The sequence below is a fragment of the Leptosomus discolor genome, chromosome 8, assembly GCF_034619465.1.
Source record: "Leptosomus discolor isolate bLepDis1 chromosome 8, bLepDis1.hap2, whole genome shotgun sequence".
Lineage (NCBI taxonomy): Eukaryota > Metazoa > Chordata > Aves > Leptosomiformes > Leptosomidae > Leptosomus > Leptosomus discolor.
Genome location: NC_141398.1, coordinates 41,300,357 through 41,434,012, shown reverse-complemented (window position 1 = coordinate 41,434,012; position 133,656 = coordinate 41,300,357). Strand labels below are relative to the sequence as shown.

Genomic DNA, 133,656 nt, shown 5'->3' with positions numbered 1-133,656 from the left:
CCCTAGGGGAGGGTAGGGGGGAGGAGAAAAGCAAGGAAGACATGTCAGAGAATTTCTCTGGGAAGCAGGCACTGCCACTGTTTCTCAGGCTGTGGCCCAGGGCCATCACCTGGAGAGCTGCAATGTAATTTTTATACTGAAGACATTTATGCCCTCAGGTGCAACATCAAGCAAAGACAGAAGGGAAATTAAGGGAAAGTCAATTTGATATTATTTTCCTTTGTTCTTCAAACAAGGAAAATCTGTGGCAAGTGTATCTGTCCTGCCCTACTCTAGTATAGCTCCTTCCTACCTCTCACCACCTGAAGGTTTCGCCTTTCACCTGGGACAGTCAGTCTTCCACAGGGCACAAGATTGCTGCTGTAGAACAAATTTCAGGCACTGAACAAGCAATATAGACAAACACAAATTCAGAGAATGATTCCCAACTTTTTCTGGACCGTGATGGACAATAATATATTGACTACATCACGCTTAGCTCTTTCCCACCAACCTGAGGGAGCCTGCATCTGTGAAAAGCAAAACAGAGTGCTGGAAGGAAAGTAGTCCCCTGGTCAGCAAGTTACCTGTGGAGCACAGATTGGAACTGCTGCTCTAAGGCATATTGCAGCAAATACCATCCTGACCCCAGCCCACAGAGCTGAGCAGTCACCTCTGACCAGCTGGCTGCTAGTGCCTTCGCTCACTTCCTAACCACCTGCCCTCGGGCCTGCCGAGTTCACCAAAGAGGATAGCTCACGCCAGCGTGTCTCCCAAGAGTTGGGATTGCACAGAGCGTTTCCCTGGCAGCGTTGTCACTGTGTGACAATCAGGCATCAGCTGCTGTGCCTGGATTTACCTGCCCTGATTTTGAGGGTAAAAATGGCTTAAGAGACGAAGCATCCAAACCCCAGGGCTGACTTGTGCCTTCAGTTCCAGTGGGAGAAGCTGACTGTCTCCTGGACTGCAACAGAGCAGAGTTTACCCCTTTGCCCATAACAAAGCATGGAGCAACAAGTGTCTAGCATGACATGGGTCCCATGAAACAGAACTTCTTGATTACCTTTGACATATTCCCAGTGCTTTCCTGATACGTTTTTACTTACCCTTTTCTGTTAATTCTACCCTTCTTTGCCCTTCCCATCCATGGGAACAGCCAGTGGGCCTTGAAAATTCTTTCAGATGTAGAGGGTGGCTCTGCCAGCACACATAAAGCCTGTGTGTGCACACAAATATCAGGCTTCTAGCAGTCATGGTAGGACCAGCTTTCAGACAGGCAATCCCTGATGGCCTTTTAAACCACAACCCACACCTTAATCCTTCACTGGAGTCAAAGCTGTAACTTGGAAGGAAGGAACGCAACCTTGGATTCAGGTGTGGGCTCAGATCTGAGCTCCTGGGGTGGTGCTGCTCCCTTAGCTTCTGCTAATATGCATGCTGTGAGCATCAGCTACCTGAAGACCTGGATGAGCAGGATTTAGATGGCCAGCTTCTACCCAGTGGGGGTCCACATGCCTCAGAGAAGCTGAGCATCATGTTTCTCAGTGTAAGCCTAAGGAACCTGGCTTTTCTTCTGCAGATTTTGAATCTCCAAGGTTACATACCCAGCGTGGAAAGGAAATGGAGGGGGTCAAAGATGGGGAAAATATTTTCAGGGTGTGAGTGAATCTGCTTCCATCTTGCCCGTAGCTTACAAGGAAGCAGGACTTCATGCAGGCACCATCTCCACAAAGACTGTGGCTCTGTGTCATTTTATTAAGCCATTCTACATCAGTGCTGTTGCAGTCTCATCGCCCCCATTCCTGTTCCATGTCCTTTCCTTTCCCTTACAGTAGTACCAGTGCTCTTCCCAAAAGGAAACAATTATCTCTCTCGACAGTTTTGCTTTTAAGACCAGCACAGCGATGCTGATGTTAGTCAGTTTAGGCTGCTGTGGAACCACACCTCACAGCATTTAGCTTTCCTGCCAGATCCCAACTGGGGAGCTCTGTTTGGCAGCAACCCACTTGGCAAATGTTGGGTTTTTTTAAAAAAAAACCATCACAAACTTGAAAATTACTTTAGCAGCAAGCAGGTTTGCTCTTGATTTTGCAAAAATTATTTTTTTAGAAAACAAAGTCGTATCCATAGCCTGCCGTCTTATTTGTAATGAATATTTCTAAGCTCTCAGATTAACTATTCATGTGTACAACTTTCACATACAGTTATAAGGCAGCCACTTAGTGGTGAGAACTGCTAGCTTTTATAACGTCTGTTAATGCTCAAAATGAAAGGCTTATTATTCAGCATCTACTTCAAGTCCAAAAAACTTCTTTGCTGCTATTACTGTATTACAGAAGACTAAGCATGAATGTTTCTTTTTCTTAATGCAAACCTTGTGCATTTCATTTCTCTGCCAGCAATTGGCATATGTGTTTCCTCTTACTCACAGATTCCCTCTCAAGAGGGCCATTAAGTGCTGGAGCTCCTGACAACCTTTCTGGAATATTACCATCTTTAACAGCATTCACAGGTGCCTTCATTGCAGAGACACAAAGGAAAAGGGTTTTCCAGTGATATTCCATGGTGGAATTGTCTTGAGCACATGGCATGGTTTGGGACCATAGCAGTAGCTGTTTCAAACCTTCTTTTCTACAACCAGTCATCATCAGATGCAATGAAAACTCAATTCTGGTCTTGAGTCGACTCCTTCCTGCTAAAAGAGTAGGGTTTCTTAGTATTATCTGGCACAAACATAGATAGAGACAATTTTCACAGAAGCCTTACAATGAAATAGATCAATTGGATCCTGAATACACGGTGTCATTCGCATTGATTTGGCATTTGGCGTGGGCTTAACTTTGAATTTACTTCTGCTTTACCCAGGAGATTTTACAGCAGTTTTATACCAGTGTGCCAAGACAAGGGAACTCTTGTCATGCAGGGAAGGAAGAAGCACTCCCAAAGGAAAAAGCATTAGCAGAGATTTGCTGAAGAAATTAGAGGCGTGGTTTTACCTTGGATAGTAATGCAATGAGGGGAACCGAAGAAGGAGCTAGATGTTGGGAATACTTGCTGACACACCAGACCAAGGTCTACAATAAGCAGTCCTGGTGACTGCCTGGCTGTTACACTGTTGGAAGAGGAGCACACTCGTGCTTTCTTCCTTGCCCGTGCAAAGTTAGTTGCACACATACCGCACCTACTCAGATGCCAGACATGCAAGTGAGACTCCCTTGCTCCCTATTTATACCGATTAGCTAACGTCTAGTGTGCAAGATAAGCCATGGGCAGTGCTGCTGCTGGTGAGTTTGGCCTTATCGCGTAACAGCTCTTCTCTGTGTTGAGATATGTCTGAAAAAACCCAATAAATGTTCAGGGGGTGGTGGTGTTTCAGAATCAAACATGCAGCAAACCAGCACAGAATATTAAAAGCAAATAAAGAGACATATAAAAAATTAAATAGAAAAAATATAAAACAAACAGCAGAAACCGGGCCAAAACATGCATACAGGAAGGGATCCAAGAGGCCTTTTTTTGCGGTCCAGCTTGTTTTTGGAGTTCTAGCAATGTTCAGATTTGAAGGAGGCTCCTTTCAGTCTGCCAGAAGGAATAAAAGATCCATCCAAAGGAGAATTCAAATGATTTGTTTTGGCATAGCTGAGTTACAGTGTTTAAAGAGATTAACAAAGAGAAAAACGACAGTTAAAATGCTCACCAGATACACTTTGATGTGAGGCATCTGATAGAAGTAAACCTAAGAGTATACACCCTGATATAAAATTGTCATGAAGGAAAATATCAAACTGTCTTGGAGGGCAGAGTCAGTGAAAGGCCAACATTAGCCCTCTCAGATGCTTGTTAAAAATACACCATAGATTAGTTCATCTGCTGAAGACGATGATGCTCCATCATGGCAGATAGGGAAGGTGCTCTCTTCCAGCAGCTTCAGTTCTCACATGCCACAACTGCTTACAGCTGACCAGTTTGTCAGGTAAAAACAGTACTGGACTCAAAAGTAAGGAAAGTGTTCAGCATCATTGATCGGAAGCGCTTAAAAATCATGAGCCGGACCTTAAAGAAATCATAACATTTTCTTCCAGATTTTCGTAGCAAGTCAAATTAAAAATTAATGCCAACAGCTTGCAGCAACACTTTCCAGATTCCCCTTTTCAGCTTCAGCCCTACCATTGAAGAGATGGGTATCTGCATTATTTTTAATGCAAAATGGTGTGCTAATGTCACAGCACTGCAGGTTACAGAGCTTTATGAAAAAATGAGAGTCTCCAAGTAAAACAGTTTGCTGGAGTTTCATAGCTAGGAAGTATCAGAACTGTATCGGTTTCAAAATTAAGGGGAAGCTGAGGCAGAAAACAGAATATACTTTGCACCAATGTCAAGATACGGAAAACAAAGCCAAAAAAGCGTGTAGGCTTAGTACTGAGGGAGACTACTTGTTCAGAGAAGGCATAGGCTCTTGGCACGGACACTGCTCCACACAGAGGTCTTTTCCCAGTGTGAGGAAATTGGGGGGTTTTTCCTTACCTGTTGATTTTGCCATTCATTTCATAATCCGCTTCAGTATTGAGAAGCCATCCTGCTGCTTGGGTCACCATACCACCTCCCCTCTGCAGGATTTAATTTTAACTGAAAATTCTGGTATAGCCGTGAACCTCTGCCATTGTGTACCTTAAAATGAGGAGATACTAGAATGAGAGTCAAGAGTTTCCTTCAGTCTAACCCTTATATTGGAATGTGTACATGAAATGGTGAGATACATTGCTTTACACCGGACAAGGGTCTGGACATTTGTCTTTTGCACAGACGGGCTCAAATGGTAAGGCAGTTTAAGGCCTAGAGTCAAAAATCATATTTTATTTCTTCTCTGGATCGAATTTTAAAGCCACTGAAGGGATTTGGCCATACATCTCTAACTGAAATATGTAGATGTGTGGTTAAGTCCCTTAGTCATCAGTGGAAAAATCCCTTGCTGACCTTCTAATTCCAAATTTCCATGATATTCAGCATCAGATCTGGATCAGCCATCTGCAGCTATGGACTGTGATGCCATGTATACTCAGGTCTAGGACATTCAACCTCTAAGGAATTGTCTTTTAACACTTTGGTCTATTTTTTTCCTCCATTCTTTTTATAAATAAATGTATAGTTTTCATGAAAAGTGCCTCAGAGACTTTCATTGAACATTTAATGCAGTAGTAAGAAAGGGGTTCACTGAAGTTCTGGCTGTGTTGGCTATCACCAGCTCTCAGAGGAGCATCCAGCCAAAGTGTCTGGATGCACAATAGGATACTGCCCAACATCATACGTTTCTACTGACATGCCAAGGCCAGTGCCCCACCTGCAAGTTAATAGCTCTGATTTCAAGTCAAAACCAAGCTAAGCCACCACCTTTGTTCAGTTCCCAGTTACTGCTTTGATGAGCCTTTTTTAGCAAGCACAGCCAGAAGCAGAGGTTTGTCCCAAACCTGGCACCTGGCAGAGCTCCCTGTGTTTGTTTCAGTGCTGTTATAAATCTGGGACCCCTCTGAGGCCACAGCATTGCTGTGATCCCAAAGTGCCTCGCTATTAGTGAGATTTGTCACAAGGCTGCCTGCCCCATAGGTGAGGACAGCTTGGACATTAAATCTTCTCCAGTGGCTTTGCACAGGAAGCCACTGGCTGACCTGGCAGCTGACCCCAGAGAAATTCCTTTTGCCATGAACTCAAGCAGAGCAGTGTTTCACCCGGAATCACTTAAATCTCAGTCAGTACTTGAAAATCACAAGATCAGCTCTTCTTTATTCACCGCAAAGCTGTATTCCCAACTGCAGGGCTTGATGCCTGCAGCAATGCAGTGATGGGGAGCAAGGTTCTGCCTTACAGTGGGTGGAATGACATTTGGCACATGGCTCACTTAAAGCCACATGCCAACACACCAATGTGGGGTCAACAGGGTTGACCTACTGATGACGAGATCACTGACCCAATCCTGTAAGACAGTGACATGCCATGGGACAGACTAAGGGCACCTTTGCTGGTAGTGAGTGAATCAGCTGTGCATTGGTGCCCAGGGAGCAAGGCGCAGGTGAGACAACAACCAAGTAGAAGCACCCATGGAGAATCTCCCAAGCTCTCTGCATGACGCTCCAAGCCATGGCAGCCACAAAGGACCACATAGCAATGAAAGCCTCTGTTTTCACTGTCACCCCATGGGAGGAAGCAAAAAGGGTAGTAGGTCCCAAAATCTGGGCGGGGGTGGGGAACGTGGTGGGAACATGGTGGAAATACCTGCTGTGAGTCCCCAGTGGTTTTGGGGAGCAGTCCCCCTCACTCCACAGCCAGCCCCTCTGAGCAAAGGTGGACACTAGTCTGCTCTTTGCATCTGTGACCATCATCTGCTTCCTCCTTACAGAGGAGAGATGAAAAATAGCCTGGGGTGGAGGTGGAGAAGGAAGAGGAAGATAAAGGTACCTTGGGTTGGCACAGGGAAAGCGTGAAGCTGCGTGACATTTATGGCCGAGGTTTCCGATCAGCTGCACTATTCAGCAAGGAACAGCTGCTGTTTCAGACAGCTGCAGATCATGAGGAAAGGGCTTTCCCAGCCTGGAGCACCTGAACACAGGCCCTGAGGGTTGCTTATCAGGAACCCATCCATATGATAGCTTTTCATGGTGACATTGCATTCAATAAAGCAAAATGTTCAAGCTGAAATTAAAAATACATCAAAAAAGCACAGACATTTACAAAAAAGCATAAACAGTTGGGTGCTTGTGACAACAACAGGGTAGATCAAAACCTGCTTTTATGACAAGTTCACTGTAAATGAAAAACTTTGCATACTAAAGGGGCTGTGGTCCAGGCACTCTCCAAACCCTTGGCCTCTGTTAGAGAAATAAGGGTCATTGTTTCTGTTGCAGAGGCAAAGAAACGGCCACAGAGATAGGAATCGCTATGGCCGCAGTCAGCTGGCAGATCGGTAGTGACAGCGATTTGATTTGCCTCCAAATAAAAGTGGTTTGTTTAAATTTTTTTGTTGTTGTTGTTCAGTGTTTTGGGAGGGACCCTCACATCTGTCTTTAGCCTCCTCACTGCTCAGCCCCTGCCTCCTCCCATCATTTCCCTATTAGAAAAAAAGAAACCAATCCCCATGTGGATTTTGGTTCTGAGCTAAACCCAACCTCAATTTCTAATTTTGAGCCTTTGCAGAGGTAAAGTAAATAATCACAAGGGGATTAAAAAAAAAAAAAGGCAAATTGTAAAAAAAAAAAAAAAAAAAGAAGAGAGAAAGAAAGAAAAATTAGTACATTTCCTATTGAAAAAGTTACAGTAAAAAAAAAAAAAAAAAGCCTTTTTTGTGGTTGTTATTTTTAACCAGTAAAACAGCAGAACTGATGGAAGTGCCCATCCCGGCTGTGCATTCAGCCCCCGGACACCTCCATCCGTGCCCTGTCCCCGCATGCAGAAAGACTGGGGGAGCTGTGGACGCGGGGCTCTGTGGCGCTGGAGGCCATCTGCGCTCCCCAGCCTGCCGATCACGTGTCAGGCCCTTGGACGCAGACCCAGCTCCTTCCCCTGGTGCGGCTGGTCCTTCCACCACGCTACAGTAAGCGAGTGTGTGCAAGGAGGGAGCCTGGTGTCTCATCTCAGACTCCGTTGGCACACGCACCCTTTCCCGATAGGCACACAAGCACAGGGAAACTTCGCTGGCTTTCAGCATGAAAACGGCTCAGAGTGCAGGAGACCGAGCGCTGCTTTGCTCAGCAAGGATTTCCTTGGTTTCGCTTAAAGGCTGAGGAATGTCTAACGCTAACTATATCCAGATGTGCCTACTTGGCAGCCCACTGCTGAGACATTACCGAGGGGACACAGGACCAGCGCTATCAAATGGGATGTAAGTATCTATTATGTATATTTGATCAGGGTGGGCTGGAGGGAGTTATGCAGCAAGCAGTGTGGAGACTGCCCTTACCGTTTTCCTTTTCCTCCAGCCTGTGGCTTTTCTTTTTGCCTTGTTGCTCTTGCAATGTTTTTACATGCATCAACCTGAACTGTGATAGTTAACATGCAGCAGGGTTGACTACAGGCTCTAAACACGCAGGCTCCAGCCCTGCTACGTCTGCTTTACATTTTAGTACCCAAAGAACTTTCTTGGGGTGTTTTAGGTTGTTTTTACAGAAGAGAGTTTGAGGCTTCTTTAGACAATGCCTCCAATGCTCCAAGACAGGGTTTCCTCCCAGCTGCGATCATGTTCCAGTTGTGGCACGTTACATTTACAAGCCATTCCTCGCCAGTAAAAGGACATGGATCTCCCCCCATGTTACACTATTGTATGCTTTCAGCAAAATGTGGGAAATTTCAAGCTCTCTAGCATCGCAAAGAGAGAAAGAAAAAAATTCTGATCCAGTGAAATGGACAGTTGCTGATCACATTTCTTAAGAGCTTTTTGGGCAGATTCTGATAAACTTATGCGTTGGGTATCATTTGAAATTGGTGGGGCAAGTCAGCACATACTCCCTCTCCCATTCACATCTGGGTGTAACAATACATCCATGCTATGCACTGTAATTGCTGCATTTGGGGGCACACCAGGCAAATTATTTATCAGATCAGAAGAAGGTCTGGGAGCTGAAGAGGCAGCAAGTCCTGCAGCCTGGGGAGGGCTGGGAAAGGAGGGTGGTTGTTTCAGTGGGGCTGTTTCTTACTCCCCTTCATGAGCCTGCAAGACTTCATTCTCCTCCTGAGGTCAGGCAAAGTAAATGTTTGCAGGTTCCTTGCCCTGCGCTTGGCTGCTCCAGGAGGGACCTGTCTCCTTGAAGCACTCAGGGTGTGATTTGAGCTGCTCTCCATAATTCTGAAAATCAGACCACCTACACGCAAGATTACATCTGAATTTAGGAAAGTACCTCTCAAGGCTGCTAAGCCTGTGGAAGATGATTGTGTGTTACCTTCTCCTACCTTGCAGGCAGCTAAATGCCCTTGTTAGATGTGGTGCTATGCTTAAGTGGAGCTGGAGTTTTCCCCGTTTGCTGGCTGGGGCCGCTGTGGCATGCTTGGCAGCAGCACAGTCCTGCGTGGGCACTGCCCTGATCATGCGTCCTGCCCCAAAAGGGCCAGGAAAACATCCTGCACTGCTTAGATGCAGCAGAGCTGCAGCCCCCAAACAGTGCCACGTGTACGCAAGTGACTTACCACCGGGTCAGCAGGGCGATGGGAGGAGCAGTGCAGGCAGACAACGTTTCCAGAGGTCATGGGGATGGTTGTGCAGGCAGCCAGCATTGCCCAGGGTCATCAGGGCTCACATGCACAACTGCCACTGCCTTCTGCCACAGTACCATGCGATTCCCCACTGGGGATGGTGCAAGTTCCTTTCTGGGACCCCTGTACATGAGAGCAGACACATTAGCATCCATCTCCAGTCTTTGCACAGCAGCTCTGCAGCCTTTCTGCATTTCAGTTTGTGTACTTCATAAAAGGTTCACTGACTGGGGTGGAAGCTGAAGGGAGGCAACCACAGCAGCCATTTGCAAGCAGTTGTCTAACGCGTGACTAGCATTGTGAAGGCAAGGCTGGCAACGTCAACAGGAGAGACTGTAATAAAACGGCACCAGCCAGCTGGGAAGCTGATGAAACCACATGTTTCAGGACTGGGACAAGCAGAGAGAGAAATAAGGCATTCTGTCCTGTAACAGCGTGATCTCATCTGTTCGTTTACATAGGCCTGAAAAGCAGCTCCAACAGGAAATGGTCTTTGGAGTGGGGCCTGCATTTTTGTTACCTGCTTGCGCAGTGTTTCAACCAACAGAGCGTTTGCCTCCAGGTCCAAGCAGCACCGTGGTGTGTGGCTAAGTGCTGCAAGCCTCTGCCCCTCTGCACTGTGTTCGTTTGGCTCTGGCTTACGAACCCAACTCCTGGAAAAGCTCTCAAGACATTTGTCTAATTAAATCCTACAGCCTATTCTCAGTTTGTTTATAGTCTTCAAAACTTGTAAGCATCTGAATGAGATAGGCTCTTTTTTCCTGGTAAGGCATCTTAGCAATTGTTTTGGTGACTTCATTTTTCTAGGGCTTTGCACTAACCAACATGCCAAAGGGCATCTCCTGTATTTCAGCCTGCCCTGTCTTCTAGTAAAGGTGATCAAATCGTTCAGCATTGCTTTGTAATCCTATAGCTTCAAATAAGACCTCTTCACAAACACCCTGTAATGCAGAGAGGAGTTGTCCTACACCAAAGCCACTCAAAGCATCAACTTGGATGATGTTATTGGCTTTGCCTGGAGGGGGGAAAAAACCCCAACAAAACCCAAACAAGCAAAACCAACAAAGAAACCATGCAGAAATAAAACTCGTTAGCTGACACCCAAACATAGAAATGAGAGAGGGCTTCTTCCTCTGCTCCAATACATAGAGCTATTTTTCCCCTTTAAACACTCCAAAACCAGCTCAAACTATTAAATCCAAGTCGTTTCATGCATGTTTGTGTATGTAGGGCAGAACAAACCCAGAGCTGGAAGCTGACACATCTCCCTGTGGGTACCCCAAGGAGCCCAGACACCCACGCAATTCAAAGTGAAGATGAGGTTTCGCCTGCACAAGACCCATACTGAGATAACTCAGCTGAGTCTGAAACCTTTGCCTTGGCGCTTCACTTCAGGTTTCTGTACACGGGTAAGAGAAGGACCAACATGGCTTGAAGAGAATAAAACAGAGCACTACTTGTGTCTGCATGTTCAGCAATGCATTTAAACTAAACTGGTGCTGACACAGAAGTCAAACACTCTCCTGACCCTTGGGGGCTCGGAGGATGGGACCAAGCAAGAGTAGGTAGGAAGATGTAGTCAACCAGAGCTTCAGGAGGTGCAGACTTCTTGCTGTCAGCATCCTGGCCTCGTGAGATAAAGCTAATCTGCACTCACCTATTTTACACAGTCCCAGCTGCAGGATGGGCATAGGCTATGTTGTTGCTGGTAGGTTCTTGAACAGCATCAGGAGGAGGCAGAGGAACAGCAGCATAAAGTAAGGAGGGGCCTGGGACCTTGATTTGCTTTTGTTGACTGAACCAGGGCAGAAAAACTGCTGGAAACAAGGTGGGTGAGGGATGCATACACAGATCTCCCTGCTGCAGGCCAGAGCCTGAGTTTCAACTTTCAGCATTGGGTGTTACAACTTGACATTTTTCTCATGAAACGTGTCCAACAAATGTGAAATGAAAACAAATACACAAAACCTCAAGCATTGCCTCAAAGCACCCCCACCACCCAGAATTTTCCAAGTTTTCCTGAGGATTACAAAAAACCTCATTGAACCCACCAGTGCTGGGTCCCCAACGCTTTCTTTAGCTCATTTTACAGAGAAACAGGTAAGACATCTCCATCAGCAACCACAGGCCAAAACCACATGGCCCTTTCATTGCCCAACCCAAACCTCTCAGTGGCAGCTCCAGCTTCAGGAGCAAGGAGGGGAGCCAGGAGGGAGCTGGAAATGCTTCATATGTGGTGGGGCAGCAAGTTGATCTAGGGACAACCCACAGCCATGCTCAGTGGGGACACATGCTCCTGTGAGCCAGGCTGGGACAAGTGTGCAGCAGAGCTCGTTGCTGTATTTCGTATCCTCTTGCTTGGTGCACCACGTTTTCAGCTTGCCTCACTATGGCAGCTGCTTTCCCTGAGGCTGGGCGGGTTGAATAACCACTCATCAAGGCACAAAGCAACATGCCAGAATCACTAAGGCTTCTTTGACAGAATTTGCGGGCAGGATACAGAGGCTTTTCCCCACCTGGGCCCATGTGAGCAAAAGTGCCAAGTGATGGAGACGTGACAGCTGCTGCAAAAGAAGGATGTTTCCAGGATGAGCTCAAGGCTTCATGTCATTCAACTGGGAACGAAGGACTAGCAAGTTTTAAAAAAAGAAAGAAAAAATCATTTAACCACTTTTATTGCAGTACTCCTTGGCCTTATTTCAAAATCCTCCTCTCAAATAAATGAAAACCAGGCGGAGGACTCGGCCCTCTGCCTGAGCACATAACGGCGCAGGTCAGATTCTCTCCCTGGATGTTCACCAGGGTGCCATGCCCAGGCTCTGGCCACTTCTAGCTTTCGAGCATTTTGTGGCCTCTCAGGCTGCACAGGCTGTGGCCTCCTTGGTCCAGCATGTTCCCTATGTACGGGCTCCCTGTGTTGCAACCTCATGGATATGGGACCTCCCAGCCTCTTCCTACAGCCCAGCTCAGCCCTCTAACACTGCTGGTGCTCACAGCCCAGCACACAACACTCCCGACCTTCCCCAGGACCCTCTTTGTCCCACCACTGACGCAAACTGCACCATCCCATTCAGACCTGCTCAAGCTGGACTCCAGATCCCTGCTGTAGCCATCCTCAGGTAGCCAACACAAAGAAAACTGCCCATTTTTCCAAGCTTGGAGGACACAGGAGGCAGCCCTGGCAGCTAAGCCCACATTCCCCGAGGCACTGAGTGGTGCAGCAGTTTTAAAATCCAGCTCCGTTTCACAAGCTGGATGGAGATCCCTCCATAGTGGCATACAAAGCAGAGTCTGCCTTGGATGTGGACACGCAGCGAGATGTGGTGATCAGAAACACTCTCCTGTGCTCACATCTCCTTTGTTTGGCATCAGATATTTTCTGCTGCCCTGTAATATCCCCCTCCCCCCAGTGTTAAGGTGGATGAATAATGTTTTTGGCTCTAGGACATACTGAAGCATCTGCCAGAATCCTCAATCCCTCTGAATTCAGGAACAGAACAGCTTTTCCCACACTGACATCCATGGATAGAGCTCACACCTGTATAATAATCAAGGGTATTTCCTTCGAAAGGAGGAAATATCTAACAGACTGGAAAATCCATATAATTCGATCAAGGATTCACTTCAAGGGCTGGTAACTTCTTTCAAAGTCTATATTCAGCACTGAACTGTTTTATTTCAGCATGAAAATTGCTATTTTGGATTCTTTTCTTTCAATAAATGAAAACACAGAAGAATATCCGGGCTATCAGCCCAGGCTTGTAACAATTTAGGATTTTTCTTGGCTTTTCCAAGGGCGCTTATTGCCAGATTCTGAGATGCTGGCAGAATAAATCTGTAAGTCATGGAAATTATGAGTTTCATGACACACACATTTTATTCCAAACCCTCGCCGATAAAATTAAACACAAGAAAGAGCCAGGACTTTCATCCAGCTCCTTAATTACCATCTGGAGCCTGGCAGCTGAAATAAGATCAAACTTTTGCATAGAAAAGGAAAAAAAAAAAAGTTGCTATTACAGTGGGGAAAGAGATGAGACTTTACAAAGAGCTTGAGTGGAGACACAGAAACATCCTAACGCTATCAGGATCCGTCCCATCAGGGGCTCCACATCTCCCATTTGCTTTGGAGACTACGCAGAGCTGAGCAGCACCTGAATAAAGCCTAGCCCATCACAACAGAAGTAGCAAATATGCCTCCATTTTAGTTCTTAGGAGCTTTTTGCGATAGGGTCCTTATTTTAGGTATCTCAATAGCACCCAGCAAAAATTCTTGCTCATGATGGGCAGAAGAGGAACAGACCCGCTCTCCTTAGTGGATCCAGTTCAGTGGCACATCCTGGGTGCAGTGAGGCCATCCTTTCAATGTCCCCAGAGCCTCTAGAAAATTATTGAAGGTAATGTGAGGGAAAGCCTGCTGGGAACTGCGTCTTGACAGATAAAGGATGATTTAGCACAAAACTGAACACAGCAGGTTGCTGCACAGCACCGCAACCCGGACTTGCCAAGGGTAATTTGCACACGACAGACGTAAAATGCAAGCTAACATCCCATATGCATTAAAAGGGACTGTTTCACGAGGCTGAAAATAGTTATGAGCCAAGTCATGTGGCAGAAAGAACACAAACAGAAAACAGCTTCTGATTATCATAAGCATTTTAACAACAATTTATGAAAGATCAGAGAAAATTCTGCAATCCCGCTATTAGTATCAAAGCTATGCCGGTAAAGCATTTGGCTGGCCTAGGAGAGAAGTGAAAGGTTCAGTAAAAAAAGCCAACAACTGGAGAAAACCCCAGCCATCTCTATTAGAGGCCAGAAAATGGCAAGAAAGGCAGCCTGAGGAAAAAAGGCTGGTCATCAGGACAGGGAGGAAGTGATTTTGAATCCACTGGGAATCCAAAGAGCCTTAGACCAAGGCATGGATAAACCATTTGCTAAAATAAACTTTTCAGTAATACTGGAGACGAAGCAGATGAGGTCAGTAAATATTTTGGAGCAGCACTTGGGAAAAAGATAGCTGATGCCGTGTGATGATGAAATGCTCTCCATTTCAACAGTACCTTGAAGATGCAGTTAACCAGCCATGAAAACCCAAAATATTTTAAAATTATGAGGTCCAAGTAATGTGCATCTAAGAATTTTAAAGGGGCTGGTTCAAGAAATCAACTGGTTCATAAATTTTGCTTTTTCATAGGTCTTGAAATATTGCCTAGATACCACAGGATCTGTAGGTAATGTTACACCACTATTTCAATATTTCATAACTACAGACTCATCGGTCTAATTTTGAGCTCTGAAAAGGTAACGTTACAGCTGAGACAAAATTGATGGTTAATGAACAATTAACAGGCGATACAATCCACAACAGTGAAACAAAGATTTGCTGAAAAAAGGCTGCCACCAAACTAAAGAGGGTCCTGTTTTAGGTCATAATCATGCTGAATAACACTATTCTTACCAAGCACTTCGCTGCCTCATTAGATGTTTGGGTCAGTAAGGAGGCTATGGGGCTCAACTGGAGGCTGAGCATCCACCTGCGCACTCTGCAGGCTGACAATGCGGAAAACTGAACTGCAGGAATAAATCGCATAGGAAGCTGCAAGCCCTGGCTCCTCCACCCTTTTCAGTACTCAGTAAGGAGCATTCCTTAAGTGAAGACAGACTGACATTCAAGCAGGCAACTCAGGATCGAGAAGTTTTTGGGTAAGATGATCTTGGCTAAGTCAAGACACACACTGTAATACCTTCAAAGGTAGCTTCTACTAACACAGCACAAGCAAGATAGAGCTGTAAATCACATATGAGTGTAAAAGATTACTTATGTGCACTTGTGGGAGAATTTTTGGGTAGAGCTAAACTTTCAGGAACATGTTCCCTGCCAACAACTGTAGGGATTACGGTTGTCACCTGCCTTCTCTGGGAACCCAGAGCTAGTGTTGGGTCCCCTCTGTTCAATTCAGTTGTTGAGCTGCTGTGGAAAACAGTGGTGATGAGAAGCCCTGCCTCTGCTGTGGCTATAGACCCTTGACCAGATCTTTCCCTGAACTACAGTTACGTGCTGCTTTCTGCCTTCTTACTACTCTTCCATATTTTTTGTTTGTTTGTTTGCAGTTGAAGAACTGATCCAATGAGACAGATCATCTCTGGGAAAAGCGTGAGGAATCAAATCTTGTATTTCAAAAGGCAGCTTCATCTCTCACACTTAAGTAAAACATTCCTAACACAAGGCTCTGCCTTCCTTCTACGTATTGGGATTTATTTGGCCACCTCTTGCTCACCAGGTAGGGTGATCTGGCAGAGGCAAAATACCCATGCCCCTTCTAACCTTATTAATGGAAGTTATTTATAATAGTTTAATATTTTATAAAGATTACTGGCAGCAAAAAGGCCCTACGTGCATTCAAGTGCATGCCTAACATATTAATTTGGAAGGCATAAATCATAATCGGTTTACGAGCGCTGGCTCTGTGTGCAGGGAAATGCCAGCAACATGCTGCCAATGAAAAGTCTGTGCTTCAGCCACCAGGTCCGTGCCTCCCCATTCAGATTCAAAAAGGGTAAAAGCAGCAAAAACCAGTTACCAAGATGGGGAGGACACACGGACAGACATGGCACAAAAAAAAAAAACCTAAAAATTTATGGAAGAATGGCATTGTTCATAATTTTCCACCTTGTTTGTCCCAGAGCAGTGAAATCTCTGAAACGGCAAAATGTGTTTGGCAGAGAGACACGTGGGAAAAAGGGCTGATTTCATGTTGTGCTTAGGGAGTGGTTTTCAGGATGATGGATGACAGCTTGGTGACTTAACTGAGTCACAGAGCCAGAGCACTAGGATCAGTGTTAAGTTTGCAACCTGTGTGCCTTTTGGCAAGTTCCTTAACGTGTCTCAGTGTTTGTATGAGTAACATGCACTTTGTTGCTAGTTTTTTAGTGTTTCAGTTAGTCTTGCCTGCATGCTTCAAAGTTGCCAAATCCTCAGTGCTGACGCACTGTACGTTTATTTACAGATGGACATTGGTGCCAGGCAGCTCAGACACAGCTTTTAACAGTCCCAGAAACACCGCAGAGACAATGAGAGTTCGTCTCAAAGGGGATGCGATCTGTACCGTCTTCCTGCTTGTAGCACTTTGCTCTTTACTCTACTCCCAACTGGAACATTTAGTCCCAGTAGAAAACAAGGAGTCGACACAGAAGCAGCCTTCAATAACACCAAAAACGTTCTCTGGCCCCAGAGCACCCTGGAGACTGATGCCAGCAGAGGCAACAGTACCCAGACCCCAAGAAACTCCTATTGTTAGACGAACAGAAGTGGCCAACAACAGGGTCCAAACTACGACTGCATCCCCGTTGACTGATTCTGCCTTCAACTTCAAGCGCTATCTCCAAAACAAGGATAACAGGAACTTCAATCTCCTCATTAACCAGCCCAAGAAATGCAGGAAAACACACGGAGGTCCCTTTCTGCTCATTGCTATCAAGTCGGTAGTTGAAGACTTTGACAGACGTGAGATTGTCCGGAAAACTTGGGGCAGGGAGGGTTTGGTGAATGGGGAGCAGATCCAGCGAGTGTTCCTCCTGGGAACACCAAAGAATAGGACAGTGCTGGCAACATGGGAGACCTTGATCCACCAGGAGAGTCAGACATACCGGGACATTTTACTCTGGGACTTCATGGACACTTTCTTCAATCTGACCCTGAAGGAGATCCACTTCCTGAACTGGGCTGCTGAATTCTGCCACAATGTGAAATTTATTTTTAAAGGTGATGCCGATGTTTTTGTCAACATCGAGAACATTGTCGACTTCCTTGAGAGACACGACCCCACTGAAGACCTCTTTGTTGGGGACATCATCTACAACGCCCGCCCTATCCGTATCCAGAAGAGCAAATACTATATCCCAGAGACCATGTATGGGCTAAGCATCTATCCAGCCTATGCAGGAGGTGGAGGGTTTTTGCTGTCCAGTTGCACCATGAGGAAGCTCTCTAGGGCTTGCAGAGAGGTGGAACTCTTCCCCATTGATGATGTCTTTTTGGGCATGTGCTTACAGAGAATCAACCTCAAACCTATTTTGCATGAAGGATTCAAGACTTTTGGCATTATCAAGCCTTCTGCTGCCCCACACCTACAGACATTTGACCCCTGTTTTTACAAAGATCTCATGGTAGTTCACAGTCTGAAAGTTGCTGAGATCTGGCTAATGTGGAACCTGCTCCACAGCCCGCGTCTTTCCTGTACTCAGAAGAAGCAAGTGAAGAAGCCTTTCCAATGGAAAAAGAAAGCTCCAACAACATAGGCATCATCCCTCTGATAATACAGGCAGACCGCAGCTGAAACACATAGAAAACCAGCTGAGAAAGGGAACCTAGAACTGTTGCAACCAAATGAACCAACTTTAGGAGTATTTTAGCACTTCTTATTTACAGTGTTAAGAGAAGATGACAAACTATTGCAGGAATTTGCCAAAATTCCACATTTGCACACACATACCATGTAGGTTCTTCTCCATTAATGAGCCCAAATAATCATAACAGTATCTTTAATTTATTATTATTTATTAGAATTATAGTTGTGCTTAGCAGGCCAATGTGTAAAAGCACATTGCAAAATGCAATTCTTTGAGATTTTTCAGCATTGTTAGAAATGTCAGAAGTGAAAGAAGGTAGAAGGCAAGAGATGACACCAAGGAGCACAGGGATCATTGTCAACTTGTTACCTTGACTTGGACTCACTGAGAAATGACCAAACTGCACAGTAACTAGAGTAAAGGAAATCAAGTCACCTTAGTGTATGCTCAAATCAAATTACCTCTGTCTGGTTGGCTTTCTGTAGGCCTCATAAGAGGAGAAGAAAACAACAACTAAAAGCTGTTGAAATGGGGTCCTATACGTTGCAGATAGGATGGACAACAAGAAAACAAAATGGAGACTGAGGTTGGCATGGCTGGTTAAGCAAAGGACAGGTAAGTAGACAACTGGGAAGGGACAGGCTTCCAAAGGGCCTTTAAAGAAAGGACAAGAACTTTGAGCTAATCCCTCTGAGTCTTGATTTTTCATTATTTGTAGCAACACCTCAGTTCAAATATCTGCTCCATTGACACACTCAGGACTTGGGACCAGTTTTTGGCAGTTCCATGAGCTCAGGCTCTCTACATTATCCTGACTGGCACTCAGTGAAAACTCAGTCCTCCAACATCATCTGATCTCTCTCACCATCTAATCCAGATCCGTACAAGGTTTGCATCTGGAAAGATCCTTTGGCCTTTACTTGTGAGAGTACAACCACACAGAGCTGCCACTTGCATCACATTTGGGAGCATCTTCAAATCAAAGGAACACTTGTCAATGGACTGGACTGGTTTCTATAGACCTCAGTGCTCTTGACTGGCATACAGTCAACTGCAAAGAGCAGACAAGACTTTTCATATAGCTGCGAGTGTCGTGAAGGGAGAAAGCAGTCTTCAGACAAAGGGCTTTGGAATAAAAGCCTTTCTGAATTTATTGCAAGAAAGCGAAAACACAAAGCAACCTTTCTGTTGGACTTTCCAAGTTTCAGTCAGTCTGTAACTTCCTAAGTATTTTATGCATCAGACAAGAACACTGGATTGCTTAGTTTTTTAAATGGCCAATGCTTTGAAGCATTTCGTTTTTTCCAGCAGCAGATTACCTTAAAAGAACATCCTTTCCTTGGACATCAAAGAGGAAGTAAATTCCTCTAAATCAGGGTTAAAAAGCTATGAAATTCACGGGGCAAAGAGCCTGAATTCACCTCTGATACTGTGCTTGTTAGTTCTTTTGCAATTTTTTCCCCCCTCAACAAAACTCCTAACCATCAGAGACACCCCCCCCCATACCATCCCTCTTCAGGAGGGCACATATGCACAGCTTCAAAGGAAACTACAGTCAGTCATAAATGTCCAGGAAGTTGCTTTCCCTTAAATAGAGCCTGCAGCACAGCTGCATTTCATATCTGGGTGTAATCTTCCCTCCACTCAGCAGCAGTCTGAGCTCAGTAGTCATATTAACTATCCACAACATGGAGGAAAGCAAGCTGGTAATATTTGTTCATCGACTATTAACAACACTCTTACATTTCATCCTCATCATGAGAGTTCAAGCCTTGCAATAATGTATTTCCAAGGAAAGGCTAGCTATATGGAAATCAGAAGACCCTATGTTGATTTGGGATAGTTTCAGGATGCAATCCTGAAATACACAATGCTCGTGTGAGTTTTACAAGGAGCTCTGTAGTGTGTGGAAATAAGCCAGAGCCTTGCTAGTGGGAGAAAGACAGTCATGCCCCTGACTGCCAACACGTGTGATAATTATGTATTTATGAGCTTGTACAGAAATGTATTACTTGTGATTAGTTTACAGTTTGGGAAATTATTTATACCATAATTAAAAGACAGCATGCAGACATGCCTCTAGTTGCCACAGTGAGTCTGTCAAGAACATCTGCACACATATTGTAAGACTAACACCACAGGTATTTTTCATGAAGACAGCAACATGACGAATTATTATTTTGAATAACTTGTTAAATCTTTCCTTATGCTAGACTAAATTTAATGATAATGACACAAAAATAAACACGGCTTACCTTATGGTTTGCTACACAGCAGGTAGTCAGGTTCAGCAGTCCTTATTAAGACATTTCTTTTAAGCTTGGAGATGTACAGAGATTGGCTCCTCCCTCTGTAATGTGGGTAGATTGCAGATCTGAAGACAACACAGCATTAATAAGCACATTTTGTCCCAGATCAAAGTTGTTGTCCAACATCCACCTGTGCCAGCACACACCCTGATAGCTGGCAGGAACAGAACTAGAGCAAACCATTTACTCAGTTTTCTTAGTCTATGGAATAGCTCATTTCTTTTACCCAATGAATACTAAATCTACTATCTATTAATGAAAGATACATCTGCTTTTGTTCTCCAGCCTCTGCTGCACGGCCCATTTGACCTGGTCTTAAAAGTTTCCAATTGCTTCTGAGTTGAGCTGGAAGTTCACAGACCCCGTATGTGAGCGTAATGCACTGAGGAAATGCTGGAGGGCAGTGCTGCAGTTTATTAAAGTCTACTTACTGCTACAGCAGGCAAAAATTCTTTGACTTCACCCAAGCTGGAGATTGTTTCCTAAAAGATCGGTGTCTTTTGAGAAAATCCTAAGACCTTAAGTGCGTATAAGAACTGGCAGGGAGGATCCTCTACTAACCTTTCTGATGCACCTTGGAAAACCAAAACCACCCATTTCAGAATTACATTCTGAGCAGCTTTTATTAACAGCTAATTTAATGTGCCAGTTGGGGCTTTGCTACAAAGCCTTGTTTGGCAATTTTTTTTTTTCCCATAACGAGAAAAGAAAACATAAAACCAGCTTAAGTGGGTCCCAGCAGTAGCAAGCAGACTTCCTTGAGACAGACATAAACATCTGAAGCTAACACAGTACAGTAGGTTTTATCGAATCCCAGGGATCCACATAGTCAAGTTTTGTTCCTACTGTATGTAAGTAGCCAGATTTGGTCACTATAATGAGCAGAGCTGGCTTGAACCTCACATTTAGCACCTCCGAATGCATCTCTGAACACACAAACTGGTAGCGAATGCCAAGATCCATCATTCAGTCAGCCCGCTGCTGACAGACATCATAAAAAAGAAAGCCAAAGATGGCTCTGAAGCAATTGAGTGTTAAAATATTGCGCTTCTGTCTGCAGTTTAATTATTCAACTTTTTACAGCAGGTTCTCAGAAGCAAACCCCAACTGCAAAATCAAAGAGTACAAAATAATCAAACGGCTCAGAGAATCCTCACTAAATACCAGCACTGAGAACATCCCCTGGAAAGTGCTGAAACACCATGAGATCAGGGTGGTGGTGGTGGTGAAGTCTACTGGAAAGCCCAATTTGAAGAACTGCTGAGCCTGAGTTGCACCTTTCAGCTGGAGCTGCGGGTCTCAGCAGCCCTGAAAACCAGCCCACCACATTTCCCTAACAATGCTGCTAACTCTACTGACATTTGTCAAAACCAGTACAAATTAAATTCCAACTTTTCGTGATTTTCTAGGCTTATGGTCAGTAAGAAAACCATACTGAGAAATGAGGAAACTAAAGCCCAAATGGCGAGCGCATCTGAGTCCCTCCAAGAGCAGCGAAAGAGCTCCCCCACCAGTCCTGACCGGCCCAGAGCTCTCTGCCATTCATCCAAATCCAGCTCACGGATCTTCTCTCTCCCTCCCTTTCCCAGCCCATCTGTCGACAAGTAGTCGACAGTACTGAGACGAGGGAAAAACATAAACCAACACGGGACAGCAGTGACCACCTTGTCCTCAGTGGGGCTGACAGAGATAGCTGGGAATAAAGCCATGATATAAAGGCAAATGCCCGCTGCAGCCACAGAAGCAGAAGAAAGGGGAGAAACTATCTTAGTAGCCTCCATATGTGTAGATACAACGGAGCTACTCAGCGAGAAAAAGGGCAAACCTGGGATTTCAGGGGTTCAGTTTTTCTAAGAAACCAGCAGAGGTGAAAACAGAAAACAGTGATTCAGGCTGGTTTGATTATTTAGTCGATTAGACTGCACACCGCATAACCATGCAGGTGTATTTTTTTGTGATTGGCATTTAAAATAAGTATCTCTCTGAAGGATATTGATAACGGAATAAAACTTATGCATGACGTAGAATTTGTAGCATAGGTGCGGAACATGAATGCACTTAAACCCAGATTCTGAAATTACAGTACTTTAAAATTACCAAACTAGTAACATTTAAAGAGGAATTAAATAGGGTACAAAAGAGAAAAGGTTATGTTAAATCACTACATCTAGTCCGGAGCAAAAGTTACTTTATAACAGTGTCTTACACCACAGTAAATAACCTACTCTGCAAACTCTAGCTTACCTTTTCCACCGTTTCAAGCAGTCATTGTTCCCAGATCATGAAAAGGAATGATTTTTCCTGCTGGAAAAACACACATCCCAACAAACAAAACAAGCGCTTTGGATATAAGGTTTGGCAGATAAAACCTTTAAACAGTGACTCCACTAGTTACAGCTAAAATTCACATAGGTAGAGAATATGGTATTTAAGCTCCACCTGAACCCTCCAAGTAAAACATACACCCCCCGTAAAAACAAACCCCTTTGTTGGTGCAGTTTTCACTCGGTGAACTGGTTATATCCTGGCCTTGAACAAAGCCCCTTACTTCATTAATTCCTGATCCTATTTTAATGCTTAGGAGTCACACCTTCAGTAAGCTCCATTTTTAATTTCCTCTTATTTTGCTTCAGACTTACCTTATCTCTGAAACATCCTGGGCCATACCTTACATGAAAAGAACCAACTGGAACTAATTTGTATTTTAACTCCCCAAACAAAGTGATATATTTATTTGGTTACATGTGCTGTGGCAGGTTATGTCTGCCAGGGTCAGCCAGAGAAGAGAGTGCTTTGTGCTGGTGTAATCAAGACAAAGGAAGTATTAAAAAAAAAAAAAAAAAAAGGTGTTTATGGTGCTCAAGTTGACATGGAACAATTGTATCTGCAGAGCTAGCAAGGAATAACATTTTTTTGCATCGTGACACAAAATTATTCTGAACTCAAAAGACCTATAAAACACAACCAAATCCATGTGAAATTCTGCTGTATCAGACACCTTTGTCCTTATCTGAATACACTGAAACAAGCAAATAGCTACAATGTGGACATAACGTTTCTTTTAAAGCAATAGCACCACAGCTTCAGACACGCAGATTTACTCTCGTACATATTTGGAGCCACAAAACACAAAACTTAACAGAAGTTCAGCTTAGCAGAGTTGCTAAGTAACTAACCAGCTCTAACAACATGTAGAAAGTCAATGCGAAGTGGGCACCAACAACCTTGGTTTCCCTTTGGAAAACACCAGCTGGAGTCTAACCTCCAGCCAGCCCCTGATAAAGATGAATCACCATCTTGCTGTAATGCTGAGCCGTGGGAAAGATTTTTGTTTAAACAGGTTTGATGAGAGTTTTGGAATACGAATGATCCTGAGTGCATGCATCACCCAATTACTATTTCAGAAAAAAAAAAAAATCTGTTTAGAATTAGGAGCGTGACTGTTCCTGGCAACAGAAAATTGGGTTTTCTTGACAGGAACTGCATTTCGGGGAACAGAGGGTTCTAGTATTACATAGCAGCACTGATCTATATGGTACTGTCTGTAATGTTCACAGGAGCCCAGGGACTGCTTGCAGGCCTAAAGAATACAGGAAGAAATGTCAGCTTCACCTCCAACAAGAAGGGCACAACAATCAGTTTTATGAAGTGTAAATAAATGAAATACTGTGGAAAATACTGCAATATTCGAGTTAAGCAGACACACACACAAACTTTCTATACAAAGGAAAAAGGCACACATCAAAATGGGATCATATGCACAACATGTTTTATTAAAAATGCAGTTGTACTTAATGTTATATCAAAGTTTTATCATATGAAACTAAAATGGACTAACACACATGTTGCCAACATGCAGGATCTGTACCAAACCATACATAACTAACAAGGGCACCTGCTGAGGTGAGATCTGACACAGCCCAGTCTCTCGGTTCCTTTGGGAGGGGAAGGTGTTGCGCTCTGCCCAGCAGAGCTCGAGCTGGCACACTGCTGCACCCTTCAAGGTGCAAGGAACAGCTTTCGGTTCAAATAAAAAGCCTTGTCCCAGCCCCTCCTTCCTGCCACACTGCCATCCCTCTCCCCCAGAGCTCCTCTATTCCCTACTCCTTCCTCTCTTTGTTCTGGCAATTCAAAACTGCCATCAGTCTCCCCCGACCCCCAAGTCCTAAACTTTTCACGTCAGCAAGTCCTTAAGGCTCCACACCAGCTCCCCTAATGCATCAGCACAGGAACAGCTTGGCTTGGCTTAGTCCAAATAGCAGCAAACAGATCAAAACAGCTATGAACAGCTGCAATCCCAAAGGAAGAGTGAGGAAGCCCAGAAGAGCTGCTCCACATTATCTCCCCATGCCCTTCTCCAGCTCTGCCTCTCACAAAACTCAAATGCTTTATGCTCAGCATATCAGCAGCAGCCCGAGTTGCAAAGCTGCTTTTGATGTTTGTCTGTTACAGAGGAACTTTTCAGGATGAAGGGGTTGACTGAGAGAAGTATCTGGGCTGTTAAGAGAGCACATTTCATTGTCTACACTGCTTCAGTTGCTTTGACTCACCAGAGCACTACAAGTGAAGATGGGAGCCACTAAAGTTAAATACCTTTGCTTAGCTGCTGACATCCTGTCCTAAGTCTTGAGGTGCATGCTATAGCAGTCCTGACCTCACACTTCTGAAGTATTTCAGTGAATATGCTCGAGAGCAGGATAAAGGTAGCATCTGCATAGCCATTACTCAAATCATCCCATCAAAAATTTACCTCCTCCTGCAGCTAGTCTGGAGCATTTATTAGAAAAGGATTAATTAAAACTGAAAATATTAGCAGGCTTGCTGTCATATTTTAGTAACAAGCATAAGCATGCACACCATCTCAATTCAGAGATCATAACATTCTCCAAGAGCACACTGAGCCAAGCACTATGCAAGGGCATTCCACTGAAGGATGCTAGAGGAGGGAGAGCTAAGTGCTCTACCCTGCATTCCTCAGCCAGTGCAGGAGAAATGCAAATGGAAACAGGACTCCCATTTCTTACGCCCTGCATTAATGCCTAAGCTACTTCAGGGTAATCAGACTTCCAGTGCTTTTCTGTTGAAGTACCTTAGGGCACAAGGAAGCAGTACGAGAATTCACTCCCTTTACTGCAGGCATTTCTTCCATTTTGTTGTGCAATATTCAAACCCTTTGAAGCTTGATCAATTTTAATGATACCCAAAGGCTGACATGAGTGTGACAATCCCATTTTTGAACACAATACAGAAGCCACGGTGTTATTTACCATACTTTAGAGACTTTCCTTCTCCACTTCAGGGCAAAAATTTATAACACGCTTTCATGTCTCTACTAGGAAACAGACTGCAAGTTATGTTAATTTTTACACTGCTGCTTTAGAGAACATACTGTACTGGCTGCAAAGGAGGAACACTAGTCAGGTACTTCAAATACAACATCTGAAAGACAATAAAATAAAAAGGACTAATTGATAAGAAAAAAGCAAGCAAAAACATCCATGATTTTATTACAAAAACACCCAGCAACTGCATTTAACACAAAAACAGTAACTGAGAGTCTCATTTTATTTTTCTTCAGTGTACATGCTCATTATTATTCCATTTAATTTACAGAAGGGCTATGTAAAATGAAATTAAAATTAGAGAGGAAACAAAAGGAAGGTTGAGGCATAGAATTTTCTTAGCAAGCAATGATCACAGGAGACAGCACAGATTGAACAGGGATTCAACAGGAGTGACACCTAGGGATAAAGGTAAACAGTAACTTTTTCCTTATCCATTAGATTCTCCATGGGGCTTTTTTGTTTGTTTTAGCAAAACAGTTTAGAGTATCACAGTATACAGGAAGACTAAATGGCAAAGAACATCTCACACACCCCCCACATTTATCCCTGCTACTGGTCCAGGATCCAAAACTGCAGTTAACATTCAACTTCCTATCTCTCATTCATCAATAAACTATACAGGATTACACTGTACATGGAGTTAAAATTACAAAAATGTCATATTTACAAAATCTGTACACACATAGTAAAACTCACAAAATTGTCATCTATGTATCACAAGTTGCTACACCAAAATATTAAAAATGGGATAAAATTATACATTTCTCTTGTCCATTTTTAAAAAGGGTTCAATATTTCAAAGACAGACCACCTATTTCCCCCAAATAAGACTGGTAAGAGAACTAGAAACCTAAAGTATCCTCCTGGGATAAAATGTCGCGAGCAGCATCTCCCAACTAGAAAGAAGCCTATATCCTGTCTGCTGGGGTGGGGTGTGCAGTTAGCATATATGTACAGAAATGGTGAAACTACAATAAGGATGTCTTTGGCTAAACCTTTGGCATAAATTAAAATCATACATCAAAAGTTACAGAAAAGGTTTTCTTGGTGATGGCAGAGCTCGGGAATTTCTTTCTGAGATACCATTATATACAACTTCTCTTTCTCTAAGGAAACAGAGTAGGAATAAAGGATTCTGGAACAGAGGCAAATGAGGCAACGCTGTTTCTTCGTTACATTTTTCACTAGTATGAAAAATTGTATCAAATATTTTCACTAAGACATAATTCAATAATAGAAATAACCTCTTCCAGAATTTTTTTTTGAGACTGCATATGAAAAAAATTAGTAAACCAGCCATGGCAGAAAAAAATTGTTTCAGCATATCAAGTACATATTAGTGCAGGAAGGTGGATAAGTTTGATCCACTGTATAAATAAGCTTTATGCGCAGCGTACATTAAATAACCATCACACCCCACTCACACCCAGTACACAGATGCTCCTCAGTGAAGATAAACGTTTATCAAGTAATTAAAGTGTATGTAGTGCAAATGTTACAACCAAGTATTATGCACATGCTACTTGCTTGGTTTAAAGTTACACAAAGATGTGGTGCCTGAAATCATGGACATATATACATCCTTGTCACACTTGGTACAATGTCCTAAGCCACAGAAATACCGATGTGTTTATATCTATATATATACACACACACGTTTTCTTAAAATGTGACCACCACATCAATACAGTAACACAAACAGACTAAAATCAATACCTGCTTCCAGATGCTCCAAGGCTCAGAAAGTTTGTGCTTCTAACTCTTGCAGTCATTACGTGCCCCTCTTCCATTTCCCCCTTCTGCCAGCTGAGAAGGGGGGACAGTCTCTTCAGGTCTGTGCTGCATAGGATGAGGGCAACGGAGAGGAATAAACGACGGCACAGGCACCTAAGCTGCTTTCCTCCATCGACAGTTCCATGCCCCATGATGAAGGGTTGAGAGAATTTACCCTCCACACTGCTCCTGGGTGGAAAGGCTTATTGAAAAAAAAAAAATCATAACGTGCTTTCCTTATTATAAGTGGCAGCAAATCAAGGCACGCTGTACTAATTTTGTAGCATTGAGATTAGCTGACTTTGCAGGGGATGCTCACTGGGGAAGGTCCGATGTTCTCAACTGGCTGCTGGGCCGTGTTGGGCCATACAGAGTAACAGAAGCTATGTGATTATTCTGCATCACCTGCAAAAGGACAGTAGGGAAAAAGGGAAATTAAAAGAATTGTACACCAAACACGAACACAGAAGAGTGGAAATGGCAAATATGGGACTGATCTGCCTGAAAAAGAAATCCCAACAACAAAAAGAAAGGAACAAGCTCTTGGCTAGTTCCTAGAAATGGTCCCTAGATTTCCATGACACATCTAAACACCAGCATACTTCACCACTACTTGAAGCTAAGTGCATGCCTCTCCTGCTCGTACAAGTTCTAGGTGACAAACTTAAAGCTCCAGCTTCAACATGCAAATGCATAACCTTAGAGAAGAGATTGGAAAGTTGCCTGCTTCTACCAATAAGCTCTAAAAATATAGCTACTCCCCGCACTGGCTTTTATTGAAATGGAAAATAAGCAGCCAGCCATAACAGGAGCAAACTCCTCATCTTCTCTTGCTCAAACTAATATTAAAGTTTTTCTCCTAACCTCAAAGATCATTCGTTGCAGTCCAAAGCAAAAGGTTGACCCGAATGGGTTAGTGTTGTTTGGAGATGACGACCTGAACAGAAAAGAGAGGAAAATCAAAACCAGATGTGTAAGGATCAGGAACTTCTTAGGAAAGAATACCCACTCAGTAATGTAAGGTAAATTACAGCATCTTTATCACTGCTTTCATCAAAAGAAAATAAATCCACATTATGCAACACCATTGCTAGACTCCAAGTGAGTCACAGGATACCTCTGCTTAATGTCACAGCGCCATTATTAATACTCAGGGAGAAAGTAATCAAAAAGTTACTAATGACCTCTACAGAAAAATTCACTTAACTCAAACAGGAATAATCCTGCAAATAAACAGATACATAGAGAAGCACATGTAACTTAGTACAAGTTATTTTTGTGCAAGATCCTTTCCCACTCTTCAATCTACTTCATGTGTCAGCCTCTACCACACGTATTTACTATATACTGTCTATTAATCCACTGGGTTTATGCTAAAAAATTAACCTGTAAGATGCTGAAATACATTAATCTTGAAAAATACTGTTTAATAAATCTTGGATTATCCTATCACTTGTCCTTCAGTTATTTCCGGTATTTTTGGATCATGTATATGACAATGGCAGACTCCTTCTGACTGCAGTGGATATTAGGTTAGAGCCAGAAAAACTCCTAGACAATATTTACCTTTTGGCCTTTCTTGTAACCAGTCACCTTCTCAGATTGCATGCCTGAGACATTTGAGATGTGCTCAGTAAGGCAAAGTCTGGTTGAACTACTCTCTACAACACAGACGAAAAATGGAAGGGGTCCATGTAATCACTGTTTCACCTCAGCTTTACTTACAAGGCTTCTGCTCTAACAATCTCACTGGCATAAAACAGGAGTAAAGGGAGCAAAACAACAATTTAGGGAAAAAAAATCTAAAAAACTAGATCAAACTCAAAATCATATGAAAGCCTGATGAAAATACCTTGTTGGTATATCTGAAATTGCTGCAGTATTTTCACAGTACCCATGACTTACACTTGTCCAGAGATAAATCATAGTTTCTCATCATATCATAGAATGATAACTCCGCAAACAGATAATGCCTGTTTAACCCAACACGCAACTCAATCCCTGTAGTCCTGACTCAGTCAGCCTAAAAGAACTGTAGAACAACCATGTAAGTTCATAAAAGCAAAGCTTCTTCAGACAGACTGCTATCATATATACTACACACTGTGCTCTATGATGTCATGTTGTTGAAATGCATGTGACTGGTATAAAAAAAATCTACACTATTTATTACACATTAAAAGACAGTCACTTCTTTATATGGTGCTTAGCTCTTCTCTGGATTTTACAATTCAAGTAATTTTGGAAATGGTTTTCATTCTGCAGATCAGTATTTCCTCTTAGAGCAGCTATCCAGACTTGTTAGTGGCAGAAAAGCCTGGAACTAACAGCAAAGCAGCCCAAAAATAACTACTGCAAGAACTCCTCCTCTGCCTGAACTCATCCTCTATTTTGCTTGGCAGGGATTGAGCTGATAAGAGATCTTTACCTGTGAAGTACCACTGGCTTCTCTACCGGGTGCCCCAGAAGATCCTGAATACTGTCCCACTGTAAATAGATCAAAGACTTTGTGTTAAAATGAGGCACAGGAAAACTCTTCTTTTTATCTAGGAAGAGTCGTGTACATTTGTTTGTGACACGCTCATTTGCCAAATAACACAGAGGCTGTATTTACAGAAGTATTTTGTGACCAGGGGGCACACTCAGTAATGGAAACTATCCATTACTGGGGCTAGGAAATCCTCTCGGGGTTTATTCTCATTTTTCTCTCAAAATAGCTTTGAATTAGAATTATTAATATAAAAAAATTCTATGGGTCTTATGGGTAAAATGTAGCTGGAACATCTTGTAGCAGTTCAGGGACACCTCAGAGGACAAAGCAGCTGTGTGAAACCTCAGAAAAATACCCTCTTTCATACCTTTGCAGAGGGAAAAATATCATCACTGCTACCTCTCCCAAAAGTCTTTCCTTGATTTAAGTGACAAGTTTGGAAAAGAAGAGGAAAACTGCACTATTTAACGACTGGGAATGTCCAGCAGTTTTCATCACTCCAAGCAGACTTAATAAGAAGCTGCAGTTTCACACAGAAGATTGAAATAAGCCAAGGCACTGAAGGATGTAAGTAATTCTAATCGAAAAAGCAAAGAACAGCAGCTTCCAGGTTGCTAACTCCAATTTTTTCTTCCCAGTACAGGACTCAAAATTTACCAAGGAAAGCCTTCATTTGGCACGCCAGGAGCCAAGTGAGTGGCACTGACCCTGGCTGAACGTTAACTGTAGAGACACTGGTAAACACAGTTTTTGAGAAGTTCTTCAACTTAATGTAGCTCTCAAACATGTAGCATCAACTGCCCAGATGGGAATTTCATTTAGGTGGTACGGCTATACAGTCTTCAAGGAGTCCGCTGTCATCAGGAGGTGTCACACTGGTAGTGACATTTTTGTAAGACCTGCTGCTGCCTGAGAAGCGCCCCATTACTGGCACCCTTCGGAAGAAAATGGAAGAGCACTGAACCCTCTTGGTTAAATACTACATGTCTTCAAAAGCTACATTAAGTAGAAAAGCTCTTGGAAAACTTTGTTTAGAAATATCTCTCCCAGATAACATTCAGCCACCACTGCTATCGCTTTCCCATATCATTTCTACCTGCAGCTATCTTAAAATGCAAAGCATGCAATAATGCAGTCAGTGTGCTATTATGAATGCCTTCAATACTTAAACACAACAAAATGTTTAAACCACAGAACATACGTTAACTTTTGGCCTTCAACTTTTCTATTTTAAAACAACATGACACAACTACTATTTCTTCAAAGCATACTGCAAATTCAGGATGGATCATTTAGATAGTTTAAGAAAAACATTCAGTTCTGCACAGACTTACCTTGCTGTATGTTGTACATGTTTCTGTCTGTGAATCAGCACTATCTATGAAAGAGAAACAGAAAAGCCGTTATAGTTTATGCTTGAACAACCTGCTATATAATCCTTTATTTTGGGAGGTTAGTTCAGAGAGCAGAAGACATACAAGCACGACATCAGTTCGCACACAAATTTTACCAGCATTTACTAGCATCCAGAATTGTCAACAACATTGATCAAATGCCAGTTAAGGCGATTAAACAAGCCTGCCTGTTTACAGCAAGTTCCAAGTTCTAACATTATGTACGTTTAAGCTTTAATCTTACATAGAAGAATGCCAGTGTAAAAGAAACTACATCTCTCTGTACCAAGTTAACATGCCTAGCACAGCCACTCATTGAGATAACATGATGTGCCACCCATCAAGTCCAAAGACTCCATTGCACTTGGAAAAGAAGCTGGCTAAAACTGACAGCTTGTGACTCAGGAGCTGGCAGGCCTGAAATCAGCTAAAATGCCACACTCAAAAATAAAGGCAGCAAAGAGCTTCAGAATTGCAGTCTACTTATTAAATAATAAAAAATGCTGCAGGTGAGGTCAGCATTGCATTTACGCCCACAGTCTTAAAAGAAATTGTTCGCTGCTGGTTTCAAGCACTGTTTCATACACAAACTTGGGAACTTCTGAACACTGAAAACACCTTCCCGAAGCAGTGGGAATGGACCCGTACACTAAACAAGTCAAACATAGCAAATAGTCTTTAACTTGATTAAAAGCTCCTCTGTATTTTCCACCTGCTAAATAAACACGCTCTCTTTATGTTGAAAGAGTTCAGAGCCTGTGCAACTTGAACTCTGGCTGTCAATTTACTGTCTGAAGTTGAACTACCAAAGCAAGTTAATAAAGCTGCATAAGGCACTGCCATCAGATGGAAGATGACAGACTCTTCATAAATTTTATAACATTTGTTTACAACTTGTTACACCTGAACACAAGCTAGAGACCAGAAAGGTGTTAAAAAAAACAAAACAAAACAAAACCAAGAAGCCAGACACATTCAAAAGAGATTCATAGTACTACTTGTGAACAAAAATAACCAGAAGTGAATGCCTTTGAAGTACTGCAAAATAACCTAAGGGAAAATTATTTGAAAAGCAAGAACTTTCATGCTTATTCTCTTGGTTGAATCACAAATCACCTTTCACGTAAGCTTGTACATACAGACACTGTTTTTCCAGGTTTTCACTCCTCTACATGCTCAAACTGCTGTGACAGCCACAGAAGAAGGGAAGTGCTTCCAGTGAAAACCAATCAGAATGAACAAAGCATCCCTGGCCAAAACCTAACCAGCATCCAGTATTCCCTGGATAACCGAAACACACACTGTCCCAGTACACCTGTTAATTGTTACATTAAAGAAGTCTATCTCAATCACTATGATCCTCAACCAAACAAGGCTCCCCATGCTCTGTCAAGATTACTTACATGCACAGAGCTGGACACATCTTAGTATCTTGTGCAGTCAGCACTACTGATTATTTTTTTTCCCAGTAGAGATTTTCAAGTGATCACAACAGACATACTTTGTCTAGAGCACACAGAGCCAACATATTCTGCATGTTTGTTCTCATTCCCAGCTAAACCAGTCTATATTAAACACCACGAATGAGCCTTTCAAGAGTGAGCTGGGCATTAGGAAGTTCAACAGTGGATTGGACAGACCAGCTCAGACTAACATTGCCTCATAGATTTTGAGCCTCCATGTACAAGGTAATTGATTTTAGCAGAGTGGCAGCATTACAGAAAATAAGTGATCACAGAATGTTAGGGGTTGGAAGGGACCTCGAAAGATTATCTAGTCCAACCCCCCTGCCAGAGCAGGACCACCTAGAGTAGATCACACAGGAACGCATCCAGGTGGGTTTTGAATATCTCCAGAGAAGGAGACTCCACAATTTCTCTGGGCAGCCTGTTCCAGTGCTCTGTCACCCTCACAAGGAAAAGGTTTTTCCTTATCTTCATGTGGAACCTCTTATGCTCCAGCTTGCACCCGTTGCCACTTATCCTATCATTGGCCATCACCGAGAAGAGCCCGGCTCCATCCTCCTGACACTCGCCCTTTACGTATTTATAAACATCAATGAGGTCACCCCTCAGTCTCCTCTTCTCCAAGCTAAAGAGACCCAGCTCCCTCAGCCTTTCAGCATGAGGGAGATGTTCCACCCCCTTAATCACCTTTGTGGCTCTGCGCTGGACTCTTTCAAGCAGTTCCCTGTCCTTGAACTGAGGGGCCCAGAACTGGACACACTACTTCAGACGCGGTCTCACCAGGACAGAGTGGGAGGAGAACCTCTCTCAACCTACTGACCACACCCCTTCTAATACACCCCAGGATGCCATTGGCCTTCTTGGCCACAAGGGCACATTGCTGGCTCATGGTCATCCTGCTGTCCACCAGGACCCCCAGGTCCCTTTCCCCTACGCTACTCTAACAGCTCAGTCCCCAACCTAGACTGGTACATGGGGTTGTTCTTTCCCAGATGCAAGACTCTACACTTGCCCTTGTATGTCATTAAATTTCTCCCTGCCCAGCTCTCCAGCCTGTCCAGGTCTTGCTGAACAGCAGCACAGCCTTCTGGTGTCATCACCAAACTTGCTGACAGTGCACTCTATTCCCTCATCCAGGTCATTGATGAATATATTGACTAGTACTGGTCCCGGTACCAACCCTGGAGGGACTCCACTAGATACAGGCCTCCAACTAGACTGTCCCATTGACAACAACTCTGACTTCTTTCCTTCAACCAGTTCACAACCCACCTCACTACCTGATCATCCAGACCACACTTCATCAGTTTAGCTGTGAGGATGCTGTGGGTGACTATGTCAAATGCTTTACTGAAATCAAGATAACCCACATCCACTGCACCACCATCATCTATCCACCTGGTTATGTCTTCATAAAAGCCTATCAGGTTGGTCGAACAGTGGTGTTGCAGCTAAATATTCATGTGATCCAAGTAAGCAAACAAGGTAGTGTTAGTAAAATCAGAGAATGCTAATTTGTCCTGAAGTATCTTTCATTTAACAGAAACCTAACACCAACATTTCCCCTGTCTCAATGACTTTCACTGTTAGCATCCTCTGATAATGAAGGATGCATTAGAAATGAAAACTGATCATAGCTCCCCTTTGCATGTTTTGTGGTATGTGCCCCCTGAAGCAGGACAACAGATGAACTACTCACCTCGCTTAATGACTAGTGGAATCTTGAATTCACAGCGATGGTAACTAGAAAGGGCAAATCATAAAGCTATTAGAAAAGAGTAAAGCCAACATAAACTGCCTAGCAGAAACTTAGGGCTCTTAATGATCAGTTTAATGAAGTCACATGGATAATAAAATGAAAGTGAGAGTCTCAATGCTAACAGATTAAGAAAAGTTCTCATTTCTATTTTCTACATCAAAAAAGGCAGCAGCCTAGGAATGTCCTAACACAATTTTCTAGAGGACACAAAAGGTCCTTCAGCACAAATTACTTTGCTGTTTCACAGAGTGGATGGACAAATATTCAGCTTAGGAACAGTACCATAGATTTCTCTGTCACTAACACTAACTGCTTTAATCAGACATCCAATCACTTATTCTTTAACTCATATTCCTCCCCTGAAGAGTTTACATTTAAGAAGTATTGAAAATATGTTCAGAAGCATATGAGAATTATTTTTTTTAAATCACTAACTGAAATAACATCAGGAGAAAACCAGCAGCCTACCTACCAGTAAATGGACACTCTTCCTAATATGAACTTTGCCTCTAGCAAGAGAGTTTGTGCATTATAGCTGAACAAAGAACCACCTTATCTCACTTACTGCTTTAAGACATACCCGACAGTATAGCGGCATTTAAAAGTAAAAAGAAAATAATAATAAAAAAAGTGCTAATAATGATGGCTGAAACCTCCATGGTTACAGATACACCAAAGACACTTGGGGAAAAATACCTGAATTCTATAAAGGGTACACGGGATTTCTGTTTCAGATTTTTTCAGATACTCTTTAAGAGATCAGTTCTTCACACTCACATGTTAAAGTTGTAATGACCAGGATAGTTTGTATGCAGGACAAATTTCTTCACCTTGTGAGTGTTTGCATCAAAGAGAATATCCTGTGGAAGAAAATAGAATAGACATGAAGTAATTTGGACAGAGGAAGGTGGCTTTCCCCAAACTAATCGGAGATAAGTTACAGTAGTACCTGTATATAGTGATATGTATCTATCTCATTGGAACCAAATGGAACTATGAAAAGTAGTATTTGAACATGAGACTACTGTAAATTCAAATAAACACACACTTCCTCCAGCACTCAGTCACAACAGCAGTTTATATTTGCTGATGTGGGCAACTTTTCCAAGGAAGTCTTGTTTTTCCTGCATATTATTTACAGTAAATGTAGACTAAAGCAAAATAGCTGTAAGGAGGGACGTGAAGGTTGAACTACATCCCACAGCTTGGCAAACTCTCACAACTGGTGTTATGGCACACTTATCTCAGTTCTGTGGGACAGGAGTGTGGATTTCAGAAACAAGAACTAATACATCTACACATCAGGCATGGCAGAGGGAGAAAACCCAAGAGCATGCAAAAGCACAAAGAGCCCTCCATCCACTGGTGATGATCAGAAAATGTTACTGCTTGAATTTGCAAGTGCTGGAGAAAAATCAGTGTTGTGTTTCATACCTAGAGATTCTCAAGGCAGCAATCAAGAGTTCTGCAGTCTCTCATTTCCCACAGCCTTTAGCCTTCTGAAAGGAGTAGCTAAATCAAAACTTTACATGAATTTGTTTATGGAAGCTTCCTACTCACCACTCCAAGTGTGAAATAATTGAAGAAGTAGTCATTGCACTTCGACGGGACCTGCTTATGGGGCGAGGGTGAATGGATTTTCATCTGCAAGAAACACATTTTGCAGATGTATTTAATAATGCTCACAAAGATGAATGCCATTAACATCGCTACATTCAAACAAATTGCCATAATTTCATGTGAAGCCTTGTATGTAAGACCCTGTGCTTCACGACAGGACTGTCAGCTGCTTGCAGCAGCACAATGACACATGAGCTTTTTTCTTTTTTAGTTATCTGAAGAGAAAGGTTTACTCACATGCTGCTATGTAAAAACATTAGAAAAGGATCAAAGTATATGGTGAAGTTATTTTACATAAAATAATTTTAAAAAATAGGCAGCACACTTGCTAAGGCTCACTTGGAGTCAAAAGTGCTCCCCTTTTTATCTATTTTTAAAACAGTTAAATGATGCAATTTTATTTATTTTTTAAATTTAAACAGATTTGCACTAAAGCTTAAAAAAATCTTCTTAAAACCAAACGATATAATGGTTCATCTTGGTCTATTATATGCCAAGTGAGACACACATAATTTGTGCTACACGGCATTTTAATGTCACTGGCCTTGCAAAACACGGGCCTTGTGATTAAACTGAGAGAGCACTGAACAAAGAGAGAGTCCTGTGCCTGAATGAATTCCCTCACCTTATCTTCGGACTTGTAGAAGACTTTGTGTGGAGACCCCAAGGTGCTCAGCACATCCTGGCATGAATCTCCAAAGTACACACAACGTTCAAATACCCGCATCTTGGCATCGGCTAGAACACCTGGGCCACAACCTGAGGAATGGAAAACAACTCAAAATTAATCCTCCCTGATCAGAGAATACAGCAGCAATACAACACCAAAAGCTTAGCATCCCTTCATTTATCACAAACCAAACATTCTTTTGACAATGGTAAATTAAATGTAACCATTTATTTTGCAAGAGTTCAAACATTTTTTATCAAAGTAAACGTCCTGACTGTCGCCCAGATCCCCATCTTGACCTCCAACTTCAGCAATGCTATCTTCACTTCCTTGCCATTCACGTGAACATGACTTATTTTTCCTGGCCCATCTCAATTTGATCAGCTAGTCATTACCAGTAGTACCAGGAATCCCTAAAATATTCTACTTTAGGTGCTAGAGATGTATCTCCAGCTAAAAAAATAAAGCCCATAAAGTGATATTCCTCATCCGTATTAACTGTATCAGAACTCCCGATTGCCACAGCTTATTAAATCAAGAGCAAGTATGTTCCTACGCAAACAATGTTAAAAACTGATCTTATTCAACAGCCATTACATAGATGAATTGCTGACATAGATTACCAGATGTTAAGAAATGGAGAGATCTTACAGTTTGCTCTCATGAATGCAGCATCTTACATCTACAATAATGCATGTACACATACGCAGCAGTTACTGCAACATACAGGATGTGCTCTAAATACACACTTAGCTTTTCTCACTATGCACTATTTATGCAGCTAGTTACCCACTAAGATACACCAGAAGAATCCGTTTGAGTCATCCTTGATTTCTTAAGTAAGAGTTATTCCAAGTTAATACACTTGCAGAGAAACTTGTGCTAGAACAGGCGTATAATATGTTCTACAGAGGAGTTTCTGCAAACTTTAGCAAGACAAGGACAGCACATGTTCAGATTGTCTCTGCAAGTTTTAGTCTGAATGTTAGTGATATATTTTAATAATTATTTTATTCATTGACATTTCCTTTAAGCTGCATGTATACACTTTTAACTAAACTTGACTCTACCTTAGAAGTGTCCAATTTCTCAAAATCATTTATATTATGACTATGTTATAGCTAACGCCTTCCCTAGTACATGAGGATATATGTTCCCTGTCCTAGGTAGCTCTCTATTACCTTCCTCTGTAAAGAGAGAAGCAAAGTAACTTGAAAACATCTGCTCTGGTTTTATTCACAATTTTTTTATTTATCTTAAGTTGCCTCCTTCTTAACTTTTTCAATTTATGAATGTATTCCAAGTGTTTTCTCAATATACATACAGCTAGTAATCAGATTGGGTCAAAAGCCAAGCCTACTGATGAAAATTGTTAAAAAACACCTCAGTATTTTTTCTTAAAAACATTGTTAACTCTAAGGTTATGGTGACTGAACAAGGCTCCTTTGCAGTCATTATATCCTTCCCTAATTTCTAAGCACTCCCATCTCTGAAAGTACGCACAAGGAGAAGGTACTTATCAGCCTCTCACCTTCACTGGTGTTTCCTACAGCAAATGAAAACAATTGAATTTAAAGTGCAGCCTAAGACCGCAGCATTGATGTAGTCTCTATGGCATTTTTAAAGCCTTCCAGAATTAATCACAAAAATATCAACATCATACCGCTCACTGGAATCTCAGAAAATGTACACGTACATAAGGTTTCTTGATATCTTGTGGGTTTTATTCCACACACACACGGAGACAAATTCCACTTCTGAAAACAGTCTCCAAGGTCTCAGAACTACTAAGGACAGGGCTACAGTCCTCCACGATTTCTCCAGGGCCAGGGAAATGCAGCAGCAGGCAGACTCACCTTCACAGGGTTTTGGTTTGTTTTGTTTTCAATAGTTCAAAATAAGGTATATAGAACACTTTGAAACCACTTGTAAAAGCATCACAAATAAGCTACGTTTAATTTACCCAGGTTTACCACTCTTTTCCTGAGGAAAGCAACCAGTTCAGTGTTCTGAGTGTCACTAATACCTGCAGTGAGGAGGCGAAGCCGTAAACCTGAGGGTCCAGTTCCATCTCTCAGAACATCAACGTTCTCGGCATACACGTTACCAAGAAAACAGCTGAGAGGCATCAAGGGAGCCCTGAAACCAATCATACAAAAGTGTGCATACGATTCACTTAATCTTCAAGTTTTCCATTAACAAGCCAGTAGCAGTTCACTGGAACAGAGCATGTTAATTTTGACAAAGCTGCATTTAACTCAGACTGAAGATTAAAAGTTATGTTAAACACAAGGATCAGAAAGCCTGAGGAAAAAGGAAGAGGAACAAGGCAGCACTCAAATGCAGGACCTTTAATATTAATGAAACAAACGGCAAGTTTCAAAGACTCCAGGAATTACAGAAACTGGATCTAGCCTTTGGATACCTCCTAGGAGGATGTGTCATCTCAGACTTCTCTTGGCAAACATGGAAATCATACAGTTATTAAAGAGACCAACTCCTTGAACTAGGCATATCACCCACATGCAGCAGAAAATCTTCTCCATGATGCTCTCACTGCTCTTGGGAAGGTACTCCATAGCCCAGAACATGCCATCAGCTTGTGCACATACACCACAAACAATTGTGCTGCTTTACTGGGAAAGTTCTCATTTCAATTCAATTACAATAATACTGGAAAAAATACTAACAGCCACTGAAAATATCTTACTTGGGAAGGGCTGCTTTTTTGTGTATTATTTTGTATAAGCTCTGTAAAAATCACTGTTCTTACACGAATTTCTCCCATGTGTAAATGACTTGAGCTAAGTGTCAGGCTTTGAGCTCTCTCTCACACACATACACCCCCCCCCCCCCCGTGTCCCACGCGACAATTAGTGCTTTCACTAAAGCCCAGCAGGTCACAGATGGGCAGAGACAACAACATTTTTCTCAAGTGCACTTATTTCTAATTTCTGCACAAACAAGGTTCCCTCCTTTCTGAGCAGTAATCCAAGGATGTGTTGATCTTCTTCTGGCATTAAAACACAACTCTCTCCACAAAAACTACCACCTTATCAGTTTGAGTATAAGCTGCAAGGAAGAATTTACAGAAGTACTGTCAATTTTTCCTTGTGTAAGGAACCCCAGAAAATGTTTTTAGAAAGAGCAAAAACATCAGGTGTCATACAATAAATTACTGCTTAAAAGAAGACAGAATGCAATGTCACAGAAAACATTAACTATACTAAAATATAACTATTCCATTAGTATTAAGGCATGAGGATTCATTTCCTCAGAACAGTAGTTCTGTCAGGTAACTGCAAATATCTTGAATATATGATAGATTATGCATATGGCTTAAAGCCTGAAAATACATATTTTATTATTTTTGTGAAGCAACAGAGCCTGAGACCCTTGGAGGACCCTGCCATGACATACATAGTACCCATATACTGACTGTCTACACCAAGTTTGATTTGTCTAGGGAGAGGTCATTAGCATGCATACAAAATCTAGGGTAAGAATAGCCTAACTGCATCTCTTACTACATTCACTACATTTCCTCCTTTACTTAATTAATTCATTTTCAGATCAATTGAATTAGCCTCCTACAGCTGAGCCAAGATGATCTTATAGTAAGATAAATCAAAGGAACATTTGATTTTAAAGTCCGAGGACACCACCTATGGAAATTTGAAAGAAGTTTCTATCTATCTAAAGGCATTCTGCACACTACCCAATTCATAAAAGACCCAATCAGAACTTAAAAAGTATATGAGCGTATTTAGCATTTGCAAAACCCTAAAAAAAAAAGAGGAAGAAAAAGTATATTCTAAGTGATCAAAACAGCAAAACCAGCTGTACATACTTGGTATCCTGCAGACTGTTTCCATTGTAGATGTACATACGTTTCACAGTCGCACCATGTGGAATTTGCAGAGAGGCTAGACCATGGGCAAAGTTAGGCTGTGGGTACACAAAATCATTCTTGTTACATGACACAGTAGACACTTCAGGTCAAAATTATAAGTTACATTAGAAATACAGTACATGCTCGCCAGTTCAGATAAGTCTCTAGCCAAAGACAAGGGGGAAAAAAACAATAACAAAACCCCCTTCTAGATGGTGTTTCTTTACATTACACCATTCCTGGATTCCCAAGCTGGGGTGGAATGCTCACTATGTTTATCCACCAAAAGATGGCACTAGTCTGACAATTAGCCTCTGTGCATACTGAGAGTTCAAGTTTTCTTGGTTTGATCACTGGCAACTAGCAACATAGAAGTATTTGTACTGATAGGCTGTATTTAAGTTCTAAGAAAAATGGCTACTTTAACGGTAGAACTTCATTTTTTGTCTCCCACTGCATTAATTTCAGCCTTTTAACATTTTTGCTCATTTGTAAAATGCCTTTATCTGAACAGAGACTCATTCATTAGATTTTCTGCTCTCCTTATCACCAACATTTTTGCACACGTTGTTTTGATAGGGATTTTGAGAGTTCTCATCAAGTAGAAAGCATGCTAAGGAAGTCAGATTCATTCTTCTAGTGCAGCAAGAGCCTATTTCTTTCAAGTCTGGAGATGTCAGGACCTTCAAGACTGTCAAGATATTTTGCTGGCACTGGACAGAAAAGAAACTAACTTTGTCACAAGCAGTCAACAAAACCAACATGCACAGTATGCAAACTATTACCCTGCTCTACTTTAGTAGGACATCACATAAGGCAAACATAAAAAGCTACTCTTAGGAGAAAAAAAACAAAACAAAACACAACCCACAAAAACCCAGAGCAATGACTTTCACTGCTGTAAGCATTTAGAAGGGAACCTCCACTACGTAGGAAATCTAGAGATGCCCTGATTTTAGTCCTCTCTCTGAATTTGTCCAGGACATGAACACCTCAAAACACAGCTTTCTAAAGCAGTCAGACTTCAGATCACTTTAACGTACTTATGCCTTAGCAACAGAGAAATCTCCTCTAGGCCATGGAAGTGCCTGGGCTTCCATATATACCCGATTTCTTAACAGAAACAGTGTGACCAGGTTTTCATGTTCTGCTGACCTGTAGTTTGCTTATGGAAATTAAAAAACTGAAGAAAACTTTGGTTTTTATATAGCTGATAACAGAGATTACACTGCTTTGCTAACTAGTTTAGCATTCCTATATGATCCTCTCTGAACTTGAAAGATTGACATCTTCAAATATAATTTCACTCTTTAGTCTTTTCTAATGTTCCTCCCTGAAAGGCTCCACAAATAGTCATCTTCCCTGTGGACTGTTTCATACTACTCTGTCATCTAAATTATCCTGTTTCTAACTATTTATAAACCTGGGGAGCATTTCACCTTTCACTCTGTGAAAACAACATTTTACTAACCTCATTTGAGCAACTAGATGAAAGACTTTGAGAATGCAAAACTATTTTCTCCACTGTCCCAGCAGCTGTGAAGGACTGTATCATCCCCAAGAACCACACTGTGTCCCTCTCAAAGCATATTCGCACCAAGTATTCTGTAACTATCCCTAACTATTTTCTTACTTAACTGAACCATGTACCAAAACAAGACACACAGATGCAATGGCTAAAATTGGTTCTAGCAGTTTTATTTTAACATCTTTCAGTTTTAGGTAGTCCTGCAAGGAGCAGGGAGTTAGACTCAATGATCCTTGTAAGTCCCTTCCAACTTGAGGTATTCTAGGATTCTATCATCTTATAAAATCTTTGGTATAACAACTGACTTTCTTAGCAGCTCGGACACTTCATTCATAAATGCCCTGAGAACTCTTGCAAGAAAAGCAACTACTCTTTGTTGGGACATTCCTTCTGTTTGGCTTATTAGGTTTCTATTTACCTTCCAATATTTCTGAAACCAAATTGACCTTCACTACTGCTGAATATTAACTTCCCCTGGTTACCCCCTGTTCTCTCACACGTCAAAACACAACTACTAAAGTACTAGGCTGTGACATAAAACGTGTCATCACGTTGATTTCTCCCACTTTTTGGTTCTTTATATGCTCCTTTTTATTTAATACCATACAGCACACATTCTTTTTAAATGATAAGCCCAGATAATACAACAGAGAGCATTTCCATTCTCACAAAACACAAGTCACACAGACATTTTTGTTAGTATAGGTAGAAATGACAGAAGACCTGATCTTGTTTCCACTCTAGATGGGGATTTCCAAAGACTTCAGAGAATGCAGTAATATGTTCAATTATTCAGTAACTCATCTGAATATTTGGGGAATACGCAAACAGGCATTACAAATAAAGCTCATTCATTTGGCTTTCTAAAAGCACTCGTACTGAAGGACACCGAAGATGAAAATGTGTTTTATGAACTCTATCCTAGTTTAGTTGCATAATCATTTTGATGAGATTCAAAACTATCTGATAAAAGAACAGCCTTCCAGTAGATTGCTTAATATTTACGTATTTGCATAGACAGCGCTCATATTTTTAGAGGACTCCTTTCAAAAACTGAATTGCTAGTCCCAGTTCACAATGCAAGCAAAACCTCTAAGCATATGCCTCTGCTAAAAATAAGAAAAATTTTAACTTCGAAATGATTACACAGCACAAACAGGAGCACAACTGGAGGAATTAAATTCCTTTCAAATTACTGGTTTCTTTTGCTTGCAGGGAAGACACACTGTAGGTGATATTTTGCAAGCACCATAGAGGCAAAAAGACTATCCATTAACTAAGAACGATTGCTGACCTCGTACTTCGGAGTTTCAGTCCAGGAATCTAACTGAAAAGAAAACGACAGTCCTCTGAAATTGAGGTGAAAGAGCTGCTCAGCTGAATTATACACTAAAAGGGAAAAGAAAGCAAAAACAGAGTTATACAAAATAAACTACGAATTCTCCAGATCTAACAACACTTTCATTATGTCAATGAATTTACTACATCTCAAGATGCAGGAGGAACACAATTATACAGAACAGTAATCGTTTTGCTTTTAATTTGAGTAGAAACATAGCAATAAGAGAAATCTTAGATTCATTAGAGTTGCCTACGCAAGCCTGTAGGCACTAACCTATCCCTAATGATACAATTATACAACCTGACAATCAATTACTCCTCAATCTTCCCAAAGTAGCTTAAACAACCACTATTAGTACAAAACAATTCTGTTCGTTGTTATGTGAAACACTTGTACAATATTAACCAGAAAGTCTCTTAGACAGATGTGCCCAGGACACTGACAAATTCCATTTTCACACCACCAGGCAGCACATTCCAGAGTGGGAGCTCACAGGTACCTCCCTGCCACTTCCACCTCTCTTCCCAAGACGAGTGTCTGCTTGCATGCCCCAGTTCAGCTACCCATGTTCTGGAGTAATATGGCACAAGAAGAAAATGCTTCAGACACACAGATCTTGGGCCATTTACAATGATAATTAAAACCAGAAATACCAGCTGACCGGTCAGCTTTTACAAAGAGCAGTAATAAATTAGAACACACACAGACTTCCAGCTGTCATCACATCACGAGATATCCTGATTTACTGCAATAAATTGCACAACATCAACTATAAACAGCAATAAAAGTCATCCCAGCACTTACTCGAACAAGACGTGCTGTTTTTTGAGGCTGTGGAAAGCTTAAAAGCAATCCCAGGGGACTGGGAGCTTGGGAACAGTTTTGGGATTGATGCTACCAAACTTCAACCTGTGCCTGGTAGCCAGAGGAGGAAACACAGTGTTCTTGTAACATAACATGCTGGATCATTTGCAAGCCAGTTTGAAAACAGCAGAGGCAAAAAACAACAAAGAAACACTCCAACAAGAGAAGCTGCTTCCTTCCGCTTTACCAAAGGAAATTGGTTCCATATTCCCTTTTCTTCTTACATTTTTATATTCAAGATGATATAGCATAGAGAAAAAATGCATATAATTTTATTCCCCTCCCCGAAAGTGCCTTTCAAATGTTCAACTTGAGACACGTCACAAGATATCTGGACAATGCCAGACTGCCCAGGATAGAAGAAAAAAAACAGTTGAGCAATAAGCATTAAGCTTTCAAAAGTCATCATTTGCCTTTTCTGCAGAATGTGCTGGTTAAGAGCACTTTCCCCTGCTTGTCACTCAACAGAAAACGTGTTGAGAGAGGGAAATGTTTTGATCTGCAGGAAAATTACACAAATCTCTCTCATGTGATAAATTATGATGCATCTTTTCCAAAGCCCACAGCCAGCTGGAGAAGTGTTTTTCCCCTAGTCATGCCAAGTGTGATATCTGATTATATAAAATCGCATCAGTTCCCATCCCCTGCAATGTTTGTTGATGTTTAGGCTTAAAGGGCAAGGAATGCTTTTACCCTTACGAAGTTCTCTCATGTCTCCCTCAAGACCATATGTCACAACCACATGACTGAACAAGGTAAGCCTTTTTCTATTATTACTATTTTTAATTTATTTACTACACAGGTACTCTGCAGAATAATTCCATTCAAAATTGCTGACAGAAGCAAAAAGACTGCTTCTTTGCTGCTGGGAGAAGGAAGAGGAGAGAGCTTGCCTTCCAGGAAAACAGCAGAGCGTGACTAGCTGGAAAATGTTTTCTGTAGAGCAGGACAGGACAAAGCCACTGACACCAGCAAGGCTGCAGAACAGACACAGTCCTGGTAAAAGCAGAGGCCGATCCAAAAGTCAAGTCTTCCTGGCATCAAGCACAAGACTTTTCTGGCACCCTAGAGCCTGGGCAACCTCTGAAGTCTCAGAGTTTCAGAGTTACAGAGGTAGAAGACAGGAACCCCTCCTGTCCTTGCAAGGCCACTGCAGCAGGAGCGAAGGACATTTCTTCCTTCTACCCTATGACTTCAGTACAATGCCACTGCCCCTATCCATGCTGAATGGCACTGCGGCAAACAGCCACATCCACGAGGACTCAGAACAGGATGTGATTCCACAGAACCACTGGCCAGAGCAAGCGCTTCCCAGCAGGGGGTCAGGTCAGAGAATCATGGAAATGTGGGATAAAATCTTGGCTTGGATGAAGCTAATGGCCTTCAAAGTGGTCATATTTCAAATCAGCCCCATAACAAAAACACTACAAGGTTTCAAACTAACATTAGCCAAAAAGTAATGAAGCCGGTTGCAATTTTCCTGATGACTCTTCGTTTTTAAAACCACTGATTTGGCAAAACCAAACCTGCTCACTGAAGGTCGGTTTCAACACAAAACCATTTCTAACCTTTTGAAATATGTTTGGAAATAATCACTGTATCCTGTTGCAGGAAAGTTCTGCTGCAACCACCTTGGTTTTAGGTGAATGACAACATTTTGCTTGAAATTCTAGTGGAGCTTAACACAGACATAAACAACAAAATACTTGAAACTTAAAGGGCTTGCATTGGGGTTTTGGAGGAATATTGGTAAAGAGAAGAAAAGGGATGGTTATGCCACACTTTCATTCATGAAAACTGACATTTGGTACTTTGGTCACACTAAGAGGAAGGTTTCTCTTCCCACCTTCCTCTCCCCACCCCAGCCCAAATTTTTTTGGGACATGAAAACGCTACCATCATCCCTCTGACACGCTGAAAACTATTCAGGGTTTTTGCCTTTTCCTTTTCAGAAAATGGAGAGGAAAAAACAAAAAAGAGAGTTAAAGACTTGCACTGTGCGATACAGTTCAAACTGTTTATGACAGGCAGCTTAATAAAGAGCACTTAACTTCTGCTAAGTAGGCTGTTAATGGAAGATACTAAGTTTCCAGTGAGGGAACTGAACAAACAAATGCACTAGTGAAATGGTAAGAGAGGCCAACACACGTTTTGATATCTACATGTCACTATTAACTTTTCATAACATCTTTTATCATCAGATGTAGAAAGTGTGCAAGTTTTCTTAACTGAATACAACAGGCACACAAGATCTGGCAAATTCAGCACAATGACACGTGGTACCAAACCATGTTTTTAAGAGCTTGCATACAATTTTAGGCAGTAATAAAACATGCTATTTCTATCATGAGCAATGCTTACAGCTGGGTATGGTTTTTTTATGGTTCATAACATCACAACTTCGCAAACACTTCACCTCTAAGTATTTGCAAATAAACCATCATCACAGAACAAGTAAAAACTATAAACTGTCAGGGATACTGAAACACTTTCACCCTTCCTAAATTCTACATAGGCTCTTGTACATACTATTTCCATAACAGATCTAACTACAGATCTTAGAGTTTCTGCCTAAGAGGAAATCTTAATATCATGACCAAAGTGAAGTTTAAGAAGGCCAATTCTGGTCCTTGGGAGTATTATGGCTAGAAATCCTCCAAGCCTCATTTATCTCAATCTGATATTCATCTACAACAGCAGGCTTTTATGCACTTATATTGCTTCAGCCACATGGCCCTCCACAGTTAATAAATCCTGTTCTCTAACATGCAAGAGATTGCCTGCAGAGAACAGGGACAAAGACTGGATATGCTATCACCATCAATCAAAAAGGCGGCCAGCCTATTTGGGATCAGCCTGACTGCTGCAAATGGACTGAGTTAAGCTAAAAATAGGAAGTGATGCTCTAAAAAGGGTATCTTACCTATATGGAGTTAATCTTTGTTATGCCAGTTTGTGGCTCCGTTTCTCGAAGGTTCCTGAGCAGTTTAATTCTAAATATCCTCTTCACAGCTTCACCACTAGTTTATTTTCATCACCTAACAAACCCCTGAAATACACTCTCCATTTTCACACGTAAACAAGGAGCTTAAAGGTTGCCTTTTTCCTGCTACAGGGGTGGTGAACAGCCAAGAAGCTGTGCAGAGTCAGAGTGGGATCAGCCACTTGTTCTGGTTATACTGCACATAGGCTGGCTTCACACCTCCCCAGTGCTTCCAGTAACAGGAAGGGGGCGCAGGGAGATACAAGCCAGTTATACACAGGTTCAGACTTGATCCTGCCCAAGAAGGGGTATAACCACAGTGCATGGAGCTGAGCAAACAGTCCTGGCTGACTCTGCACACAGATCAGCTCAAGTGTCTGTACGTTCACGGGATACATAATCCCCAAGGACACTTGAGAGCTGGCCACGCATAAGAATGTGTAAAAACAACAGCATCAGCAAAGCAGCTCACAATTTTCTAGTACTGGCAGTTCAAAACAGATCATCAATAGCATCTGATCACACCATTCTGTGCCAATGACTCTCTGCCTCGCTATTTCACTTGAGGAAAGTCACAATTGACCTTACAGAACATTTTATATGATATCCCAGCTATAACGATAGGACCATTCTGTAACAGAGCTTCAGATCATTTGACAACATAAGTGTCTACACATTTCTCTAGGCAGACGTGCAGGGAAGACTTTCCAGAAAGAAGTCTGTCAATTGAGGTGTGCTTCTCAGAAATACTTCAGCTTACCTCCTGGATGTGTTGCTCCAAATGACTGATCAATTTGTTCTATGGTTGGAGCAATTGCCTGAGAGTTAAAATGGACACCACTGAAAAAGAAAACAAAATTAATCTGCCTTAAGTATATTGAACGGATGCTACCAACACTTACTAATGGCAATACCACATTTAAGTTGGAAGAAGTCTCCAAGACTGAAGAGTAAACTCCAGTTTAACCAAGTACTATGTTCAAGAAAGGATAAATATCTAAATTCTTTTTAGACAGTTATTTTGTTGGGTTCTTTTTTTTTTTTTTAAACAAGAATGATTGAAAAAATTAATTCAGGATTTGAAAAAAAAAAAAAGAGAAACCAGTCACTGTAATCAAGAAGAAATCACAGGAGGTCTTAAATCACTTACCAATATTTTAACTTCACCTTAGTCAAGTCATAGACTTCAATCACCTGAAACACAGAAAACAGAAATTTTACCATACTTCACACATTAATGAATCATTAGAGGCAAACTCTTGTTAAAAGGCAAGACTAGCTAGTGCTGCTCACTCCCCTCCTTCACAGAACTCTGCTAGGATAAACCACATTGACAGAGACAGAGCTCCAAAATCTGACTCAGCAACTGCGCATCTGAAACAAGCCCGGAAGAACAACTACGGGCTCAGTATAGTACCTCCAGATCCCTGTAAATCAGCACTGCCCTGCAGAAAGTAATCTTTTCATTGATCCATGAGCATCTTGATTTCTGCAAAGATTACTCTTAAGCAAGATCAAAGGAAAGTAATAGCAAGATTAAGTAGTAGTATTCCACTTCAATACAACATAAAAAGGCATCTAGCAGTCTCCTCAGGCATTACAGAAGATAATCAGAACAGCCTTCCCCAAAGAACCAGAGCAAGCCATAACACCTAGTTCTGATCTTTATTAAATATTTTAGACTTTACTGAATATTCCAAGGAGCTCCCCTCCCTGCAGATATTAGGTTTGGATCCTTTACTCTGAATACATTACTGCAAACGTGCATTCGAGATTGATTTCATATGATTTTTATGTGACTGTTACTGGATCTTGAGGCTAGACTGGACTTTAAGCAGATTATTTTTGGCTAGTAACCATGGTCAAACACAAGCTTCTTCCACCCTACATATGTGTTCCTGTATCAGCAGGAAAAGGAAAATACGTAGAGCACATCATAACTTCTGTAAAGAAAAGGTAAAATACTTTTCATTGCTTTGATAATCCTCCAACAAATCACTAGCAGATTTAGAAAGGACTCACTCTTCAACTAGAAACTAAAGTAGAAATCCCCAGGGAGCTTGCTACCAAGTGTGGCTTTAAAGCCTAAAAATATCACCAGCTAAGAAGGAAGTCTTGGTTTTGGGAGAAGCTCAGCAAATAACCCTAAATTAAAACAACTTGCAATGCTTAAACCACTATATATATAAAAATAAAAATAAAGTCAACATTTAATGGTATGCTGTTGACTCATAAAAAGTTGGAAGAGTTCTCTGAAGCACTTTGTTTGCTTGGGAAGCCCACACATTTCAGGATATAAGCAACAAGTACCACAAAAAGCAAGTAACAAATGAACATTTTGGCAGAATCAACATAAAGAGCAGCAAACTAATTTTTCTTGCTAATAAATATACTTTGAATTGTGCTTCTTGCAAAAACCCAGTTATCCAGTATTTTAACAAATGCAGTTTGACACATCCAGGTTTCCTTTACTGCACAGCTTGTTAAAAACAAAGGCTACTTCCATGAAAAGCTAGGAATTATTTTACATTTTTAGTGACCTTGCACATCATCTTTTCCCCCAGAAAAAGTTTCTGAAAATAAAGAAAACCACCCCACACACAGATCTAGTTTTGCAGCAACTACCAGAGCATTGGGCACTCTTCTGAAGTTCTGCTGAAACACACTGCAGCAGTGGAAGACAAAAGGACAAGTCTAACAAGAAGGAGCAGCGCACGAAGACAAGACTAGCACGTTGCACAAATGAGGTTCCCCACAACAGAAACACCCTGACAGCAGCCAACAGGCACCAATTTGCCATCAGCCCTCTTCCCATGACTCAGATCTATCCACATCACCATTTCTTTTTACTAACAGCACAGGAAGACAAGCACAACTCCACAAAATTTAAAGATAGTCAAAAGATCTCATGAAAGTCATGAAAGACATCTGTTGAGGAAACACAGCAACAGGCCATAGCACAAAGGATTTATTTTTTAAGCTACAGAAGCTACATTGTCAAAAGGATTAACACGATTCTTTATATGCAGAGGAACAAAAACTGAAAAGACACGGACTATTCAGTAATAGGTTTACTACACAGCCAGCAGGTTTAAATGATTAAAACCTGATGTTTTGTCCCACTCACTGTTTTGATAATTACTACTGAGTAAGACTCAAAAATGTTCACCTAACTACTACCCAGCAATAACAGACCAATGCTGTGAAATCTCACTCTTTCTCCACCTCAGAGGGAGCACGGGCAAGAAACCTTGTTGCTAAAATTCATAGTAATGTTTTCAGAACCTAGTCCTGGACCTGCTCTCACTCTAGCTCAAAACTAACGTACCAACCTCTCCTGCAGTGCTTTGGCTACTGAAAGTGAGTGAAGACTATGCGTAAGCTGCCTTCTCCTCCCTGAAAAAAGGGAGGAAACTTTTTAGGAATATAGATAGGGCTTTATTCCTGCACCAGCTTCTTTGGGTCTGTCAAGTCTTTCTATTTTAGTACCCTGTATTTCAATCTTTTTCAGAACCAAATAACAAGCCGTATTAAAAAAAACAGCCAACCAAACCATGAAGGGAAAAAAAGCACCTCATTCTTCCAGTTTTGCCGCTGCTGAGCAACACTGAAAACAGTCATACCATCTTAAAAACAGGCATTACTTATTCTACACCTACACTATTTGTTAACAAGTCCTGTTGCTCGCTTCTGAACCGATCCCATAGAACTTCTACAAAGCTTTCTGAACACTTCTACAAGTGTAAGTTTTCATAGCATCATAAGCATTTACACAGCTTTACTCCTCACAGTTCAAACAAACAAAAGGTATCACTAGACCACTGACCCACAACATACCAGAAGAGTTTGGTTTTTTCCTATTTTTTTTTCTTTGTCTTTAAAACAGATTTTTTAAAACACATTGTGGAGAAAGGCGAGAAGAAAAGCTCTTTCATAGTTCTCAGAACACTGGGTGTTGAAACGACAAATCCAGACCCTCAAAAACTGTTTGGAGATGAAGACACATCACAAACACTACTCACAGCACTTCAAACACACTACAAGACCGCAACATTCAAAAAAAAAAAAAAACAGTAAGCAAGCCATGCATTTGAAGTGATTATGTCAGTTTTGAGTTCAGTCTCCTTAAGAAATAAATATATTTTGGAAAGATTTCATACCGCAGGTATAGCTTACGCTGATAAAGATCCACCTGACAATTTTCAAGATGTTCTCTTGAAAATTGTAAATTCACGGACACAATCTGAATAATCAAGTTCTGAATCTTGACAAAAATGAAAATCCCATTATTACAGAATGACTTATGAACAGAAACTTCCATAAGGCAATTACAAACAGAAATCTGGGAAAAAATGCTTAGCTGTCCCTCAGCTGAGCTCAATTTGCACTGAAAATTGTTCTTCCAAATAAGAAAAATACAGAAGTACCACAATGTTACAGGTTACCACCAGAGAAACAAGTACTTCCAACAACTACTAGTTTAGGTGGCTATTCATTTCAAGTATACAAAGAGCTCAAGTTTCAGCTGGTAGCACACTCCTACACTCTTACAGTCATTTTTCTGATAAAGCACTAGGCTGACATTTTAGAGAGTGACATTTTGCTGATGGTTTTACTGGAGACATGAATGAGTAAACAGAACAAGGCTCTACCTACTACTATTCCAAAGCCTGGAAGTATGGATGTGAGCACCATATTCCAGACTTACCTAAAGGGTAAGCGTTCCATTCTTTATCAACCCATTTAACGCCACTTCCGCTTTCAAATGTTAAATAGCACAGCAGTTAGAGCAGTACTTAGCCAAATCAACACCTGAGCACTTTGGTCACAGAGAAATTTATGCATGCCAGGCAAGAACCACACTGACAATTGTAAACCACAGCTGGTCCTGCCAAAAGGACCACCCTGAATAACTAAGAAGTTATAAAAAGACATTTTAAGTGTTTCAGTTAAGAAAGCTTTCCAAAATTTTGTACTGGTCTAGTCATATCTCTACAGTCCCACAGTTGCCCATTTTGTATGGACGAACAGTACCACTTTCATAACATTTTTTGTGAACATAAATGCCATGGAAGGTTTGTGACCAACCTGCCCTTTATCTTGCATCTCAACTACACAAAGCATCCTAAAGAAAGGCAGATCAACACTTGGTCACCTAAAAGCACAGAAACAGAATTGCTGGGCTGAGGATTTTGATCACAAGAATAAAAACTCATCTAGAACAAACCGAAGTCAGTGCAGGAGGCAGCTGCTCACAACAGGCCTGAATGTGACTTTCTGGGAGAATTCATGCACTCAGAGCCACACAAGTACTCTGTGAACCTAACTCAACTGAAAACGAAGAATAGGAGGAAGTTTACTTTCAAAAATAAAATGGCTGCACAGATAAAGAAACAACCTGGGCAGAAAACAACACTGTCTTCTTTGCATTAACTGATGATCTAATGGCAAATCCTAGGCTTAGCTTTAGTGATGGCTTTTCACAGCTTCTGCTGCAACTGGAGACAAGGCGGGCAAGTGAGACCACACTGGACCATCGTACTCCTACAGCACTCTTACAGTCCCCAGTACAATGTTAAAGTCTCTTAATCCTATAAACAAAGACTTAACCCCCAAACTGAAGAAATGCAGTTCACCATCACAAGAGAGCTCTATATATGGCAAACTAAATGTCTAAAAGAACCACATATTTATGCTCTGTTAAGTGTCAATATATCCTAGGGTTTGGGTTTGCATTGGTTTGTTTGCAGGAAGGGAGTCTTATTACCTTAAGTCTCTGATTGAAAGCATCAAACAGCAGTTTGATTCCATCCTGAGTCAGGTTAAGGATGAGGTCATGGCTAAGAGGTGACTGCAAAACAACAAAAAAAAAAGCTGTTAGGCTTTTAATTTCAAGGCTTCTTTGTTAAGATATATATCATCGTATAATTATAAATTGGTTACTTGGGAAAAACAAAACTGCCTCAGAAAACAACCACTTGTTGAACAAATAAGCATAACAAAAATGTTTGGCCAAACCTCTCAACCCCTTCAGTTTCCTGATGAAAAGCAATAGAAGTGCCTGTGTGAGATCTGCACCCTGCAAGAAACTCCCCAAAGTTTCTCCCTCCTCCAAAAGGGGAGCTGTCCATCACTTCAAGGGGGGGGGGGGGGGGGGGGGGGGCAAAATCACCTTGAAAATTAACATTCCAAGTTTAGCATCAGAGACATCATGCACGGACAGTCTGTTGCATTCTTGGCACATAAAAATAATAGCCCATCTCACCAAGTCTCGCATCAGAACCAAGCAGACACTTAAAAAGATGGAGAGAAGGCTTTCCACTTCAAAAGTCAAAGAGTGTCACAGTCTTTTTTCAGGCCTCAGAAGGAAGGCTTCAGACTCTTACATTGTGAATTTCGGTTTCCTTAGTTACTGTGAATCATAACAACTAAAGGCTTCATTTGCAGTCTGCTGGAATCAATAGGAGACATTCCACTGGCTTCACCAGTGCCTGTATAGGCTCTACGCCATCTCAGTCTGCTGTAACATTGTGGAAGCTGCTCACTCCTGTACCAGTACAATCCACACATACACAGTCAGCTGGCCCTAATTCAGCTATTTGATCATGTACCATCCAAATTACATTTGCTTCAAAAAGCTCTGCCCTCCACAACTGTTCTCTCAGAGCAGTAAAAAGGCTGAAGGACAGGCAGGCAGCAATATTCATGCCCTAGAACTGCATCAAGCAGTTATCTAGCAAAAGACAGAATGGGGATGGGACATCTAGGGTATAAATAGGTTCTAAAGCAGGCAGCAACATCATACAGCCCTTTTTATGACTTGAGCACAAGATACCTAAAAAACGGCTACTCTCCTCTTTACTGTGGGAAGGTCTGTGTTTTGACTGTCAGCAGTCTAATTTTCATCCTGTATTTTCTCACATCTTTGTTCTCACATCAGCACTGTCTTCTAGCCTGGGTACTTTCTGTGCATTCTCATGTGCGTCTCCCATCCCTTTCCAAACAACGTATTTAAGTAATCAGATCCTAGACTTCACATCACTAGGTCAAAAAAGCCACAGGGTTTTCAGCCGCCTGTGATACAGGTTTCCTGCTCCCCTTGATCACACCAGTAGCTTTTCCTGAAGCACGTTCAGTTTGAGCTCATCCTTCTTGAACACCAGTGATCTGGCACGTAAGCTGTCTCCTAAACGAAATCTTCACAGCGCCTTGCACAATGGCATCTATACCTCATTACTGCTGGCAAACTTTTGTGATACTGTGTAGAATTGAAGCAGCATTGCAATATAGCCATGAGCTTGAGACAAAAAGGTCTAATGTTCATCCTGACAGGTTTTTTTTTTTAACCCCCTTATAAATCTAATTTAGAAAGGCTACAGATAGAGCAAAACCATGTGTCACGTATTTAAATATACCAAGAGTTCTTCTGATATGGGATATGCTCTCCATTTCATTAGTTTCTCAGTAGAATTTTCATAAGGTTATTCCAAAATTAATGAGCACATTAAAAGTACTTCTGAGTGGATAAAAAAAACCAACCCACCACATCTGAGGAAAAGCTTGATAATTATTACAGCAAATAGCTTCTGTTCTATGCTAGCATATTTTCTAATAGAAGAAAAATTTCAAGGGCACAAATTTAGTTCACATGACTTTTAAAACACAAAATAGAGCCTCAAGTATGAAAGATGATGCCAGGAAGCAACAGGAGAGTCCTGCCAGAAGGAAGGAATTCAGATGTGCAGTTACACTGCTATCTACATAAAGCTGCAGGAAAAATTGTTATCACTGAACAATCCCATCGACACAAATCCAGAGGAAGAGGCTTAGGAAAACATACAAAGGCAACTAAGTATCCCACTTAAACTGACCAAAGATGAGTTAAAATTCTTTAGTCACAGAAAACAGTTCATCCAGCTTTTTTGGCACAATTTGGGTATCCTATTTATGTCAAGTTAAAAACAGAGCTGTGAGCAGATGTAATTGCATTTAATTGTCATAAATTTTAGAAAGGAAATACTCCCTGCTGGAGTTCCAGGACCAGAAATTCATATGCAACAACTTTAAATAACATTTAATCGCTATGCTCAAAGGCATTCTTTTAGAAAGCAAAGAGGAAAGACATGAAGGCTGCTCAGGTATAGTTTAGCTAGATAAAAGTTGTGCATGACAATTTAAAGCTTTGAATCTCCTACGAACTGCAGCCGCAGCTCTTTGTGCTCAGGTACTAACGAAGTGCATGATGTTCTGCACGAGAGTGAGCAGATAGCCAGACGGTCCCCTGCAGGCCCTGAGTGGCACTGGGAAAAAACTGCACCGGTATCAGGCATTGAATCGGAATAATATACAGAAAAAATATCATCAGCACAACTATTCCACAAAGTTGAGAACTACTATTTTGTTAGACTATGCAGATGTTAAAAACATCTTTAAAGTTATTACAGTTTGAGGAGAAAAACACTAATATATTCCCCCCCCGGCAGACAGAATAAAGGTTCACTGTACATGGTCGAGCACAATGTAGCTTTCCAAGAGGCATAAAAAGCCAAGCAGCGGTATACCTTCCTTTTTAGCACTGGACCACTAATCCTTCTGTGATTCTACAAACCTGAAAGTAACGGGAATCTCATCACTTATCTAAACAAATCTAGAAATAATTCTGGAATGCACCGTGTAAGAAAAACTAAAAAAACCTCCAAAGCATACAAAAACCAAGGAATGCATTCGCTGCCAGACGGATGCATTAAGTACAAGGAGCTAAACTTTCAATTTGCAGTTCAGTCATCATAAAACCCATAAATCTATGTAATGTGAAACAAAAAAGGATAATTCATTTAACTACATGAAGTAGGTATCCAGCAGTAAACGTTCAGAGTTCAGCTTGTTTCTTAGCTGTTCAGAATTCACTGCTATCACATGAGGCCTCAATCAGTATTTTGATACAATCTGACATTCTAGCAGACTTTACCTTTTTCCTGATGCAAAGATCTAATCTACAACATACGGACATCATCTTCTGATCAACGTGCATTTCACATAATATACATCTGGAGAGTCACAATCCTCCTTTGTCCCATCTCCCCTTCCACTTCCTTCAAAGTAAAGGTGGGTATGTAACACATGTCATTTGAATTAGTAGAAAGGTTTCACTTCTAGTCTCCTTTTTGATGGAAGTCAAACGTATTAGGAACTTAATGCTTAGTTATGAAGAATCATTAAAACATCTATAGCTGGTTTAAATTACTGCATCTGTTTTCCATGGACAAAATTGTAGATCCAGAGAGAAAGCGTGGAATCCTTTTCAGGGTGTTTGTCACCACTGAACCAAACACGAAAGCAGAAAGTAATGAGTGATTCAGTACTTCAAAAATACTGCAACACTTGACAATGATAATGTAAAAAAGGCTAGAATTAAATTATCCAGCTAATTACAGAACATTTCCCTTCTTGAAGGAAAAACAATACCACCCCACGACTGCATATACAAAACTGATACCTGGTAAATCACTGCACTGTGCTGAAGAGTACTGCACTTGACTTGAAGCTATTACAAAAGCTATACCTCTGACATGGTGGCAATAACTTGGTGTAATTAAATTTCAGGTAGCTCCACAATTCACAAAACACATATGTTAGCATGACACAGTACCAGTATAACCCCTAATGCCTTAATTCTGGGACACAACGAGGTGAATGACTCAGCCAAATCATACACTACTCACCTGCTCACTGTAGAGAACCTGGACGTTTTTGATAATGCGACAGTGTTTCTGAAGAATTGCTACAGCCTGAGCCAACGGCATCCCTGTAAATAAGAACAGTTGCATTTCTTCAGTTTGGAGACCAGCTAACAGTGTTTTTTTAACAGAAAGGTTACAGATGAGGTAACAGAGTCATCACCAGCAAACAGTACATTACAACAGAAAGGTGTGCAGTCAACAAATAAGCCTACTTGACTCATGGTATCAGCACAGACTTGTTTTTTTGAAATATCATTGTTTATCTACGAGTCTGTTAGGCATATATATATAAGAAAAGTATCTCTAGCCACAAAATTAAACAGCTAAGTTCAGACAGAAGAAGCACAGATCTTTGTACAATCCATCCACAAGATTTTCTGCTTTTTAGGGTCAACAATGCGGTAACTGATAAAATAGCCTATGCCAAACTCCACTAGAGCTGGCTAGAGCACTCCTATACACCGTCAGTCGGCTCCCAGACTGCATTTTATGGCATACCCTTTGATAAAGTGCTGAGTACTCATACAAGATAGATACAAATACTAAAACAGAGCAATGATTCTCCTTAGACCCAACAGGCCACAATAGCTGCTGATATGGCTGCATTTGTGTCAAGGAAGGAACTTTATCTTCTCCATTTACAGACAAGATAAACATACTAAACAACTTGGTTCAATTGAGGCAATACGCTTAATAGTCATTCACCCTCTAACACAACTTCAAGGCTTTTATTTTTGTTGTTATTTTTTTTCTTTAGGGTATATCTTATCTTTACAGATATAAGTTCTTGAAAATGGAACGAAACTGCTGATTCTGCAGAAAGAATAGCACCACACCATTTCATCCTTTATCACACTTAAAACCTTTGTTCCCTTTCTAAAAGAAATGCGATAGTGCTCCTGGATTCAAAGCAAGCATTTACAAAGACAGGTTATGAGCCCATAATTGTGAGGTTTCACTTCCCTACTAATTGCTGCAAGTCAATTTAGACTAGTTATCTGACATTTTATTTACAACCCTTGCCCCGTTCTTCTCTATTTCTGGTTTTCAAGCATTAAGAAAGTTGTCCTGATTAGAGAAAATTTACGAGTGTATCTACACTTTTATTCAGGTAACAGTTCAGGCATTCAAATTTTTAGTTACTAGCTACGCCTCTCAAACTGTACATCACATTCCAAAGCACCTTTTAGACATCATCTAGAGTACTAAAGTGAGAAAACTCCTTCCTCTCTCTCTCTATAATCATGCCTAGATCACCATAGGTACTGCTTTAATGCAATACTAGCATAACTCTAAAAAAAAAAATCATTTTCACCGTTGCACTAAACTACTTGCCTGTTGTGCCCATACATGCAGCTTTGCTGCAATTATGAAATCAAGTTTTGGCAAAACAGCCTAACAGATTAGAACTACAGTGAATCAGTTTGTAAAAACCATATACAACTGTTCCTGTGAAATTGTTTTTCACGTTAGCCTGTCATCCTGGAACAACTTTTTTTTTTTTTTCAGCCAGAAATTCTAAACCAGAAGACGATATAAAAAAATCAAAAAGAATAGTTACTGTTTTAATAACAGTAATAAAATTTAAATGCACAGAGCCACACAGTAAGCCAGCACTGTTTCTTATTATCTAGGAAATAGCAGTTGCCTTGTAGTCTAAGCAGCTGAACTTTAAAAAGACAGTTGTTATTATGTGTTAGATAATATTTTCAAAATGGAACAGAAACATAAATAACAGCAAGAAGCTAAGATCAAAGACACTGTTGTGAAAGTGTCACATTTCTTAACCTAGTAAAAGCTATGATTCTAAAAAAAGTAAAGATGATTTAAAAGCATAAAACCCATTTTCAAAGGCAGTATTTCTAAGATACTTACATATGTAAAACTGTGAGCCCTTTTAGAAAACACAAGTGGCAAAGGCTCAAGCAAAGCCAGCAAACAAGCTGACAGAATTTACAGGCCGATGGGAAGCATCAGAAGTAGTTAAAGTTTTAGTAAGAAAGCATGTGGTCAAAAAAAGTGTGCCAAACACGAAGTTCAGTTTGTAGTCCGATGTAAACTGATGCAATCTTGGGTTGGTAAGTGTGCAAACAGATGGCTCATGTGACTCTCTTACTCAGAGCTTTCTCAAGCTGCAAGCAAATGGACATGGACTGATTTTGTTCAGTTTTCAGCAACAGAGAATCCATCATTTTGCCACACAGCTGCTTAGTGAAGCTGCTATGAGCAACTTCAGGTCTCCAAGAACAATGTGCAGAACCCAAAACATGTGTGGAGGAGCCAGTATCCTCCCTTTGCCTCCATCAGCAGAGAGCCAAAGGAGAAGTAAGGAAACTGAGTTGTTTTTCTCCACCCTTCTCACGCACACACACAACATCCTCTTTTCCTCAACATCCATCAGCCTTTGCAATCAAAGAGCAAAACAAAGAACTCTTTTTCCCTTGCTCACCAGTCAGAGGGGGAACAGGGAAGCAAACATGGTTTCCAGCACATCAGTCAACCAAACTGAGCCATGGCAAGTAACGCCCACAAAGATCAGTGCTGGGACTCTCCCATCACAGACTTTTCCCTTTCGTAAATGCTGGAGTGATACAAGTGGCACAAGACACTCCTCTCACATACGCTGGTCATGAACAACATGGCTTGAAGCATTAACTTATGTGAAGATTATGTGTCTTGAAGAGGAGGGGGGTACTGGAGTAAATAAACATTAAAGAGAATATAAGAAAGTCCAAGAAAAGATGAATTGTAACACATTAAATAAAGAGAAGTGAAACTTAGTAGAAAAAGAAAGCATAAAAAGCAAGAGAAATGCAAGCATGCCTTAGAAAGTATATATCTCAAGTGCTAATAATACAGCTATAGGCACTACAGAACAAGTATTTAATTGTTCTCCTTTAAAACGGCAGGAATGTAGCCCGAGAGGTGCAGTGACACAAGTACCTAAGTGAACACAACAGTCAGCCTTGGTTAAATTTTTTATGCTCTGGTCACGTACTGAGTCAACACTGGAGCCAGAAACAGAATCCAAAAACTCATGTAAAAAATTTTCCTGGCATTTCCCCTCAGTCATCTCCATTGTGGGCACAATACTGGAAGCCAGAGTCAGCAGTAGTTCAGGAATACTGCCATTAGTTCTGCTAAGAGCAGACCCAAACAAACTATGAGTAGAATACCACTGGCAGCAAGAATCCCATTTACACTGGCACTTCCAACCTTGTTACCACTAACACAGCTGAACCAGCTTTATCGGCAGGGGCAATTTTCATACAGTATCGCTAGCGCAGGACAAAGTTCAGTATCTTAATACCTAGTCAGCCTCCTGCTCTATACCAGCAGGTCATGCTAATTATATATTAGACATATCACGTGGTGGCTATGTTTACTCCAAGAATTACAGCTGAGTTTCCTCCCTCTCACATCTATGCATGTGTGTGTATACACAGAGACACAGTATAAAATTTTAACCATGAGATTGCATTAACAAGCTTCTTTGGGGTTCTTGTGAAAATGAAAATCATTTTCTCTTCCCTTTTTTTGTTTTTATAAGGAGAATGGGGGGAAGTGTTTATGAAGAATGTCAGGGCATACAATTTGAGATTACTTTTCTTTTCCCCAGGTTATACAGGCACTAAAGGATCATGGAAGGCCACATAGAGCTGAGAGAGCACAGTAACACATTAGCGGTATAAGGAAATCACTGAGACTCCAAAGGGGGGACATGAGGTACTATAATTAGCCTCCAATAGCCATTCTAACACTCCCCGTAACCATCGGGTTGTACTTGACTCTGAAGTCACAGCAGCATGAAGAGTCTTTTGCGGTTGAAGGGTTTCATATAAACACCACCCCCCACCCCATCCCAACACCACTCCTCTGGTGCGACCCAAGCTGAGGCAGCTGTGTAATAGTGTTTTTAAGGAACACTCTGTCCCCCTGCTGTCACAGGTGACCACAGCAGCAGCACAAGTAGAAGCTTAACTCCAGTTCTGGCAGATACAGACAGCTGCCATGCAGAGCCCCATTTAAACTAGCCAAACTACTACCACCATTAACTGTGCTTTAGACAGAGCAACAGCAAAGACAGAAAACTGAGAGAGAGAGTCCAACGCTGAGATGTCAAACAATCACTCAGAAAATGCAACAGCTACAGCATTTTCTGAGAGTTTTAAGGACTACCAATATCTGCTTGAAAACACAGGTCATCTGAAGAACCCGTACCTGAGTTTCGATTATACACTTAAGTGTCCAGGGCTGAGCACCAGCCAAATTTCCATCAGCTGGGGGAAACGTTTTTTCTCATCACAGTAACTAGAGCAATGGCTACTATGGAAGGACCTCTCAGAGAGACGAAAAAATAAGAATCATTAGGTGGAGAAATACTGTTACCTAACCTTGAGAAAACGTCTCAAAAGTTTACTTTCTCCAATATAATGCCATAACACAGTAACAACACAAAGAAATTGTGAACTCAGCTCATCTTTATGAAGCTTGTACAGAAAGCAGAGTATTTACACCAAGTATCAGCGCACAGCTGAAGATGTGGATATCCCTTGACATACGTTCAGGTGACAATCAGTACATCCCCGCCTTCTCTTTTAGGAGTTATTTTAAAAAATTAATAGTCCAAGACAAAACAAAGTAAGCGAATAGAAGAAAGCATACAAGCTGAAAAACAACAAACAACTCAGCATGCAAAAGATGAGACAAGGGACTCCTTAAAGCTCATACACTCGTATTTTTCAGAGCCAGAGAAAGGCGAGCTTTGACTCCCTCTCACTCTTGCAACGCCCCGAAAGCGCTGGGAGAACCCTTATGAACGCGGGAACACGAGGGGCCCCGAATCCCTCCGCTCACGCACACGGGGCCCGGGGCAGACACGCGAGCTCCGAGGGGGCCACGCACACACTTACCCAACGTGAACTCCCATTGCTCGTTCCCCAGAGACCGCTCGGGCACCACCTCCAGATCTAGCATTGGCTCAGGTAGCGCGGAGGCCGCGGGCTGGCACGGCAGGTCACCCGGTGGCTGCGCCAGACCTCTGCGGGAAGCAGAAGGGAAGCTCGCAGCCCGCGCCCCGGCCCCCCGCCGCCGGGAAGCCGGCCACCCCCAAACCCCAGGGGGGCGGCGCTGAGTCACAGCGGAGCCCCCCGAGCCGGGCTGAGGGGGGAAGCCCGGGCACCGTGGCCACAGCAACCAGCCCCCCGTCACCGCCTCACGGCCCCGCTGCCTGCGCGCCCCACCCCCAACTCCCCGCCGCCCTGCCCAGGCCAGCCACCGAGCGCGGGCAGCCGCTGCCCCGCCGGCCCGCCCGCCCGGGGGAAGTGGAGCCGCCACCGCCGCCTCACCGCTCGGTCCGGACGTATCGACAGCGACCCCCGCCCGCCGAAGGGAGGGGAGTTGGGGGGGGGTATGGCCCCCCTCCCCCCCACGCTGCGGGGCTGCAACTCACCTCACTTGCGGCTGCTGAAAAAGTGCTTTGCAGCTGTCGTCAGGCGAGCCCGCGCGGGGGGCGGGGCGGGGGCGGGGCCAGGGGAGGTGCGCCCCGCCCTGCCGCCGTGGGTGAGGGGGGAAGGTGTCGGCTCGGCGATGGGGAGCCTGAGGGTTCGAGTCCCGCCGCGGGAGAATAGGGGCTGCCCTGGGGACGGTGGGCACAGCCCCACCGCCACCCACTGTCCTTGTCGCCAGACGAGTGTCAGACCTACAATGCAACCCTAGTTATGCCATGTCACAGCCCGCCATGGCAAACTCAGGATTAAAAAAACCAAAACAACACCAAACCAACCCAGTTGCATCCAGTTTTTCCAGTTGAAAGGCCAGGGCGGGGGCAAGAGTTAAGGAGCAATTAGTCAGTGGCACGAGCAAAGTTACCGGAACAACTCCAGGAATGACTCAGTAAGGAAGAAAGTCATAATGAGGTCATTGGCTTTGCAATGTTATTTGGGAAAACAGGAGGATCACCACCTGAGTGTTTTGTCACTAAAGAAGGCCACTTTTCCCCCGAGGGGTGGTCACCATGCATGGACCTGCTTTGCTCAGACCCAGAAGACCCCAGAAGGCTGCAGGTGCAAGCAGTTGGCATCCACGCAACAAATGAGGATAACAGAGCTCTCCCAAGATGCTGAGAGGCTGCCACCTCCCGTCCACTGCCACCTCAGCCACCCCACATCAGACCCTCACCCATTTTTACAGCGGAAACATGATCCAAGATGAACGGCACCAGGGCAAGCATCACCCGACATAAGCAGAGAATTAAAAATAAACAAGAGAAAGACCAACGGTGCGACCTGTGCCAGCTTCACATGAAGCGAACATCCTGTGCTCCATCGGAGGTCTGCAGCAGGCCAGCACCATCTGCAGCGAGGCAGAAAATACTATTGAAAAACATTTCACACAGTGAACCACAGAAGTTTGCGTTTCTGCTAGGTTTCTGCTAGGTTTCCCGCTGCATCTCCTTCCCACCAGCAGCCCCGCGTTCACATCAGATGCTCCACGTGCTCCTTGGGTCACCAGCAAACGTACGATCCTCATAAAGCCCCAAGCCAGCCAGCCTGCTCAGGAAGCCCTGGCTCTCGGGTGGAAAAGGGGCCATTTTCTTTCCCTCCCGCCTACACTAGTGCCTGCTGGTGAGCTGCCTGCTGCACCGATGTGGCCTTTGCGCGACAAAGCATCGCGCTTTGCTCTCTCAAACCCAGTGTGCACAGGCTGTACACCACTCCCAAGCCAGCTGCAAAGAAAAGCTGTCCATTACAGTTTCACACAACTCTTTTAACAACCAGTATGTACTAATACCAACAGGCACAGTCACACCTCTGTTGCCACAGGCAGACCAAGCCATTGCTGGCATGGGGAATCAAAGTCTTAAAAAAGAAATCCCAGTCACATTTGGGAACAGGACCTCGGCCAGGCTCTGCTCTAAACACTGTGTTTCCCAGCATCTCTCTTCTGGTCACAGAGCTGTCGAAGCAGGCAAGAGTTTAATGTATACGGCATGGAGCGAGCCCCGGGGAAATTAGCTTTCCCTTGAAGTCAGCTGCATGTTGCTCTATTTATTATTCATGCCTTGCTTGCTTTTTTTTTTTTTTTTTTTAAATCCAAGCCCAGTGACATCTTTATATGCTGAAAAGCGCAGAGGTGCTGTCAACTTTCCCCCTTCCTTCCAGCCCTCTGACACATCTTTATTGGCTTAAAAACAGAAATTAAGCTTTCCTCTCCCAGGAGCACGGGCTGATCCTCCATCGCCAGCCACCTGCAGCACTCCGACTCACTATATATGTGTGTGTGTGTGTGTGTGTGTACATATGTTACCTACCTAGCTAGAAATCTTGCATACCCCGTTTATTTAACAGGACATGAAGGACACCCCAGCACCCACTTTTAACTGGGTCCAGTGTGCACGCACTCCTCAGGTAGGGATGCTGGATGGAAAGTGGGTGGATGCAGATAAGCTGGGCTTTGCAGAAACAGTTCTCCAACCCACTCCTGCATTAGGCGGTGCCCTTTGAGTGCCCAGTGCTGCAAACTGAGGAATGCAACAGGCTGGGCTTTCATTAAAAAAAATAATTCAGTATCCTTTGAAAAAGAATATTGGAAATATGAGCTGAATTCCCCACGTAGGTTTTGAGATTAGAAAGCAGGGAGAAAGAAGGCCAAATACAACTGGGGAAAAAAATAAATCCCAAGTTAATTGATTTCTGGATGAGCCTCTACCCTGCCATCCCTTTTCACACATCACCCCAAAGCCCAGCCCAAGGCAGAGGAGGGCTCAGTGCTGCCAAGGCTGGTGTCCCAGCCACTGCCACCTCCCAGCCCTGCCACCCTGGGGCTTTGCTCTTTAGAATAATAACCAGTGTATTGACAGAGAACTCTCATCTAGGGAGCATGCCAGCCCCTTCTACATCTCTAAGCTTAAAATACACCCCTGAAATAACTGGGAGGGCAGGGCAAAGCCTATGGGGGGGCAGGCAAGGGCAGCAGAACCATACAGCAGACGTGTTGGGTGTTTTCTGGTTGACTGCAGTGACTCCCTGAGGGTGAGGAGGGAAGTCCTGGGGATCAGACATGGAGTGGCAGTAAATCCCAGCCAGCTGAAAATCCCACCTCAGCATCGTGAAGGAGAGCAATCACAGGCACACCTGGAGATGAAGCACCTCCTCTCATGCATGCCACCACCAAGCCCCAGCCCTCTGCTTCCCTGGGTGTAGGAAAATACCCCCATGCACCTAAGGTGTCCTCCCTGGATTCCCAGAGGGGCTGGTTTCCTTGCAGACCACAGCACTTGTTCCACTGGCCAAGACAAGTAAATTAAAAAAAAATCCCAAGTCACTAGAAGGCAGAAAACCCACCCAAGGCTTTGTTTGCAGAGATGGTGGTTGCACCATCGAAGGCAAGCAGCTTCCATGTTGCTTTCTAACCACTTGCTTTAAGGGCAGTGGGAGGGGACAGGGAACCCTCAGCTCTGCAGAAAGGCTAGAGACCCACCGGGGTCACCTCCTTCTCCTCTGGGCACATCCTTTCCTTGGCTTTCTCCTCGCCTGAAGACACCATCCCGGGCAGAGATCCAGCTGCAAGCTGAGTTGGATTTTTTTTTTGCACAGCTGGGACAGTGGTTATGAAAGACTCCTTGCTCCCCGCAGCACCAATTCTGCTCCTACCACAGCCAGCACCAGCAAGCTGCCTGGGGGACACAGGGATGTTTTTCCCTTTGGACATCTCTGTGCTGCAGGTTGTGTTCAGAGGCCAGGAGCAGCTGATAGCTGCGGGGATGCTGGGGACAGAGCTGCACTGCCTGTCCTTGCCAAGGACTGGGCACTTTCCCTGGCCGGGGCTGACAAAGGTCGAGAGCAAAGACCAATTCGGGCAGCTGAAATCAAACGCCCCAAGAGCGACCAGAGGAGCCTCCTGTGCTTCCCTGGTGACACCAGGCAGGATGGCATTTTCAAGGCAGGTTGGGCAAAACACCATCGTTGTAGGAACCTCCAGTTTCAAGAATCAGGGAAGAAACAGGTAAAAATTGAATTTAAAAAAAAAAAAAAAATCCTTCTGTCTCTCCAGATTATGGAGCAATCCTTGGAAAATACCTTAGTTTGGTCTCAGGGCTCAGGAAAAAATGCACAGCTTTCTGAAAAATATAACTTTTTTTAAAAGACTGGCTCAATTGTTAATGTTTACAACTGAAGGAAAGGCAGTGGGTGCATCCATCGGAGGTAATCCGGGTTCCTGCTACCAAAGGCTTGCACTGCCATCACATTTTGGAGTGGGATTGGCAGCTGTAGGGAATTACTGGGTTTTTACATGACTTTCCTAAATTCCACAGGAGACGTTAGCAGAGAAGAGCTGGGCTTTGTAATCCAGCTGGTCAAAAGAAAGGAGAAAAAATGCAAAAGCTACTATGAGGGACCAAAAATGCACCAGGGCTTTCAGGCGTGAGGCTGCGGCTGTGTGGGGGGGGAAGCACCAGTGGCTCACAGTGAAGACGAGCTGCCCTCTCCCGATAAGATTCAACAGTGATGCAAATTATGCCTGTAAGGAAATCTGCCCTGCGGCTGCCCAGAACAATGCGCCGGAAACAGACCCCAAACTTGGCAGCACTGTTTTGGTTGGGGGAAAGATATTTGCTTTACAGCTCTGAAGTTGCTCTTATTTTTCTGGAGGTGCGTTTCCTGCTGAAAAGCTTTGGGTTTGCAGTTAGAAACGTTTCCAAACAGCATTTGCAACTCCGCTGGCTGCACAGCAAAAGGGGGTTTTCTTGCGCTCTTGGGGAAAACATTAAGACTCTCCAAGCGGGGAATTTATCCAACCTCTTCAAGAGCATTTATCCCACAGCCAAGAGCTTCGGGTGCCCTGGGTCCCACTGAGGTAAGCAGCACCCATGGACCCAGCTCAGGCAGAGTGATGCTGCACCCTGCGCCCCATCGGTGCCAGCGCAGGGGTCCCTGGCCAGGCAAGGGCTGGCAGCCTGAGCCTGGCCCTTCCCCGGGGAGACCCCTGGCCCCAGTTTTCCCTGGCTCAGCACTTCTCCCCTCCTTCCCTGCTCTAAGCACGCCCTGCTGGGATGTTTTCAATCACCCAGAAACCCGCTGGAGCAGCAGCCAAGGTTAACATGGGCAGAATGTGCGGCATCAGCACCCAGCCGGGGTGCGAGGAGCTGCCCCACTGCTCTGCCCGCGGATGCTGCAGCCAAGGGGCAGCAGGGCAGAAAGCGCCTTTTTTCAATGGACCAGTTGTCTGCACACACAAGGTCTCCAGCATGTGGTGAGCCTCATCCAGAGAGCCTCCGTGGGCATGCTTGCAGGCTCCAGGAGAGCATCCTTCTCCCTGCCAGCCCCAGGAGCGCTGGGCTCATAGCCTGTCAAGAATAAAGATTTTCGAGGTGATTCTGTGCTTGGTCAGGGATAGAAAGGTGATGTGCTCCTGGCACGGCCTGGAGAGCACGGCAAGGCTTTGGCATGTGCTTTGCTCAATCAGGACCACAGTGGCCACCAGCATCACTTCCCACATCCCAGCTTTGGGTTCCTGGCAGCTACAAAACCTCCCCTGCATTTTCGCACTATGCTTGGTGTTGAGAGATGGGCAGAAATGGGAGGCTCCCAGCGCTCACCCAAAGGTGCCAAGATGTTACGTTCAACATCGACTAAGAGCAGCAGCTGGGCTGGCCCCTACCCCTTGCAGGGTATTTTACAAGGCTGGGGCGAGGGCAGGGAAGAAGGCTGGTTGGATGAGGACGAAGCATTTCTAAGAAGGAAAGGGAGCAGCAGTAAAAGCCGGCTGCAGGAGGTGCTGTTAACCACACAGCAGCAGCAACTCTGCGTCGCTCGAGTGCGACGGCAGCGTTCCCTGCTCAACGGCCGGTGCGGTTACGTGTATTTCGCAGAACTCATCCCTGCCAGATATATTTAAAAAGCTCTGATTCGTGCAGGGCTAGATCTAAATTTGCTTTGGCTTCATTAGAAACAGATGTACCGCTTTCTCTTTCCTTCTCGGGGTGGTTTAGCCTGGGAGATGCTACCAGGCGTGGGCAGGGTGCGAAGCCCAGCTCCCCGTGGTGCCGGCGCTACCGGGCAGGGAGCCAGAGGTGCAGCAGGGTGAGGGGCAGTCAGCAGAGGTGGCAGTCATTTGGCCCTTCCCGGGGCAGTCAGCAAGGAGCTGCCGGCATTGGCAGCTGGTGCTAGGGGACCGTCCTTCTAGCGAGCTGCTGGCTGCTTCGGCCTGCCTTCGGCTACTGTCTAGCCAGGTGCTTGGTGTTAGTGAATGCACATCAAAAACTCGTGGGAAAATTCACCCTGGGGCAGAGCACAGGGCTTCTGTAAAAAAAAAAAAAAAAAAAAAAAAAAAAAAGCACAGGTTTTATAAAAAAAGTAAAACATCTGTTTCTATAGAACCCCACAAAACCCTTATCCCAAGCACTTACAGAGTCAGGATGCTGCACAGTGGCAGGGCTTTCCTCTGGGCTGAGTTTTGCCTCCAGAGACATTTCCAAAAGGGATGTTTGAGCTTCAGAGCAGACAACGAGGAAGGCCCACGGTGTGTGAGGAAGCGGCAGAGGGGAGAGGCCCTCCACCCCCTGCCTGCTCTAGCCTGGGCGCTCCAGGTTTCATCATTCAATGGGAGGTGAGTCAGAGCAGCAGGTTTGCATGCCAGAACCCTCTCAGAGCTGCTGAAGATCTCTGGCTGCCCACTTTATCACTGACTTCTAGCAAACGAGGCAGGTGACTCAAATCTTGCTCATAGGCTGCAAGGGATAAAACAAACAAAAGAACTACTCATTAAGCCTTACTCCCAGCCCCCTTTGCAGCCTGTTCATTTCACAGTGGGAAATCACTTGGTCCAACACATCGCTGGAAGTTCCTCCCTGAGGCTGAGCTTCATTAAATAACATTTGAGAGTGACCTTGGTCTCCACAGCACTGGGTTCTGGGGAGCAGCCTGTGAAACTGCCCGGGTGTTTGCTGAGGCCGGTGGCAGCTGCGCTGCCAGTAGCCATAGCTACATTTCTCTCCCATTTTTGTTTTTTTTTTTCATGGCTGTGGGACACTAAACAACTGCCCTGCAGCTCCCTGGGGAGCCAGGAGGAGCACGTCCATCCACCCGGTGCTGCTGCCGGCAACTTCACTGTGCAGATCCCCCCCCCAGCAGCCCAGCCCCAGCAAGAAGGAGTCTTGCACCCAAAGGATCAGTTTTGCACCCAAGCCAACATCCGTGATTGCTGCTGCTGTCTGTCTCATGGCATCTGTGTCAAAAGGGTGGCAGATCATCAGTACAGGAACGAGGACAGCTTTTCACTATCTGTCACAATTAAAAGTCTCTTATGAACTCATCATAGCAGAGCACGAGCTGAGTTTGCTGGCAAAAGAAGAGGACCTGCTACAGCTAGCGGCTCCCAGCTGCTATATGCTGTGCCATGAGGGATGGCCAGCATCCCTTTCTGACCACAGGCATCTAGCTGGAGTGAGGTCCTTCACACAAACCTTGCTTTTCCACCCCTCCCCTTTTCCCTTTGCAGCCATCTCTCACACTCCTGGACCACAGGGTCTCATTGCCCAGTTTATTCCCTCTTTCGTTCCAGTCCCGCTTCACAGCATGGTGCCCTGTGGTCCCGCCAGCACATCCTGCCCTGGATGCAGAAGAAGAGAGCAAGATGCTGAGAGGGTTTGACTAAGGCACCTTGGTGTGGTTGGTGGTTTTGGGGAGTCATGCGCCCCGTGGGCCCACCAACACTGTGTCCTGGGAGTTGTACACCAGACACGCTCTGCAGAGCGGAACTGAAAGTAGAACCAAAAAGAGGATCTGTCCTCTCCTCTGTGTGGGAGCATCCGCCGAGCGGCTCCGGGCCAGGGCTGTTGCTGCCAGGAAAGGGCTTGGGGGCTTCTCAGCAGCACCAGCAGCTCTGGCCCAAGCAGAAGCAGGCTGTGCATGCAGCAGCTCCCAACCCTCCTCGCCCTGGCCTCCAGTCCTCAAATGCAGCCAGAGCAAATGACCCAGAGCTGGACCACAGCCAGCCCCCATGCAGCGCAGAGCAGCCCCAAGTACTCTCCCCGTCTGGGCTGAGGCAGCTGCGGGCACAGGCTCCTGGCTCTGGGGGTGGGCTATGCAGGCAGCTGCAGGCTGGCACCAAGGGACAGGCAGCAGCCAGAGGCCCTGGGAAGGTCACTGAGGAATGGGATGGTGCTGGGAAGGAGACTGCTGCATCCCATCTCTGGGGCAGGTGTCCACTGGGGTGCTGCCCTGTGGCAGGGGCCGCCGGGGAGAAAGGGCCAGAGTGCTGCAAAGCAGAGGGCTGCTCGGCTCTCAGTGGGGCGGGAGGGGACCTGGTGCTCTTTCTGGGTAGGTGACACATCATTCTGGGAAGCAAGATGCTCAGCAGCCTTCCCAGCTCAGAGGTGATGGTTAGTCTGGTGATTCTGGATGGAGCCGCCTGTTTCTTAAGAATCATCTTCTGATGAGTTGTTCCCCACATGGCTTTGTTTGCAGTCTAGCAGCGAATCCCCACCAACCTCTCTGCTCTCTTCCAAACTTAGAGCTCCTGAGGTTTCACCGGGAGGTTGCTTCACCCTGTGCAGCTTTGTGTGCTCAGAAAGAGGGGTTTCAGAGATATTGTGGAAGAGGGCTGCGGCTGCAGCAGCAAAGATGCCGACCAAGGCCCTTGTTTGGGGGCAGTTTCAACATCAAGATATGCAGGATTTTAGAAGAGGCATTGGCACATACTGCAGAAGAAAGCACAATGCCCAGAAGAGAAACTGGCAGGTGTACTTTGAGCTGCAACCAACCTCTCCTGCCCCAGTGCCTTCAGGGGCTGAGAACAGCAGCTCACTGCACCAAGACTGTATGAAATATGAACCAGGTGTTGCACCGTTCAGTTAAAATGGTATCGAACAAGTTGCCAAGGCTCATTCCTGGCTTCTTCAGTTGATTTGACCATTTTAACTCAATGGTGCACCAAATGCCACTGAATGCCCAACTGCCCCAGAGGCAGAAGGTGCCTTCAAGCAGGGATGCTGTCCCTGTCCAGTAGTCTTTGCCCAAGCAGCAGCTCAGTTGCCTGGTGGGAACGAGCTCCAGGGAGAGCACTGCTCCGCTCTGAGATCCACCTTCTGCAAGCATTTATGATAGGATATATGATTCTAAACATGATGTAAACAGAGCTCTGCAAAGAGCTCAGCTTGGCCGCAGCCCCAAGGGGAGGACAGGGACTCAAGATCATATCTCCAGTCAAAGGCAGAGGAGGCAGGTGGGCCAGAAAGTGGACTCACACAGGGGGTTCAGATGCCGGCATCCTTGCTCGTACAGAGGGATATCCTTCCCGCTTCTCTCACCAAATCTATAGACTAAACCACCTAGAACCGCTGCACTGATTACAAGCCCTCAGTACCACGCGTGCCCTCTGCTGCTCAAGACTCAAGGCAAAAGCCACAACCATTTTGGCCAACCTAAAGCTAGAGCAAACACAGTGTCTGCTAGACTTGAAGGAAACGGTTGATGTCAGTAATGCCCTACCCCCCCCTTTTCTCTTCCAAGCTGATATGCTTGGGTACCTGGTCACTTCCTGAGGGCAAAGCTTTACTGCCCAACCTCTATGGTCACGTGGCTTCTTCCATGAACCGGCTTACTTACTCCTACACAGATCTCAGCTCTTCATGTCCAAGATCTTCCCAAGGAGCACGGACTGTAGAGCTATGATCTGCATCACTGAAGTACTCCTGAAATACTCCAGCAGCAGCACTACCACCCCAACCATGTGCTTCAGTAACGGTGGATTCACGTACGAAGATATCAAGGCCACATGCATCCAGCAGCAAGAAGTTTTATTTTTCTGCCACTGCTCACTTTTCTACGCCTATACTTTGCTGCATTTTTGCACGGTATGAATAGTGAAAGCTCAAAGGGTTGGGGGATGCAAGTGGGCAAGGCTTATAGGGACAGTCTCTTTCAGCAAACCAGCTGATAACAGCTGGAAAGACTGGAGCTTTCAGGTGCAAACTTTTCTCCAGCTCTAGAGGGTTTTTCTCTTTTCAAGCTAACCCATCACCTGCTACAGGGAAAAAGAGAGGATTGCAAAGGGCGAAAGGTGATAAGGCCACCAGTTTCTGTGAGAATTACAGCCTGTGGAACGAGGGAAATGGGAGCACTGGGAAAACCCATGTACCTGAAGACACCAGCGTCGAGTCTAACAGGCTGGGAAACACCAAGTCAGAAGAGTTGTGGGGAGCAACAAAGACTTAGCAAGAGTCTCACCATCTGTGATAAACTGTTGACCAGGCTGAGTAAAAGGCACACAGCTGAGCAAGAAACATTCCCATGTTCAACTTCTTCCCTTCCTACAGGTCCCCGGTCTTTCCGCAGCTACCCACGGCAAGGGGCCAGCAACAGCTGAGGCAGCACTAGGCTCTTTCCCCTCACTCCTGAGCTTTAAGAAATGAGCTGAAGGCAACTCTGGAAGTTCACTTATCTCAACCTGTAATTGAGAAAGCTATTTTAATAAAGTTACTTAATCCCAAGCAGCTCCGAGCTGTGCAGCAGCTGATGAATATGCATGTCCTGGGATTTACGTTTCGTGGCAGTGTGAAGACAGGATGTCAGGCAAATGAGTTATGAGAAATGTTGCCTATGCAAATGTTCGCTCTGCTGTAACTTCTTGCTGTAATTCTCATCCTTGAAGCCATTTGTGTCATTCTCTTATTTGCATTGGAAATGTTGTAACAAAATAATGTAACTTTACAGAAATTGGTCCTATTTCTATGCGGACAGGATGGATCTCTAAATATATCTGTAATAGAGAGGAGTCCTGAACCAATGGCGGACAAAAAAAAAAATACAGAAGCCCTGCCAAGATCCTGTCAGGCCATACAATTTTGGAGTCCTCCAAAACCGTGTCTCCTTCATTTAACTTCCCAGCCCTTACCTGAACAAGGCTTATTAGACAAAACACTATAGGTTTGCAGGAACAGAAAAGCTGCTGTTTTCACCCACAGTTTCATTTTCATAGTTTTGTACTTTCAAAAGGGGGACTAGGAGCCCAGGCCAGGACAGCTGATCCCTGCCTGATCCTTCGAGAGGGACTAGGAAACCCATTTGTTCAGGTTTTGAAAACTTCTGCAAAATGGACTAGGCAGTTAATGCTCTGGATTCTCTCAGGTTAGAAAGAGGCCGTGTGACTGCAAGAGGCTAAAATAAGCAAGTCAGAAGCGCCCATACCTCACCTGCTCCAGATGGGCTCCAGGTCACCTGCTTCCTTCTCCACTCCAATGAGCTCCAGTGTTTCCCCGTGGTCTTTCATCCCCAAATTGAACACAGCCATCCCTAAGTCACACTGAGGGAAAAAGACTGTAATGTTTTAAAAATCCTCTCATGCTGTAGGTGCCTCACGCAGGAAGATTTTCAGACTCCCTTTGCTACTCATGCACCCAAAAGGCAAACATAATCTAAGAGGAGCCAGGGGACAAAGTGCCTCTGACCTTTAGATGCCTCCACTCAAGAAAAGGCTTTATGAATATGGTACTCCTCCACTTGTGATGCACCTTGGGCAGAAAAGTGAATCACTCCATGAACTTGCGGGGAAACCAATGAGTTACCTCCTGGCTTTACCAACTGCTCTTTAAAGATGCCTTTCAAAGTGAGCACTGCTTTGATGGCAGAGCCTACAGTAGCTCACAAAGATACCATCTGCTGTCAGGAACAGACTCAGAGTAACACAGGTTGTCACCGATGTCTGGTTTAAAAGCTACCTCCCTTTCAAACTACAGAGTATCTTCAGAAGCAGCACAGGTCACAGTCAACACCATTTTTATTAGGCACTCTGATCTGTTCGCAGTCAGATTTTAAAAACAGGAAAGAAAGTTATACTTTGGAAGTGTTTACACGCAAGAGGACAAAGCAGACTGCAGAGCTCAAGTTAAGCAAGGAATCCTCTACGTGATTTCAGTACATAACCACCATAGCCATTCAATATCAGATATTTGAAGTTCTACCACGCAAAATTTCAGTGGCTTCAGAAGAGGTTTTCAGGCGTAGCATGTCACATGCATATTTTCCCCACAGTACTTTACCACATTTCCCCATTTCCTCAATTTCAACATGCGAACTACCTTGTTTTCCTCCTTCTCCAAAGCAGCACCATTAGCAAGGTTTAATGGCTGCTATAAAAATGTGCCTGCCAACAATGCTCTTCTGTTACAGCCCAGGGAGATAAAATTTCTTCGGGTTACTTAAGTAGGTACATGCTTTCAGGGTAAGTATGGCATACCAGCTATAAAAAAAAAACCAAACACACAAGAGTTTTAGGGCAGCAAACCCCACATTTTCCCCAATATATGCCCTTCTATTACAGGTGTGGGAGCACCATGAATACTCCCAGGCAGTCCCAAACCCGGGGCTGGTGCGATGACCACTGGATGTCACTATTACTTTAAGCATGGACACCAAGGCAGCCTTGCCCTGGCAGGAGGTTGGGAAGTCACCCCAGAAACACATAATATGTCGGTGTGGAGTACCAGGGTGTCACAAATAAACTTACAGCAACTTGTTTTCACTACACAGAAGTTTATTATGAAAGTTAAACATACGACACAAAAAGTAGCAAAAGCAATCCTGTAGCTTAAGGCAACTCTTACAGGAGATGAATTCAAGAAAGATGATGCAACTTCAGTTTAAATAGAAATTATGAAAAATATCAAATTGCATCAATAACTTAAAATGCACTTTAAAAAGTCTGCACTAACCAGCAGAGGGTAAAGGCTTCTGATCTTAATGCCAGCATTAAGATATCAAAAGCAGCAGAATGCTAAATGATGATAGGGAAAGTTCAGTATTTACACAGAGATAACATTAATTATCTGATAGCATAATTGCCTGTGTACTTATGGTTTAAAACCACTGTCTGAAACGTTAGGAAAACCTTTTAAAATAAATCTTCAGACTATTCCATCAAAAATACACAGATGGCAGAGAAGATCCAAGGCTAGGGATGCGTGCAGATGCGTGTGTGTGTCCCTTAAATAACTCATTGCAGAAACACTTTACAAAAATTATTTCTTTGGGGGAAGAAGAGCAAGAAGAATATGTGGCCACAGAGTGAAAAAGGCTATCTTTCAGGTGAATCACATTTAAATTGAATTATCAAAATATTTCTATTTGATGACATTCTCACAGTTTACAGTTATTGACATTTTTAAGTGAATGCTAAATATTTATATTATTAACATACAAAGATTCTCCTTCACATTGACATCTGCTTACATTTTTGCAAGACCTCTTTTACATCGTTTTGCCATTAATGAGGAATGTAATTATCTTAATTACAGAATTTAATAAAGATTTAACTGTTCTAACCATACAGAGTTTCCACCTTCAAAATGATTCTTAAAATGCTGAAGTCAGATCACCTACTTTAAAAGCATACTTAAGTGACATTTTAATTAATCAGGCTGTACAGGAAGCACCACATTTTAACAAAGCCAAATGACATCACATTTCCAATCGACTTTCTTCCAATATTGGATGCAATGAAAAATTTAGAACAAGTCCATTCACCACCACCCCGAATAGAACAAGATAATTCACACAGATTAACTCATCCCAAATCTTACCCTGTTAGAAAATGCAATATATACTGCAATGTAGTCTTACTTTGCATAAGATTTAATAGAAGTGTCCTATGCACAGTATGAGATTTTCTGCACACAACCTCATCTCAACTTTTCACCATTCAGCACAACTTTACAAAAAGCCTAAGATATAAAATATACTTAAAGCAGCTATCTTAAACATGACTTAATACGTAACACCTTGGCAGCTGATCACTTTTGTTCCCAGTTTAACATGCTGTTGAATCTGATCGTAGAGTTGCAGTATCCCTTTTAAGAACTATTTAAAAAAATCCCTGAATAAAACAGAAGCCAGCCTGCGACTTCCTGTGAGTTTCAGTAAAGTACTATATACAGGGGTATAACAACCACCCAAACTCACTTGATGCAGAATAAAATCTAAGACAGATACTGGGGCAGAATGCATGAACGCACGAAAATATACATTTTAAGATTTTACAGTTTAAAAAGTGGAACCAATGAATTGTTAGCAGTTAAGAGAATACTGCAACTGTAACGTTTACAAACCCACGAAGTTTGAAAACTCATTCCAACAGCTCTGATTCACTGGGTTTAGCTTGGAAATAATGCAAAATAATGTCAGCAGTTTTAAGAAGGTCTTGCAAATTTAGAAAAAAGAAAACTGAAAGATAGATAAGAATGCGTATCTAAAATCAAGCAGGAGCACAATAAGGACAATCAAAATTCCAAAAGCCCATATTAAAAAAAATTAAGCTTGGAATGCATTGGCTTCCAGCAGTTTACAATACCAACCAAACAAAAAAACAAACAAACAAAAAACCACCAAAAAAACAACAACAACAAAAAAAGAAGTTTTAAAACTGTAATATCTTGACCTATTTTTAAGTGACAATTTTTATAACAGTTGAGAAAAATGGTTTTATAGCTGCATAAGTTTCCATTTCACTAAAATAGTGCCAACAAAAATAAGTTTGCATAGAAAAACAAAATTTCAAATTGCCACTGGCTACATGCTTAAAATGGGAAATGCAGGTATTGTAACATAAACATAGTGCAAACCATGGCAGTTCGTGGTGATTTTGACTGCCGCAGGTCAGGAAACAGACCATAGTATACCCAGTTATCACAGTTTCTGGTCTTTTATTAAATCCTTTGCCAAGTAGAAGCAATGCACATGTGCAGACCCATGGTACGCCTGCTGCTGTTGATTAACGTAGTTTGAGATCATCGCCGCTTCCTAGGTTTGATCCAGGACTAGGGTCTTGTTGTCTTCTTGCCTGCATCAATAAACACATATTTAGGATCAAAAAAATTATTTAGAAATTATTCGTTTAGTTAATTTCTTCAGTATATTAACATGACTAAGACCATAACCAATTCTAAGGCAGAAACTTCACATTTCAAGCAGTAACCAACACATTCATTTTTAACATCAAAATTGTTCTTTTCCCCCCTCAATTTAATGATGCCCCAGAACCAACAGGAACCTTAGAGGAGGGCTGTGGACCCAGCAGCTGGGCACTGTCCTCTCCTCTAGAGGGGCCCGGAGCTCTAGCTCTGACTCTCCATCCAGCCTGGGGGCAGGCAAGCCTGGCTCTCTCTGGAGCGAGCGTGCACGCACCCACACACTCAGACTGCCTCACAGACCCTCCTGCAGCCAGGCTGAAATACTTCAACATCGCTTTAGTAATCAGCAAGAGACTTTCAGAATATTTAGGCAACAATTTTGTGTCTCCTCTTGCAAAACATTTTCCTTCCTGTGAAATTCCCTTCTGTAAATGTTTTCAGGAACAAGATTTTGGGGAGAAAGGCTACAATGCAAGATGGCAGAGTATGTTACATCATTCCCAAATAAATCTCCCCTCCCTATTTTTATGTGGGAAAGATTTACTTTAGCTTTGTCTGGACTAAAGAGACTTACAACAAGATTAACACGCTAGCACAATTTAATGTTAGATTGACACACATTTAACACTTCTTAAAAGTTGGGGTTTTACTGCAGCATATGGGTTTTTTCTTTGGTGCACCTGTAAAGTTAGCAATAATACAAAACTGAGAACACTCTGGTACCTATGATTGCACCCCTGTATTAAAAAAAAGTAACAAAAGTTCTCCTTTAAATAAATTATTCTGACAAACTGATCGAGATGATGGCATTTTAAAGAGGAAATTAAGGATGGTCAGTCATAGTGGTATCAGTCACAGTACAAGACACTGCTATCTACTTTCTCTACCTGTACACATGCATGCTGCTTCAAGTAGCACATGCAAATGCTGCAGGTGAATACTTAAAAACATTGATATACTGAAATTTTAAAGCAATACTTCAGTTCCAGGAACATCTAATATAGGCAAGCTGTTTTTTAAGACATTTTTGTGTCAATACTTCTATTTAACATTTACAGCATGAATAGCTGGCATCTTGGCCTGTAACTACCATGCGACCCAAATAGCATCAGAGCCACATTCTCAGCTGGTGGAAAGCATCACTAGACAGGCATTATTTGGTATAGCTCTGTTAGTTTCACTAGCTGCAATAATCTGCCACGTTCAGGGCTTAAAAAAAAAAAACACAAAACAAATGACCGCTTCCCTCCTTGAAAGGCTTCTTGTATTTTATTGAAAGAGGCAGGAACAGACTTAACGCAGGCAGTTGTACCACTGAAATATGCAGCTGAAGCAATCACCACATTTACACAATCACACTGAACAACACGATCACAGCTGAACTAAGCTGTGACTAACAGCGACATGAGTGCTGCTCTTAGGTGTTCCCTGGGCTCTTCTGAGTCACATTTACTGACACAGAGGAAGGCTTCCCGCCAGCGCCACAGCTACCCCAGCTCACAGCATGCTGCTGCTTCGCTCCCATACAAAATGGCAAGCGAGCAGCATCTGTCAACTTCCAAACTCTCTGGCTTGTACTGCCAACAGCATGTTCTCTAATTCAGCCTTTTCTTTCTCAGATCACTTCCTTCCTTACCTACCATTCTTCTCGTCTGCCTAATTTTATGCTTCCAGTGCAATTGGTTAGCTTCACCCAAACAGACACCTGTTGCTTCCTTATCCTATTTAAATACTGATTTAAAGCTACGTTTTCCCTTCATGTGCAATGATCCCATTCTGATGCACAGAGTTCCTTCAATAAAACCCTCTAGTAATCACAATGTTTCCAGAGAAGCCAACTCCCTCCTGCACTTTCTTTAGTGGTTGTTTTGGAAACACCCTCACTATTTTAAATATCACAATTGCTACCTCCTACATTTGTGTATCCAGTACTGTTGCTGGTTGCATTTTAGATATTTAAGGGCGAGATGATCCTCTCACTCTGTTCTATCAGCACTGGTCATACTCAACTGACGGAAAAAATCTGCCTTTCCTACATGCAGAACTCTGAATGTGACAACTGATATCACTGCTGCTGCATAAACCCACAGATTTCTCAGTAATCTTTCTGAAGAATCGTGTTAAACAGCTGTAAGCACATACAGCACTGAAGATTTTTAAGTGCTAAAGGCCGTATTCCTTTCAGCCCCTGAAGCAGCTTTTGCAAACTGCCATAGAGGTGCAGAGTATTAGGAGATGGCATTTAATTAAGATTTTCACATTATTTCCAAAAGCCAAATCGTTCAGCTTTGACCATCAAGATCACTGTCGAAAAGTTAAGGGAAAGCCCCTGCTTTTTTTTTTTTCTCCTCTTCAACAGAAAAGCAAACTGCGCAGTAAAGATTTTTCTTAATACAAAATGGTTGTTCAACAAGTCTAAATATATACTTCCACACTAACTTAAGAGTGGTACTAAGATTAACAAAAGGACAACAGTTCCACTTTGCATACTTTTCTCCTATTGAACAGACTGTAAAAAGATTATTCTGGTTTAACTGCTGCCTCTTTCTTCTAAAAGGAAACAAAGGCATGCACTATCTTTAAGAATTACCAAAATCTTACTTACATAATCTAGTCACCAATTTAGTACCTGTAAACATTTTTACACTTACCTAGATAAAACCAGCAAGTTAACTGCTGCTATACTACTGCTCTAAAAGCAACAGCTTCTTCTTCAGAAAACAAACCATATGCACAGCAATTTTATTGTCAAATTTCAGTGATGACTCCAAGGTATCGGCATATGGTTGCATTTATCCTTTGCCTAAAGTGGCCTTTTCTTTCAAAACATATGAAAGAATTCACATGATTCATGACCTCATTGCTACTTGTAGAGTTTGCAGAAGCCACTACTGAACAACTACCAGATTTGTTCTTTCAAGTGATATGCAAAAGGCATGACAAATTACCCTCAAATGTACCAAAAGCAGTCATTACAATATCTTACACTAGCATATGGGGATAAAGGTGTAATTTTGCATTTCAGTAAGTGGGAATTTACACAAGCAACTGCAACGTGTTGGAAGGACAGCTCCATCTCACTCAGACACCCTCCTTTCCTTGTGCTACACTGCTATGCAAGAATACAGACACATGAAACATGCTTATTCTATCAGTCACCATCCTGCCAAGGTACACATGCACAGTATGTAACAATTACAACTGTGCTTTACACACTGAAAAAATTAACATAAAAGCACTACATATGTCTGTATCTAAAAAATAAAAACACTCAAAGACAGGAGAAATCACCTTGTACGTAGACAGCAAGCACACTGTGGAGCATCAGGCATTGGACGATATTTTTGCCCACTGACAATGGGCAAAATACAGTTTTCGTAAGAAAAGCCACAAGATCCCTCACGCTTACTTGTGGAAGAAGTGACTACCAGTATGGTAGTATCTGGTAGGTCTCCTCAGTCTATTACAGGAAGCTAAAAGTTCCCTTTTATAGATGTAAAATGACAATTTCCAGAATTCTCTTGGTTTGGGATCCCATACTCTCAGCATAGCTAATCAATCCTCTGAATTGCAGTATTTGCTGTAATTTTTGAAATGCATACCTTATGACACCATGCAGAAACATCAGAATTACTCTTGGTGAATAATGAACTCAGCTTCTCAAAGATTAAGGAGACTTGCTTCAATTAAGAAAGATGCATCTATCTTTGCCATTGGGAAATGGAATACTCTGTCATGAGTCATGCATAATGAGTCATGAGAAAATAGTAGTTATTCATCTTATCTCAGCACATATAATTTTTCAGTCAAATGCTGATTTTAAGTTTGAAGGAGCACTAGTTCCAATGTTATTCATCTGCTATTCAGTGAAAGGATCACACACGCTTGCAAGAAAAACTTGTAAACGGTACACAGATCCCACCACAGTTGTAATTTTCCTAAAAATGAATGTATTTTAACCAACACTGCCAGTTTCTTTCCAAACATCCTAGACTGAATAGTTAATGCAATGGACACATAGGGAGTTTCAATACCCCAGAACACTTCACACTCAGCTTTCAGCACATGAAGCCATGCAAATCTTCCGCAATACGGAAGGGATTATAACTGGCCACAAGCCACTTCAGACCTCTAACAATGGAGACGGTATGATGACCGACTGAAAGAATTGCAGGAACATATTTGGCAAAAAACACTTCAAAGTCTTCTATAACATGCTATTCTAGATTTATTCACTCTGAACTAACAATGCTGATACCACAGGGGTAATAACATACTAACAAACAAGAGAAAAGTTACTAACAAAATAATTTTGACTTGAGGGTAAACAAAGTACCCCCTGCAATACTCTAACACCTATGCTTTCTTCAACCCTGTCATCTCTGAGCTTTTCTCAAGCCTAAATATAGGCTAACTGGTATGGGCTAAGAGCCATATCAAGTATATAATGTAGTAATAGCTGTATTATATTAATTTCCTTCCTAATAAATCAGCTTGAAATCATCAAATCAACAACTTAGAATTGTGACTCTTTTGGAGCATTTACTGGGGCACTTCTGAAAAACAAATCTAAGAATAATGGCAATTAAGGAAGGCAGCACACCAGCAGTTCCTCAGGCAGCCAAGACAGCCAGACACCATCCTCCTCCTCTGGCCACCCAATCCTGACCCATACCACAGCTGATCATGCCTTCAACAGTGCCAGCAGAACTCCTTAAGCTGGCTTTGAGAAAACACCTGTAACTACCCCCTTCCTGTGCATGTTCAAAGGTCTCCAACACACCTACGGAAACTAACTCCTCTTACCACATGAGTTCAGCAGGAAAGATAATGCAGTCCCACCGTGTGGTTTACATGATAGCTCTGAGAAAGCAGAACTGTGAAAGCTAGAGGTAAGTTTATAAGGATGGACTGGGTTGCCACTCCCTTTCAACAAAAAAAACAGCAGGCAAAATTGGGACCTCTGAATACTAGGCAGTGAAATCACAAGTACAACAATATGCACTGCAGAAATAAAACTTGGGGCACTGGTAAAGAGGAGGGAAGGAAGAGGGAGATAATTTGTAGAAGAACTGTCACAGAGAGTAGCCAAAATAAAGTCTCTCCATGGACAACTCCACTGCAATTCTTTAATTGCATTCTGGCAGCTCCAGACTGCTGAAACAGACAGAGAAGATGCATTATGTGCCTTGGCATCTGTCATCTACAATTTACTAAATAAGTGAAAAATCAGGCTATGTTATGAAAAACTAAATGGTGAACATTTGGATTCTCTTAAAGGACTGTCAACCTCCTAAAAAGGATAAAAAAACCCAAAACCAAACAAAACCTGAGAACACATTGCAGATACATTTCTAAAAAGCATACAACCATAGCAGAAAACACACACCCAAACAAAAAACCCCTGAAATAAAGACAGCAATACTCAGAAAAATGACCAGTTACAATCAAGCACACCTCCACATTAGTCCTTCTGAGGCAGACCTACATCACAAAAAGCAACAAACTGAGTAACAACCTCTCCCGTAGAGATCTGAACATGGTTTAAATGCTGACCATGCCTCCACTTCAGTTACTCTTACTCAATAGAAGAGTAGGGGTGGGGAAACTCAGCCTTCTTAGAATTCAAGTCAGCAAAATCAGGCCACTACAATACAGTAGAAGTGACAGTTTATATGTAATAGAACTTCTTTGGTCACAGCTACAGTGTGGTGAAGAACTCTGTATGCTTTCAGGTCTTTGGGGGGCCTGAAAAGAGTCAGTCTCTCTCTCTCTCTCTGTCTTCACTTCTCAGAACAATTTTAGCTTTAGCAGCAAAGGGATCCTACTATCATCCCCTACTGCATCCATAAGCTGCTGGCAGTTAGTAGGGGACATGACTTTTACCACATCCCTAGCAGGTGTAGTTATCATCAGGAGACTTTGTAGCCCAGTTCCAGACTCTGTTTGCTGGCCATAACATTCATTTTGCAATCACCTCTCCTTTTCACTTGAACCTGGGAAGAAGTAGCCTTGATCTTTCTTAATTATAATGTCAAGCTCCACTTAAATTATGCACATAATGGAAAGCAGTCTCAAATTTGGTAGGAGATCTGCATGTTAGACTAAAGTCCTTGCAGAATGATTAATGTTGTGAACTCTATACCTGATGCTCTTTTTTATTCCTACATCCATTCTGATTGCCTTTCAAGCTCACTGAAACTCAAAACAAACTATTTTCTTGGCAAAGGCCATAGATAAGATCTCGATGGAGGGAGGTGCTAAATGATTTTTTTATCTCAAGCTTCCAACAATCTACTTCCTAGAACAGAGTACTCTTCACTAAAAATGCACATCAATTGTGTTTATACGCTGAGCCTGCTCTCCCACCATCAGCTGCCAGAGCGCTGTGGTGCACGACCAGGCCAAGTAGCACAATTTGCTTACCAATCCTGATGCACTCACTTGCCTGAAACCTTTGCGACAGTTGCATCTTTGTTTAAAAGCTATGATGAAGCAACAGATTCTGGTACGCCACATTGGTAACTGGACTGCAGCAACAGCAAGCCAAGAAAGGAAAAAACACGGCACAAAGTGTAGCTCTTAAGAGCTTGAAGTACAGACTAAAATTTTTACTTTTGCATGAAAACTTCTTTTCCAAGGGAAAAAAAAAAAGCTTGAAATGCTCCCTTTTAGAAAGTATTGTTTGAAGGCTGGTATAAAGGTTATAAATTTATAATTAATATTGATTGCCTCCAGACAGTTTTCCTCTGTTGCTCAGCCCTTTTCTAACCTTCCATTGACTGAAAGAAGACGCTTATATTACAGCATTCCCTGATCTGCAAGATTGATCTCCTCTGTACTACAGTCAGCATTGATTCTGCACAGCACAAATTGTTTTTCTGCTATATGCATTCCATAGTACTGTTACACAAATACCAGCTATTTAAAGTTCTTGCGAAGCAATCTCGTCATTACGTTACTGGCCTACTTGTACTGCACTTCCATTGTAGAACCTTCTGAGGCCACGCATATTCACGTGCTACTTCAATGCTTTTTTCTAAATTATGTTGTATTCATCCTGAATATAAACAAATCACATATACATATATATGCTCAGATACACACACATGCAAGCGTATACCAACTCTGCACTACCTACTGCATATGAAGAATTAACAGTTTGGGTTTCTTACACATCCAAAAAGCTGCATTAAAGGTTATACTATTTTTACATCATTGCCAGTTTGGAGAGTACATACAATAAGTAGCAATTAAATTCATTCCAGATTAATATTAGAGGAAAAAGCCTTTAAAAAAAAAAAAAAAAAAAAAAAAAAAGAGTTTGATGAGGTGGGGGGGAGGAGACAACACTACCCTCCCCCGAACCTTACTGGAATACTAAATTTTCTTCTGAAGCCAGCTATATTTGATAATTAATTAGAGCATTTATTTATACTAGTAGTTTAATCTTAAATTCCTTTTTTTTTGTAAAGGAAGATTACCTTCACTATCTAGAATGCTGGAAGAATAGGAAAGTTAGCCCTACTACTTGATTTTGTTTCAATTCTGAACTGTTTAAGTTTCTGTAGCAAAACCCCATTTTCTAGGAGTTCACAACTTCAGCACAATTAAATCAAATACATTTCTCCCACTTCAACTCATAATTCCAAACAAATAGCAAAAATGTGTAGAAACCTAGGGCAGGGCTGAGTATTTAAAATTTTGGTAAATTTTTACTCCAGCAATTTTTAAAGTGTGGGGTTGGTGGGGTTTCTTGGTGCTTTCTATTAAGAGAGATTTCTACTACATGAAACAGAAGTTCCAAAACAGGATGGGTTTTTTCAGCAAAATGAAGGGTTTTAAAACGGGAATTTCATGCAGTTTCCTAAAATGGCTCTGCTTAGCGATTAATCTATATTTAATGTAAGACCACAAACATTGCTAGACTAGACTGTTTCAGATAAGAGCAAACTCTGCCTCTTTACTTACAGTGTTGCTAAAATAAAGAGCATGGCATTTAACATAGGAAATGAACACAAAATAGAAAAATACATTAAAAAAATGCTGGTTGAACAAATTACATTGGAAAACTGAGAAGGGCTCCAACCCACCCACAAGTAAAGCAATGAGAAGAACATCCTTTGCTAAGCTCAAGAGTAACAGAATAGTAACTGTTCACTCAAATAGATCACTTCAATTTTGAAGTTATAGTCTGCCTGTACAAAACAAAACTTCACACAAAAACACCCCACTATCTGCACACAGCAACACACAAGACAAGACTCTTCTCTTTATCCAGCCCCTTAAATATCCACTGCTTTGTACCTTCTGCTCCAGTGAAGAGCTGGCAGGAGACGCCTGCTTGCTGCTTTTCTGGACTGAACACAGACCATTACTTTCAGTGTATTCTAATTTCACCAACTAGGGGCTGTTTAAATCTCTCAAAGTAATTTTGGACTGTGTAACGCATTTTGCATCATGCTACTGTGGTGAAAACACTGAATAAAAAGCAAAAGTTGTTACTGGAAGATTCAAGCACGTCTAGACAGCAACCTCACAGTAATTTCTGCAGAACACTTCTTACCCTGACACTGAACTCTGGTTATTAGCACTGAAACCATACCCAACAGAAGAAAACACTAGTAATGACACTCTCAACTAAGACACAAAAGATAGGGAAAATTAAGCATGTGCCTCACTGGTATCCCTTCAGTCTCCTCACTCTCTTCTACTAGTTTGGCAAAGGGAAACATACAAATAGTTCAAGCTTATATACCTGTTCAGTGGCACACACCCCTAAAATCACAGCCTTGGACCAAGCTCCCCATGGTGTGGCACTTGCTCATGAAAAGAGAATTTGGCCTTTGACTGGTATGAAGTCATTAAATTGCAAGTTTGCCAAGTAGCTCAGTGTCCCTAAACTTACGAAGCTTCATACAATCATTTAGTTTTACAGTATTTGTAACTGGGGATAAGGTCTTCCTTCATGTGTATCATTCAACATTTACTGTCTCAGCATTCCAACATTTCTGTAAAAGTGAAAGCCATCAGAATACATTATTAATTTTGAAGGCATTAATTAAAAACACTCGCTGTCTTCAAAAGTATCTTTGAAACAAAAGAATCCTGACCAGTAAGTCAGGATTTACGATGTCTGATGTGACCAAGTTACATAAGTTGATAGAAAAACCCCGAGGCATCTTGTATTCAAAACAAACTATGTTAAAAATATAACAGAAACACAGTTCAACTCAGAAGCACTTAAAAACTTCAATGAAAATTCCTAAATCCGCTCACACCCTACTTACATTAGAGGAGTGCTGTAATTGCACAAAAATATGATCGCTTCTGGAAATTCAAGCACAACCTACCAACCACTACTAGTTCTTCCCTCAGAAGTAAAGCCAATGTTCATTAAAACAAAGATCCGTTGTGCTAATTAAGTCATCAATGGAAGCAACACTATGCAATGAAAGGAAGGCAAACCAACTTGACAGCACTGATGGGTTCTTTTGTTGGTGTTCTGGTGTGTCGTCCCTGCCCCCTCAACTGGTTGGTTGGTTTTTTTAGGGTACTTAAAAATGAAAATTAGTGATTATTCCCAAATTGCACCTGCACTTGCTATTTTTTCCCCCTGTCAAAGTATCACCATCTAATATCCAACTGCCACATACAAGCCATTTAAAATGTTTTCAACAACCTTCACTGATTGCTCCTAAGCAAGGATATACCACTTCATTTTAAAAGTCCACAGAAAGACTTAGAATTGGGAATCTTTTCTACAGAGAAAGCTGTATAAATAAAGAACTGAATCTGATCATTTTCATATGCTGCCAGGCTTTGGATGGATAAAGGTTTCCAAAGAGCTGGCGCCTCTGTTTTTGATAGGAGTGGGTGGAATATTGCAGGATTCCCCTTCCGTTCCCCACTGAAGCGGAATCTGGTCTCCATTAAATGCATTTCAGCTGTAATTCTACTGTTTGAAATAACCTGATTTTACACAGTGTTGCAATTTCGTAAATCATTAACACTGATGAGATCCTGTTCCATGTCTAGCAATTCTGAGTTTTACCGTCCATGCCAAGCTTAGCAGGAAAGAAAAATTTTAGGTTTTAGTAAATAATGAAAGGTGTACCAATATCATATTAAAAAGACTATGCTCAAGAGATCTTCATCTGCGTGTAGTGTGACACACAAAAATTCACTCAGCACACCCAGAATCTAACTTTTCTAGCTGCCCTATGAACACATTCAAGTACCACCTCTGTAGTGCAACCAAAGATACTATTTGACCTATTGAAATTACATGAACGGTACACAATACGGTTTGGACCATGTTTTTTATAGCTTTCAGCAATGCAATCAGAGGGGTACAACTGAAGCCGTATTTCCAAGCTGATGAAGCACATGAGCATTGGATAATTCAATACAGGCCATAAATGCAACAATTATGCACATTTATGCATTACTTCTGTTGAGAATTCTGTATGATCATCATGAGCACCTTATGTAAGTACTTACTGATTAAAGTTCATTTGATCCTACCCGAATGCTGCATTAGACTACAACTTAAGTGAAAGTCAGGGAAACAATGAACGGTTTGGAAACCTGATTCGTCCTTAGGAATGCACTGTAAGTTTATCTCCACTCTCTCCCCTGCCCTGCCCCAAAAGATCCTGATTTTTACGCAGTCCTAAGATCCAGAGTGCAAAAGCTCATCTGTAAACCTTCCAGATATGTGGTCAGGACACCTTCCCCCAAACACACAAATGAAAACTGAAATGTAAAAACTAATTATAGAACTACAAGTAATTGAGGCAAACATGTCTTAGTTATACATACTAAACATATACAGTAAAATAAAAAATAAAGTATGTGTTACAAAACATATTGTAATTGCGAAAAACTTGTATTTGACATCACATAAATTTGAAGTACCTTTTGACAATGTTTTTAATATTTCAAGTCAGCAATTTTTCTTTTTTTCTCCTTTCTATAGGTGATCTACACCAGTGCATTAGAGCTGAGACAACAACTATTGTTTTTTTAAAAGAAAATGGGTACTGGCAGCTAATAAGGGCATCGTATAATAACAACTACCTGCTGCCTTATTAAAAGCAAGAGTCTTTTCAGAAGTTATTGAATCCAGTTCCTGCAGCTGGCCAGGGATGTTGCTTTTTGTGCCTCAGCATCACAAGTTCTGATGACTCTCACGAAGCCCCACACACTCTGCTAATTGAAAGAGTTTTTGCACATCCTAGCTGCAAATAAGTGTGTTCTACACTTAGAGGAAAGAATAAGTCTCACAGAACTCCGTTATTTCATGAAGCCTCATTCTTTTCTAACCTTCAGCATTCAGTGAGCAGACAGCTTCTTCTCTGTAGTAACATGAGTGGGGAAGAAGGGCACAGTAAAGGAAAATAAATCAAGAAATCCTGAAGCAAACTGAGGTCAAGGACATAAGGCCAGACTTAAAGTTCCTACTGCATTGTTAAAATTAAGGCAGGCTGCCACAGATCTTCATGAGAAGCTTTAAGTTAATTCTACCTTCCTTTTGAACTGAACACCAGCCATCCCCTCAAAGTGAGAGATATTATTCTCTGCATCTGCCTTTTCCACTCTCATTCTCATGCTCAGTATCTTCCAATTGTACTCGGAAGGGAAGAAAGTCTGTCCAATCATCTCAATGACTGGACAGAAGTAAGGATGCCAGAAGAAAAGTAGTGCAGTAATAACAACAATCAAATTTTCTAAAAACCCGAGAAGCAGCAGATTGACCATGTTTGATTAGAGTGAAGTCAGGATGTACTGATGAAGCAGAAAGTAGGAAACAGAGTTACTAAGGGAAAGAAATTCAAAGTGTTTCTGTTTTCTCCCCATTCTCCGCCTGACCTACAGCCTGCTTAACTTGCCAACTCTCCTTATGTATTACTTGTCCTTTTACAGCTCTTGCCTTTCTGACATCTCAGAGCAGCTGGTTTCCATTCCTTTTTCTGGCTCCTCTTTTCTTGATCCCAGTAATTTCTGCTCTCATCAAGAAAGAACAAGATTCAAGACTCTGGGGCCCTAAAGAAGCAAAGAACAAGACAGGGGGAACTACACCAGTGAAACTGAGGAGTAAGATTCCCCGCCAGTAAGAAAAAGGCAAGAGGAAAATAAAACTAGCCTGTACAAGAAAGCAGACTATGGCATCTGATTAAATTCACTGGCAGTGTTTCCCACAACATGGGATAGCGAGCTACAAAATTACGTGCCCACAGCTCCCAAAGCTTTTGCGTGTTCATGAAAAATGCATGGGGCAAAAGATCCCTCTCTGCTATTAAACTGTCCTTTGAGAAAGATGGCAGCTCTGAACAAATGCATCCTTCCAGCTTAAGTACCCACAGAAAAAAAGCCATCTACAGAAAGGGAAAAAAGGATAAAAATCAGAGAATTCTTACCAAAACTTCAGAAACTTGAAATTCATTTTGAGAACTAAAACCAACACATTTTACAATTTTTATATGACAACATCGACCAGCAAACAGAAAATACACAACATTGTACAAACAGACAAATACAATCTAAAGTTTTGGGAAAGTACTAACCAGTTACTGACAGCAGCTGTGAAACCCTCACCTCCATTTCCTCCCGATGAGACCTGTCTCTATCCTCAAATTCACGAGTTCTTCGCCGAGCTTCTTCAAAAGCTTGTTGTGCCAATGCATCCTCCTGCTACCAAATCAAAAGACAGAGTGACACAAAAGGCTACCCTCGTTTCTACCAGATCACATTTCTTTTGAATATTAGGGATCACTTGGCAGCAAAGACAAGTATGTCCTACAGAATCTGCTGGAACACAGACAAGTTCCAGCAAATGCCAATATACATTAATGAAATAAGACTCACCTTCATTACTGAAGTAGAAATAACCAAAGCTGCAATGCAGCTGCTACTACTAAATTACATTTTCAAAGGAGAACTGCTTTTCCAAAGTAGTTTAAAATGCTACTGTTTTTTAAAAAGCTAGGAATTCTCAAAAGTTATATGAAAGAGGCAACACATTTTATTCTCCTTACAAAAGCCATTTTGAAGACAGTATTCACATGTGTATCTAGATAAGCGTTCACTAGCATCATTATATAAGTAATGGCAACTTAATTTTCTTTCATTTAAAAAGGTATTACCTAAACTACAAACCAAATTAATCCTCCATTTCATCAGAAGCTGCCAAAGGTGTATCAGTATGAACATTCGTAATCCTTCTGTATCATTTAAATTATTTAAATTTAGATGCATAAGGAAGTGAAAAGCAGAAGTTATTCTTCCACTAATTTGTACACATTCCTATAAAATGCAGAAGAAAGCTGCAGGTTTTCAACAGCCTCGCTGTTGAAAACAAACAATGGTTTATGCACAGGAATAGATTTAATAAATGCTAAAAAAACCTAATCCTTCAAACTATTTTCTATTAGCAAAGGTTTTAAAGTAAGTGTTACTAATATCCAAGGCATTATTAATTAGGTTACAAATTATTTCTCTTAAAGAGACCTTTTAGCACAGAACGAAAACAGACAGCTCTGTTCCCCACTAGAATGTTACAATGTTCAGAATGGAGGAGTCAAGTCTAAAGAGGTTCCACAAAACAGTAAGGGAGAAACTGTATTAGTTCTCCCTCCTTAACTCAGCTGTAATTGCTCCTAACTCTGCTTATGATTCCCACAAATATTGTTTTCAAGTTGATAGTTTTATTTAAAATAAAATAAAAAACCCTAACCTTGACTGTTAAGAGGACATAAACATGTTGGGAGCCCAACTAAATTTTAATATACCAAGGGATTAAGCGCATAAATTTTTTAATTTAAGATAAAGCATCCCTACTCTTAGAGAATGGTAAATTGCTTTTTTTGCCATCGGCATCATCGTGCACCCTGAAGCTACTTTGTGAAATGATGTGAATGAGTGCCCCGTGTGGCCCAGCACAGCTAAATACACACAGCTGTCAGCCAGCAACTCCACACAGCCAGGTCCCCAGAAAGCTACGTTGAAAGGCAATGTTTAAAGCTGCCAATAAAATAACATTTTAACACTACCTACTATTTCTAAGAGTAAAATTTGGCTCTTTACAGCTATCTTAATGTTCGTGCAATGCATAGCAACCAAGGTCAGACACTTCTTAATAATGCAGAAGGACAGAGATAAAATAGATAAACTTGTCTCCCCAATGACTACAGAAAAGCTGCCTTATTTCTAATTTACAAAAGCTATGTATGTCTTTATTACCTTCCCCCCCTCCTCTTTTTTTTTTTTTTAAACACACCAACATGGAAGCAGATTTTTTTTTTTTTATATAAAAGATCTTCACATTTTACCATCATATTAAGTGGTCACGAAATAAATGGCTAACATATAGCCTCAACCAGAATATCGTAAAGAGAAGGTCATAACCAAAAGAAACTAAATCAGAAATTCATAGAAAAAGAATCAGTATGTTGACATCCAGAACGAACACACATTGGCAGCTGAAACACTGGTTTATTAATATCTGAGAAAGGGGAGGTGGAAGCATCAGAACTTTTTTTAAGTGAAAAAAAAATCTGCTCTACTCCTGGAGATGTGTTATAACAGAAATTAACAAACATCTCAGGATCTTGTACAACAGGAATTTAACAAACTTTTTTTCAAATGTCACTAATAATTATAGGCTAGCAAATTCAGTTGTATAAGACCCAATTGTTTATCTACCTTAATCAATAAAAGTGCTCTTGTTACGAAAAAGAAAAACAAACAAAACATAAGCCACAGCAACATGAGAACAGAACAAAACATCCTCCCCAACCCAGAAAAAACAACAAAAACAAAAAACCAACCCAAAAACCCAAGAGAAGCTTAAACACACCCCCACTCATACACATACCACCACCTTCAGCAGCCCAGTAGGAAAAGACTGAGAACCACCGTTTGTAACCACTGAATCTACACAGCAAGAATGCTCGATTACAGAAGTACTGAAGACAGAAACGGTGCTTTAATGACACACAAGAAAAATATCGAATCCAGGGAAATTTCAGCCACAAATGGGGAAGATATTGAAGCATGTACGTAGAGCTTTGTGTGTGTTAGTCCACTGAAGTCTGAACAAGCAGCTGAACTGGGACCTCCAATAACAAAGACTAAGACTGGTTACAAGGAAGACACTAATAAGCTGTGAATTAAGTAGAAAAAGTTACAAAAACTTTATTGTTATGCATGTGGTTTTCCTTCCTAAAGTATTTTTTGACCTGGTGAAGGATAGCGTAATTTCCAAAGCATGGCAGCAAAGAAAAATTTTATCTGATCCCAGTATTAGCAAGAAGCGCCAGGAGACAGGAAAATGCAAGAGGGTTACATTTGTCTAAGGCAAACCTTCCAGAAAATGGGAGTAAAGGGTGCGTATGGGGGGTGTAAATGCCAACAGGACCTCTTATTACAAAAGACAGTAGGTACCACAGGCACTACTAAGTGCACAATGAGGCACTTAAACCCATTCTGACATCAGTGTTATTCTGGGATCAAAGTCAGCAGTTAGGTCAACTGCCACTAGCAATACTAAAACAGTTTTAAAAAAGGAAGCAAAATGACAGACACAGGAAAAAGGAAACTGAAGAATGTAAAAGATTGCCCAAACATTTGCAACTAACAAATACAAGGGTGCAGCTACTTCTCTGTGTCTGTATAGTGCCTTACAACAGTGGGAATTCTGACATATTACTACTATAGCAAAGATGATCAATTACCTCCTCGTAATTGCTGAGAAGCACAAACTGAAAACAAATTACACACCCAAACCTGAGTGCAAACATATCTCTGTCGATTCACACTGTGTAACACCTCCAGCTCAGCACCCTGTACTCAAGAAAGCACTGACACCTGAGAGCATGCATACATCTCCTCACAAAAATATTAAGAATAAATCACATGCTCAGTGCACAAACACTTTCTGAAGACAACAAAGAAGAATTCTTTAGTTACGACAGTGTATACACATCCATAAACTAAAATAATCCAAAAGCATGCAAAAACATTTATTGGGAAACTAAAAAGTGAAAAATTGAACGCACAGGTCACCTGACCACCCTCCTTTCCAGAAGGGTGCCCACTTTTTTCAGGAACTATCCAATTTTGGAAAAGTGACACTATCTTCTTCTGAGCGCATGTTCGAATCAGTCTCCTCTCCCGTTCAGAAGTCATGCGATGTAGTGTCACGTATCAAACTTCACAGTCCTAGATCCAGAACCCTGGGATTTATCTTGCATAGTCCTTAGGGGGTCTACATTTGACCTTGCTGTATGAGCCATTATAATAAAGGCCTTCTAACCAATGGAGTCTACAGCAGTTACTCTCTTTCCAAAGAACACACCGTTGCAACAGGAACTTGGCTAGCTCAATATGCTGACGCCTAGCTTTGGAAGAAGCAAGTACCACAGCAAACAGCAGCATTCAAGCAAAAGCTTGGTTCTGTGGCTTTTCTCGTGGATTAACAAAAGGTGGTAGGACCAGAAGAGCATACCCTCTCTTCCTAGGCATCCTGAAGAAAGCATGCAGGGCTGTGACTCTTTCAAAGACACTGTTTTGACAGAAAGTATTTCTATTTAACTCAGAACATAGGTCACAATAACATCATTTCATTAATGCGTAAAATGGTTTCTTAAGTTAGAGGGGGCAAGGCATCATAAAGCTTGCAACTATACATATCTCCACATAAAATTTGATTTGAATACTTCCAGCTCTTGAACAAATAAATTAACCGACATGCCCACCAACTCTGCATGCCTACAAGAGAGGAGTGCTCTTGGTATTTAGGTGGAATCAAAGGGTTCCTACTTGTTACGTAGTGCCCAACTGCAACTGCAGAAGTAACAGGGAAACCCCAGGGAAGTAAGGGCTGAGAATGAGTCACAAAGTAGAACCAGAAAATACATCCTTATTTAAATCAATTCCAGTGCACAACTGCCAGAAGTAACGCCCCAGAGGGTACAAAGGGAAAGTAAAGGTAATTTGGAAAAACAGTTTGTGTCAATTTTAAGTTTTTGCAAAAATCACCCCTATGTATGACATACAAAAGGTGTAACAAAGACAGACAAAGGGAATCACCCATGTCACACAGTTCAATTATTCATGAGTGGGTTGCTTTGTGTCCCTGAATTTAAAGGAAAAAAGGGAAGGAGATAAAGAAAGCTCCAATTTTATTACGCTATTGAGATGAAAAAGACAGTTACCATTTAGGAGACACTGAACTGTGGTTCAAAGTCAATTATTCGAGTTTCCAGAAAAGTTAGGGGAAGTCATTATGGTCTTGGCTGGAAGAAGTCATCTTCTGAGAGAAGTGAGGAGAAAACGGGTATGTACAGGTACAGAGTAAATTAAGAATTATTTCCTGGAGTACCAATACCAAACTTGAGGAAGAAAAAAACAAAAAAAGGCTGCAGGAAATTGCTCACCAACTTCTTTTCTCTGCATGCTTAACAAATCCTTGTATTCAGAAGTGCTTTGAACCATGCCTTCATAGAGTTTTAACATTTCTAATTATCAAATTACAGAAATGAACTGCTGAGTTTACCACAAAATACAGATTGTAAATTTGTAAATCGTAACTCTGGTAACTGATGTTAGTATATCAGTACAGTCCACTGCAGAGACAGGTGATCTGCATGGAAGTCCACGCAAACGTGGTGCAGCAGCTTATAGTATCTGTTAAGCTTTGTAACCAAGCTACATCCCTAAAGGGAAGATCTGTCTCAGGTCTGACTAAATTTTGGAACCCTACAGCCATGTAAGTGAACCTTATATATGTGAAGTGCACTTAAGTAATTTCCTCTGTGTTTACTTTGTTCTTGTCTGTGTCCAAAGATCCAGCTGCTAGACAGTCACTTTGGTGGTAGGAAGTAAGTTCTCAAAAGCTGCCATACCTTAACAGAGCAGAGTCTATCACTGTTAGAGAACAAATGAAAAAACCCTACTGATCCTCCCCTATTTGTAATAAAACAAAAAGTTACTTAAAAAACCTCAAGCACCCTAAAGTAAATAGCTAGAGTAGACTTGCCATTTAAATTGTTACTACAGACATAGCTTTTCAAACAATTTAAGATTTACTACTCTGTAGCATAGTAACAGTGCTAAATCACCCACAAAGTTGTAAACTACAGATGATTCCTGACCCTAATATTTTGATCTATTGAAAACACTAATTTAGGTACAAACACATATTTCTGCACTTCTATACTGTAAATTTTCTTTAGAATTTGTACTCAAAGTGAAGGCAGAAAACAAGCAAATTAGAATACGTGATGGCTACCTGACTGCATGTTTCCTTCCAGAAGAACAAACAAATGTCTAAGGCACAATAGCCATGGGCAAACTGTCTTACCTGTGCTCTCTCTTCATCAAATTCCAGGCAGCCCATACCATCCAGTCTTTGTAGGTCTATCCAGCCTTTCCAGATTACACAGACACCATTGAGAATCATAGGTGCCTTCAAGTACACCTGAAATAAGAGCAAACACATGCTATGAATTTGACAGCATTTACGCACATGCCTGGACGATGAAAATATGACACAGGAAGCTTCTATATGTATTCTTAGAAGAACATCCAAACCAGCTGGTAACATGAGACTCCACTTAACAGCTTCTCCTGCCTCCTTTCCAAGAACTCATTTTAATCAAGTGAGTGCTGTAACTTTTGCCTACTGTATTGGATCGAATGAATTTAAGCTGTGTTCTCATTTTATGAACTAGGGCGCACCAGGATTTGGTTAGAATTCTGTTACTGCTTTCAGTTAGTGACTGTTTTTCTTGTCAGCTTACCTTCATGTCACAAAGCAAGCGGCATGCTGCCAGACAGGGAGGATCCTTTACAGCACATTTAAATGGTTAAATGAACACATGCTTTCATACTCCCAAGCAGTACTGCATTTTAGCCCAATACATGAGATCTTTCAACAAAGAACAAGCACCAATTTCAGTCCTCCTCAAGTTTACAGACTAGTCAGAGTTTAGTAAAATACACTATATACACACACAAAGCTAAGAATAAGAAAGTCTTCCTGTGTCTATTCTAGCATTTGTGAAAGGCTTTTCAAAAGAAGCAACACCAGATGATCAAAACCAATCTACAGCATCAACATGCACAGTGCCTTAAGCTGCAAGGAATAATCCATGAGTTTAAGGCCCTACATCTAGATAATCATAGATGATACAGTGATTTAAAGCAGAATTATTTCCCTTGCTAAAGACCAGAGATTAATTTCCACACAGGAAATGTAAAAAGAAGCAAATGCAACACTAAATGACTTTGACACCTTACATTTAATGATATCATCCTTAAAAACAAAAAACCCCACAACAAAAAAAACACAGCAAAATTACCTAAATTGTAAATAAAAACCAAAAACAAAACCAAAAAACCCAAACCAATCAACATTCAGTAGTTATTTCAGCCTACTTGGCAAGTCAAAATCCTTCATGGAACAGAAGTTTGTCTACCTTGAATCACCAGAGAGACAAACCATGCACGCAGGCCTGCACCCACTTCAGATTTCAAGACTGCCTAGACATTCAAAATCCTGTTGAGTCTTTTCAGTCTTCAGGAGTGGCCCAGCTAGGCAGCAGAATTCTCATACAGCACCTCCTCTAATAGTTCTAAATTCATCCTCTGGCAGATCCCCAAAGTATAATTGAAGTTCAGCACTACAGCACATTTCAAAGCACCCCACTGTGCCAACTTGCTGGGTTCCACACTTACCAAGTAAGGTCACTCAAGCAGAAAGAGAAAAGGCTTAGAGATACAGAAGGTAAGCCTTCCTTATGCAAAGGCTGTCCTGGTAAAATGAAGAGCTGAACAACATGAAATACATGAGTGGAAGAAAGGGAACAAATATCAAACCAACCAGATAACAAACCATCAAACAGCAAAACACAAACAAACTGACAAACAAGTTCATGTTATTTGCTATAGAAAATACACATTTGATCTCTGAACTTGATTTTTACAACTGATCACACTTTGGTATGAAATGACATACTCCAGAAGTTTTAATTAGTATGATGGGCAGTAGCTCAATAACGAAGAAATAAAGGTTGGTGCAAGTGTATCTTCTTCGTATCAGCTCTCCTACTGCAGGTTCTCCACTAAGAAGAGCACAGGCTGGTTTACTGTCCTTGTATTCACAGACTAGCAATGCAATCACACCTATGTCTTCCGTGATGACAGCACACCATGCAGGGTGCAGATCTACCGGCCAACAGCTTTTGCAAGCAGAGGCGTCAAAACCAACATGAGCAAGACGTGGACTACCAGGAAACTACCTCCCACAGCCCTCATTTCAAGATTAATCATTTCAAACATACGAAATACATTACTCCCTTTCAACACATTCTTCAGTCATTCATCTCACAAGAAATAAATAAAGTATGCATCATCAATTTAATAGATGTGTTTGTTTAGTTTAGAAGTGAAAGACAGTTAAAGAAGCTGTTGGAATCAAAAGAAGAATGCAGAATAATTCAAAAGGGGGGAAGAAAAAGGCAGTATAACCTAACTATAGGTCTGCGAAGACAAACCAGTCTGTACTCTAATGTTATTCTTTGCAGAAGCAAACAAGCATTTTGCTGATCTTCATTTAGCATTGCCCTTTCACACCTAGCCTCCCCTACCCTTCTGGCCTGGGACATTAAAAGTTACATAGGACTTCCCACAGATGACAAAATCTAGCTTTCCAAGTTGTCCACAAGGAGAGTTATTTTTTTGTTTCTTTGACAAGGAATATTATGCTGCCACTAACTGCCCCATTTGAGCAGCTATTCAACTGCCTTGGTCCCTGCAGCTGCTTTATACGCAAACTTCACAGCGCTGAGCACACATTAGGTTGCTCAGATGCAGCTGCTGAGGATGTGGTACTTCAAACGCAATGCCTTATGCATCACCTGGAAGTCTGAGCAGTGCTGGAAATCCTGTGAAAGTCTTCAGAAGTCAAAGGAGAAAAGGGAAACAAGTCGACAGAGCCGATGTGATTACTGATGCCTACTATCTGCCCTAAGCACACTGACCAACAGCTGAGCTGCTGACAAAGCAGCTTGTGAACCACTGGCATCCAGCCTGACCTTTCAAGATAAAGTACTCTGCCTTTGCTTCTGAATCAGAGCCCTTAAAGCCTTACTCTGCTGGATTCAGTAAGTCTTCAAAACTCAGATAATAAACATTTTTCACCTCTGAAAGGATGAATTCCTTAGCAAGATACCTGAGTTTTGAAATCTCTGTATAATCATTCAAATTTAGTATAATTCATATTGAAACCACATGTGCTTATGCAGGAACTTTTCTCATTACAACACACAATAAAGCATACTGGTACTTTCTCTTTTATTTTAGAAAAAGAAATCTAGACTCCTTTTTCCCTCCTCTCCTCTTTCTAGAGAATGGAAACCACCTAAGACTGTAGCCAAAACCGTTTAACCACGTTTCCTTCTTTTCAGATAAAGTTATACTGGTTTCCTTTCAGCTTCCAAACTTAACAGAATTATTAATACATTACTGCTCTTGTTTATGAGTACATGATCTGTTATGGCACCTCAAAATACAGTGCAAAGTTATCTCTTAAAACCTTTCAGAATTCTCTATTCTGAAAGCTGCCTTAAGACAGTCACAGTAAGATAGCAAAGGCAAAAGCCACATGATTTCTATAAAGACCCCAACTGCCCATCTTAGTTATTAGTGAGCTATATAATTTGATTAGAAGTAGACAAAAGGATGCCTTTGTTAGAGTAACTCGAAATTTCGAGGTTTTGTTGCTAACATCAGATTAACTGCATTTATATAATTTCATAAAATCTCCCCACATCTCTGGACACTTTTCACAACAATATCTGGAAGTCAGTCTCGTAAACTCAGACACAGAGCAGCAGGAAGCAAGAGAGTTGGAAGTCAGGCAACTAGCGATTTCATAGTCAGTGAACGAACTTAATGCTACAAAATGCTATAAAGAAACACCATTATAGGGATATACCGGAGGAAAAGATGTATGATGCAGCTGCCTCCTTTCGGAGTACAGTCCATCCTACAAGCCAAACAAGGCATGGCTTTTCTGACACTGACAGTAGATGGTTATGTAACTAAGGTAAACATTATCATATGCCTGTTGAAGGAGGAGAGTAAGTTCTCCGTCATTTTGCACCCTCACTTTCCGCATTGGCACGGCAAAACCCAATTAGTTTGTTAGATTTTGAGACCTAGCTAAACTGTAGCATATTGAAATCTGCAATTTTTACTAGCTTATACCACCAGTACAGGTGGCTGTTATAGAAAAGTTTCATTTCACTTCAATCTACATCTTCCATTTCAAACTCCTACTACAAATCAAAGTAGCATTAGAATTTTTTAAATAAGAAAAGTAGACATGTTACTTTTACACTGGAAACAGGCTTTCAGTGTTAGAACAAATATTCTGCTTGCTGACTGAACAAGCAGCAAGAGTAAACACTCTTATCTCCTGGCAGATTGTCCGGATGGAGGATGAACAGCTCCACAAACACATGTAAACTCGAGAAGGTGCTGCATGAATACATTAGGCTCCACACTGTTCAGCTGCTGTTTGTGCTTTCTTGGCCTACCAGCTGGCTTGATCTCAAAGATCTCTGTGCCACACCTTCAACATACAGTGTCTCTCACCTTCTCTTTTGTACTCTTTCAACTAATCTGTTACTTCTCTTCACCTGTATTTAAATAAGCAACCCTCTTCTCCAACTCCAACTAACTGGGAGTTAGCTTTGTTGTAAAAACTGGCAAGGACATGGCACCTGTAACACCATTCATTCATATTTTAAAAATCAAATTTGGTTTCAATATAGTGAAGCAGACAATTCTCAATGGCTTTAAAAAAAAACCAAACATACAACACTGCTTTACTTGAGCACAGGACATAAAACCTCAGTTTCACATCCTATTTTAGTCCTCTACTAAATCCTTATCTCACAACACCAGGGTATTTAACTTACATGCTATAGATATGCTATCTGCATGCTCCATCCACACATCCTGCAGTTATAGAAAATGCTCCCTCTCCCTAAAGCAACCAAGCCATTTCCTCCTCCAGAGATTGCACACAGTTCTCACCACCCACTGACTAATGAATCGGCACGCTCACAACAGCCACTGCCACCGATGAGACCAACTTCATACCCCCCCCGGAAACACCAGTCCCCAGTGAAGTGGTGCAGTCCCCTCCCTTCTGTTTTCATTTTCCCAGCACACTGGAGCAAAACGCATTCTTTCAGAAAAGGTTCAGTTCTGAGTCACCATCTGCCTCATCACATACACATGTCTGCCCATTCATAACTGCTCACACAAGCTGCCTTTTTCTTGGCTGAGCCAAGTACGTACGCCTCAGTTTTGATCCCACCTTCCTCTGATTCATACCCCACTCCTAAAAATTTAAACAGCAGTCTCCCCAGTGACTTCACGTACAAAACAGTGACCACTAAGAAAGAAACAGCTGTAAACATTTACTCCAAGTAAGAAAGATGTTAAATCAGTTAAGGCTAACCTCATCCTTCCAGCTTCTCTTAACACAGTCTGTATACAGGGCCAAGTGAAAGGAGACTACCTATTATAAGCATTCAAATAAGAAATTATGTATTCATGTACTTTCTTTAACAGAAATCTTAAGGAAGTATACATACATATTCATAAATAAAATGCAGTGGTCTTGCCATAAAGATTTGAAACACCTGTTCTAAAAGGTAAAATACCTCTCCAAATACCAAGACTCACTCTCATACCACAATCAGAGAAGGTTCCCTAGCCTGAGTTTCAAAAAAGGGGACAGAACATGAGAAAGAAAGCAATCTATGAAATGCAAAAAAAAAAAAGGCAAAAAAAAGCAAAAAGCTTTTCTAAAACTTTGCAACAGCACGTATACACCAAAATCCTCAATTACTCAAGGAACAAGACATAATAGTATCTTCATTTCTTTAACAACTGAAGTTATAGCAAAAGCTGACAACTCCACCTGAGGCTTCAGACCACACTTAAGATATTGATCACTCATATTTCAAAAGAACCTAATAAAAACCAACCAAGTTATGGACAGATTTACAGCATTTATCTGACTTTAAGTTTGGTTCTGAAACAAAACCCTTGTAATATAGTTCTAACTGGTAATGAAACAGTAGGTAGAAGTAGTTGAAAAGAATCCCATTTAGAAAGTTACTGAGTGACAAAGTCTTTTTAGTGGTTTTAATCTTAAAACAATAGACACATCACCACAAATAAGAGCTCAAAAATCCAACAAATTTAGATCAATTTTTCTGTCTCATACCTCAAAGCATATCATTATTATTCTTCCTTCGAACACAAAATGTTTTCTAAATTATTTTGAAAACTACATCTTGAAACAGCTTCCACTATATGAAAGCGAGGTTGTTAAAATTTAGACCTCATACTATTCTGTAAAAATGTAAAAGGAAGTTATACTTCCTGACAAAACAAGAGTCTTTCCTAAACAAGTGTACATGGATGACCCAACCGTGGCTTTCAAGATGAATACAACTCTTAAGTTTCTCAAGGGTGGCATCTATGTCGCAACCATATCACAGCACTGACAAGAGTGATGTCACCCAAGCATCAGTTTTTACAGAATAGAAGAATAATTTCTGGAAAGAAAGTTTAACATTCAAAATGAAATAGGGTTACTCTATTTCATCAGCTATGACAAAAAAGGTTGATTCCTCAAGCAAAACCAGAAATGTTAACAAAACAGTATGCTTGCTAAAAGTCTCAGTCTAACTGTCATGCTTAGGAAAAACAAATAAAATGAAGAAAATAAAAGTTCTAAATGCAGTTTTTCATACCACAATGTTTTAAGATCACAAAAAGCAGTGGGAATACAAATTCACTGACTGTGAGAAACAAAGTATCTTGAAGAAAAAAATTTGCTGAAATCCAAAATATCCCATGAACTGCTAACAGCCTGTATTTAAATTTTAATAGCAACAAGTGAAGACAGCTGAGCACAGGGCTAACTACTTTATTATTTGCAGGGGTTTGTTGTACATAAGCAGTTAAAATTGTTCTTAAAAATTGTAAACCCCTGTATTTTCTCCCTTTAGAGCAATACACCCCTGGTTCATCCTGCTTCTGCTTGAATTAAAGTTGCAACTATAATTTAATTTCTCAGAAAGATTCTTAGTTTAGACTGACCCTTATAAAAACACTGTACCTGTCACACTCAGGAGACAGAGGAATACAATTAAAAAAAAAGTTTAAAAAAATCTAAGTTTTATACTCTTAGATGCATCTCCCCCACCTCAGAAATCTGTAAATTTATACTTGACTACATATACACACTAATGGCAAAGGTGATTCAAGATATAGCTTAAGCTTTTCACAGCCAAGAAAGAAAAAAAAAAAAAATATCAAAACACTCCTGCAGCAAGTTCCATTCAAGAACACTACCACCACCAAAATCTATTTTAGCTCTCCGATTATAGCAAAAGGTGTTTGGATCAGAAGTGATAGCATTCCCTTGGTGTGTCCCCTGAGGAAAGAATGCACTCCAATTCACAACTGAAAACCATCTCAGAAAATACTTGCTACAATTTTCAACTTCATAGCAAAACATGATGGTCTGGTGTTATGGACTTTGGCCGTTTAAGTATGTTTATATAGGTCGCCTGGTTTTATTAAAAATGTCACTAAAGTTTCAGAAAATGCCCACCTAGATAAAATTCAGATGCAATACAATCCGTTTTTACAACTCTCTATAGAAAAAATATCCATGTATGGACTCACACTAAAAGTGTCTTTATAAATAGTATCAGAGCTGTGATAAAACCTCTCTCAACATGCCTTCTGCACTACTGAAACACTACAGTGACAGGTTTTGTTTTGGTTTCTAAAACTTCAGAAAGAGAACAGCAGAAGAACCTTCCTCACTTCACTGGAGAGACAGAATTTACAAGACACTTTTAGAAAACCTGACATTTTTATGGCATTTTGGCAATTGTTTGGTGGGTTTTTTCTGCATAGTTAGCTCAACTATGTAATCGTGACCCCTTTTCGAAAGCAGATCAAGGTTTCATTAAATTATGAAATTACTATTTCAGTTAACTAAAACCCAAGTCTGTAACTAAGAACAGATATGAAGCATTATGGATGTGAGAACAAGTGTGATTAAAATCTGTGGAGGCTACAGCATTTTACTCCTGGATTAAGATCACTGGTCAGTACTTATGCTTAGAAGCTAGCAGAGAAAAACGCTAAAATGCTACCGCAAAGAAATTATAATTTAATAACAAGTAAGTCTCCAGACAGTTCATCGTTCCAAAATACTGCAATTGCTGGACTGAGCAGTAAACATACACTACACTTGACCAAAACCATCAAAAACCCCCAATACAAAGCAAAAAATAGGTGGCTTCTTGTTTTCAGTGTCACTACAAGGTCTAATGCCTCCCAGTGCGAAATGTGTCTCATGGTCAGAGTCACTCCATTTCGCTTCAAAAAGAGAAAACTAACCACACAGCTGGAACCGAGAATCAACAAAAATGCAAGGAGCAGAATATAAGATAACCTGAAAGGCAAATACCTGCTGGGCTTTTCCCCCATGAAACTTTTTGTCAGTACATCTTTACCACTAGATTCTACATGAGAAAGACAGATGGATTTTAAATCTACTCTCCCAAAATGGCATGCACTAAAAAAGACGCCATTTTTCTTGCAACATTTAAAAAGAATAATGTTTTCGCAGCAAAATATTGCTAGGAGACTGCTGCTGGTTTGCTGCTGTAAGTATGCATGCATGTAACCGACCAAATGCTTATGCTCGCAAAACCAGTTAACTAACAGGGACACACAGAGTTTTCTGCCACATTGACAGAACACACTTTCCAGATGGCAATTTCAAAACTGGCTGGGAAATTAGTTCTTTTCAAGCTTTCAGAAAAGAGCACAGCAAAAAGCAGTTATAACTAGAAACTCCAACAGAGCATTAGAGAGGTTTATCTAAAACACATCATTTACACACCGTACTACCTGTATGCAAATATATAGCCTATTAAACCTGTATTTTTTTAACTGAAAATTTGAAACACGTAATGCAAGTATACTCAACTAGAAGATACCAGATTTTGACAACATGGGCAAGCAACTAATAAACACCAGCCAGGAACTGACCCGAGCAGGAGAAGGGCAAGAAAAGTTGCCTCTTCTGCCCTTTGGCTTCCATTACTTAAGCACTCTCACAGCCTTAACCTTCCTCCTTAACCAGGACTCGAGTCTGCAAAAACTGCATGAACACTTATTCAACAAGTAGTGCTTCATCAAGCCTTAAGAAAATGCAAGTTAGTAATTTTTTTCTCTTTTGTATATCATAACTACTAGGTAGCTTTCGTCATCCAATAAAATTTCAGTGTCATAATTATTCTGTAGAAAACTATCAGCTTCTGCAGAAGAACTCCTGCATTAGCAATGGCTGGGAATTTCCTTTAACAGAGTACCTAGCACTTTCAGATTCATGTTTATTACGAAGCTGTCCAAACAGCAAAATCCTGAAAAAAAAATCACTACATTTATAAAGATACTAAATAATACAACTACAGCTTTGGTTAGCCACTACGCAAGAATTCTTCCAGCACAAGACCAGAATCAACACTGTATGATCCATGTGAGAGGGAAATGGATTAAAATTCTTATGCACTATTTATTTCTATTCCCTATAAACCACCTACTGATTCATTTTCTTGAAGTTCAAAAAATTTATAGCGGACATGAGCTACACTTCCTGAAAAGTCTGATTCTCAAGTTCTAGGTATCAGAATAGAGCTTTAAAAAATTTCATACTGCTTCTCTGAATGCTTTCTCAGGAAAATACCATCCTGTATGTTACATGAACAGTCTGTTGAAAGACCTTTTGAAGTAAGTAGAAACATCAGCCTTCTGGTTTGCTGTAACTAAAATCCTGATAGACTTCTGCTATGAAAACCCAGCAGACTACCAGTCTGTGCAATCACATTTAAGGGTACTGTACTGTGATTCCCCTAGTTGGAGGCACCTGGAGATGAGATGATTGCCCACTGCTCCTCCACCCAAGTGAAAATGCTTGCCCTCACTATATTTAATAAATAAATAATAATAAAAAAAAAATTCAGAGACATGCGAGCTTTATAAAGAAATCCCCAAATGCTCTTCAGTAGCATGAGAAAAAACACACTACTGTAGCTGTTTTACTTTGTCTGGATGCCTTCTTGCCTTAGTTCTCCTTTTCTTAAGCATTCTTTATGCTTGCAATAGTTTTCCAAAAATAAAAAGAAAAGTCCAATATTGCCTCTACTGAAGAATGTAAACTTTTCCCTTCTTATCTATTTTATTTTTTAAAAGAATGCATTGGCTGAAAAGAAACTAAACATTTCTTCTTGTCACCTCTGACCTGTTTTGTCAGACAATGCTGGCTACTCCTCAACAGCCATCAAGAGATACTTCACCAGGACATAAAAGCCCTCATCAAGTGTTCCTGAGCTGCCTTTTTCCCTAGATTTCAGACCCAAAGTATCTGAAATACGTGACAGACAACACTTTGTCCTTGGTCACTGTATTTCAATAGAAAATTAATGAGTTTAATGACTCTTACTATAAAAATTATGTTAAGTTTACGAACTCCTTTTGCCACCTTCCATAGGTTTTTATGTTCTATATTTATACTGAGGTAAACACATAAAACAAGTTGCACACCTGAAGTCCCACAATATAGGGCTGCTGCCTGCAACTAAGGGAAGTATCTTACACACAAAGAAGGCAGAAGTTCTCCACAGACTCCTCAAGTACCTACAATTTGCATCTCATATACAAGTCTAGATATTACTGTAACAGAAGATATACAGACTTTCTGCTTAGTCAAAACATCTGCAGCATCAGCTATTCTCCCCAAAATTATCTTTTCATGAGCACTCATCTTCTTGAAATAGCAGTCTTGTGCAAGAGTCTTCATTTTTTCCCCCATATTATTGTCACAGTACGTATTTCACTAGGCCAACTTGTTAAACATCAAATACGCAATTATGCAAGCTAATTAGCTCATTTTGTTACTTGTGCTTTGGATAATAAAGCTTGAAAAAACATTTCAGTAACTTTCAGAAAAATAATAGTTTCTTGTAGCAAATGTTTCGCCATCTTATTGAATTTATGGGGGTTTTTTATGTGAAGCATTAAACAATTTTCACAAAGAGACATCCTCATCAGCAATGCGCTTATTTTTCTCATTCATTTATAAGAGCAGAGAAGCATAATGTAACAACTTTGCTTCGTAAGCAGAGACTGATACGCAAACAAAAGGATTCAACAATCCAAACGTCTGGATTTCTTCCAGGATCTATGCTGCAGAAATCTCAAGTACTGCTTTCATCCACACAGCAAACATCTGTCCTTATATATATCTGGGTCCCAAACACATATTTAGCTCGCTAACTGGTTTTGTTCCTTTTCTGGGAAACTTTAGGATGATAGTATGAATGAATTTGAGGTCTTGTCTATTCAACTCTAACGGGTGCATTTAGACCACTGGAAAAAGTTCAAGGTAATATATAAAATTTGACTGAATAACTGCTGCTGCAACATGTAATAACAGCTAAGCAAAAGCAGGTTTACTGATGGCAGATCTTCAGTACTTAGGACCTACAGAAAGGGTTGATAGGAAGGCAAAACAAACAGCCCAGCCACACTGTAAGTAGCGTTGATAAACATCATTTCAAAATGGCATCGTCACTGCATGCACTGTAATACATGAACAAGGCTATGTGCAGCAACAAAAGTATCTAGGAGGGGGAGAGTGAAAGGATTACGGGGAAAAGGCTGCAGATACTCATCACATGAGGGATGTCTGGTGTGACTCATGCTCTAGTGGCAGAGGGCACCCTGTGATAAATCACTCTTCAGGAACAACCGTCCAAATCTCAGCCAGTGGCTGCTTGCCAGCACAGGACAACACATACCTAACAAGCTACAATCTCTGAAGATTTCTCTTCCCAAAAATCCAAGTTCCTAACTGTTAATAGTGTATAAACTGGATGCAGACAGAGGCATCTCCCAATTTTGAGGGATAGTGAATTAACAAAGGTACACTATGACTACCTGGTTTCAAATGGAGTTTCAATTAAGTAGCTCTCCTCTGTGCAACAGCAGATCATGAATAACACCCCAAAATACTTAGGCAATACAAGAAAAAGTTTCAGTCTCCTCTAAAGCAAAAATGGTATAGGAGCATAAACAAAGAAATTATGCATCTGGGGGAAAAAAAAAAAAAAGAAACTGAGCAGTCTGTGCTAAATAAAAGACTCTTAAGCACAAACACAAAAATAAAATCTAGAATCATAAGCATCTATAGAAAATGAGTATTTTACCCAAACCATATAGATGATCTGGATGAAAACTGATCAAGGAAAGTGGATTCTTCTCATTCACCAAGCCTTTGCAGGACTCTCATCATGTAACTTCAAGAAAAAACTAAGCTGTTTATCCAGGCCGGGTACAAACCGGATACACCACCAAACCCATTTATCTGCTGTCAGAATAACCGCACACTGACTTTCTTGTTTAAAGCTTATAGAAATAGCCTAAGAAAGATAAAAAGGAATGACAGCGACGTGGGCTTCATCAGGGCAATACCACTTCCCTTGGCTGAAGCAGGCAAAAGCACCCTGAAGGGCCCACGCATACAGACAGTTCAGCAGCTGATGTGCCTTCGCTGACCACCAGCTGCTCTTCACAGGAGAATCTCTCCCAGTTACCACAATGTTTTGGGGTTGTGGAGCCATGAGGTAGACCCAAGTAGAAGATGAACAGTTGTTTAAGGGTGCTCAGGAAAAGCACCAGCTCTGAGGACAAGCACCAGTCAGATCTCTCCTACTCAACACTCCTGAAGTAAGCTGAAACTACACCAGAAGAGGAATTCTGTATCATTCTGCTGCCATGAAGGGAGAGAACAGCATAAAAATCTGACCCAAAATACTGTTATCCTAACCCACCAGTGCATTAAGTGACTAGCTAAAAATCAGTCAAGGAGTGTACAGGGCTACACAAGAGAAGCATTTACGAGCAGGACAGCTCCTGGGAAACAAAATGCCCTCACATATTAAGAGGCTATCCACAAAGAATGCCAAGATACCCCTAAAAGGTTGACATTTGCTAGTTTTTTAACTAAGTTAGATCTTACATGCCTATATGCCTCCAGCACACACAAACAGCTCTGCAAACTTTTGATAGGTGACGACCAACTCTTCAGGGTTGTAGCACTGTTTCCTGAAGTGCTTTAAACAGAGACCTTCACAATAATTTGAAGAGGCATTAAATTACTGCAGACCAAGAAAAGGATGAAGTGAACTCTTAAGACCACATGCATCTCACAGCTGAGATAGTTTGCCCTATGTGGTGGCACACCACAGTAGGTTCTTTGCTTAACATTATGGCTCTAGCATTCTTTCTTCCTTCCTAAATCCCTAACATCACACTTCCTTTCCCACTGATCTGGAAAAAAATTAAACTCAAATCCTTTTTGTCCAGAGATTCAATGGATCGCAGGGAACACACAGAAGTAAACTGCTACCTGTGACAACATTTTAGATGGTGACAATGCAAAAACCCCAAATACTTCTGGACTGAAAATACAAGAACTTAAGGAATATGGCTCTTTAGCACTACAGTGAGAGTAAAACAGGAGCTGAAACTGTAAATCAGCTTCCCATACACCATTACTGATTTTTTAAAAGTAAGCAAAAGTAAGGTAAGAAAAAAGAAAGCTGCTACTCCAACTAGGTTTGAATGACAATGTTTCATCTAAATTCTTCAGAAAGTGGTGGGGACCAAAGAAAGAAAAGAAAGCAAAACTTCCAATTCAATACAGGTTGGCACTGATATTCAGATAGTTCTCAAACTAAGCCTTCACTTTCCAAGCAAATTCCACTGGTTACACCGTGATCCTATGGTTGTCTGGAAATTGCATTTGCTCAGAAAATGGAACGGCCAATACACCATCCCAATAATCTACGAAGTTTTACTGCTAAAGTCAGAAAAAAGAAAGTTGATTCGGGGACAAGTCCTATCTCTCAAACCTCTAGTGAGAAAACAGGACAAAAGTGGAAAACCGGTGCTGTTGTCTGCCATTTAAACAGTTTTTATTCAAATCCAGCACCTTCCTTTCTCAATACATGTCTGTAACTGCTCTATTGTCTACAGCAAAACAGAGATTTTCAGGTTTTTATATTCATCCAAGCACTTAACATCAACTTATAGCCAAATAAAATTTCCTAGTTACGACAAAAAACTGCACGAGTACAACTCGGCACCTTCAGGAAGAAACCTGAAGTCCAGTAATTTTAGTCATGACTAGAACAAAGTTAAAGGTCTAAGAGTAGAAATCCTAGCTACATCACGTATGTGGCAGACCAGGCCCTCTGAATCCATTTAAATTATGTCTGATATGCTTTCCTCCAGAGCTGCGGAGTTCATAGTGCATTGCGCTGAAATAAGCCTGTGTTGAAGACTCTGGTTTACGAGCAACTGCCACTGAACAGCAGACAGGAAGTTAAGCTGCAGTAGAAGCAAGCTAGAGAACAATATTATAAATGGGAGGGGGAAGTAAAACAACTTCACACACTTCATCAGGGTAGTGACTTGTATTTAAACAATAAAAAACACTATCCGAGAACTAATATTCTTTCAGGTAAGAAAGACTAGAGCTATATAAACTTCTCAAGTAACAAACGAAAACCGGGGACATTTTATCTCACTGTGAGAAGTATATAAAATTAATCATGCAAAAAAAGTTCATCACACAGTTCTTAACAAAACACGGGGACTTTCAATAAAATTAGATTTTAAGAAGAACTGAAGTCCACATGCACACACAGTTCAGCCTGAAGTTCATACGGTACCAGTATAAAACTGAAGTAAAAATTTAGAGAACTTCATTAAGCACAATAAAGCTCAGTCTAAGTAACTAATCATACCAAAGAACCAAGGTGAAAATAAGTTCTCCATTTCATTCTTGAGTTCAATGATGCGAGATTTCAGGCAATACTACACTGTCTGCCTCAATTTCTTAACAATATCTACTCATTCATTTTTTAAAAAAAGAAACAAACAAAAAATTGCCAAACCAACCTGGACATTAGGTGACAACACAAAGGATCAGGAAGCCTTGGTATGGTTCGGATATCCAGAAACAGGACATACACTGAATTAGACGCACCCCATGCACACCCACAATGAAATACAATGTTTGATCATTTTTACAATCTAGGGACCTATTTTTAGTGCTACTTTTTCTTTTGCTATGACAAGCCTGAAAAATTGCTCAGATACACAATTAAATTTGCTACAGGTCAAAGATAGCAAAGAATGTTAAAGCTACCTCAAAAAAACGCTAAGCTTGAATTTAAGAGGAGTAGAAACATTAAGTGAACACTTAGCTATCCAGTTCTTGAATTAATGAAGACAAGGTATCCACTAGAGGCCTGCCTACCCACCCATTGTGAACATCAGATGCATCAAATTAATAAGCAAATTAAGCATACACAGAACTCCTCACTTAAACAGCAGAATGAAAAACCTCAAGCATATGAAGTAAACAGTCACAGAATCCCAACTTTCACATGGATTCACAAGGGTGTTGCTCTTTCTAAATTTCAATTGTTTAAGAAGCAATTCTAGCAGACACTGCACTGGTAGCTTTGTCAATCTGTGTACAAAACTGCTTAGGCACAACAGTGACATACTTCAATTCTGGATAAACTATTTTGGGCCATCATTTGCTTAGCCAAACGCTGAAGCAGAATTCCCGAATAAAAATATTTTAGCACTGGTAAGTTTATCTACATTCTAGATCTCAAACTAATGCCTAAAATAATAATTAACTGACAGCTCCCCCCATAGCCTTTTTTTGTACATATAATTAAAAACATGCCTTGCTGGCTGAACTCCAGTGATGAACAAACACACATTATGCACTACCTCAAGAATCAAAGTTCATAAAACAATGTTGCACAGAGCTACAAAAAAATCACATGGCATTAAAAGACTGTTGAAGCCTATGAAAGAAATTCTTAATAAAACCAAACGACAAGAATCTATAGAGGACAACCTCAGACAATTCATATGAAACACGTAACTGTTGCTGTTGATAACATAAGAAACACTCTCCCACTCTGCTCACTCCTCTTCTGAAGCGATGGGAGTGGCTTACTTTCACACAAGTTTAATTCTGTGCAGAGCAAGCCTGCATACACACGTGATTCACACTAATAAAGTTTGATTACAACAGTGAATTTGTGATTTGTTCATACTAGAGCATAACACTTCCCATTTATTAGTTTGTCCACCTCTAACCTCATTCAGATGGATTCTTCTAAACATTTTAGTGAAGCACTCTAGAATTTACTGTAAACACACATAAAACAGGGAGCAGCATTCATTAATGAGGCCCATGTTCTATTTTAATACACAGCGTATCTACCATGCTCTTACATGATTAAGACACAGGGAAATGGAAGTAGTTCAGTACTTTAAGAATTCATTCAGATAAAACAAAGTTAAAAAAACACAGGAGTAAATAAAATTAGTTTTGAACTGGCAAGAAGAGAGACTTCAGTCTTCTTACACATTACAAGAAAAATTCCTCATTCAATTGTGAGCCAGAATCAATATTTTTCAATAAGAGCCAGATTCAATTCAGTTTCCTTAGCAAAGCAGTCAGCACCCAGCATAGCCAACTTCACTGCTTCTCCCCCAATCTGTCAAACTTCTGCAAGCCTCAGAGAACTGAACGGAAAACAATTTTTTTCGAGAAAGACTCATTAACTTGAATACCAAATACTGTATCTGCCCTCAGGAATTTTTTTTTTCTTCCAATAAAGTTTTCCCACTATAGGAAATATTTAGCTTCCACCTAGCAGCATTTAAAAGACCCAATATGCCATTAAACCTAAATATGCTTCAATAAAAAAGTTTAGGCAGAAGCAAGAATTTTGTAGTCCATTAAAAGACTTTAAAGTAAAATTAAAAAAATTACACGGAAATTAGCCTGAAACAGAAGGCTATGGAGGCTTAAGCACGGGTCCAAACCTACTGAGGTCTGCAGAAAGTCTCCTGCTGAATTCAATGATCTTTGGCTCAGTCCCAAAGCATCTACAGTAGCATAGGTAAGAGACAGCATCTACATTTTAAAGTTATGTTTTTCCTGTAAAACAAAACCAGCTGCAAGTGACTTCAGTACCTTTATTCTGATGAGACTAAGCAAGGTTTCTGACTTTAAATCTAATACAGCTTCACAGTAACCATCACTGTCATTAGGGAATCCTAGCTTTCAATATCAGTCTATGGGACAACCACCTTAGGAAAAAAAAATACTCAGAAATCAATTCTGAAAGCAATGCTTCTTCTGCATTATAACTCGTGGTGAAACTGAGAAAATAAAGATTCACGAAGCAACACACTGAATCCTCACTCTATCAACTGGCAACCTAAGACCCAATGAAGTAATCTGTTCAAAGCACAAATTTTCATTAGTCTATCACAATTTATTGGCCAAAATCTAATTTCTAAACTGTTTTAGAAGCACCTATTCAACACCAAATTTAAATTGTTCCCCAAAGTTTCATCATAGCATAACAGCAGAAATGAAGTTATGTTCTTCAAAATAATAGAAAATCACCAATACTGCCCACGTGTTTCCCTCCAGAAATACTAACATGCTTTAAAAAAAAAAAAAAAACCAGACAGATTTTATCCTACCAGCTTTCAGTTGTACTCATGTGACTACCTACATGCACCAAGATGTGAAATATTAGTAATTTTGCATCATACATGCAGTCCATACTAATGAGATCATAAGCACAACATAAAAATTTCTTTCAGTCACAACAATTTCCTTCTTACCTTGCCTCCTTCTCTTTCAAAGTCGACATATTCCCGGGTCGGTGTCTGTCGCTGCTCCCCCTGCCAGCTGGCCGGAAAAAACTGGAGAGACAGATTGGTTCCTGTGGCCACAAAAGCCTTTTAGAAAAATCAATACAAACAGGATCAGGGAGCAAGACATTACATAAATTATGCAGGCAGTCATTTATTTTTACATCAGTTTATGTCTTAAGCCAGGCAGCATAGAGAATACTTAAAGTCAAAAACATGCACTCATCATTTTTCTTAAGTATTAAGTTACAAACATCTGATTCCATTTTGACAACATTTGCCATTGGCTGCTTCAGATATAAAATACAACATGGAATCAATACTTCTTTCAAATCAGTTTTGCTGACATTAGTCTGTTCTTTCAGTTCTGCCTAGATACCCTGCACTGACTTAGTACCTGCAACATTAAAAATTGCCCATGCTTTTTAAAGAGCTTGCATATCTCTAAAAGAAGTAATGCTGAAGGAAAATGAACTCGTGAGAACTGTTACTAGGAACAACTTTCTTTAAAAGACAAGGACTTGTTTTCTTTCACAATCTACTTGTACTTAGATAAACACTTATCCGAACTGAAATGTAAATATTCCCATTTTATCATCTACAGGCAAACAGCATCAATAGATAGCTCAATTTAACTTTATAGGATGAAGACCTCTTGCCACACTAAGACACCAGTGAAATTGCAATCAGCAGATGCTGTGTCAGTGAGAATAGGCAACTATAGGAATTCTTCTCAGCTGCAGCCCTCTGTAAAATCATTAAAGGGGCTGACTTAATCATATCAGAAAAAGTGTACCTTGCTTTCAAGTAAAGAATTTTCTATGGTTTCAAATGAAAATACGATTCAGTTTTCTTTATAAACTCTCTGTATTTATTTGTGTATCTCAGCAACTCCAAGCCATGAAGAGTATGTCAATTTCTAGATATGAAATAAAATGTGATTTTTGCAAGAAGTAGGATTCATACCCTTTTCTGGTACAGAGGAGTATGTCCTGTAAGTGTGCAAATACGCAAACATGCTCCCAGAATATAACTCTACTCAAAAGCCCAGGGTTAAACGTAATTTGTTGCAATCAAATAACTGTATTGATTACCATGATCACTTAGATTCAAATGGTCATTAATTCAGGTTTTCTTAAAAGCTCTACAACTACTATTCTAATAGGTGGAAAGAATCCGCTTGTCAGGGAATTCCAAGCAACCCAGAATTCAGCAACTTTATGGTATAACTGTACTGCTGGCTATGACACAATAGCCCTACATGTTATTTAAGATAGTGCCGGTTGTGTACTGCAACACTGCCTGTCACAGGATTAATTCCTCCCATTTTGAAAGAAGTGGTGCTTTGTCTTGACTTTTCCCCCCTCCGTCAAAGGAGACTAATACTCTGCAACCAGATTCCATCTCAGACTATCCATAAAAGCAGGTTTGGGGTTTGATTTGGTGTTTTTTGTTTTGGTTTGGGGTTTTTTTGGGGGTTATTTTGTTGGGTTTTTTGTTTTGTTTTGTTTTTAAATCTCCAGTTAAGCACATTCTCAACATGATTAAAATTCACTAACCAGTCCTACCAATACTGGGGGGGATACTCTGTTGGGACACTACTATTTGTTTGCCCTACAATACGCAAAGAGGAACATTTCAACCCATCTAACAGAAGCTTCATCGAGGATGCACTTACACAAATCAGAAGCCTCAAAACTGCGAGCACTGCGGACTACCAGTATCAGGCTGACTAGCCTGTACTATCCCTTTGCTTTTCTAAGTGATTCTATTTATGTATCAACAAAAAAACGATACCCATCTCCACATATTTTTGACTCACAAGTGATCACCACTGAAGTCTGTTCAAGAACTACCTTCCCACCTTCAAGCATCTTTACCGAATACGTGTTTTATACTCCTCAGTTTACACACTTAAAACGCTGAGGAGCAAGACCTTCAAGTGTAAGCCAGCTGACCACTGCAGCCCCCCGGACCACTCCAATTTCGGCAGGCCCCAAGGATACCAGGTCAGAAGTACTACGCTTGCTTTCTGCGAAACCGAGCAAGACAGGGAAGTGTCCGTGTCCTCCTTCCACCCCACAACTTGTGCTAGAGTGCCATAAAAAACCATAGGACAGATATCACAGAAAGGAAGAAAATGAAAGTACACAAATTCCCAAATCCTCACGGAGTCATGCAAGCAACATTTAAACCATAAGCTATTTAAAAAGCTATGTAGGTATTTATTCTGTGGATTTTTGAAGCCTGCTCCCTCCCTTTGAACAGATAAAGCCACCCAGTTAAAGTACCCACATGCTTCTCAAATCACAATCATAGGTCAATACTGAAAAACTTGAGAACAGTTTTGCTAGTAACCACTGGACTACACCAAGCTCAACAATTTTATTCTAGTAACAAGCACATTTTTTATAAATAAAATTTAAAAAAAAATTACACCACTAGTTTGATCTTAAACTTCAAAGCAAGAAAACTGTATTTTTCAGACTGAGCTTTACAAGGCTCTGTATAGAAATGCTGGCGTACACATATGCCTCAAATTTTGCAAAAAGCTTATCAGGTAGCACCAGCGTGACCCGATCCGCATGCAGACAACAAATACAAGCACCTTCCAACAACTAGGTAGTTAGGAAGTCTCCCAAAACAAACTGAACATGTGAAGTTATTTTCAAGTTATCAAAGCAACACCAGTAAACCTGAAATCTTATTTAATATTTCACAGCTGCTTTCTCAGTAATACTGGTAACTATTTTCTTTATTCAATCAAGAGTTTTTGACAGAAGTAACCAACAACCTACTGCCAGTTCTACATTAAATCCCTAAGCTATTCTCTGCGTTTTTTCGCCTGTTTAAAAACATGTAAGGTCATTTGCAAAGGTTCCCTTTGGAGATAACAGAATAAATCCTTGATGTCTGAAAAAACATTCAAGACAAAAAAAAAAAAATTGCTAGCTCTTTTTTAACATCAGTCATTACACACACTACTTTTCTAAATAAGCCTGACTGCTTGTGCCCTGTTGACAAAACAAAACCAGATGTTTCAGATCAAGAAATTTAGAGACTGTTTTATAATTAAGTAAAGCAAAAATACATAGAACAGGCATCACTGGATGCTTCCAAGAGATGAAGTTCCAGCAGAGAAAGACAGCAGCAGGCTTAGAAGTACAAAGGTGAAACTACATCGATTTCCCATTTATATAAATAACTGCATAGGCTGCATTAAAAAGCTAGTTTATAAGCTACACGTCCTTTTTTTTTTTTTTTTTTTAGGAAAGGACTCAGGTATACTATGCAGTTTCACCTGTTCAGGAACTTCAAACGCTACCAAACTATGTTTTCCTTACCTACCCATTGTTTCCCTGGTGACTTTTAAAGGAAGCAAACATGAGCAATGACAAATAAATGTAAAAAAAAAGAGAGTAAAATTAAGAGACTGACAACAAGGGGCCTCCCACAAAATAATACTACAGATTCTAAGACCACAGATAACAAGCAGTGATAAGATTCAGCTAAAATATAGCTACTTTGTAAAAGTTAACTGTGTACTTGAGTGTATAACCTTTTACTCACAAACGCAAATGAACAAGATCAGTTGCAGTAACTGGTAATCAATTATATTTGTTTGGATGTGCATAATAATAATTTCATTGTGAACTGACCACCAGTACCTATATCACGTGAAGTTAAAAAGAATCATCATAAACTAAACTTGGTAAAAGTAGGGGTTACTGTCTATGGAAAAGGAATTTTTACCTCATCTTTCATTACATACTGTAAAGATGAAAAAAAGAGGTTACTTCTGCATTTTAAGAACAGCAAAGAGTCGAGAACAACACTATGAGACACCGATCCTACAGAATGAACACACAGCAGAAATTAAACCAGGAAATAACTAGTCAGTTCTTGACTACTCCGAGCCATGCTTCATCTCAGTTCTGAATTCAGAACAGGAGCAGTCTGTAACTAATCTTAATGAATGAGAACAACAGGGCTGAAATTGCGAGTTTCAAAGCCTAATTTTAAAAGCCTTCGATTTAGTTCACAAATATACCAAACAGCTTATTTAAGACTTCTAGCTAATATCTTCTGAACAATTTTACTCATTTCTGAAAGCTACTATTGCCGGGGAAAAAAAAAAAAAAAAAAAGCAGCTGAATATTGAAATAAGCAGCTTACAATTGTAACACGTGCCCAGGGAAGGAAGCACAGCCAACTCGTACTGGCGGGTGGCTCTGAAGGCTCCGGGAGATTTTCCTCACCTCCTATCACCTCCCTTCAACTCAAGCGCTGGAGTCAAACTGCATTTGCACGGCTCCAGCGAGGGCAGAGCGAGCTGACGCGTTTTAGCGAAAAAGCACTATTCTTAAGGGGAAAGAAACGCTGCCTTTTAACGAACCCTCCTTTCCCTCGGCGTCTGAAAGGCGGCAGATGTCACTTTGTCCCTTAAGGAAAACTTTTCAGCACGGCGCGGCCACCCAGACACCCCCGCTCCCGCCACACCCAGCGCCTTTTCGCTTAGTTACTTCGAAGCTTCCCTCTTCCTCAAAAGCTCCCAGAAACTTTTTATTAAAAAAAAAAAAAAAACAAGCCCAACACACCGAGGTCAGAGCGGCAGAGGGGCCCAGGAGCAGCTGCCCGGTCCGCGGGCGGCGGTTATCCCCGCCCGCGGGTGACAGCCGCCGGCGGCCGCCCCGGCCCGGTCCCGGCGGGCCCCGAGGGGAGCGCGGCGCCACTTACGATCTCGGAGCGGCCGTCACGGCAGGCGTTCTGGAAGCGGGCCTGCCTCTCCTCGTGGGGCCGGTCCCTGAAGCCGGTGTATTTAATCTGCGGGGAGCAGGGCGCGCAATCAGGAGGGGCCAATCCCGGCGATAAGGGGGCAGCGGAGTGCACAGACTGCGCCTCCCCGCCCCGCCGGCCTCGGCTCCCCCGCCGCGGCTGAGGCGAGGCGGGGGGCTCCCCCCAGCCCCTCCGCAAGTTTCCCCACGGCGGGCGGAGGGAACCGGGAGGGGGGAGGTGGTGGTGGTGAGACTCGCCGCCGCCTCACCTCGCACTCGCGGCTCAGCTTCCTGAAGAACTCCTCGTTCTCGAACTTGCTCCGCTGGTCGGGGACAACCCGCGGCATGGTGGTGGGGCCGCCGGCTGCCCTCCCTCCCGCCCCGCGCTGCCCCAGCCCCAGCGCTCGCCTCGCCCTTTGTTAGCCCCCGCCGGCGGCGCCCCCCTTCCTCCCTCCCTCCCCCGCCTCCTCCCTCCCCCGCCTCCCCCCGCCGCGCGCGCAGAGGAGCAGCCGCCACCGCCGCCGAAGCTCGCGCTGCCGCCGCCGCGCGCCGCCCGCTCCCGCCTCCCCCCCCGCCCCCGACTTCCTCCCCGCCTCGTAAACTCCGGCCGAACAGCCGCACCATTCACAACTCCGCCGCCGCCGCGCATGCGCCGCGGGGGCTTGCGCGCCTCCCTCCGAGGCGGGAAGCGGCGTGAGGGGAGTGAGTCAGTGTCCCCCCACCCCCCCCCGGCCGGGTGGTGACTCAACCCTTAGGGCTGAGGGGTGCGGGGTCGCTCCCCCTTGTTCCCCCCTCGTCAACGCGGCTCGTCTCAGTGGTTTCCGGCTTCCTGCTTCGAGGGGAGCAGCCTCAGCCCTGCCGCGAGCGAGCAGCAGTCGCCCCCCGCCGCCGATGGGGTGCCTGTCCCCTCATAGCGGGGACTCGGCCGTCCCTCCCAGGCCGCCCCCTGCACATGCTCCGGCCGTCCCGCTTGGGGTGGAAAAAGGGAAAGGCGGCCGCGTCATGCCCCTGCCGCCTCGGGGGGGGGGGGGGGGGCGGGTAGTGGTGAGGAGGGGACAGGTAGGGAGGGACAGTGCTGGCGTCGCACCGGCCTCCTCTTGCTCCCCGGGCTGACCTCGGGCCAGGAGTCGGTGCAAAGGCCTGGCTTAGCCCGAAGGATGGTCCCAGAACCGTACCCACCGCTGCCAAAGGACTCCCCACCCCGAGCCGCCACCCAAGACGGGGCTGTCCCGGGGCTGCAGCAGTCCCTTTGCCTGCCCGGTCCGAGAGCAGCGGCGAGCCGGCGCCGGCAGTTGCTGAGCCGCACTGGCGCGGCGAGGGGCCTGTTCTGAGGAAAGCAGAAGCACTCACCGCTTCAAAACGCGCAGTAGAGTCGGTTGGTGTCTTTGAAATCTTGGTGTCAGCCTAGAGCAAAAAACAAAACAAAACAAAACGGTACTTGGGTTCACCGGCACTTAAGTTAGCTGCTCACGTGCTAAAAACAGCACCACGGCTGCAGCCTGAACTCTCGATTCTTCGTCTTCACACACAGGCATTTTACAGGAGCCAATTCAATCAAGGAGCACTGCAAGACAGATCACTTGTCCCTAAATCAATTTTTTCATGCATACCTTGATTATTTTTTGCCTACAACTGTTCCACCTGCTTTTCAGCAGCTCTGGAGCATCGTAAGGACAGCTGCACATGCCAAAAAAATAGTTGGATATTACAATACCTATTGCCAACATAAAAATATTAGAGCATATTAGATCTTTTGATAAAGAAATGAGGTTTTCTAATCTCTCTGTATTACAATCTTAACTTTACATGTACTCATGCAAATTGAAAGAGGGCAATGCTAAGGTTAGCCAGAAGGCATGATTTGCATCAACTACAAGCAAATTAATAAAAAATGAGGGAAGAGTCTATATCCCTCAACTAATGGTATACAGACTTCATTAAAAAAAATGTAGAAGTTATTTTTCTAAGTGAAGGAAATATGCTAAGAGAAGTTTAATACATTTGTGAACTGCAGTATGTTAGACAGTAACTCTTATGTGTTTAAGATGTATCTTCCCATTTTTGGTACGTTACTGTAATGCAGATACACTTATAAGTTAAAAGCACTAAAAGAACTGTTTACAAGCTTTTTTTCAGTAATAACCAAGTCTGAAAAGAATATACACTGAGATTGAAAACATAAAAATATTATCTTGATTCATTTAGATTAATACCAACTCTTAGGTGAAATTCTTGTGAATGTCAGGCACATTTAAAGGTCCCAAAATAAGACATTTTAAAAGAAATCCATCTCACTATCCATCTTACGGCAAGATCAATACCAAGAGGGTAGACCTGCAGGAGAACTGCCAAATTCATAAGGTAGAAATCTGCTCTCAACCTCCAATAATCTTTCACTGCTTGCTAATGCATCACCCAGTTCCCACCTCCTCACTCCCCCAGACCAGCTGTGCCTTCTTCCAAACAACTATTTGCAAAAAAAAAATTTACCAAGGTCAAAAGACAACAAGTGGTTGTAAAGCCCTAAAATAAGAAATGGGAGACAATCAATGAGTTTGGGTTTCTGACCTTGGCATATATTTTTCAAGACTTAGGAAACAACATCCAATTTGACTGCTTTCCTCCACGCAGCTCTTTATTTGTCATCCTGGAGTTTTCATTTCTCCCCTGCAAAGTTTGTTTTACATAAAGCAAGTCAATATTATCAGAAAGTCTGCAATAGATCAGACACTGTCTGTTTGTTGCCTCAGTTGGTCTGATGCAGAAACAGGATAGCTGGGAGGGGCAAGATGGAAAACAGTGGCACAGCATCATATTGTTCTGAGTTTATCCAGTTTCTCTCACTAAGCTGACAAAAAACCCCCGAACACCCGCCAACTTAAGAACTTCTGCTCTGAAGAATACCTCCCTAGTGAAGGTAACTGGTTCCTTTATATTGTACCAGATACAACTGGGAGAAAACAATTATTTTAGGCCTGTTTTCTCATCAAGGAATTATAGAATTGGACCAGCTCTTCCTCTCTACCGCATGCAGCCCCAACATTTAACAGGGTAATTCGGGTCCTAAAGACAGAGAAGTTCCTTTTTTTTTTTGTTCCCAACCAGCCAGAGGAGAGGAGCACAAATTAATGTCTTTGCTGCAAAGAAGGCTAGAACATAATTTCCACAGTTATTTACCCTGTTTGGCCAGGATTGCTGGCCACCAGCCAGGCAGTCAACACAGATCAGAAGCAGCTTCGCAGGTGGTAGCTGGGGGACATGAGAGGGAAAGCTGAGGTTATGCTGGAGATGGGATACAAACCCATGGGAATTCTGCAGCTTGCTGAACTTTTTTTTGCTTTTAGCACTACATCATCAACACACCAAAATGAGCTAGAACCTTTTTCCCTGTGCATAACTAAATGCAACTGCTTCCTAAAGGCATCTCAGTGATATCTCTGCAAACCCTTTCAGTGTGGTTCAGGCTGCTCAAACCTTAGTAGACTTACCTTGGTCTGCTGATTCACAAGAATGGAGGCTGTTCATCAGGCTTCTGGGTGAGCCACCTTCAGAAAACAGAAGTGGTCAAGCTTGTAGGCATGCTGCTTTCAGAGCAATTTCTCTGAACAGACCCCTTTCCAAAACAAGATCTAATATGCTTACAGTGCATGGACAATTGAGATGGAATACCACTTAAAGATTGACAGATGGGGTGTTTTTGAGAAAGGGAGCTTCTTCAAGTGCTAAGTCCTGTAGATACTGCTCTTTCTATAACCCTTCTCTGCCATGTCTTTAAAACCCATGGTTTCCCCTAGGTAGCAGTATTTGATGAACAACTGCATGGCACCAACATTAGATTGTTCTCTAGACTTCACACCTGTGAGATACTAATGAGCAAGACTCCTGTGTATCCATTGATCTATGGCAGCTAGAGCATAATCAAACACTAGTGTTATGTACATATAAGCTAGTCTATGATTATAGATCCATTAATAAACTGTCTGCAAGATGTAATTATGCACATTAGGTGTGAAATGCAGTCCACTTATGCAAGGTCTATGCTTACAGGTTCTACAAAATTCAGAGAGGGGGAGAGAAACTGAGCTGATGAATTGACTTCTTTCCCCCAGACTAATTTTTGTTTCCCTAGTACGACAACCGATACTCCCAGCCAGGGTATCCTCACTGAAGTCATCCCACCAGTGATGTGGGTATTGCTAATCAGTTCACAGACCCACAGTCACATGCAGAAACCATCCTGAAATGCTCTAACTCACCTCTAGAGCAGCTTTCTGTGTCTAGCTCACACACATCAGCATAAAGATCTTCAGGACTCCTGAAACAACCCTAATAAGGGATATGGGCAAAGCAGAGCGCCATGAACTATCCAAGTCAGTTCACGACTGTGGAAGCACTTTACAGAGATGGATGCAGGGACTCCAGATGTGACATGTAGTTTTCAGGACTTGGCTGAAAGTCCAAAGTTGATACCTAAACATCTTACATAGCACATGAAAAGAGATAAGAGCCTTACCTCAACAGTTAAACAAAATGATCTAATTTTACATTCTGAGTGGGAAGCTGCCTACCAGTTAAAAAATGCCAAGCACGGCAGGTATGAGGCTGGAAGCAGCCCCTAATGTCTTTTTTCTTCAAGCCAGGCTACAAAGCAGATTAATCTGCTCACTTCAGATACCAAACCTAGACATCTTTTCCTGAAAGATACCTGCAGGTGCTACTTGAAATAGCTGAATGGGACTCTCCCTTATCAGAACACGACTCCTGCCTGCTTTTGTTGTTCCCAAGCATTTGGAGTACTCAGCCAGGACAGAGGAGAGCCTTCCTACGCTGAAGCTGTTGAAGCCCAAAGTCCCAGCCTCCCCAGCGAGCACCCCAGTCACTATGACTCTGGCACTGGAGTAGCTGCATTCACACCTCTGCTTCAACCTGGGTTACTACCATGGTGAAACAAAAGTTCTAAGTCTTCATAAGCAGGTCTAAGTGAAAAGCCAGTAAAAACAACCATCCTTTCCCAGCTGGGTGATCTGGACACCCTGGGCTATTCCTGGTTTTGAGCACTGGCAGTTTAGCATCATGCTTCACAGAGAAATAGCCTTTGTTTCAATCACATACATACACGGTGTCTCCCACAAAAACATGGCCTGCACAGTCTGGGACATCCACCTGAATACACTGTTCTGACACTTGCATGCAAGCAATCCATCATAAAAAGAACAAGGATGTGCAACTATGGAAGTAAGTGTGATACCAGGTACAGGAGTCTGATGCAGCAAAGGTGGCCTCTGATTGAGCTTGGCACTATCTTGGAAAATACAACTTCATAATGAATTTAAAATCTGTTTAAATTCTTTTGATTAACCAGTGGAATGCAGGTGTTTTTTCTAGAAACTAACATGAAATGAAACTTGAGAACATCAGAACCAATTATTCCCCCAATGATGCAATGGAGGCTGAACTACACAATTAGAGAACTAAAACAGATTATCCCAGAAAGCTGCTTGACTCTCATACTGGTTATTTGGAACAGTGATGATGAGCGAAGCAGGTATACATTTCTATGATTCTGTGCTATCTATGCATGTTTTGGCAATGGAACTATGCAGCTTTTATATTAAAAATATTTTTTTCTTCTTACCAATTGCAGCACAAACTGTGAAAAGAAATATTATGTGAATTCATAGTCTCCATTGTCTGGTGAGCAGAGAGCAGGAACTGAGTGCCTCTTCCAGCCTTCCCTGTGGCCTACTAAGTAACTTTGGGCATGTCACTTCACCTCCCATGCCTCAATTCCTCCCCCTATCAAATGACTTGAGATCTCCAGATGAAGATGTCTATGTAAAGAGCAAGGCACTGTCATTATCCATGATGTTGAGCAATGAGGAGAAAGTCTAACTGAGCACAAGGCATGACTCACACAAGCCTACATACATAAAAGGAAGTGTTTAAAAACTGCCTTTGTGACATTGGTTCTGAAGATGCTGTCATCAACATATGGACAACTCTAGGTTGTTCAGGCATCCCTTTTTCTGTGTGTTATCTACAATGCTGCTGTCAGCCACACTGTCTCATTACATTGCATTTCTTAATCCATTAAAAACTTCTTCAAAATGATATGGTAGAAAATGTTTAAAAAACATTAAGCACAATGAGACATAGAAGGGCTGGATGAGATCTATAATCTTGTAGCTGTTCTAGAAGTCCCTGGAGATTTTGAGGTCTCAAGGGCTTCCAGGAAGCACCATGAGAGTGGACAATGCAGACAGTTTCAGTTCCTCAGGCCCTGCACAAGCCAGCTGGAGTACTCTGGCAGCTCAGAGTAGACACAAAGTCCCACCCAGGATAGCTGGGGTTTGCTTCCCCATGAAGGAATCAGGGTGACACTAAGTGGTCACAAGCAGAGAGCCTGTCTAAGAAACAGTCAAAACATGCACATGCTCTAGTAGCCTCCACCAGCCAAATCAAACCTCTATTTGATAAGCTAAATGCAACATCATCTCTCTGGATTAATTATATTTGTTCCTCTCCTGTTTCAAATCTTCAGGGGGTTTTGGTGTGGGGGTTTTGGTTTCGGTTTTTCCCCCCTCCTGTTAGCATACACAGCACTGCAAGAAATTGGTTGACAAACTAGTTAGTGGCTGATGTGAAAGAGGAGATAGTGTGCAGGACAGCATAAGTGTCTGGTCCTGCAGCCATCCCTTCTGGCTCTGGCACGAGCAGCCCAGGGTATGTTCAAACTTCAAAGCATGGAAACCAAACACTTGCAGGGATAGCTGTTCATGGGCTAAATTTGAGATGATGGGGGAGAAAGCTAAGCAGAGGGTGACTCAAAGTACTACTCTTGTTTCACATGTGAATGTTTATCACCAAACAAGCTGTGTTATAGTCTGTTATACTTTTGATACAGTCAGTACAACTGTTAGAGGTGATTCAGTCATAGTACAGATAGTGTCCAAGTGACTCTTCAGATTCAAGAGATACTATTATTACAAGCTTTGAGCTATAATTCTTCCCTCATAGATCCAATGGTGGAAAGCAATTACATTTATGAAGCTTTTTTGTCTTGTTAAAGTAGAAATGAACTCCCAACTGTGATCAAGGATTTTAAGACTTCGCCCAACTGAAATAAAAATATCAATAAACTTCACAAGAGGGGAGATTTGCCACAGGCACATCTTAGCTGAAAGTGTTTTGCTCGTGAGAAACAAAGACATTTATGCACAAAAAAATTTCTCACCTTCCAAAATTCCATATCTGTTTAGAAGAGTCAGACCACTCCAGAGGATTTATCAGCACAGCTTCCATTAATCTGGGTGAAAATTTTGTTAAAATCCCCTGCTTTGTTTCTAGGCAGTTTTCCTGAAGGTATTATTTTAAGTTAGAGTTGAAATTTTTCTACTGCCATTCAGTCCTCAGTCACTCATGCTTTATCCACTTCTACAACACATCTGTAACTAAGTTTGCCTCACAAAAGGCAGCAAAGTGACTTTCAAACCATCAGGTTATTCTAAAAAGTTTGTTCTTATTTAAGAATTAATTTCATTTTCAAGGTGAAAGTTGCATTTCAGAACTAAGCAGAGTTCTGCTGTCTTGTTGCACACTAAACACATCAAAACCTTACATTTGCATGCACCTAACACCAGGCTCCCAGGTATTATCATAACAAATGGGTTATCCACTGTTTTGTTGTGCTTTCAGAGAAATCAGCGCTCCACTGAAGTGGACACAGACTGGGAGACAAAGTCATGAAGCATGTTGTCTAATTAGAGGTTCAAGGCTAGGAAGAGCTGCCGCCATATGCAGATGATCACTGAGGGATGAACTTTCTTGCCGAGGCCGATACTGGAAATCAGCAATATTTAAATTTGTGTCTCAAACCAAGTCCACAGGGAAATACTCCTCTATCAGCACATTCCATCGTGGGCAGGTTTGGAGTGCTCTGGCACGGGGGGTGCCAACCGCCACCTTCATTATGGAGCTTGCAAAGTTAAAAAAAGATACCTGGCTGCTGCTTTGGGGTGCTACCAAACACTGCCTGCCTCATGTCAGCTCCAAGAAAGCAAAGAAAAGCCCATTTCTTAGATATGTACTGCTGAGGGAGCTGCCTTTTCACCTTCTTTTAATACAGTGCTGTTATTGTTTTTGTTCACATCGATCTTCCCCTTTGAGAATCTGGAAGGAATTTCAAAGAGGCAGGGTGTTGATAGTAACTTTGTTTTCATGCTTCTCCTCTGTTGCTAGAGCTATTGCTTCTTACTGACTTGGAATTAGGATGGCCCCAGTCCTCCACCTTGATCCAAACAGGTGTGCGCTGGGTCACAATGAAGTCTGAGACTTTCCCCTGTCTTCATAAGAACACACGAATTTCCCCATGCAGATTTGATTGTGCATTCCAGGTTGAAGGGTATATTTATAGCTGCTCCTTCTTTATGTCCCAAGACAGATTCCTCAGCACTCTCTACCATAGGATTTTCCTATTAGATGTGGATTCCCACCCCCCCCCACCCCCCCCCAAGTCTAGTGTTGTAATTTGCTACACTGTTGTGCTTTGCTCCCCCTGCCCAGGCCTGTGCTTACCAATAGGAAGGAGATCAGCAAGACTTCTATGACCCAATGCTACAGCAGCAGCAAAAGAATCAAGGCACAGGAGCGGCAGAGGTTGCTCTTCACCCCTCAGTCACCTCTGTGGTCTCTGACAGCAGCTGCAGCGTTTGTAGATGTCCAGTTAAGCTCAAAACTGACCCACAGAACAAGGAGAAACAAAGGTCACTTCCAGTTTCACTAGAAAGAAATTCCAGTGGCTACTCCAACCCCATAATCCAGCCATGATTAATGTGTATGGAAGGCAGATCTAGTTTCATCAGACATCCTAGATTTTGAACAGTCTTCACTGTTTAGGCCGGGGGGAACCCACGCTTGAAAGCTGAAGGAGAAAACACACAGCTTAAATACAAAGTTGGATTCTGTCGCAGGGGAGTTAACAAATGACAGTGTTCCACACAAACACAGACTGCTCTGGGGAGCATTAAAACAAAGTCAGGCTCGTTTCCTCAGGATTTGCACCTCCATTCTCCCCTTTCACTCATAACACCTAATTTAAAGGTTTTCAAAGGAATTTCTTTCCCTCCCACTCTCAAATTTGCTTGAATTTGACCTTCAGACTCAATTTGTGGTGTAGGAGAACAGAAGAGAGGAAAAAAAAGGCACACAGGTATAGTGATTTCCTGCACCTTGTTTTACTACAAGTCCAGCAGCAAACTGAGTTTGTGCAAGGTGAGAATTTTTTGGACAGAAAGTGCTTTCAGGACAAGGAGAGTGACTCCTGAACCTCTCAGAAGAAACATCTCAGTATCAACTGAGATTCCTAGGCTGGAGCCAGACCAACCAACCCATGTACCCCACAGAGCTGTCATTTTGCGGGGGTTAGCACCTGGCTGGCTGATCTCCAAGTCAGAACCCCACTCCCAGATTTCATATCAGAGCACTCAAGGTTTCCAGAAATAGTCCCATCACCAAAGTTCTCCCATTCAGCCATAATGCAGTGGTATCATTCCCTAACCTCATCCTCAGAAACAGCTGAGATTTTTGGCTGCATTTTAAAACAAAAAGGCAAAGAGAAGGAAAAAAGCAAGGGGTGGAAAACAGCTTGAGGGAAGTGCCTGGCATGGAAAAGCTTTAGCCTAAATAGCTGAGCTTTGGCAAAGCTGTAAGCAGTCAGACTGCTTCTTACAATGAAAACCACCCAACACACTTGATCAGTGCATACCCACTCACAAAAATGCAGACACCTCTTGTATCTGCAAAAACCTGCGCTCCACAGCAGATAGGATGAGCAGTAATGAATGGGTTCAAATCTCAGTAGCAAGATCAAGATTAGGTAACATGAGAACATTTATCTGTAAAGATAACTTGAGTCTTGGGATAGATTTCCCAGGTGAAATCAGTTTCTATCACAGGAGGTTGTCAGAAGTAGAGAAGGAGTGCAACCATCCCTGCCATAGCAAAGAGCAGCTAAAGAGTGAATCAGGTGACACATTGAAACTCCTCAATATTTACTCTATACACAATCATTTACACATGCTAACAAGGACCAATAATGCTCTTCCCCTAGTAGAAGGGCTTTATAACTGCTGAAGTGATCTGTTTTTCACATCCTTGCTTTAGCACAGACAGTATCTCTAACCCCATCTGACAGAAGTGATGCAGCAGAGGCACATGGAGGTTGTGCAACTTGTCTGTGCTCATAGAAAACTAGTTCTGGTAGGGCTGAAGACACCAGTATTTAGACTTCTGCATTCATTGCTTCTCAACCCAAATTGTTCTTCTCCCTGGAGATTTCAGAAAAAGTTCATACACACATTTTCATGGCTGCTGATTGATGGAGTTCCTTTTTTTGGCTGCTGCTTCTTCTGCTCTAGGGTTTATCTAAGCCCAGTGCCCTACGATCTCCTTACAGCTACCTCATCTTCTTTTTCTTTTTTCTCCAGCCAGGGGATTTCCACTGTTGTCAGATCCAAGGTTGCATACATCCCTTTTATCTAGCAGTCTGCTATGCTTCATCTTTGAGGAAAGATCCTAGACAGTAGATTTTCCTCCCCATTTTCATCATCTACTTTTCAACTCCTTCCCTTCATTTCCAACCTTGCGGGTCTTCACTGTGTGTCTAACTACTTCATGAACAGAAATCCCCATTTTATCTGCTGTTTCTGTTTGTTCTCTTTCAAGGCTTCATTTTAATTGTAGAAAGCCAAAGGGAAATCCTTGGGGAATTAGAGGAAGCCACTGGAGTGTCAGAACATTCAGCAGAGGACATCCTACAACTGCCCAGCCAAGGACATTTGGTGGGCAGCTCATGACCCTGGAAACAGCTTGTTTCCTCACCACTTCTCTTTTGCTTTTAACAGCAGCTTCCTCAATGTTGTAATGTACCAACAAATTTATGAGTATCAGTTTTGAGCTTCACAGATCTTTTCAGATCCAGAGGTTTTTTGTTTCTTCCACCCCATTGTCTTTTAGACAGAATTTTCACATCCTTTGTATTTATGGTCATTTTCTCAGTAGCACCAAATTGTTCACCTGTTTTTCTTTGGTTTGCCTCTAGATGGGAAACAGCTACAATTAACTCAGGATCTGTTCTCGTTTTGCACTCTGCAGACTGATTTTCCACAGCGTTGGATCCCAGCCTCTATCACATCTGCTCTCACTCAGTTTGGCAACGTACTCATTTTCCACAGTGGTATCTTAATGGCTCTTTTCTGCTGTCGTAAGGATTCTGCTGCCGTTTCAAAGTTTTGCCCTTTAATATGTCTATATCTGGCAGGAACTTGAAGCAGCATTAATTTCCAAAGATGAAAGCCAGGTGCATTCTTCATGCTACTGTTTTACTGTCAAGAAAGGATGTTTGGCCACCCAGTTTAGGCTTCTGCCTCTGGTAAAAGCCAAGTGCAGATTCAAGGGATTCACACCTTCAGCTTCATTAGTAACCAGCCTGGATGAAAGCATGCCAAAGACAACCTGCAATGGCACTCAAGGATTACCTTGCCGACATATCTGCCTGCAGGCACTGTAGTCCATCACCTCCAAGGTAAAGCTTGCAGATTGTTATAAAGCTGAAAACAAGCTCAAAACCGTTACTGTGCAGCTCCTTCACAGCTAGTAAGTTGTCATGGCAGACCTGTTTTCTCTGCCAAAGGAGAGACAGTCTGGGCACTGCTCAGCTGAGAGGGGACAAGACAGCAACCACAAATTTTTCTTAGCAGATATTAATTCAAGCACTTTAGTTTTCATGTAAGAGCTGCCAATAAAGCATTTCAGAGCAGAGCTTTAAGGTCCAAATCTCCCTGTTTCAAGGTGTGTCACCCACCACTTTGTACATACTAGTTGCAAAAGGCTAAATTTCAGTGGGTTTTCTCTCCTAAGCTATACATGGCTGGAGTTCTATCTCCAATAGAAGAAGTCATAGATACTTGAAAGTATGTCCAGGAAGCAAATTCCCCCTGAGAACCACAAAGCCAGGAAAACCCTCCACATTCTGTCCACTGAAAAATACCCTAGTCATTTTAAATTCAATTAGTTACAGTCCCTGAATTACTTTGGAGCATGCTGAAATTAAAGCTGGTTGAGTCAGTGCGGTCTTTAGGTAACCAGAGCTCAGTGTCAAAGCCACACACCACTGCTGTCCCCACCCAGGCACAGGAGTACAGAGAGTCCTAGCAGTGTTCTCACGTGAGTGTTTCCCAGCATTTGTCACTAACACTGCATTTAGGAATAACGTGATTGTCAGCAAACATCTAACAAAGGACCAAGAGCACCATGCAGCTATCAAACTCGCTGCCTGGGAGCTTCTTGCTCCCACAGCTCCTGCCTGCGCACTGGCTTTCAAAGCACTTTGCACACCCTTCACATGAAGCAGCATGAAAGTCAGGTCTGCATGTTTCTCTCTGAAGCTGCCTGTAACCCACCTTGTTTTAATGCTTACATAGGCAAAACTGAGTACCTCTGATGACTAGCTGCAGTCCCAAGCACAGAGGCAGGCTGTTAAACATGCTGCTGCCCTTGGTTTGAAAGCACCATCCTCCTCCACTTTGTTTCTCAAACTCCAGTATTTAATGACCAACAAGAGCTTTTCCAAGGAAAAGCGACATTGCCACAACACAGAAGTGAGAAAATGGGATCACTAGCCCCAAGTTATCAGGTGCAAGAAGCTACATTTACAATACAGTCAAAGCAGAGGTGTGCATGAATATGGACATAAAGCTGGGTCTCTCCATCTCTATTCCTCTGCACCGCGTTTGAACTGAAGAGGAAGTGCTTGCGGCAATGCAGGATGCAAAGCTGATTGTGCTTTGCACTGTAAGAAAACATATGTAGCCAGGGAACACATGACTGCTGCAAGATTAAAAGGAGACTAAAATTCAGCACTTTGTCTTCATTAGCAGTTCCACAAAGTACTTTTTTCATCCTGCTTTCTCTTCAGAGACTTCAGAAGACACATTAGATATGGTTAAAAATACCCCACATCCTGAGACCAGAGGTAGGGAAACTGAGGTGTAGTTTATGTTCCTGCTCAGCTGCATAAAGTAGGCTAGAGCAAAGCAGCAACTGCAATTCAAAGACTTCGAGTCACAGCCTGTCTCCTGTAGCAGCTAGTTATATTCACACCAACTCTTTGCTTACAGGTTTGTGAAAACTGCCCAGCGTTGACCTCCTTCCTAACGCATCCTTGCCCTATCCTCACCTTAGTTCACTAAGTATTTCAGAAACTCTTGGACCCTTGCAGAAACTGTATTCCCTCTTTTGCTTTCCTGCATTTTCCATTAGTCTACTCAGAAGCTATTTAAATACCTTCACTGCCTTTCTGGTTTTAGGCATGCAAAGCCTTTGCTATCATGAGAGTTGCCCAGCAGTATGCCTGTTTCTCCACCAATGAACATCTGACTTAAATACAATGCTGAACACTTACGAGATGAGTGTTCAAAAAGACAATTTTATTTCTTGGGGTACTGAGCCAGCAGCAGCTATTAAAACAGTCATCCGGGGCACAAGATGCTCCAGCTGCTGGTGGCTTGGAGCTGAAGAAAGGACCGCTTTTCCATTTCTGGCACTCCCAGCACAAGAGACATGCACACACCTAGCACATAGCTCAGAGGTACTTTAACAGCAGCAAAACGTAAGCTTCAGCCTAATTTTTCTTCCAAAGTTTCATTACTCTTGTGGGATTTTCTTGCAAGATGTACTGTCCTAGCCCTGAGGGGTTGGCTTGTCAAGCACAACTTCTTGTAAAGGCAGGAATACTACATCAAGAGCAGCTGCTTTCTTTACATTGCCAATATGTTTCCAATGACTGGTGCTTGTGCTGTGCTCACAAATACAGCCCTGGTTCAGGAAGACATTTATTCAGCACATGCCTAAAAGCCATTGACCTGAATGAGACTCAAGCTTGTGCTTCAGATTTGTTCTGAATCAAAGCCTGAAAGATGGGATATTTTTTTCTGCTCATTTAAACACTGAACCCAAGACTGTAACACAGTATATTGAAACGTCCCTCTACTGCTGTTCCATCAGCTCATGAATCTTGTGGAAAGGCCATCAGTTACAGTTGCTGCAACTGTGGTAAAAACTGAACCTTACATTTATCTTTCCACTGCATACATTAATGACTAAGATGTACAATGTTTTCTTGCTATCAGATATAGAAGAGTATTGGAAGCTTGTGGCATTGATGGACTCTTTGAAATGTTTTCCTTGGATCGAGTATCAGGTTGCGTTTTGATTAGGAGAAATATATGCTGGGGAAGGCAGGCAGTGACAAATTAACAATTTCCTATCACTTTCTCAGACTTACTATTCATTTTAGATGGAACAAATTTGTGTCAATTTAATAATTCCATGAAGACACCCATTTACTCGGAATTTAAAGGTACAGTAAAGAAAACATTCAAACAGCCTTAATCAGAGAGAGTATAGTTTTGATTAACTCTAGAATTTTATGAAAAGGACCTATTATTTTTCCAAGCTGTGGTTTATTTCCAAAAAGCTTTCTCTTTGTATCAACGGTTTAGGTTGAGGCACACCGTTTCTAAAAACCAGAACAGAACTTTGAGTTTCTACCATGCAGCACTAACACCATAGTAGCTTCATCTGTCATGTCCTGCTGCTGTTTGCCTTTATGGTTATTTTAATTAGAAATACCCAAAGGAGGCCACATTGGACCCACACTGAAGCAGGGATGCTTAAGACAAATAGAAAGTTACCCACTGGAACCAGCGCTTACTTCCCCGACAGCTATTACCCTCTCAAGAAGGTTTTGGAAAATGCAGCTCACAATAAAATTGTCCATCACTAAGAGAAAAACAATTGGTCTATATTTAGGTCAAAAAATTAAACAGTAGTAAACCCAGTGAATTATAAGTGTGCCTGACAGTTGTGCTCAGAGGAATACAGCCACAGATGAAGGGTCACACCAGTGGTCTGCCTGAGCTGGCCACATCACGATGATGTCCTCGAGCAATCTGGTGCTCACAACCACACCAGAAAAGCATAAGTAAGAGGCCAAATGATGCTGACAGCATCTTGCTCTTCAGAGGTACTGATCCAGCTGAAGCCATGCATTCAATCGCACAGAGGGGATGATTTACAGCCTGAGCTGTTTTAGGAGCTGCTGCTGGACCCCACCTCCTGCAGCACAGGGGGCTAAAAGAAGGGAGCTGCAACCCCCCGTAGGGGCAGAGAACTGCTACCTCTGACCATGCTCCAGCCTGTTCCCAAGCCCATACGATGAGATGCCCAGCCACCTCCCACTGCACTGGCACTGTGGCATCTGCACATGCCAGACTTCTGGAAACTTGGAGCAACTCTCCCAAAGGGTGTAAAATGCATCAGTGCCTCCCAGCCATCCTGAAGTAATTCAGAGTTCAAACTAATGCTATTTCCCAGGGCTCCCCGTACACTACCAGAAAACAGATATGCAAGAACACATACATTTAAATGAGGAAAGAGGCTGTGGATCTCTTCGATTTAGACAAAGAATTGGATCATACACAATAATTACAGCCTTTGCAGGCAGCAAAATACTTCAGTCAAGTTCACACTCCTTTTAATTAAAGGGCTATATCTCCTTCCACATTAAATATACTAATCTGAATAATGAACTTTCAATGCACACGACCCAATAAATACTGCCTCCGGATTGCATATTTAGTATCCTCAATAAATAAGGCTTATAATTTCAACTACTAACTAGTTATGAATAGCAGTTTAAAATAACAAAGCAACCATTCAAATGCAAAGTTAAAATAGCATTTCAAGTTCTAAAATTTTTTGAAATTGTCACTAACAGGAGCCATTCTGCTCCAGTCAGCAGCCTGTTGTCACAGAGCTGGATGCCCCAGAGACTCCTACCTCTCCAGCAAGCTGAGCTCAACTTGGCCCTTGGGTTAAAGCTAATTGGAGCAGGCGAAGGACGACCAGAGCATGACCTCCTTGGCTTTGTTTACAGAGGAAGCTCTTCTCATTAGACAGCTGGACAGGTCTGCACATAGCTGGGAGACAAATATATGGACTTTCACTTGTAGGTCAGCAGTTCAGATCTGATGGGGATGAGTAACAACAAGCTAATTGATCTCAGATGGCCATTTGGTGGTCTCTGCAAGATTAATTTGGTGGTCTGGGTTCACATCTCAGGGGACAAGCATCCATGTCAGGGAAAAACTGGTACTGCACAGCTCCTCTGCAAGGGCAAGGTCTGGAAGGAGACATGAAAACCGCCCTCTTTTCTTATTCTTAGAGGGGG

At 41.9% G+C, this 133,656-nt stretch overlaps 3 protein-coding genes across 8 annotated transcripts; 1 reads left to right on the top strand and 2 right to left on the bottom strand.

Annotated features, from left to right (window-relative positions):
• The first annotated feature begins 16,287 nt into the window (after positions 1 to 16,287).
• Positions 16,288 to 17,514, top strand: B3GNT9 (UDP-GlcNAc:betaGal beta-1,3-N-acetylglucosaminyltransferase 9). Its single transcript, XM_009955680.2, has one exon. The coding sequence runs from the start codon at positions 16,288 to 16,290 to the stop codon at positions 17,512 to 17,514; it is 1,227 nt and encodes a 408-aa protein (XP_009953982.1).
• A 7,907-nt stretch (positions 17,515 to 25,421) lies between these two features.
• On the bottom strand, positions 25,422 to 61,768 carry PHAF1 (phagophore assembly factor 1). Of its 3 annotated transcripts, XM_009955692.2 has the most exons (16): positions 61,655 to 61,768; positions 56,724 to 56,806; positions 52,769 to 52,852; positions 48,152 to 48,195; positions 47,762 to 47,841; positions 43,107 to 43,201; positions 40,243 to 40,340; positions 38,419 to 38,531; positions 36,348 to 36,481; positions 35,663 to 35,746; positions 34,880 to 34,962; positions 34,043 to 34,086; positions 30,818 to 30,861; positions 29,421 to 29,479; positions 27,857 to 27,929; positions 25,422 to 27,397 (listed from the first exon to the last, which is right to left on the bottom strand). In XM_009955692.2, exons 1-16 carry the CDS (start codon positions 61,716 to 61,718, stop codon positions 27,308 to 27,310), a joined length of 1,272 nt encoding a protein of 423 aa, XP_009953994.1. In that variant the 5' UTR covers positions 61,719 to 61,768; the 3' UTR covers positions 25,422 to 27,307. The 3 variants fall into 3 exon arrangements, with proteins under 3 accessions (XP_009953994.1, XP_086325089.1, XP_086325088.1); XM_086468963.1 differs by lacking the exon at positions 27,857 to 27,929 and having other exon boundaries at positions 27,372 to 27,397; XM_086468962.1 differs by lacking the exons at positions 25,422 to 27,397; positions 27,857 to 27,929 and adding an exon at positions 28,639 to 28,653.
• Positions 61,769 to 76,414: 14,646 nt separating this feature from the next.
• On the bottom strand, positions 76,415 to 117,727 carry CBFB (core-binding factor subunit beta). Of its 4 annotated transcripts, XM_086469302.1 has the most exons (7): positions 117,638 to 117,727; positions 117,331 to 117,417; positions 112,564 to 112,680; positions 94,971 to 95,131; positions 89,518 to 89,566; positions 89,248 to 89,343; positions 76,415 to 76,577 (listed from the first exon to the last, which is right to left on the bottom strand). In XM_086469302.1, the coding sequence occupies exons 1-7, from the start codon at positions 117,713 to 117,715 to the stop codon at positions 76,509 to 76,511; spliced, it is 657 nt and encodes a 218-aa protein (XP_086325428.1). In that variant the 5' UTR covers positions 117,716 to 117,727; the 3' UTR covers positions 76,415 to 76,508. The 4 variants fall into 4 exon arrangements, with proteins under 4 accessions (XP_086325428.1, XP_086325429.1, XP_086325431.1 ...); XM_086469303.1 differs by lacking the exon at positions 89,518 to 89,566 and having other exon boundaries at positions 95,015 to 95,131; XM_086469305.1 differs by lacking the exons at positions 89,518 to 89,566; positions 94,971 to 95,131.
• Positions 117,728 to 133,656: the final 15,929 nt, after the last annotated feature.

Excerpts from the sequence above, each read along its gene's own strand:
- CBFB (XM_086469302.1), bottom strand. The coding sequence starts at position 117,715 with ATGCCGCGGGTTGTCCCCGACCAGCGGAGCAAGTTCGAGAACGAGGAG. Across the intron at positions 112,681-117,330 it reads GTGACGGCCGCTCCGAGATC|GCTTTTGTGGCCACAGGAAC; the intron begins GTAAGTGGCGCC and ends TTTTTCTAAAAG. Across the intron at positions 89,567-94,970 it reads TGTGCCTTAGACATTTGTTT|TAGTAGCAGCTGCATTGCAG; the intron begins GTTCTTCTGGAA and ends AATGTAATTTAG.
- B3GNT9 (XM_009955680.2), top strand. The coding sequence starts at position 16,288 with ATGAGAGTTCGTCTCAAAGGGGATGCGATCTGTACCGTCTTCCTGCTT.
- PHAF1 (XM_009955692.2), bottom strand. The coding sequence starts at position 61,718 with ATGCTAGATCTGGAGGTGGTGCCCGAGCGGTCTCTGGGGAACGAGCAA. Across the intron at positions 52,853-56,723 it reads AGGTTCTCTACAGTGAGCAG|TCACCTCTTAGCCATGACCT; the intron begins GTGAGTAGTGTA and ends GTTGTTTTGCAG. Across the intron at positions 27,930-29,420 it reads AAGCCAGTGGTACTTCACAG|GTCGTCATCTCCAAACAACA; the intron begins GTAAAGATCTCT and ends TTTTCTGTTCAG.